Genomic DNA, 116879 nt, shown 5'->3' on the forward strand with positions numbered 1-116879 from the left:
TTCATTGCATTCCCAGATGTCATTAATGAACTTGGTGAGTAAAATATGATTATTACCAGGAGGAATGATAACCAAAATGAGATCCAAGTTGTAATTAACTTCAATGACCCTTTAAGACATTTCCTCTCTGTGCTGGAATTGCAAAGCGTTATTGATAAATAAACTATTTTAATTTCCATATCAGGATTAATTAAACGTATTCTATTATCCAGTGGGTTAATGAACACCTGCAAATGAAGTGTGAATTAAAAAAAGCTCTGTTTTTCTGTCTTGAAACCAAATCATGGATGTCTAGACAAATATTACATAATATGATTCAGAGGATTTTTATGAAGCCAGAGTCCAGGCAGATTTTTAAATCTTCCTTTTTCCCAGGAACATCAACACTACCTTAATTATGTCATTGAGTATCTGAGGGATAAATTTATTACTCGAGTGGAGGATGTTACTCATCCATCTTTTCCACCTCTTTCTCTCCCCCAAATCCCGGAATTCAGAGCTGCTATGCGAGGTTGCAAGCCTGTGCCTGTGGTAGTATTTGTGCATATGGAAAACACCACGAATGTATTTGTTTTATATGTCTGCGCCTTCTCCTGTCACACTGTGTGCTGTAAACATGCATCAGTCTTCCTAGCAACTGCACAAGGGGAAAGATTGTCCCACCCAAACAACACCGGAGGCACCGATAGAAGAGGGACCCGACAGGCTGGCAGGAAGAGATAGAAGATACCGTCCTTAAAATAAAGAAGTCAGCCTCTCCATCCCATCTGTCACTGACACCAACCTGCCGTCTCCTCCGCCTCAGATTGTCTTGGCACCCTCTGCTTTCCTCTGTTCATGTGAGCGAGGATTTTCTTGGCTGACATGCATTAGCCAAATCTAAACTAAAGAGCACATGCAGTAATTCAGTCTCCTCGGTTGTTTTTGTAGCACATGGGAAATTCTTGGAGTGCCGATAAACCTGGAATGAGAAGTGATGGGTGACAGTCGAATGTTAAGCTTTTGCCATCATTCGTACATTATGCACATTTACAAACAAATCTACGCTTGCATGTCAGGATCAACAGAGATGTGAGGCGCAGATACAGCTGAAGGTGAAGGGGACAGGTGCATGGTAGCGTTCTGGAAACAGCAGGAAGTTATCTACTGTAGTTTGTCTTGCTGATCTGATTCACCCACCAACATGGGCCACAGCTGGAGCTGCTGCAGCGGCTGTGACACGTGGATACATGGAGGGAATACTTTCACCCACTTGCCGCAACTTGAATCAGAATTCGTCCTCCATCTCTGAGTCAGTCATATCTAAACACACAGACATGATAGATCCAATGTGACTAACACTTCTAATGGATATCATTGTCACTGACTGCCAACAGTGATAGATGTCAATAAATTGGATAAGAAACCATAGAAACAACACGCTTCGTCTTCAGAACTTACCTGAGAATCATCACGTCTTTCACTTCTCCTCTGTATCAAAGTAATCCAGTGATAGTTGTCTGTACATCCATGGCTATACTACAAACAGGAAGTGCCAATGGCTACATCAGCATACTTTTATTAGAACAGTGTATAAGATTTACGGGGAGTTACAGGAGTAAGTACAGTTGAAACTTCTTCCAGTTGGGATTCTGTCAGTGTTCATTGTTCAGGAGATTTTTACCGGGAGCCATACTATCCATAGGGGTCTCCTCTCCTCTCCAAAACAAATGGACTAGGTGATTTTAAACCAATAAAAACACTGAATAAAGCAGTTTCACATTACAAATCAGTGTTTCCCTGACGCTGTTCGGCTCGTCCAAGACGGGCCCAGCTTTTGCAAATTTATTACTGACTTTTAATGCACTGCCTGCACTGATGGAGAAACAGTATTTCGTTTTTTCTGTGTCTAGTACCCAGTGAAAATGACAATAAAGCAAATCTTGAATCTTAAATCTTGAACGTGTGCTCACCTTTGTTCTCTGATAACTTAAGATCCAGACGTTCAGGAGATTTTAACCGGGAGCTGAATTATCCACAGAGGTCTCCTCCTCTCCAAAACAAAGACACAGTGACTTAAACTGGTAAAAACACTGAATAAAGCGGCTTTACATTAAAAACTATTTTTAAAAATTGTGTTTTTCCAATGCTGCTTGTCACAGAGGGGCCTCTTACTTCGGTGGCCAACATGAAAACGCAAAAACGCTAGAGCCAGTGTTTGGTTTGTCTGTTCTGGGCTACTGTAAAAACATGGCAGTCTCTGTGAGCAAGACCCCCTCCCTATGTAGATTAGATGTAGACATTTTAAGGTAACAAAAACACAATGATTCTTATTTTTTAGGTGATTATACACTAAAGAAAACACTTTATTTCTGCCAATATATCCGCCTAAATCCTACACGCTGGACCTTTAATGGTGTTAATGTGCCAAAATATAAATTAATATAGGCTAAGAAGAAAAACTGGGCTCAAGTTGTGGCACACAGCTACCTCACTAAATTCATGGCAACATCAAAATTCCCGTTTAGAGCCCCAAAATTATGGGAACTGTAGTTAGAGAAATTAGAGCATGATTATCTGCCAAAAGAATAATAATAGTAGGAGTGACAAAATACATTAATATGGATATGAATACTAAAGGGGGGCCCACACATCAGATTTTGAAAATCCCTGATCTAAATGAACATGTAGGCATCTATACTGTACATGAGCATTTTCATTAAACATGTCAAGACTTGCGATACTCGAGTCCCAACTTGCCACAACCTGCATGTATAACTGACACGAGTAATCCTGGTGTCTTTCGAAATGAGACAATATGTTGTAACAGCTTTAAGTTGCAGCAGACTGCTTCCTGCCAAACTTGCATTGCTTCCTATACTGTTTTTCTCTCACTTAGTCCAAGTTCTGAGGTTTCTCCCTCTTGACGAAATGAAGGAAAGCATTCCAGCACTTCTACCGTGCAGCTGTAGTCCAACATTAACAAAGCCTTCCGAAGCATATATCACCCTGCCATGGAATTCAATCTTTCCCAGAGGTTCAAAAAACAAACTGTATTCCCCCAACCAAGGCTGGAAGTAGCATCTGTCAATAAAGTAGAAATGAAGGGCTTGATTATACAGCTGGCTGGCCGGGAGCCATCTCTCCAAAGACAGGAGAGGAGAAAGAGTGGAAGAAAAAGAAGAAGAAGAAAAGTAAGAATTTGGTTGTTTTACTTCGGCCGGGCCCTTCCTCGCCCATGCTATGCAGCAGCTGTAAACGCACCAGTCAAAACAAATCTGGGATGCCAAGGGCTATTCTGCTTTCTGCACACACCCCGGCTCCACCTATACACACAAACACAAACCTGTGCGGTATTTCTTTACTGACTTCTTCACTCCTGTGTATGCGCTTCACGAGATATCTCCCCGTAATAGTCTCTCTCACTGTTGGGTAATGTGTGAGGCCTGTGGCAGAGTATAACCTTGCTGGCTCAGTGAGTGCTCATCCACTTGTGCACTGCACATTGAACTTTCTCATGTGGATTCAAACACAAATAATCTGTTCGTGAACAGTCATGTTTGGTTTAAGAGCCGATGGATACAGCAGAAGGCTCTGGAATTTGAACATAAGGGGGGCCCTCCATTCAGATATATGTGCTCTGCCTTAAAAAATTACCTGTCTTCTGTGTGTATGAAGTCACTTTGGGTCAGCAGCGCACTTCAGACCTGCCTGATGATGGAGTTTGAGAGCAAAGCAGTAACAAGAGATGATGCACAAAGCAGAGCGCGGCTGTAAAAATGTCTGTAAATACACACAAACAACTTGAGAGGAGACAAGACAGGTATGGTTTTGTGCTGAAACGGCTCTTTTTGTCCCTCATGGGTGCTACTTGAAGACAGGCCAAGCGGGCCGCTCAAAGGCTGTGTATATGTGTGTGCGTGTGTTTGTGTGCAAGATCCACAGCTCCTCACCCAGTGGAGCCAACTGCGCAAGCTGCGTGAAGCGCTCCAATATCCCACCTAGCAAAATAAACCGGACGATTAAAAAACAACATACAGGCCCAGTTCCACTCAGGACCTACACCTAAACTTTTCCAGTGCTGCTTTCCCTTCTCTTCACCCTCCCTTCCTCCCTCCTTCTCTCCCCTCCTATCCACCTCCTTTCTTCTTTTTCACATGCTTTTACAGTGAGGTACGCTGAAAGCTCTCTTTGTTGCCACGGTCTGTGGCGTTTGAATGGTACCAAACAAGCGCCCAAGTGCACCGAGCCCCCAAGACGGCCACTGAATAGAATTCTTCCCCTGACTTCTCCCTGGCCGAGCGACAATGAGTGGGACCACTCCTTTCTAGTCAAGCCCGCACTAATGGCTAAGACAATATTTGCAGGAATGAGGGGGATTTAATTTGCATTCAGGCTGTCTCCATTTCTTTTCACAGGGCTTGGGCCTGCTCAGTTCAACTGTGCCGCAGCCTCTGAAAGTACGCATTCTGCCGATTTCGCTTTGATTTTTTTTTTTTTTACCCCCCTCCACCACCACCAAACCCCCATCCCTGTCTTTTTTTTTTTTTTTGCTCTTTCAAACACCATTTGCTGCCCTGTGCTTGGTTTCTCTAATTCAAAACGGAAAAAGAAGAGAGGGGTAGGGGCTGCTAGGAAGGGAACAGGTGTGGGTCAGAGAAGGAGAGGACTGTGGTTTCGGGATATTTTGTCAAAAAGAAAAAAAGCTACTGTGACTTGTTTTCTTAAATATTATACTCTTCCCTGTTTTGTGTACAGTCACACTAATTACATTGGTTTTCAGATTATCCTCAGGTGCAATACAACTATATCAGAGTCCTCATGATCTTGAAGGATCCACATGAAAGTGCGACTCGAAATGTGTAGATATAACAGCCTCCAGGATTAACTATAAAAGCGTTTTATCTTAAACTGATATTCCAAAAGCTATTGTTACAGGTTCAAAATTAGCTCCGGGCTACAAAAATAATTCCTCGGCTGGCGCCCGATTAAATAAAGTAATTAGCAGAGTCGTTTTAAAAGGACGGTGCTTTAGATTACAAAAGAAAATACAACAGGCAAAAACAGCCCCTAATGCTGACTGACAGCAGAGAGAGTGGCGAGATGTCGTAAAACACCAAACTGTGTTTTTCCTCCAGGCTTTTTGAAGTCCTTTAAAGCAGGTTCCGCACACACACACACATATTAAGCTACACACACAGTGCTAATTATCACGGCTGCGTTTTTACCCATTTGATGCTGAAAATGAAAATGTTCCTGAGGATTGTTACCATAGAAATCGCCTTACTAAATGCCTGTCGCATCAATTGCCGCCATATAACTGACTTTTTTGTTTTCTTGGCCGGCGAGAGGCTCAGCGCAGCGCGGTAACAAAAGGACGGCAGAGCGCAACGTCAATTTGGGTATTAAAATGAGAAAGCCTGGAATGCAGCCATGAGCCGTCCATCTACCGACAGACAGACAGACAGATCGTTTGCATACTTAAAGATGACAGTGAAATCTATATTTGGGATGCTGGGCTATGAGGCAGTGATCTGCTGTGTGTTTACTTTGCTCACTACAGTAAAAGTGAGACCAACAAATGAGCTGGGCATCCAAGCCAAGAACACAGTCACTTTTACATCACTTTTATCTGCGCCCATGTATTTGCAGTGTAAAGTATGCACACAGCACCTTAAATCTCCCCACTTCCTGTTTAACTTGACCTTATAGGAGCAGTTTGACATTTAGGAAATGCTCCTATTTGCTCTCTTGCTGAGTTAGATGAGAAGATTAACCACTCTCGTACCTGTCCTTTCAACATGGAGCTGGAGCCAGTAGACTGTCAGCTTAGCTTAGCATAAAGACAAGGAACAGCTAACCTGGCTCTACAGTTAAACAAGACTAAGAGAGGCTGGACTGAACTACCAATGTGATCTCATCCCTACTTGTTTACTGTGATGCTTGGGCAGAAGCCCCCCAGCTTTTGCGTTGTGTCTTGATGTAGAGGGTTGGCAGATCTTGACACAGAAGGGGTCTGTGGTTAGGTGTAAGCAACAAAATCACTTGGTTAGCATTAGGAAGAAATGGTTGCTGACAACTGACATGACAAAACAACTCAACCCTGACTTGTAGTTTGACGTGGAGCACCAACACCAGTCTCAAATCGCGTACTTACACTTAATATTTTGAGTGCATGAGTGCGTTCACACTGAGAAGTATGGAAAAATGCAGTGCACTATGAGTACCCAGATGGTGCATTCAAAACAGTCAAGAAGTTGAGTGTGGAACTATGGACACTTCTCGCCCTCAACGGTCGCCATCTTGGCTACGTAGCAGAAGGGGAGGGACCACTTTTCAAACTGGAATGGTGGCCGAGGACTGTGCGGCCGTGAACGTCACTGCATTGTACAAATACATGTGTTTTTGCACTAAGCACCACTATACTGTTGTCGGATATAAGTCAGCAGTATGTTTATTGGGTTAATTTAGCAGTCTGTAATGATTTGGTACCGCAAATGATAACGCGAATGCTAATGCTAGTTTGCTAACTAGCTAACAGCTGCACATTAGGCCTAAAAGAAGAAGAAGAGGTCGAAATTTGAGGTCATCATTTCCGGTGAGTGCACAACGGCGGTTTTTGGTTTGAGACAACACTACCCTGTCGAAATTCATGCACTACGCCAATAGTACACTCCATGGAATTGTAGTAACAGAAGTATGTGATTTGAGACACAGCATCAGTCTTTGTTGGACCCATCCACCACCTCTCCCACCCGCCCTACTCAGACTCTTGCCGACTTAATTTCGTTCCTGTCCCATTGCGTTTCCCCCTGAAGCCACCGGGCGGCGTTAAACTATAACAGCGACAGGCCACATATCATGCTGACGTTAAAGGAACAGCTTTTTTTTGCCGACGTCTGACGCCGCAAGTCACTGCCCAAGTGCCAGATTTCAGCAACTTTGGAGTGGGACCGGGTTGCCCAAGCAGTGTTTCATGATACCAGGGGAGTGAGAACAAGCTATAACCACAGAGATGATTGAGCCAAATGTTAACTTCAGCATACTAACGTGCTCACAATGACAATGCTAGCATACAGATGTTAGTATTGACATTCATTTAAAGTATTGGAGGAATTAAGATTTTGAACTGATCATGGTTCTAGATCAGGGTTGCAGCGATATACCAGTTTCAAGGTAAGGTACGTAATTTGTCCCGTACTTGTAAGATATTTTAGTCTGGATAAAAGTGGTGGAACAGACTGATATTGCCAGAGTCCCTAGAGTCATGCTACAAATATGGTTTAAAAAATGCGCTGCTTATACCTTTAAAACTCCCAAACTATCATCTTTTTAGGGGCACAGACCATGAAATATTTCCACCCATAGCCCCCACTAAACCACAACTTGTCATTTTAACTCTGAAGCTTTTGTACAGAAGCTAAGCTAAGCTAACGGTCTCCTGGCTGCAGGTACATATTAGACAGTGGTATCTATCTTCACATCTCAATCTTGGTGGAAAAAAGGAAATAAACGTATTTCTCAAAATATCAAATTATACTTTTAACATTAGCTCTGTCTGCTGAGGAAGTGTAGAAACTTTTAAATGGAGACTCTGCCACCCTACTGTAAGATGTGAGGTTTTGTTTAGCAGAACAACACATACACAATCTCTTACAAGGCAACGCTACTTTGACTCTAATTTGTCCTCTGAGGTTCTAACACTGACATCGATCCTGCCTTTAAAGCAGAAACTGCAAAATGCTGTTGTTTTAAAGACATCTTTCAGCAGGAAAAATAGATGTAGCCTCTGTCGAGAGGTTTGTGCCTCTGGGAACGTGAGATGGTAAACAGACGTTTGACAGGGCTGTTCACACACACCGCAATAAAGCAGTTTGTGTTCGCGTATTCTCTTTGAGATGTCTAAGCAGGGCTCGACGTGGGGAGCTTTTGCATATACACACGGTTTTGCCGTGAAATGTGTGCTTCAGTCATAAATAAGCAGCTGACAAAATGAATAATAAAAGGGGGAGATACACAAAACAGGATGGGCTTGTGTCTGACTCTGTGGATGACCACCTCAAAATAATGACTGGTACTGTTTAATTATTGAATATCACTTACTGCTATTGTTATTTTTCTTTTTTTATTCAAGTTTCGTCTCATTTAGCTTTTCGTCACGTTACCTATAAGTCATCTGCTCACTGGAATTTTCAGGCGTTAGACACTGATTGTGTTTTTCCCTGCTTCATTGAGCAAACACAAGGTGTGTGTGTGTCTGCGCGATGTGTGGTGGGTGAAATGCTGAGACACAAGGTGCCTCCTCTCTGACTCCTACTCCTGATTATTATTCTTCTCCAGATTGCCACAATTGAACTTTGATTAGCTCTCAGAGAGAGGGTGGAGAATGTTAGGCGAACTTTTGAGTGGAGGAGTAGCGAGGCGTGTAACAACCAGCAAACTCCAGTAAATAAAAAGGTACTTTAGCCCAAATCCACCCTTGTCCACACTCTGGTCTGCAGGGTCAGCAGAGAGAGGAAAAGAGAGGCTGTCAAATCAAATCTGGTTGTCAGAATGTTGTGCCCCATACACACACACACATACACACACACACACCATCACCGCTCGCTTTCACATAATAATGAAAAAAAAATCATCTTACAATAAAAACAAGGAAAGGTTGAGCAAGAGCCCGAGAGCTGGGGTTGGTGGAGTGGGAGCTGAAAAGAGTTGGTGGTGGGGGGAATGACACGGGCTGAGTGAGAACAAGTTTTGAAATGTGCACTGGTGTGCATGAGGGGGAGGATGAGGAGGAGGATAAGGGGGAGAAGCTCACTCATATTGAATGAGCGCATCGCTAGCTGTTTGCTGCCCGAGCCAGGTCTCAGATTGAGGGGGACCAGCTCCACCACAATTTTTTCGCCCGCGGTCATATTGACTCCAGCCAGGCTGTTGGGTCTGATATGACTGCAGGCTATGTGTGGGCCTGGCTGCCTTGCTGCTTGGCTGGTTTCTCCGTGGACAGAGAGAAGGGGGGGGGGGGGGGAGAAACCCTGCGAGTGTGTTTAGTTTTCCACAGGGCAAATACTTGCGCTCCCATCTACCAAATTAACGAGATGAAGTCCCGACGATAACGATTCTGACAGCTTGTCTGTCTGCTATCTGCCTTGCCGAAGTGAGAAGGAGCCGCATGTGTCTATATGGCAGGAATTCCAATGAGCCCGGTCTGAGGACTGTTTGCATTGGTAATTGCATTCCCAGAAGCCATTTTAATGAATCTAAATTGCTAAAATCTCTATTCCTGTTCCACTAATCATGATAAGTTGATGTACTAGTTGGGCACTGGTTCATTATACTTGTACATTTGTGAAAATTAGAACTCAAAAATAAAAAAGTTTATCCAAAAACAGAGAAGTAAGCAAAAAATCTAGCTTCTCACTTTCCTATCCACACTTATATCGTTATATCATTCTGCAAGGGGGCTTACCACAGGTGAAGTACTCCTGTGTTAGAGCTATACTTAGAGAATGACAGGTGTCCACCCTCAGTGTTGTAAAATCCTGCAAGAACTCACTACAGCAGCTCTTTTGATTCATGGCTCTGCTCTGAGAATGTACTCGACGCTTTACAGCTTCCTGTCAATTCAAATTCGGAGGTGAATTATGATGACAGTACTTTAAACAGTGTATTTTTTGCAAAGATCCTGTGTCTGTCTTTCTCTTCTCTCACGTCTCTGCTTTCCTCCACACGACAGGTCTGTTAAAAGGCTACACACTCCTGATTTTTAAGCACCAGCTTCAGTTCAACCGATTTGACTCCACAGAAAACACCCATAAAAAAAACACAGTAAATGTATACCGAGATGTTTAGAATTGCAAATGGCGCGTTAGGTATTTCAAAGGGAGCCTGTGTCTATTTGCATCACGTTCCAAACCCAGCCAGCGGCCAATCAGGTAGGGGAATACCCCCACTCATTTGCGTCTTGATCTCTCACACCCGTATACACACTGGATTCCCCTAAAGAGTAAATATTAGAGGGCTCAAATGTGCTGCTGGTGTGTATTTCCCTGGGTACCTGATGCTATTCTCATACAAAAAGCCACTTTCATCTGCTTTTGTTCCTGCTACATATGGATCGGTGGAGTGGATCATCAAAGTGAGGATGTGTCAACAAATGAGAGAGCGCTACACCATCTCTGCCGGGGTAAAAGTGTTAGCTAATGGTCTATTAGACATTTGTGATGAGAACAGGAGCAAATATTTTGGTTTCAGGAATGATGTGAGCGCAGAACCACTACACATGTGCATATGAATGGATTTAAAACACAATTAGGCTAGTATTATAATTAACTGAGTATTTACACGCCACCATCCTTTAATTTCAGCTCTGTATCTTATTTGATAGTGAGAGGTCTTCAGCTGGACTAAGAGACTTTATGTGATTACTCGGTCAGTATCTTAAACTTGTAGGTTACCAGATCCTTCCTTTGGTATTTTCAGTTGGCATGGAATTTTAAATTTTCATTGTAGTGACTATTTGTTGTCCATGTTGCCTAAAACAATGAGATAAAAAAATTGTGTTATATGACTGAAAGCTTTAGAACAGCTACTTAATTGACCTTAAGCTTTCAACCTGTAAAGGCGCTGACACACCAAGCCGACGGTCGGCCGTTGACCAAAGTCGGGCCGTTGGTGAGCATCTGTCGGCATGGTTTTTGCGGTGTGTCCCGCACCGTTGGCCCTTCGGCGTTGGCGTCAGCAGCTTTTCGGCCGATTGAGCATGTTGAATCGGCAGCGGAACTAGTCAGTGAAAGAGATCACTCTGATTGGCTGTTCAGGTTTTATTCCCTCGCCCCTGTAGCAAGTTAATCTGCCTGTAGTGAAACCGGGGCTAACCAGTGCTTCCTCCTCAGGCTCCACTTCACTCAGCTGCCCCACAGACCCGCTGCCTCTCCCCACTTTAACCTGAATAACAAACCGGGGCTAGCTGTGAGACAAGCTGAGCGTTGGCCGCAGCATGACCAGAGGGAAGCACTGCCAGTTAGCCTCCGCTAGCTTCCCAGCTAGCCCCGGCTCGGCCGTTTGAATCCAAACGGAGAGCCGAGCTCTGGTTTGTTATTCAGGTTAAAGTGAGAAGAAGCAGCGGGTTTATCGGGCAGCTGAGTGAAGCTGAGTGAAGTGGAGCCTGCGGAGGAAACACCGGGACCGTCTGAATGTAATAGTCCATGGAGGTGCTGCAGTGCTCGGCTGCACAGATAGGAAACCCCTTGGCTGACAGGATGTAACATATGTCACTCCACTCTCTCTCATGCAGGCGCAGAACGTACGTGCCACTTGGCTGTTGGATGTAGTCCGTGTAGTGCGTTCAAATGCAGCTGACACAGGGCGACGTGAGGCGACGTAGACGACGCAACAGTTGGCTTTCGTCAGCGCTAGCTCTTTGATGTCGGTTTGGTGTGTCCGCACCTTAAGATGGATGATTGAAAAGTCCATAAAGTGCTCAGTAAAGAGGAAATTTAAACATCTATGTGCAATCCTCAAGTCTCAGTCTGCTGAGGAATATCCAGCCCGTTCTTATTCCGTACTCAGAAAATACCATAGCTTTGTCAGTGACAAAAAAAGACACCTTTTGCAGCGTCAGTGTGTTACACAGCTGGATGGCATCAGTTTGAAATGCTGCCGGTAACAATGTAATACAAGGAGCTGGAGAGTCCCTATAGGGCAAGCAGTAGAGGAAGTGGATGGGTCCAACAAACCTCACACTTTCACCCAGGACCCACTGTTGGCTGCACGTGTGAGTTTTTAAGCCGAACCATGTTGTTTTTTTCTAAATCTAACCACATTCTTTTGTTGCATGTGGAAAATAAACATAAAAATGAGGTGTTTTACCACATTTGTAAGTTTATATGCATCTAATGAGTAGAAACTGTACATTTCCTGTGTAAAATGTAATGTAACATGGCGTCCGGGAATGTCAACAACAGACATAGGAAGCTGCCTTGTGCATAATATTTAGACATGAAAGGCTAACTCAGCAACAATATTTGATGAGTTGGGATGAGAGTGCACTGGAATATCATGTCAAGTAGCATGAATATATACTATGCACGGAGTGCGGCTGCAGTGGAGCCCATCCAACAAGGTGTTGGGCAGGAAATGGGCCTTTGCAGGTGAGTTAGATTGCCACCTGGGAAATACAGCTGTGTTCAAAGAGCTCATGTCAAAGTAAAAACAATGCCATTTGCTATATGTGCATATTTTCTATTTATTTATTTTTGTGTATGTGTGTGAAAATCTCTCACAATCTGTAACAAAATCATATGTTTACTCTACATAAGCTTTAAAAACTATAAATAAATAAATTAATTAATTAATAATTTCTTATTTTCTTTTGTATTTCTGTCACATACAGATATGGCATGATGATTGCGTGTTGTTTTCCAATGTCAAGTCTCTATTTGATCATGTGACGATATACAGGAGCTAGTTTAGGTGCAAAATCTGTCAAGACTGACAAGCTGATTGCATCTGTAAACCGAGCAAGATAAAGGCAGCAGTGAGAAAAGATGAGAAACGAACAGGACAACACATTGTTGTAAAAAATATACACACCTAATGGTGTGTGTGTGAGCTTCATAACTAGTAACTAGCCTGCACTGGGGCCCATCATAACTACCTTAAACCACTGATGATATATGATCAAAAGCTCCAGACCAGCTACTAAATGAACCTTGTGGTGAAATTGTTTCAACAAATATTTAATAAAAAAAAAAACATCTAGGCATTTTACCCATAACTAAATATATGTTTATTCAACAACATATCAAACTCATTAGGATAAAACATGTCAGCTAATGATGATGGAGTCCTTTTGCAAACTGCTCCAGGTGATAAACTGGGTGTACATTTTAAACTAGAATACACACTCTCTACCTGCACTGTGTAAGTGTCTAGATATTCTATACGTCCAAATGTCATGAAGTTGTTTCAGGTGATGCACGAACTTCTTGAGACTGCAAGTACGACCTGAGATATACCTGTGAAATACAACTGGTCTTTTATCACTTTTTGTTTGTTTCTGTTATTGTGAGACTTTGGTAAATCCATACGGAAGCGTATTGCATTCACTTGACAAATAAAAAAAGCCCTGTTTTTCTGAGTAATTTTTTTTCTGTTTTTCGGAGTAATTTATTTATTTTCTTGAGTAATAGTTTCTGTTTTTCGGGGTATTTTTTTTCTGTTTTTTGTGGTAATTTTTTTCTGTTTTTCGTGGTAATTTTTCTGCAAGTGACCCCTGCATCCATGGTGTCTTCTGCTCATGGATGTATTTTGCATCCGTGCTCCTGCTCCTACACAATTTCAACTACAGGATCAATAAGGGTAAGGCACGTAATTAGTTACACACAGGGTATGATAATCTAGCTATGTTTTCGGCTGCATCCTTCTAGTGTAGGCCTATTGCTCAGTGTAACAGGTTAGGTTAGTAACGGGTTGTAACAACGTTAGCTGACAAATTTGTGATGAGTAACAATGTCCAGCATGATGGAAAAAAACTGTTAGCTTAACGTTACCTGACAACTGAAATTATGCCCATACACGTTTGTCAGCTGTTACTAACCTAACCTGGTAAAAAAAATTACCACGAAAAACAGAAAAAAATTACCACAAAAAAAAAAAAACAGAAAAAAATTACCACAAAAAAAACAGAAAAATAAATAAATTACTCCGAAAAACAGAAAAAATTACTCAGACAAACAGGGCTTTTTTTATTTGTCAAGTGAATGCAATACACTTCTGTAAATCCAAACTAACCCTTTAAAACACCAAAGTCACACAATAAAGGCCCTGTCACACATATGTGAATGCAGGCACGTGACAATCCTCTGCCAAGTCAATATTTATGCTGAATGTGGGCGGTGCCAGATGTGACGCACACATTAAGCTAGCTTGCTAATAAATACCCTGCAATATGATGTTATTGGTGGATGACATTTTCTATTTTCTTACGTTCCATGTCTGCAGCCTGTCAGTCAGGCAGTGTCTCTCAAAGGGTTGCAGTTTTGTATTTTTCATGGCCAGTATCATACAATACTGGCTTGTTACACATGGCAACAATCATTGTGTCCTACACATATACTTCTTTGCTGTTGGTTGAGGTTCATCAAAGTTCACTGAAGCTGAATGTGAGGATGTACATTTTTTTTGCCCCTTCACTCACACTGAATATTCACCAATGTTAATTCTGTTCATGTGTGACTGTGACCAAAAAATTGTGAGGAGACAAAACTGTCTTAGAAGGTTGTAGAGAAAAGTTGCAGTGGTGTGAACTGGCTGGTCTGAGCTAGACTCAAGCTGCAGCAGGTGGTCCGCCAAGCCCTCTGTTTCCATCCTCATGGTGTGCCAGTGTCGGACGGTGCGTCACTGCTGCTGCTCGCTGTATGTGCTTATCACATTCTCACATTATCACTATCCTCATTCATATTTTAAGAAGCTACAAATTATATTCAGCCACAAAATAAACCTGAAAAGCTGCAAATCAAAGTGGAAGAACAAAGAGTTGTTGCATAGAGATGATACACCGTCTCATCTAGTTGAGCTGGCAGGTTTTTATAACGTTGCAGAACAGTGCATTGCAGATGTCGCCTGCTTCAACTCATCTCATCAAGAATCTTTGGTCTGAACTGGGCTCAACACAAACAAACCAGCAATGGAGGCAGTGATAGACCAGCAGCTCCCGTATTCAGCGAGGTAAAATTACTATTTTTGTCAATGGAATCTGGCTTTGGAGAGCATAGATGTCAGAAACTGAGCATATGACTGGATAAATGAGACTTTGATTATACTGCACAAGTTATATGAGAGTTTGTAAACAGATATGTTCATATAGTTTGCTGTTGTTAAACGCAGACCTCTATGACTTCAGTTCACTATGAGAAAAATAGAAGTGTTCTTTACGATTTCACTGTAACATAGGGTGAGTGACTGTCATACAAAAGGTGGTGAAAGTATTCCTTTAAGAGCTCATCTTTGCCTCATGATCAACCTTTTCTCAAGTATCTGCTGAAGATATTCTGCACACAGTGAAACAAACAGCAGATGGAAGTGGAGTTCTTCCCCCGTCCAACTGCTGCAGATCAGCAACAACAATGTAATGCTATAAAGGGGTGGATACGACATCATGAACAGCTGTACAACACAGTGCCATCTGATCCAACAGATATAAATCATGTGAGAGGTTTAATGTCTTTGGCGTTTATTTACACTGTGTCAGAGAAGAGTTGAGTCAACTGGGGTTTCGAGCTCATTGTGAGTGTGTCGCTGCAGCAGTTAACTGTTGGCAAACAAGTCTTAAAAGTTCAGTGGTTCACGCCCTCACAGAGACGCATGCGGAGTATTTTAAAAGCGCTAAGAGACGAGCACTATTATCCTGCAGGCTGGAAGAATGCTTGGTCATTGAGATGTTAAAAAAATGTGAAGAGTATTATGGGGAGATTATACCTTTATATGTTGGGAATGATGTTGAATGAAGCAGTTTGTGCAAAATAATCCTCACACTTCATGATGGATTCACACAGCAGCTTTAGCTCTTGAAGCGACTGAAGAAACGGCAACACCAGAGCTCCACTTGTTATTTTTAAGACATGTGTTCAGCACCTTCTATGATGTGAATTTCTTTCTTTTATAGCTCATGTTTCTTAAGTGTCGACCACGAGGCCACCAGCATCCATTGTGTGTGAGTGAGTGAAGGTTTGCTGGGGTGGTCTCGGCCCTGAGACAACAGCTCTATACCCGGGACATTGTCCCAGGCTTTGTAAGAAGGCCTCGCCGAATTAGCCTCTGCCACCTCTCACAGCCCCCTCTGCTCCGCCGCATCACCATGAATAGATGTCCATTGTTGCACTGCATAATGTAACAATTTCATTATTACGTGATTGCAGAAGTTGGACTCACGAGTCACGACACAGACACGGCAAGGCGGTGGCGATGCTCACGCAGGGAGGACGAAGGCATCCAGATGTGTGAGGGCGCAGAGGTGGCCGGAGTCAGCGCAGGTTACCTCTGAAGGCTTTTCTATCAGCCTCCAATTAGACCTAATTGGATTGCTAGTCACCCCTTAAATTAGCTCGGCTAATAAGGTTTCCCGCTGTCAGACGACGGTGTGCAAAATAATGAATAAATACTGTATTTGAGGTGTGAGGCTCTGTTGTTTCACACTCAGAAAAGCTCAACAAAAATACCAATTAAGCGGAAGCCTGGGCATCAGAGTCAACAGGAGAGAAAGAGAGAAAGGAAGAAAAGAGGGAAGCCGGGAAGCAACAAGACACAACAAGGCAGAGACACAACCAAAGGTAAAGGAATGTAATATTTGCCTTCCTGAGATTGAATATTTAACGAAGCGCACGGTGGTTAAAAGGTAACACAATGTTCAGGCATTGACATTCCTATTAATTTTTAACCAGCTGAGCAGGGGATTCAGTGGTGTGTTCTCTGGAATCGGTTTAGCATATAGAATTAGGATTCAACATGAAAGCAGGGAATTTAAAAATTAATCACACGTCCAACTGGACATGTTGTACCGTTAAACTAATGTGTGCGTTACGCTGCAACAGTTACATTACACCATTTATTAATAAGCAAAGTCAGTTGTTGTTTTGTGCAATCAGATCCTGGTGTGTGTGTGTGTGTGTCTGTGTGTGTGTGTGACCCCAGTGGCCAGTGAACCAGAAGATATTCCAGTGACCTCGAGTGCGACACCGTCCCTCCCTGGCTCGATGTTTTGTTTTTACACACGTTTGTGTTCTGACGCGGCGAAGGGAAATGCCTCAAGCAGATGCAATGAGATACCTCAGCGTGCTGTCACAGGAAGCAGCAACTGACAAGCAGGTAACCCAGAGATGATTCCACTGGCTGCAGAGAAATAGAAAGCCCCACAGTAAATGTCTGAGTTCTTCCCTTTTTCAAAATTAAACACACGTTTAATTTCACTGGATATTTCTCAGGATGCTTCTGCTTCCTCTCAGATTTCTATGCAGCAGCGATTCAGAGAAAGAGAAAATAGTCATGCATTTAACAACTATTGTGCGAGGACATGGAGGCTTAATGCATGAGGTGCAGAAGCCCCCGCAGCTCCGCAAGGACGTAGCATGCAGCACAGCCTTTTCAATCAAATCAAATCTCTACGCACCATGGCAGGAAACTTTGGCCTCCACCACCGAGGGAGAATGTCTTATCCTGATAATTACATTGGGATATAGAGATTGCGTTGCCACGGGGCTGAAACACTCCCATCGCTAAAACTTCTCAGCGCTGCAGCAGGCTCATTGAGCCTAGAAAGGCAGCTACAGTCAGACTGTGTTTGATCCTCATAAAATGGGAGAAAATCAAGCACAACCATGAAGTGCTGAAATGCTATTCAAGCTTTCATCGTTGGAGAACATGTGAGCTGGATGAACATGTGTACATACCAATGCATAATAAGAAAAAAACACGAGAATGAAGAGTTCTGGCTCCTGTAGATGTGAAGAAATTGCTGATCAACTACTTTAACATTGAGAGAAAAAAACAAGTATTTTTCTTCTTTAATTGGGACGCAGAGCAGCGGAAATTATGTTTGTACTCTGGAATCAGCACTTCTGAACAGAGCAGTGCAAAAGGTGTCTGTGCACTGTGTTAATTGAGTGTTGCCCATCTCTACGGAGATGTGAAATGTGTGATCTCCTCATACTGGACAGTGACATTAGCAAGACAATATGTCACGTCTGCAGTGTCACATGAAGCACTGCGTTAACACTCCTGCTAATCATTTGTTTGCACTGGCAGTCAAACAATTACAGAGGAGTGATAAGGTGCTTCTCTCAGAGTTAAGACCATTATTGAAATCAGCTTTGCCTAATCTTGTTATTTAACTTTTTTTAAAGGGGGACTTCACCCTTTTTATACATCGAAGTCTGTTTACAGGTGTTGGGGAGGATTACAAAGCCGTCTGTGGGGCTGGAGCTAAATGCTAACATTGGCCTGCTCATGTGCTCACACTGAAAATGCTAACATGCTAATGTTTTGTAGGTATGGAGTGCTGCAGGGATGATTTTTGTCAGTGGATGTGAAAGTCAGTGTCACCCTGATTCTGACATCAAAAAGCTGATGGGATTTTTCCTTTGGATTTTGGGTTATTGCTAAAAATAAGCTCTGTGGCGAACAAAATGTTGTAATACAGCATTTTTTCTTTACAGATGAACACCACTCTTGTGATTTTGTGGAGCATAAGTGCAATCAACATAAGGAAAATCTAACATTAGGCCATAAAGGAACGACAGTGTGGTTGCATGACTTTGGCTAACATCACCACCTCTGGTACTGTGAACATACATGTTAATTTGTTTAATTTATATAGACTTTGCATGACTATTTTATTTCCCAGAGGTTTACTGCCTTTTTGCACATCATATTTTTGATTTATTTTGTGTTCAAATTGTTCATACGCTGCTTGTTCCACACAATTTCTGATAATAAAAGTATTTAAAAATAGTAAAATGTTCTTCCTTCAATTTATGTCTTTGTAACGAGTGTTTGAACTATATTTAAGCCATCAAAAGCAGGTATTTTGGGTTTTTTTAAATTGAAAAACGTAAAAATTTAATCGGCCGATATATCGGTTATCGGATTTTTTTATTCCATAATATCAGAATCGGCATCGGCCCCAAAAAATCCATATCAGTCAGGCCCTATTTAACACTGCTGGCTATGGCCATGTGTGAACCTGTCCTAAAACCACCCTAAACGTTCATTTTCAAAGCCATGAAACTCACCGAGTGGTCAGTGGTGTTCGTTGATGTTCTGACATAAGAATCGTAGCAAACTGTGGTTTCCATCTGTCTTTTCGCTATTCATCTCAATTCTGGAACTATTTTTTCAGCTGCCTCACACCCGTGTGTAAACTTCCACTTGACCATTCGTTTGACCCTGAAGTGTTATACACTCCAGCCCACTTGATGGCGATAATGCTCCTTTACGTGGGTGTCACCAACCGGCAGGAAACCATTGCAATGTAATGGGACACAGAGAAGAAGCAGAAGAAGAAGGTTGGTTAAACTTAGTACAAACATTCTCATTCTTCCTCCAGGAGCGCACACAGCACTGTTGAGACGGCACTTTCACTGAGCTAAAAGACTACAATGACAACCTTGTCGTAAACAACCGAACACCACTGACCACTCGGTGAGTTTCATGGCTTTGAAAAGGGTGGTTTTAGGACAGGTTCACACATGGCCATAGGCAGCAGTGTTAAACCAGGCAGGGGAAAGCCAGATTCTCCGAAAAGGAGCAATCGTCACTATTTTGGTCTTAAGCACTCTATTTCATCATAAACAACCCAGAAATGGGGCTCAAAGTGCAAAATACAAGACTTCTCCTTTAAGAAAGTAAGCTTCAAAATTCATAAGTGGGGTATTTAGCAAAACATGAAAGCTTGTGTTAACTTATTTCAGGCATCTAACCAAAAAAACATTCAAAAAACCCACTGACCTCCAGACAAGGGAAGCAGGAACGCTAAAATGCTAACTCACGTCTGGGTTTTAGGACTCACTCCTGCACCAGTCTGGACAGGATATACATTTGACCTGCTTATAGCGCTAGATGGAAAACTATATCACCGAGTCATCTTAATGGAGCCATGAATGTCCGCACCACATTTCATAACAATCACTTTAACAGTTGTTGAGATATTTCAGCCTGCAGCAAAGTGGCGGACCGACCATTTAAGTAAAAGTGTTTAAAAATTGGGATTCCTTTAAACTGTGTGCAGCTGTAGCGTGGTGCAACAGTTTAGATAAAGCATGGCCAGCCGTGTATTGTAGCCAGAGGCGACTGGATGTTTTCCTGACTTTTATGTTCCATTGTGGAGGTGAAGACAGCTTGGACGTCAAAATCTGGCAAAATGAATTTTAAATATGCTTGTCAACATGCTCCGGTCTGGTGTAGCCTTTCAGAGAAAATAAAGTAGTGGATAAGCAGGAACTCTGTTCCTCATTCTGTCCACTCTGGAGTCTGCAAAACATTTTAACTGCCAGTTTTTGGTTTTCCTGGGTTGATATTATTCACAGTTTGACATGCTGACAGTGAGATCTTATTATCAGGCCAGAGTGTACATGCAGCATCTGTCTGCCACCCAGGCCAGTGTTCACCTGTGATGCGGTCGCCTAATGAGGCGTGGAGGCCAGGTTGTAGGTTATGGGAACCTGGGCCGTGGTCAGACCCCGGAACTGTGGACAAACAGGAGGACGCATACAACAGGTGAGATCTGATACTAGCCCCATTCAGATTCTGAAAGACCAGGAGAGAAGACACTACAGAGGCATGGAAACCTGACAGTCTTTGACCCTGATGTAACTTCCTCTTTACTTAAAAGTTCAAATTACCCTTACTTCCTATGTAAACCCTGAATAGCTAAACTGCTGCGGAATGATCTAACCCAAGCCACTGCTTCCTACTGTGTATCTTTTGGTTTCCTGAGAGGGAGCCTTGCAGTTTCACCTTCCTGTCATGCCTCACTTTCCCGTATAAACACCCAAGAGGAGGGAAAGAAAATATTACAGCTTAAAAGCAGTTAATATCTCCATTCATTTAAGCAAGAAACTACATCTTCTGTCAGTTTATACTCTCGGCTGCGGCTCTGCCTGCTCCGGATCCCTGCCTCAGTGTCAGATTAGGAGCGAGCTGTTCATGAATATACAGCTGGTTACCCTCATTTTGTAACATTAGTCCCTGTTTGGCTCAGAGCCAGTACAGTAGGGGTAAATAGAGTAAATACAGACAGGCCTTGCAGATGCTAATGTACTTAGCGTTAGCAGTAAACAAAATGAGATTACTGGGGAGGGAAGGCAAACTCCGAATTTGATTTACTCAGGCTTAGCGTAAACAGCTTGTCAAACTCCTGCTCTGCTGCTATGAAAAGGCTGCAGAATGTGTATTTGACTAACAAGCACAGTAAGTGTTTCTTGCTATTCATAAAATTACCGAGGCAATTGTCACTGTAATTGGGAGTGACTGTGAAAAGAGAATACGCGGGCGCATCTCTCCAAGATATTGTTTACTTTCTTTTTTCCTTCCTCTCCTTCAAGTTGTTTTGAGTGATGGAGGATTACGAGTTAGGGATCAATCTGTTCGGTTATTATAATAATGGAATATGAATCTGCATAATGCTAAATGAAACGAGATAAACAAGTTTAGCACACAAGAACGTACAGCGAGGGGAGATCTCCGAAATGCTAGTTAGTGCGTCCACGTGTCTCTGTACATTAACATAATCCACAGCATAATCCAGAGGCGGCAGTGCAGGCCTCTCCATAACGAAGCAGATAACGAGCGCAAGACACCACTCCTTATGGGAATAAAACTCGGCTAAATGAGATGGAACCAGGCTTAGTGCTCTTATTATGTGATAAATAGGATTTTCCGAGTTAGAATTTTCTGGCATGTTATATTTTTTTGCACACTTTCCCACTTTTTTTTTTTTAGTTCTGATGACTACAGCAGTCATATTATTTCTCCCCTCTCGCCACAGGGAGAAAGTTTTCAGTGTCTCCCCCACGAAAAAAAAGGCAGGCTAATTGCATGTCAATAATTCAATGCTTAATTTTAATGACCAGGAGAGTTCATTTATTCTCCGTCTAGGCTGCCTGACGATGTGATTAATAGGGATGAATAAAATAAAGATAAAGCTCGCAGAGGGAAGAGGGGGAGAGAGGAGAGGGAGAAAGGCAAGGGGATAGATAATGTTAGGATCTTCTATTCTATTCCTTCCTCCACCCTTCCCAGATGGCAGAAAGGTCTCGCAGACTCCTGAGTCGACAGTTTGGAGAAGGCGTGCGGGCTGCCAGGGCACATACCGAGCAGGGGGAGGAGGGAGTGGAGGTGGAGGAGGGACAGCAGGGGAGACGGCGTCTCTGGGTGCACTTGACGTCTCTGAGAGCAGCCAGTCAGAATGTTCTCAGAAAAAATAGATGCGTTTAAGCTTTATCTGGATCCTAACTTGTGATTTCTTCACCCGCAGTCCAGAAGGTCCAACAAGGTGTGGGGAAATTTATTTAAAGTTTTGGGTAGTTACAGTCAGGAAATCCACTGTTGATCTTCCATAATCCCAAGCAGGATGCAACCTTATTTGTGCTACAAGCTGAAGGTATTCCTGGCACATTATTCTGAATTGAGCAGTAAAGGTTTAGAAGTGGAAGAACCCCCCCTTAAGGTTTCTTACCCACCCGGATTGGAAGAAGATGAAGGCATCACAGACCACTCCTTACAATGGAAGCACTTCCTCCGGGCCTAATGGCCTCTGAGCCGCAGCTTTTGTCCCCTGATTAGCCAGTCTATTCAGGGCTCAGCCCCCTAATTGCGTAGCCTGTTTAGCTACCCAGCATTACAGTAAGAATTAATGAGACACAATTACTGCACCCAGGAAATCTCCCGTCCCAGCGCCCACTCCGATCTGCAGAAGGACCTCGCCGAATAAAACCTCCTTGAGTCTAGAATTCAACCTACTGTCAAAAAAAAAAAGTGGAGCAAGGTTTTTTCCCCCTTCGCAGGAGAAAAAATACATGTATTTATTCGAAGCTATCTCATAATTAGGCCCTAGAGTGAATGAGTGAGTGAGGGAGGAGATGGGAGAAAGAGAGGAGAGGGGTGGGGGTGGGAGAGAAAGCGGCATTCAATAGCAAAAAGGCCCAGAGATACAAAAGGCAGAAGAATGACAGACACAAGAGTGAAACCTGCTTGGAGAAATGAGGAGGAGGGAGACGGAAAAGATGGATGAGGAAGGGGAGGAGGGGGGAGGCAGACGCAGATTCAAACCTACAGTTTAGCTACAGATAACATTTCATCACTGTGGCTTTGTGGGAAGGCTGACATATGGAGGCAGCCCGCGGTGAGAAGCCCAGTCTATGCTAATGGTCCACGGTGACACTTTAAAGAACCTTTGAGATGGGACAGTGGGCTCTGGAGTCCCGTCCACGTGGGAGCTGAGTGTTATTGCTCGGAGCCAACACAGGATCTGCTGGCACAAACGAGGAGGAGACCTTTCTAGAGTCCTCTCACATTTCAGAGACTTCTGACACACACACACACACACACACACACAAACTGGAGCAATTTTAAAGGAGGAGCGATATGCTTTTGCGGTTTCAGTTTAGCTGGATGGGTTAGACAGGAGATAATCTATATAGTGTCAAAGTTTTCTCAACACTGAAGCTGCTTACCTGGAGTTACAGCTTTCAGTCCACTCACTGTTCATTGGGGACTGATGCACATTCACACTCACACTCATGTTCATACCTCTGGGCACTTTCAAGAGTTTCTGAACTACCAGAGTATGAGAGAAAATGAAGTTAGAAACTTTTTGATGAAGACAATGTGACTACAAACAGGTTGGGGTAGGTGGATAACCATGACAAAACCCTTACCCCACCAACTGTGCAAAGTGTTGCAGTTTTTTTAAGGAATAATGACATTTTGGGAAATAAACTTTTTTTGCCAATAGTTAGATGAGAAGATTGATACCATTTTCATGTCTCTACGCCTCATATGAAGCTCCAGCAAGCAGCTGTTTAGCTTAGCTTAGCATGAAGACTGAAAACCTGGGGAAACAGAAAAAGCTGACTTTTCCAAACAGCCTAATATGTGTCCAGAGCTATGCTTAGGAGTTAATGATGCTTCAGATATGTTGAAGCTGTAATGCCAACCTGTATAATATATAAAATATTTTGAAAATTTTGAACATATTGAGTTCTTTTTTTCTTCATTAGTCCCCACATGGACATTGTTCACTGCAGCTGACCCATCCTGGCCACTTGTTATTTAGCTAGACATTGGCTGCATTTACAGCACCAGTTGTTCCTTCTAAAGTGGGTGTTTTTTATCGGGACATGAGTGCATTTCCAGCTGCTATCGTGTCACCGGAACCGGTTGTTTTTAACGAGACATTAGAAGCATTTCCAGCCAGGATTGTCGTACCAAAACTGGATGTTTTTCCCAAGACGTCAACAGCAATTCCAGCTGTTATTGTGTCACCAAACTGGTTGTTTTTTAGGGAGACATTATCGACATGTCCAGCTGTTATTGTGTCACCAAACTGGTTGTTTTTTAGGGAGACATTATTGACATGTCCAGCTGTTATTGTGTCACCAAACTGGTTGTTTTTAGTGAGACATTCGTGGCATTTCCAGCACTGATTATAGCACCAAAAGCAAGTGTTTTTAGGGAGACATCAGCAGCATTACCAAAGTTGATTATGGCACCAAACGCAATTGTTTTTTAGCAAGACCTGGCGGCATTTCCAGTGGTGATTGTGCCATCTGGCGTGGGTGTTTTTTAGCGAGACATAAGTACAATTTCCAGCTGTTACTGTGTCACCAAAACTTGTTGTTTTTTAGCAAGACATCAATGGCATTTCAAGTGCTGATTGAAGCACCAAAAGCAGGTGATTTTAGGAAGACATCAGCAGTATTTCCAATGTTGATTATGTCACCAAAAGTGAGTGTTTTTTAGCAAGACTTTGGTGGCATTTCCAGTGGCAATTGTGCCACCAAACCTGGGTGTTTTCAGCAAAATACTGGTGGCATTTCAAGCAGCGATTGTGCTGCCAAAGGTTGTTTGTTTGTTTTGGCTTACTTGCCTTTATTTAATAGGACAGTTAAAGATAGAAATGTGCAGAGAGAGAAAGGATCACATGCAGCAAAGGGCCATGGGGTGAAATGTAACCCAGCCCATGCTCTACCAGGTGAGCCACAAAAAATGATCTTCTCCTACACAGACACACAGATTCAGCACTCCGTCTATATGCAATACTGTTACTGACTCCTGCCCAGCACGCGTGTGCCTGTGGCTGCTCAGCTCTTCCAGCACACGTCTCTCAGTCCACTCAGTTTTAAACCAAAAACTCAGGCAGTGTCCTTCTCAGTGGTCCATCAGCATGAAAAAGGGAGAGATGTAATCAGAGCAAACCAGCAGCAGCTGTGTCAATCAACTCACCTGGTGCTACTCTCATGAGCCATCCCCTGCAGCTGACTACTAACCACACCCACCTCCACACACATGTTAACTGGAGTGTTTTGAAATGTAAAGTTGAATTAATAATGCACAAATGATTTGCAGGAATATGCTGTGCCAACATTTATTCTGGAGATGGGGTTGCTGTTGGCTGTGGTGGTGTCAGAACCCAGGACACTCAGCTCTGTAAATATGTCTCTACCTGCTGTAGCTATTCAGTCCAGGAACAAGAGCGAACTAGTTAAGTTGATAAGATAAAGTTGAAAGGTTGAAATTTTTCCTGCTGCAATTAACGTGTACGGCTCAGTCGCTCATCAACATTCCGTCTGCAGCACTTTGCTGAAGAGGTACTAATCAAACACAAAGCATATTGATTCCCCGCAGAGAGTCGCGTGGTCTACAAATGCAGTTTGGAGTGAGCGAGTGTGGGGAGAGCTTTTCAAGTCCTCTTATGTGGTTTGTAAGTTCTGAATTTGCCCAAGATTAGCCTCCATAAAGAGGATTACTACTTTTCTATGGAATATTTTCGACACTGGCGTAGTCATTTCAGGAATGTTCAGTGGGGCTTTCAGAGCATTGTGTTTACTCACCTGTCAGTCTGTTGTCCCTTTTCTTCGGCTGATTGAAACAACCAACACACACACACACACACACACACACACACCTCACCCACCCTGAGCACTCACTGTGGCTGAGTCTGGTGGTGTTGACTGTGCAAACGCTAGTACATTAGCCTCAGTGTTATCTGCACTGGGAGCCTGTCTGTCTCAGGCCTGCTCAGAGTGGTTTACCTGAATGGCCTTTGTTTCCCAGTGACCCCCCTTAGAGCAGGTCGCAGCCTGAAGCCATTCTACCCTGTATCTGGCCCTCCTCAGGTTTCCCTGCTCTCACAAAAATAGAAAAAAGAAGAGAAGGAGAGAGGAGAGGAGCGACACAGAGATGTAAAAAGAGAGGTCAGAGGCTCAGGTGAGCTTAGCGTGTAGCCTGTCAATCAGACATCATACGGCATAGCTCAGGGGAGGCTCTCCCTTCCACTGCACTGCCCCCTCTCCTCAACCTCTGGTGCTCCACTCACCTTTACACGTCTTTCACGGCACATTAAAAAGTACTCAGATTCACCTAGAGTCCTACTTTCTCACTTTTTCCTCTTGTAATTTGCAAATATTTTGACAGAGGGAATCTATTACAGTTTTCATGCAGCTGTTATTTTGCATCCAGCTACGTGGCCTGAAACCACCCTGAACTCACATCTGAAGTGTAATACCAGACTTTTTCCATATATTAGTAGTCCTATATGGCAATATCAGAGCATGCTATGTTGACTTTGGCAGTGGTTGTCAATATAAGACTCTACAAGATGACAGACATTAGCACAACTGACTCATTAGCTAAAATAGCAGGAAATGCTAACTAGTAGGTCACACAAAGCAAGCTGTGAGGCAATGCTATTATAAGTGAAAAGGCTCAATAAGAATGTGGTCACAACCCTCATGTTTATCCTCCCTGACTGCACAATTAGTTTAGCAGCCTGCTAAGCACACTTGCATTGTCTGGAGATGCCGATCTTAATGGTGTCATTGACTGATAAAGACGTCCTCAGTCTACATGAGGGGAGATAACATCACCAGCTAGAGAGTTGAAGCATTACTACGCCGTGCCTCACCTGCCTGATGCAATCAGTGAAAATAAAACAAAGTGCCCTCAAAGGAGCTCAGTCAAGCCTGCTAACCTCATTTCAGCAACACGGTGATTTCAATTGATCCAATTACCGTGTGCTGGAACGGAGGCCCCGTCATGTTAGAGGTGGAAGGGGGTGTCAGGAGCGGGCTTTTATCTTGCCGTGTTGTTGCACATTGCACAGTTAGATCGGGAAGTGGATGGAAAGGTGCAGCTGTTAAATCAGATAGAAATAATACAACATTAATTGTGTGGACACATTTCCTGTGGTGAGACATAATCAAAATGCCCTTGTTCTGAGTTACAGAAGGAGAAGGACACAGAGGACAAAGGTTATCATACACTGGGATTCACACAGCTAAGTGTCATCAAATGGCTCTACATTACCAAAGTACAATCTGTGCGGGTAAAGACTGGTCTTCTCTGTGACTTTTTAGCTAAGATAGTCTTCAAAGTGGCAACATAACATGAGCACCAATGTGCGCAGTTGTCCACATTTGTTATGTTTTCCTTGTCATGTCAGCTACATTTCTTCACATGGCTCATAAAAGTAGAAGCACCTCCACTATTTTCTTTTTGATGCTGACTCATCTCTAATATTCAATGCAAACATGCAGTGGTGGATCTTCCTATAGGCAACACTGGGGCCACCGAAATCGCCCACCCCCATTTTTTGTTCGAACATCGGGGTCAGTGTTAACTGCCAGTATGTTGCAGGTGTGCCGCCTCTTGTCCTGGCAATGCATTTCACTTTAAAGTGGGATTTATACTTGTGCATCAGCTCTGTGCAGAGCCTACGGCATAGCCTATGCACATGGCCGATGCTGTTGTGAGCATTTATACTTGTGAGGTGGTGTGTCTGTGTCACTCTGCAGTTACACCTCTACAACACTAGTCGGCGGTGGGGTTTCTGCAAAGTGCTGTAAAGTTTAGTTGATTCAAAACACACATTAAACACACATTAAACATGGCTTAATAGCAACAATTTCAAACACAAGCACACAAATCAGCTTCACTGTAGCTCGCAGCATTCACAGACAAACACTTGTCTTTATCTGGACACATTTTCCCCACAAATACAACATGCTAATATTTATAGCACAAGCCTATGGCATTTTACATTGTATAAATTAGCCTAGCAGCTAGTGGACTTTTCCTCTACTCATATGAAGCCAGGGACAACAGCAACATTTAACAAAGGTAACGTTACAAAATTTAGTCCCATTACAACTCATATGTTCACTGACAAAACAACTGTCTTGAATTAAACACGTTTCCCAAACAAATATAACATGCTAACGTTATTAGCACAAGCCTATGGCATTTTACATTGTATAAATTAACCTAGCGACTAGCGCAGATTTCCTCTGCTCATATGAAGCCAGGATAAATCACACACAAGACTTAAAATGGTATTTTTGTGGAGGCTTCATTGTCTTCACAATTTATTGTTTCTTATCTGTGAAATTAAAGTAAATAAAAGCTTTGTTTCCACTGAGGGAAATGGTTTCAGCTTACAGAAACAGACAGGAGGTCTGCGTTGCTGCAACGTGAAGTTACATTTCTGTGGAGGTGCATATCAGGCTACAGCATAGGGTAGGACTCTGTAGGTACAATGTCACTTCCACACATAAGTATAAATCCCCCGCGTATTAATTTGTTTTATATTGTTTGTTAGCCAAGTTGTTTATTTACATTGATTTCTCATTAGCTTGTGTTTTTGTTTGTAATAAATAATTAATACTTTAACTGGGGGGGCAGGGGGTTGATGAGAGGAAGCTTGCCTAGAGCGCCAAATGTGCGAGGTTTGGTAGTGCACACGTGACATTACAGTGTAAGACAATGCCTGACCAAGTGTCACTGACTGTCACTGTGTGAGCATCATATGTTGGTAGCTATGATGATCATTAACAATTCATATTAATTACTTAGCTGGCAACGACATGGCTGTCAGTGATTATATCTGAAGGCGTGGGTAAAGCCTGATGAGGTGTTGAGGTGTTGCAGTCCACAGAGAGATGGGGGAGCAAAAAGCATGTAACAGATAAGGTCATCAGTGTCCCACTATCTCACACACACTTACACAAACACCACCCACCCAAGAGTCTCCACATGCACCCAGCCTGACGCAGATGTTTGCCAAAGAGCTTCAAATAATATTCTGTGCGCCTGGAACTGCTCCCCAAATCTCAAGTCTGTCAGAGACTTGTCTATGTAAACCCAGTGTGAAGGCTGGGTTAATACTGCAAATAATACCAGTGTTTACATAAATAAACATGTCTTAATCAGACTGCTAATGAGCAGTATAGGATGCCCAAGGTAGCACACTCGGGGCGCCACTCAGCCTCTGATGTGCACAGTGAGGTTGAACGGGGGTTTGATTGGAGCGCGCCAAGAACGAGACGCAAACTCCACAAGGTCGTTTGTGTTTTACACATCTGCTACCTCTCTGCTTCTCTGTCTCTCACCCTCTGGATATGGTTTCCCACTTCCCTACCATGTCGTTTTCTGCCTCTCGCTCTCTCCCTCCTTCTGTCTGGCGGTCATCCTTGCCCTCGCCATCTGTTTCACAGTACGCCACACACAGAGATGGAGGGAGGTAAGGAGGGAGATGGTGCTAAAGAGAGGATAAGTGAGGAAGGAAAACATGAAGGGTATACAGTACATGATTCCACAGACAATTCTGAAATCTCTGGGGTCGTGTTCTCAAGCTGCTTTCGTAAAGATGAGACATCTAAGTTTGCCTGTTGCACAAAGACGTTTAATTCTTGACGATCTTAGATAATAAATAAGGACTTTTGGGAAAGTGTTTTAAATAGCAAAGATTTAGCGATGCACTGGTAAATGAGACTTCGATTATAGTGCAGGAGTTGTGCGAGAGTTTGTAAATGGATGTTTGGATGTAGTTTTGCTGTTGGTAAATGTGGTCCCTCTTTACTCCAGTTCATCAAGAATGTTTGCCTTTTTTGGATTCTCCGTTCACTGCAGAGGCATGCAAGAGAAACAAAGTTTTATTCATGAATTCAGGGTAGCATGGGCTAAGTATCTGATATACAAATGGTCATTTTGCAGATGAAGTATTCTTTTAAGACAGCTGTAGATTTGGTGTTAGACCACTCTTATTTGAGTTGTGTATTGATTACAACATTCGGTTTGAGTTTGTGGTTTGCTACGATGAGAAAGAGAAAGAAAAAGAGACAAGAAAGAGCAATAAAGGAAGTACAGAAAGTACATGCATTTGAATTCTGCTGGTGCAAATCACTGATTTGCCGAGGTGCAAAATAGTTAGGTTTTAGTGAAAAAGCATGGATTTGGAGAGCGCACACTTAAGTCCTGACCTGCCCTACTCTGCCTTAGGGAGCGATCACACCGAGATGAAACGCTAGAAACACAACGCCAGTAAAACCATTGTTTTCCTATGATACGGCGTGTCTGACCGGCGTTCAAACGTCTTTTTAGACGGGCATTTTTCCGGCGTCTTTTTAGACGTGTGGTTTTATTTGACGCGCTTAGACGCTTAAAAGTTAAAATATTTTCAACTTTTTGAGCGTCAGACGCCAGTAGCTAGTCACGCATTGAATAAGCACTTCCAGCGTTTCAAGCGTCTTTGAAGCGTCTGCGTCTCTAGCATCTCATTTCTGTGTGATCGCCCCCTTACTCTGCCTCTGATTGGCTTACCCTGACATTCTTACCTCAATCCTAACCATACCACTCATCGTGCATAAACCTAACCAACCCAGCCAATGAAGGCAACGAGTACTAGCCAATCAAAGAGAGAGTAGGGCGGGTCATATCTTTGCTGATCTAGAAAACAAAAACTCATGTTTGGGAAGTACGACGTTGCTGACTTCGCAAGCTGTTCTGGGAAATTTCATCTTCCACTTCGTTGAAAGTGTGGGTCAGGGCTCCCTTGGAATCTAGGGCGGGTTTTAAGTGTTGGAAACCACTTCCACTACCTCACTTCTGTTTTGGGACACCAGTAACCTAAACGTGAACGCGCACAACCAAGTGCAAGTGGGTTTCTAGGGGAAGTGTGGGTGTTGGGACAGGCCCTTGGATTATACTGCATGAGTGAGAAGAAAGTCTTTATCACAATTCCAAGGTAACACAGGGTGAGCAACTGATATAATTGGTCATTTTGTGGGTGAAGTATTTCTTTAACTTTGTAGACTAGTCTTATGCACATCTTGTGAAACCAGCACCTGTTGTCCACATCACAAGATCAGCTAATGTAGCTAACCACAAACAATCTTCTGTTTTGTTAATGGTGCTATTCTCAAACTTGTGGATGTATCAGAGGCCACACAGGGATCCTACACAGTACACTACAAACTGGCCTCCATTTTGTCTCCATTACATTATGGATAAATCAACCATAGCTCATTTTGAATCAAAGGTAGGGGCACCACTTTATATTGCACCAGAGCTTACACAAGACTAGAACAAAATCTCCCAACTAAATATGTCAGATGTCTGTGAGGCCTGCAGATTATGAGTTTAGGAAAGCTGCATGCCAATTCTTCCATTGCGGTATTTTAAACATAGTGTTATTACGTGATAGAGCTGGACGAACATCCCAAGAGTCCTAGCTGACAAAGCAAGATCTAAACAAGGGAATTTTGAGCCAATAGCAGCTGACACAAGGAGACACGAGGTTAAAGCTGGAGCACAGGTAGAGACTGTATTCAAAGACTGCATGAATAATAATGAGATGAGTTAATTAACAGCGCTCACTTCCTCTTCCTCCCTGTAGATATGTATGCAGACACCTTGTGACCTCTCTGCAGTCCGGTCAGAGCCAGCACTGACACAACCAGGCTGACCCCTCCGCAGTATTTCTCCGCCGTGTGCTACAACAACGACAGGCAGCAGAGCATGAAAATGAAATTACCACCTTAAGGATCCTAAGACAAGTGTTCCACTCCATGTGTTGGAACCAGATGGCAAGTCTACCTGCTTAAGTGCCGTCCATGTGTCATTCCAGGCATGCAGGCCCCCTCTCCGGTTACATGCAGGGGTTAAAAAAATCAGCTCCCGCTATTATATGGGCCAGTGTGTGTGTGCATGTATGTGTTTCCTGAGTAGGAGAAATCTCTGTGGGCTCGCTTACCTTTCTGGACGAAGAGAACAAGTCTCATGCTGTTTTACAAGAGCGGAGATAAATCTGACGGGAGTGTCAAGTAGCAGGCGTCATAGCAGCCAAAAGCAGACCTCTGCTGGCTGGCCAGATTCTTGTGGCATCGGATGGCTGAAAACTCCAAACAATCACACGATAACACGCACACACACTTACTGGGCTCAGGGACGGCAGCCAACAACAGTCAGTTTTTTGGCTGCAGGAGAGTGGTACAGAGTCTCCTCGTGGAGGCAATGTTGTTTTTTAATTAGTTGTGTGAGTGGAAAGTGGATCTGCTTTTCTCCAGATTTTAGGTGTAACCCATCCTACAGATGTTTGTCACATTATGTAAGAGGTTCACATGGCTGCGTCGCAACTTATATTCAGTTTCACTGTTTATGTGAACATAATAGTGGCCAGTTTAAAACAAAATATATTGTCACAGGATTAAAGCTGAGCTAGGAATTGAAACAATGCAGTGTTTTATCAGCACTAAAGGGTTGGTTCACCCAAATTACAAAAATAAGGCACCCTTTACAGGTAAAGTACAGTATGTTGTAACTAATTTCTTTATTAGTTAATAAATTGTTCACTAATGCTTTAAAGATCAGTTATAAACAAATAATAGTTACAGCTTCGGGGTTGTCAAAAATGCCTTTGGCTTGTGTTAAACTTTTCTATTTTGTATTGTAACTCAGTACGTTAACATGACATTAGAAAAAAGCACGACTAAAGCCAGACTTTTAAAATACATGTTAACGTGTTAGTCTGACTGAAATTGTACAAAATCAAATTTCTCAGAGTCAGACTAGATAACACCCACACCCAGATAATGCGATAGGGTGTCAAATTACTCCTGTGTGTACAGTCATTCAGACCCAAACTGGCCGAGGCTCTCACCAGCAGTGTCCGCCCTGGGCTTTGATCCAGAAGTAGAAAGCATTAAATGCGTAACAGACGAAGAAGAAGCTGATAACAACATGGTGAGATCTACACCCAGAGCTGTGCATTTTTGGACAGATGAAATGTACAGAGCTGTGAAGTTGTCCACCATGGTACCAGTTTGATGCTAGCTAACCATAGCTAACTTGTTTGTCGATATCCACTGAAAAACAGAATAATTTCTCATTTTCGTTTTGAAAAAAGTTCCGTGTTTCGACGACAACGTTTTGATAACAATCGGCGTGCACACGGATCCGCTGCAGTATACATGCCAGGCCAGTAGTTGGCGGTGTGATGCTTACGCTTCCTTCTACAGAATGGCGGTGTATAAACAATCAAAACGGCAACCATGTTTATTTGGACGGACGAAGAGGTGGAGTTGCTACAGTAAATCTACACTATGATGGGGAAGCGTTGATAAATTCAATAGGGTGAGCAGCACAAGCAGAGCTCGGGAGTCCACTATTGTTGCTGTGATGGTCGACTTTCTCGCGCATGCCTAGTGACTGGAAGCATAATGCGCATGTGAGAAAAGTCTCCGTTTTCAGAGGAACTGCATATTACAAGTTTAAACGGTGCCATTTCCAAAAAATTGCACTCTGGAACCCGTTTTCAAAACGTTGCGTTTTCAGGCACCCAAAACGCTGCTGTCGTGTAAACGATCGGCCAAACCTCAAGTAAAGTTTACCGTTTTCAGTTGAAATCATTGTCGTATAAACAGGACCTTATAGGGGTGCTAAAGGGTGCCCCGGCTGCATCAGTATGTGACACCTAAGGCTACTCACCAAGTGTCAGTATGTTAGCAGCAGTGTCTCTTATCTCTTTTGTCTCCTGATGGACTAAGAGTCTCATCCTACTCTCTAATGTGCTATGTGTGAGCTCAGTCCTGCGTGTTCTTTAATGAAGCAATAGGAGAAGATATTCGGTCTCAGTTAATGTAGTTTATTAAACAGTAAAGGAATAAAATTACAGAGCTCTGGGTCTCAACTTCACGTCCCTGACGAACAACAAAGGTGTGTCAGTTCACGAAGTCTGACCTCCTGTCCTTCCCCTGACCCAGTATATTTGAGCGTAACAGAGTGTCATTGTGCACGCAAGGCGTTGTCCTCTTCTCATTGGCAGTTCCACTTCCTCCTTCACCACACCACGCCCCTGCCTCGTGTTAATCTGACTCCTTCCCGCTGGCGGTGGGGGCGTGGTTCCTGTTTTGAAAGACAAGAGAACAACACAACTCCCTACACGTGCTGTACCTTACTATCTGTATATCACTTTCTATTCTTTTTACCATATATGAAACTAATTATCTAAACATTGCGGTATGTGCTCCTCAGACTTCATGTCTCTTCCTCTCCTGTACTTCTCCACTTCTGCAAAGCAAACACATTCAGATCAGCTGAAATCATCTCAGTATTCTCATTGTTCACACATCTAAAACTTATATAGTGAAACACAACTTATAGTAAAACACATAAAATCATTCTATTCCCAACACTCCTTTAGTACAAGACATCTCATACTGCTATAAACATGAGTGTAAGGTGTGTAGGTTGCTGATGCCAAGTCCTGTATGACCTCTGGGTAGTGGAGTTCAATTTTCCCAGGCAGCTGCCTTTTGCTATCATTAAGCTGCCCTGTGCTAATTCAAGACAAGACTTAATTCTCTCACTCAGTTTTATAGTACTTACTTTACATGCAAACACACACACACACACAAACACATAAGTCCTCCCTGCTCTCACAGAGAGGGACAGTGGCTGTAAGGAAGGATTTACAGGGGCTGCCTGTCCTCCCAGCAGTAGGCTGATTGGAGGGGCTGGCTGTGTTTGTTAAGGTAATGGGCCCTAGGTGAGCTAATTCACAGGGTACACGCTCCACGCTCTGTCATCTCAGGAGTACCCCGGTGGAAAAGGAGCTTGCCGGTGGGGGCAGGGGCTTGGAGGGGAAGGTTTCCAGCTCTCTGGCTGTTTCCAAAATCCCCTCAGCCTTGCTCCGTCTACTCCAGCTCCACCTGAAAGTGATTACCAGGCCAGCCGTGAGCAAACAAGCCCCATATGGAGAGTCTATAGTGGGGCTGAGGCTGGAGCCTGGGGAGCCCTCCTCCACCTCTTTGGAGAGAAGAGGCCTGAGCAAACACAGCTAATGAAGTCTTAACAAGCAGCCCCGGGTTAGCGCGAGCCCACTAAATGCCACCGAGGCTCTTGGAATTGTGTCCAGCAGATTGGCTAAATCTCCTCGAAGCTTTCCTTTACAAGATAAAGTTGCATTAGCATATCTCTGTCTCACCATCTCTGAGGTAAGTCCAGGATCTGGCAGGCAGTCACACTTGATGGGCTTCCTTTTCTTCAGCGGGAGCACTTGATTCTGACGGACAGAATGGGGCTTTAAACTGAACACATTAACTTCGGATCTTGATGTGATTCTGGATTTTATTCATTGGTCACAGAGGGTTTGTGTAAGGCTTTGGTCTGGGGAGATATTTTCTCACAGCTCTGCGTTGCAAACAGGAGATGAGTGGATTTCCTCAGAGTAAATCATTATCTCTGCACAGAGCAGACTCGACGCCCTCCCTTGCCCTCGTCTGCCCTCCCTCCATCACTCTCCCACACTGTGACCACCACCTTACCCTAACTCCCTTTTTATCATGTGTCCTTTCTCACTCACCCAAACACTGGGGTTTATTATTGAGAGAATATCACGATATCCTCCGTGTGCACAAACATATATACTCACTTGACTCTGTGGCACTGGCGAGCCGAACTCTTGTTTCCTAATCAAAAGCAAACAGCCATTAACAGAGCTCCTTCCTTGTTATCTCACACCGGCGAGTCACTTAATCAATCTGTGTTCTCCTGATGCTCAGCTCATTGTGGGTTATTTCTTTCGTTCGGAGGGTGGAGGCCTGAAAAAAACAGCTGCCTCACATGATAAAGACCTGGCTCCACTCCAAACACAATACCACTATACTTAAACTCCAACACCAGCAGACTATGGCCTCTGCACACAGTGTTGCATTATGTTTGGATGGGAAACAGGGAGGAAGATACTTTCTTTGACACTCTATGACCACACATTGGCCTCCAAACAGACGAACTGTGTGCGTGCAAGTGTGTGCATTATAGAGGACAAAATATCTATTCAAACACAGTGGTAAAACAAATACTGAGTGTCGAACAGATGTGTTGATCACATGGCTGGCTTCTCATGCCTCGTTTTAACCAAAGCTGCATGATTTCACATCCTTGAACAGTCTGTGATAATAATATTCCAGATAATATTATAATAATGGTGATGTTGTGCTTGCTCTCAGTTGTCTGTCTGCAAACTACCATGGAAAAGTTTGTTTGTGCCATAATGTTGCAGGATGTTTGAGAAAAATCACAAAAATATAAATAATTGTGTGTAAAAACAACTTTTAAACATCACAGACAAAGATTATTAAGTGTCAGTAACTCATTGTAAATTTCCCCTCTAAGTTAAAGTGACGAGTGTTATTATTACAGTCACAAGTTCTGCTCATGTTTGAAAGCACTTTAGTATTTGTGTAACATAAGTTGGGGGCATTAGATAAATATTCATCAGAGGATGAAGTGCTACTTAAATAAAAGTAGGAATACCACACTGCAAAAATAATGGACTTGTACTTAAAGGTCTAGTGTGGAAGATTTAGGGGGATATGTTGCCAGAAAGTATGTTTTCATGAGTTTATAATCACCTGAAAATAAGAATCGTTGTGTGTTTGTGACCTCAGGATGAGCTGTTTAAATCTACATAGGGAGCAGGTCCTCATCTTCAAAAAATCACCATGTTGCATCAGCATGTTTTTACAGTGGCCCAGAACAGACACACCAAACACTGGTTCTAGAGAAGTGAATCTGCTTTATTGAGTGTTTTTATCGGTTTAAATCACACGGTCCATCTGTTTTGCCAACACATTCTCACTCCGACCTCGTCACACATTGACGTTTGGTCATGGATTTTCCACGTCCAGATACGATTGGTTGTTGACGTTCTGGGACACCGTGTCAAGTTCTACCTGTTACATGCATTGTCTTTTCCCAAAATACACTTCTCTTTTCACAGGAAATTTACAGTTTACATACAGTCTCTTTCAAAATAAACTCACTACGCCAATACAACTCAGCAAATTGATGTGTTTTTCCTTCAACAACACACACACATGGTTGGGTTTAGAATAAAAGGAACAGGGTTTGGCTTTACAGTCTTACAGGAGCTGAACACCAACAGTAGTTCTTGGACCAATCCACCACAACTCGGATTTTCGCTGCCTTAACTTTCATTGATGCCACCAGACAATGTTTAACAATAATGGCAACTGGCTGTGTATCATGAAGGGACAGCTTTCTTCGTCGGTGTCTGACGCTGGAGGTCACTGACCAAGCGTCGGTTTTTGAGGACTTCAAAGCGAGACGAGGTTGGTTTTGGAGATGTACAGACATTTGTGAATAATTCAGCTCCCACTTACAACCTCCTGAACAATTAACAAATAAGGAATTCTAACCAGGAAACATTTCAGCTGGTTGCGATAATAAGTTCAATTGTCACTGATAAATGTAACGTTACCTGACATATGTCACATAGGCTATGTCAAGTGACATACGTTGCTAGATTAGGCAAACTGTATTGTCAAATCCCTGAGTTTGTTTGACCTGTCCACCTCTTACACACCACCCAAAGTAAAAGAAACAATCACAGAGCAAAACATCCTCTAAGTTATATTTTTATTCACATTTTATCATTAGATTTCCGTTACTGATTAATTACCATGTAGGAAGTCGTTTATTTTGGTTGCTGGTTAAGGTGAATTGAAATTTTGTGCAGTTTAATGTGTAGCAAAGCATCATTTTTGTGTGTGAAATTGAATCTGTAAAGTAAATATAGTTGTTGGAAACCTAGAGCAGAGTAAAAAGTACAATATGCCCAGCTTCCCACCACTGCAAAAGTAAACAAACATCCATAAAGTCTGAATATGTTCACAGGAGAACCAGAGTGCCATAAGTTTAAGAAAGGCACTCTATACAGCTCACAGTGGATAGGACAATATCAGACTTTCAAAATGACTACAATGAGATTACTGTCAAATAAGTCCCGAGATCCCCAGACACCCTGTGTAAGCATGTTAACACTGATATGAGTGCTCTGCTGCCACAGTCTCAGTGTGCCGTGCTGCTTGGTCTTTGCCTCGCGCAATTACGCCTCCCGCGGAGCTCTATGCAAGCGTTAAACGAAACATTAGCACCTCATTTAAAAAATAAAACAGCTTTTCACAAGGACAGACAGCTCCCTGGGTAGTCTTATCATGCGCAAATTAGCCAATTTACCAAACTGTTCCCCCTCTCTCTCTCTCCCTGTCTCACACACACACAAACACAGAAACAATCATCTGGAGCTAGACGCATCCTCACTCTGCCTGGTGTTACCATTGTTGTGGCACTATCAAAGATTGTTAAAGGAAGTTACCAGACGGTGAACAGAAAGTTCAGTCACTGAGACAGATTCTGGAATGAGTAGGTTTTTATTCCAACTAGCTGCGCGCCTGGTGTGTGTCTTTATAATGACTTTATATTACTCTGATTATAATGTTTGAAATGACAGTTTTGGTATTTGGATCAGGTTTGTGGGGGGATTTATTACGGGGTTATTATAGTTTATTTTAGCCCAGCCGTGGCTGTGGGGTTGACATATTCCATAAACACGCTGCTTATAATCTGCACTGTTATGAAAATTGGTTATTTTGAAAGAAATGTGCGTTGAAGTGCTTATTTAGTCTCAGTATGTGGGTGTTTGATTTGTGGTCATCATCAGCAGGAGGTGAAGTTATGCGCCATCACTGCGTTTCATCCACATGAGCATCCTGTATCCCGGTGCCACACACACTGGCACAACTAGTGTGATCATAAGCGATATAACAAAACATTGTTAGGTAAAAAACTTGATTGACTTCTACAAAGCCCCGCCCCTGCTGCTGTGTGATTGGAGGAGCGGCTGTGGGGGTGCAGCCTGTCAGGCTCTGGTATATATTGGCACCGCTTCGTCTCCAAGCCGTTGATTTGTATGGGAACCAGGTCTAAGGTGGGACGAGCCGACTGAATGTAGTCGCTGTGTTTTGACGAAAGAAAGAAGGCCCACATTTTTCCGTTTGCAGCGATCGGACAGCAGCACTTGTTGTGTGTTTCTCCCCAGACTGTGTGAGGATACAGAAAGCGCTCTCCAGAAGAAGGTGGAATCTCCTCTCAGCCATCTTGAGTGCTGCTCGCCGCCCTGAAGGCTGTTTTCTCTCCTCCTCCTCCTCCTCTTCAGCTGAAAGTAAACACGGCTTGCACATTGCTTGCAACTCTGTGCAAGATCCCGAGAGAAGCGAGATGGGCTCGCTGCGCAACATCTAACCGGAGCAGAGGCGAAAGCACACGGCAGCTGAGAGGATTTATCGCTGTTGGTACCAGAGCTGAAGAGGGGGGACACGACGCGCCGGAGGGATGGACCTGTTTGGGATTTACCTGCTCCTCTCACTCGCTCTCCTTCCCCGATCCAGCTGCACCACGGCCAAGGAGATCACCTGCCAGGAGATAGCCGTGCCCCTGTGCAAAGGCATCGGCTACAACTACACTTACATGCCCAACCAGTTTAACCACGACACGCAGGACGAGGCTGGACTGGAGGTGCACCAGTTCTGGCCTCTCGTGGAGATCCAGTGTTCACCGGACCTGAAGTTCTTCCTGTGCAGCATGTACACACCGATCTGCCTGGAGGACTATAAGAAACCTCTCCCGCCGTGCCGGAGCGTGTGTGAGAGAGCTCGGGCCGGCTGTGCGCCTCTCATGAGGCAGTACGGCTTCCCTTGGCCGGACAGGATGAAGTGTGACCTGCTGCCGGTGCAAGGCAACCCCGACACTCTGTGTATGGACTACAACAGAACCGACTCCACCACAGTGTCCCCTGTCCTGTCTAAACCCACCAACCATCCCGGTAAGGGTTACAATCCGCCTAAAAATAAGCCGAGTCGACCCGGCGCGCCTGGGAAATACAAGCCGCCCTCCGCGCCATGTGAGCCGGGGTGCAAGTGTTTGGAGCCCATGGTGCCGGTGAACACGGACCGTCACCCGCTCTACAACCGTGTCAAAACGGGTCAGATCACCAACTGCGCCATGCCGTGCCACAACCCGTATTTTACGCACGACGAGCGAGCGTTCACCGCCTTTTGGATAGGGCTTTGGTCCGTGTTGTGCTTCGTGTCAACTTTTGCCACCGTCGCCACTTTCCTCATCGACATGGAGCGCTTCAAGTACCCAGAGAGACCCATCATCTTCCTCTCTGCGTGTTACATGTTCGTGTCAGTGGGCTACATTGTCAGACTGATCGCCGGACACGAGAAAGTGGCGTGTAACCGGGAGTTCGACCTGGAGCACATCCACTATGAGACCACCGGCCCCGCGCTGTGCACCGTGGTCTTCCTCCTTATTTACTTTTTCGGCATGGCCAGCTCCATCTGGTGGGTCATACTGTCCCTGACGTGGTTCCTCGCAGCCGGGATGAAGTGGGGCAACGAGGCGATCGCCAGTTACTCCCAGTACTTCCACCTGGCAGCTTGGCTCATCCCCAGCATGAAGTCCATCGCGGTGCTGGCGCTGAGCTCCGTGGACGGGGACTCTGTGGCTGGCATCTGCTACGTGGGGAACCAGAACCTGGACAACTTGCGGGGCTTCGTTTTAGCCCCTTTGGTGATTTATTTATTCATAGGCACTATGTTCCTCCTGGCCGGATTTGTGTCTCTGTTCAGGATCCGCAGCGTCATCAAACAAGGTGGCACCAAAACTGACAAACTGGAGAAGCTGATGATCAGAATAGGCATCTTCACGGTGCTGTACACGGTGCCAGCCACCATCATAGTCGCCTGTTACTTTTATGAGCAGCACAACAGGCAGAGCTGGGAGATCACACACAACTGCTCCAACTGTTTATTAGAAAGGGACCGCAGGAGTCCGGACTATGCAGTTTTTATGTTGAAGTACTTTATGTGCCTTCTGGTGGGCATCACGTCCGGAGTGTGGATCTGGTCTGGGAAAACTTTGGACTCCTGGAGGACTTTTTGCACCAGGTGCTGCTGGGGCAGTAAAGGCACCAGCGGCTCCATGTACAGCGACGTGAGCACCGGACTAACGTGGAGGTCAGGCACGGCCAGCTCCGTGTCTTGCCCCAAGCAGATGCCATTGTCCCAGGTTTGAATGAAGGGGGGAAAAAGCAGCTTATGAGGACTGCTAATTGTTTGGGAGATAACCCATCACTCCCTGTCTTAAGCAATTTGCATAGTAATGAACTGCTGCTGAGGTCCCCCCCCCCCTCCTTAAACATCCACACACCTCTGGCATTCACACAGGTTAATTCCTCCTTGTTTATATGTATTAGAGGAGCAGACTGAGGCTTTTTACGCAAACTGGGCATTACAGAGACAGTTTTGTTCCTAAGTAGCTTCATACAAAGAGCAGTTGGGTTTTTTATTGACATTTTATCTACACAGTGCCAGACAACATTGTATAATTCAATCACATCAAAGATGGTTTAAATTAAGCCTTAATAGTGCCCAAGTATTTTACGGGTCGTTCATTTTTTTGTAATTTTCAAATGTATTTATATAAAAGTTATGTAAAGTCCTGTACATTTGTGTATAAAAGAAAACTTTATAAGCTATTGTAAATTTGTACAAAGTGTAGATGTCTCTTTTTGTGAGAAAAAAAAGCAAATATGACCTTTATTTTGACAATAAAACATTTGATAAATCTCAAACATCTGTTGCAGTGTGTTCCCATGCCGAGGAAAAAGAAAAAGGGAGGCTGTTCTTCAGGCATATTTTGTGGTTCCTTGTGGTCACCGTGTTGAGGATGGCAGCAGCAATAGCAGCTTTTCGAGAGCCCCGGCTAAAAAGGAAGCCCTTTTTAACCATCAGAGACCAGTAATTAGAGGCAGGGGTTGAGTTGGAGCATCTCCATAATTGTTGAAGTCCTCTTCACATGCCTGCCGAAGCCCGCTTTCTTAATTTAGTAAAAGAGGGAGTGGGTGAATGGGGGTATAAATGCAGGGAACAGACCCTTTTCATCTGCAGAAACTTTGATCTTTCTTTTTCTAACAGGCTAGAATAAAGGTGGTGTGTATTAGGAGTGTCTGTCTGATGTGCCAAGGTTCCCCCTAAACGTCCCCATTTGGATGCTTTGATGGACGTCCTACAATTGAAAGAGCATTTTGGAACCCCTCGCCTTTCTGGGTTTGTCAGAGCTGAAACCTGCCAGAGCCCCTGCGTCTTGTGTTTGGTTTTTTCGCAGAGCCTCAATTGAAACATCTTCTCCCTCGGCTCAAGCTGTGTCAGCGAGTGCAGGGGCCTTGACATGAATGATATTGAAATAGCAATGAAAGCCCCACAGGTGGTCTGTTCACATGATCTCACATCTTAGGGCCCCCTAATCGAGGCATTTTTTGCCACAAATGTATCTGGTTTGGTCCCAATTAACCCAATGCGCTGGCATAAGATGATACACTGTAACCCAGCGTAGAAATGCCTTTGATTTGGTGGTCAATGGTGACAGTGGGTTTTGTAGTGACTGCTTTGTTCCTGCTTTATTTCCTTCACACTCAGACTGTAGATGTAAACCCCCAAAGCTTCTTTTCAGTGGAGTGCAGACGTGCATCTGTTGGGAGTGTAAATCAGCCATATAAATCTTGCATCAGTGCTGTCAGTGAAGACACCAGGCAATGAAGATGGAAGTCACAACAAAAATGTGCTTTTCTTAAGATCAGAAGAGCGGCTTCTTCTTTTTCTTTGCCTCCACAAAGCTCATCAGTAGTTAGTAGTAGTAGTAGTGTGTGTGTAAACTTACTAAATGTCACGTTTAGAAGTGTAAATCTTCATAAGAACGTAAACTTTGAATCGCTCTATCACACAAGTTCATGCTCTAAATCCTTCGCTGTTATATTTCCATCAAATAGTTACGGTTGCTTTCAGTCTTGTAGCTTGCTTTTCTGGTGTTTACCTCAGAAACCTCAGTCAGTGTGCAGCTCCAGCTCTCACTGCCAGCCCCTCTGCTGTGACATTAATGTGCAGCCCCACCTAGTGGTCGAAGCAGAGCTGTACACCTCCACACGTCTCCAAACAAGTGTCTGGGAATGATGTAATTTTGCTTTTAACAAGAGAGAGGTTTGTTTGGCACCAGGGGTGGGATCATGGATCATTTCTATCTCTCTGGGAAAATTTTAACACCTAAATGGACCATTTTTAGAGCATTTTGAGAGCAAAATCTTGGCACAGGCATTCTCAAAGTTTTGGTTAGTGAGTGCCGTTTTAGGGAGCAAGCGTATGATCGAAGCCAGACAGTAAAAGTGCACAAATTATGACTGTTTTTCTGACATTTTTACGACATAAACTGACTTTTCCTGACATTTTTTATGAAATATTAACACTTTACAAGAACTGTAATAGTCATGAGTGATCTAGCCTTCGTAACATTTATTTTATATTTTAGTTTACCACTTTTAATACATTTTAAAGTGAAGAAAAAGAGGGACAGTGCAGTGTTGACACTGATTGTGCCCACCCACAGCTGTCAAGCAACTTTAAGTGGGTGGTTTCAGCTACACACTTTCCATCAGTGTATGATGATAATGATAAACTGAAACTCCAATATGCTTAAGCTCTTATATGTGTTTATGATTATGTCTATTTTATTTAGAAAGGGACAGTGCATATTAATTAACGTGATCAAATGAGCCACGTAAATGTGCCAGATTTAGCCATACAGGCTTATTTTCATCTGCAGTCCCTGTCAGGTTGATGGTACATGTGTAAATAAGAAAAAGATGTTTTAATGACATAAAGACGCACAGATAAAAGTGGACTGATGGCATGTCTGTAGAGGGGCACATGAGCACAGAGCAAGCACGTAACCATAGACAAAAGCACAAAGCAAAAACAAGACATAAGCACTGTTACATTATGAACGTACTATACAAAAACACAAAACATAGACTAAAGCCACAAACAAACACACAAAGGCACAAGGCAAAGCACAATTACCAAGACAGTGACATCACCATAAAACCAAAGCACATTAAGAAAAAGGTACTCGACAAAAGCACATGTTTGATCGTCCAGTAACCGCTGTTTTAATAATTTGGAGAATGACGTAAGAGATGTGATGTTCCTGAGGTCTGTGTCTACAGTGTTCCAGGTGTGTGCTGCTCGACTGGAAAAGTCTGACTGTCCAAAGTTGCTCTTTCTCTGTGGTATTTTACAATCCCCCCTGGATGAGATCTGGTAGATGATTTTGTTTAATGAATTTATTAAGTGGAGCAGGCGCCATGAAGGCCAGGAAGAATTTTATATACAAGCATCGGCACATGACGTGAAAAGGTTTATGGCATGATGGATTCAGCATGAAAACAATCAGATCTACACATGAACTTGCCCGTCAGTGGAAATGTATGGTTTTTACAGCTGATATGATTTGGTGATTAATTGATTTGTCAGTCAATAGGAAAATAATCATCAGTTAGTTTGATAATCGTCAAGCAAAAATAGTGAAAACATGAGAAACTTTCCCCTGTTTCAGCTTCTCAGATGTGAAACCAGACATTTAAAAATCGTCAGCTACAGTTGTGGGAAGTTGTGAGACACATTTTTAATCGGAAAAATAACCTGCAGAGATTCAAAACAGAATCAATTAAACTCCACAGAAGGAAATAACAATAGAACCCTGACAGATGAGTATCACTTAAAATCACAAGTGTATTATTTTTTATGAATAGCATCCCAAATTGGATTTCCAAATTGAAAACTGATCTGTAGTCCTTGTCAATCAAAACTTCTGCATCCCTGAAGTCAGACCTGAAGAATCCCATGTTAACCTCACTAACCTCCTGCGCTTAACATCAACTTTATGACACACAAGCCAAAGTTTAGGCTGCTCCTGAGAGCATTTATTAGACCTTTTAAAATTAATGTTTACTGCTGAACACATTGCCCTGACCCATCTTGGACTACCTGGCTCCACAAACCAACTGTCCAGGCCTTTAAAGCAGCGTGTCCTGGCTTGGCTGTTCTGCACACATTGTAATTAACAGGTAACGGCCTGTTTCCTCAGCAGGGGTCACCACAGGGGTCACCGGCCCGACTCAGTGCAGTTTACAGGAGAAAGTATGAGAGTGCCATTAGGAGTGGCTTCACACAGACAGGGCAGGGCTCTCAGAATTGCTGGGTATTAACTGGTAATAGCGCAGGGTCAAGTCTGGCTTTACGAGGGAGCATTTTACAGCCGCTCGTCTGATCTTGTCAGGGCTTGTTCTTCACCGCCACCCTTGACCCTTAACAACTGGTGCAGAGGCGTAACCAAGGTAAACAAATCAGCGCATGAATCCAGGAGTTGATCGTCCGTGCAGCTGATTGAATTATCTTCTCTCTGTATACAGATGTTACAGCCTGATTTGTGGGGTCGGGAGGAACGTTCGCACATTGTTGCCCATCAAATATTGATGGCGGCGTTTGATGGGAGGCAGACACAGAGGAGAGGGATGATCGGCAGCTCATGCTTTTTAATACTATTGATCCTTGTGATGCATCTGGGAGAAGGTTGTTGTTTTTTATCTCTTAATGCACGAGAGGCGATGCTGCAGCTGTGGAGGCATCTTGTGATGTGCATTAGATGTTGTTTTAATTAAAGATTACAACAGACAGCTGACTGTGTTTAGTTAAAGTTAAAAAACATGAGTTAACAATGATAAAGAATTAAATGTGCCAAAAAATTGAAGTCTAAAGCACCTACATTAATTTCCTAAATATGCCAGTTACTATTATTCTCTTTATTTTCCACATTCGCCAGAGGAAGATGAGCAACAGCACTAAAACCCCAGAGTTTCCATGAGTGTATTCTTCTGTGCATAAAGCATAGCGGTGACCTCGGGTTCCTGTGACCCGTTTAGATTAATGTTGAAGCTCCTGACCTGCAGCTCAGGCACATTATTCCCAGCTGGCCATTTGAGACGGCAGATGTTGGAAAATAGAGGGCCTTGACGCTCGGGCTTCACGGTTATAGTTTCTGAGGGACTCGGCTGTCATTGAAGCTGTTGCAGTTTGGTTTGCACGTATAAAAATGTAGGAAGATAGCTGAGGTCAAACTAAAATAACATGCTGAAGTCTTTGCTTCACTTCAGCGCTATGACCGAGCCCTGACAAAGATATCAGCATAAATGGCCGGCTCCCCTGTTGGCACAGCAACAATGCCTCTGTGGTTTAGTAGTCCTTACAGTGCACCCCTGCTGCCTCATCCAATCCAAGGACCCCACCTCCACACACACACACACACACAGCGGCAGAACACTGTGTTCCCTCAGTCCTTCACTGACTGACTGACATGTACACAAAAGGAAAAACTTCTTTCATCTGAAGCGCTGAGTGTTTTGCCAGATTCACTGTGGGTACGGTCACATCAAGGGGGGCAGAGGGTGGGGATCTTAGTCCAACAAACATGCCCGCACTCAGCATCGTAAATGGGTGTGATGTCGCCGTGCTGATAATAAATAAACAGCAATCACAACAATCAGATGATGTGCAGAAACTACTTCTGCGTACAACCTGTAGCTCTGCAGCTCAGTGCCGTGTGTTCATACATGCAGTGTTGGGGAAGCTACTTTGAAAACACAGCTTTGCAGGATACCAGTTACATCACATGGGAGGAGGTTGAACTACAGCAAAGCTATCATGTGGGGAGAAATCTAAGAGTCCACGTGGGAGGACTGCATCAACAACTTCTCTGAACCTTTCGTTAATGAACAGCAAAAAATACCTATGACTAATTGACACCTAGTGTGTTCTAGTTTAGTTTTCAAATTCAGATTTGTTTGAAGAAAGGTATTTGCACATACAGCTGTGTCAGATGCAGGTGCGCTGGAAAATATCACTTGAGTCTTTGAACAGAAAATCCTGCACACTGCTGCAAACAGTTTATCAGTAACACTAACATTTCAGTCCTCCTGAATCTTCGTCAAGAGTGTCCAATACCTTTCTTTCCAACACTGAGCTTATATAGAAACTGCTCCACCCATTTCACAGGTGTGCACAGGTGTGAGCGAATTATTCAGTTGTGGGTGTGTCTCTCAATGATTGACAACAGCCTGTGCACCATGTGTCACATACCCCACAAACAAAAGAACCAGGGAACAAGAAACAACCTCAGGCTCCTTTCACAATAAAATGTATTTACACGATTATTTACATAAAATGTTGATCTAATGAATGAACACATCAGCCTTGCAGCTTTCATAAATCATTCAAAATGTTCAACAGTGTGCATTCTTATGCCGTGTATTATAAATTGGACTTTTGAGATGCCAAATTCCCGCACACCTGTGTACACTTGTTAAATGGATGGAGCAGTTTCTATTTAAGATTAATGTTAAATAATGGTGTTGAACACTCTTGATGAAGGTCCAGGAGGACCGAATGGTTAGTGTTACTGATGAATGGTGAAGCTGAGTAAGAGCAGTGTGTGAGATTTTCTGTTCAAAGACACAAATTCAGATTCAAACCATTAGAAACTGAAGCCAAATATTTTTCACCAGTGAGCTGATAATCAAACTTCCTGGAGCTGCCCTGAGAGTGGGCAGGGTTCAGTCACAGTGGAGAAGCAATCAAAATAGAATGAAATAAAATAACAATTTGAAAAATCATTAACTTCCTTTTACAATTATTGATCATTGTGTCAGTAGTAAACTACAGAAATTTGACAGTAAAGTAATTAAACTACTCAAATAACTATGCCAATTCATTGACATGTGGTTCACTACTCCGACACTTCGTGAAATGAAAATTCACACATAATTAATCAAACTTTTTGCATTTTATATTTTATTGGAAGCATCTGAGTTCAATTATAACAATGTTCATTTGAACAAGAACACTGCAATTATCTGCTGCTGCTTTATTGGAGGTTCCCAACAACAGCCGGAAGAAGATCGAGGATGCAGCCTTTGTCAGTGACGCCTCAAAGCTATGGAACACACTACCTGTACACCAGGGAAGCTGCTCGCTAAATATCTTTAAAAGTAGCCTTTAACCAGCTCTGACTTCCCGATACAGGTCTGAAACTCTTTATTTTTACTCTTCACACTGCTGCAACTCTTAAAATCTCACTTGATTTTAAACTGCCCTTATTGTAAAGCACTTTGTGTTACATTTCTTGTATGAAAAGTGCTATATAAATAAAGCTTATTATTGTTGTAGTTAGTCAGTTCGTTACTTCCTAGCAGTCTCAGTAGGTCACCTCACTAAAAAAAGAAAATACAATTTTAAATTCTACTAATTTGAAATTTTGTGTACACACACACGTGTAGTGAAATTGTTTTAACAAGTATGCTGAAAGTCATGTAATATATCAGAGGACAAGGCTTTTAATTTCATGATAATATATGGTATATAAAATACATTTCTCCAACACATTATATAAGACAAAGTGGCTCATGTAACAATGACATTAATATTTTCCCTCTTGACGCAGCCTTTGCCCTATTGCTCATGTTCAGAAATAAAACTTTATTAAATGCAGTACACATTTTTGTCCACTTGAGGGAGCCAATCACTTGATGTTGTCTTTGCTCTCCAAATGGACAATGTCATGTAATTTTATTATGTCAAGAAACAGGCAAAACATTTTTATATTTTGTCCATTTAAGGTGAATTTACGAAAATATAATTTTTTACTGTATTTGGTGTATTGTTCCAGGCCTCTTGTTTCCACGAATCAATCCTCATTGTGTCTTCAGTGTTGTCTACTGCATGGCCCTGAGCTGGACCTTCATGCAGTAAGGTTGAGGAGACAGAGTGACGCCGTAGACGGGGCTGAGGTCTGGCTGCCCTGCGTCCTCGGGCCAGACGAACTTGAACTTCCTCAGCAGAGTCACCATGATGAGGAAGAGCTCCATGCGAGCCAGACCCTCGCCAAGACACATACGAGGACCTGAGACATTGCACGTTTTAATCAGTAAGTCACGTACATTTCTTGGAAAAGAAGATGACAGATGATGTCTCTTATACCTGCAGAGAAAGGCATAAACGCCTCTGGCTTCACAAACTCTCCCTGGTCATTCAGGAAGTTTTCAGGGTTGAATTCATGAGGGAATTTCCACTGTTCCTCCTCGTTCAGCACCGAGTTCAGGTTTTGGATGATCAGTGTACCCTGAGGAGGAAAAGGAGGCAGATATATTCCCACGTTCCTGGCTCAGTATCCTCTTAATATGACTCATGAAGACCTTTCAAAGGGTTTTATGTTCTTAGTAAGGTTTTCCTGAGGTCAGATGTTCAGTGAGTTTCCTTGGGTCAATATGCTGAAATCTCCAAACCCAAGTAGTCAGTTTACAGTGATATCAAATAGAGAAAAGCAGTATATCCTCACATTGGACACACTGGAACCAGAGAGGACAGTGGGTGTTTTTGCTTGCAAATTAATTTAAAACATTAATCAGTCTGCTTTCAGTCTAGGGTTGTTTGCAACATTGCACATCAGCAATCGAAGGCATCTCCTGGAGGCTGTAAAATGACGTAAGAAAACCATCATCAGTCTCACCCTGGGTAAGAAATATCCCATGAGCTCTGTGTCACTTGTTGTGCAGTGGTAGACACTGAGAGGGACGGTGTTGGCAACCCTTTGGACTTCATGGATCACAGCCTGGAGGAAAAGAAATGAGACAACATGTTCTTTTGCTTTATCAAACTACTCGTCTACTCTGCTGCCAGACATACAAACGAGCGACTGCACATGAAATAGCAAAACAACACAACACATAGAAATCTGTCTGATGATGTACCTGCATGTAGGGCATGTTGTGTCGGTCGTCATAACTGGCATGATCCTTCTTTTCCAGCACTTGGTCTATCTCCTGCTGACATCGCTCTGATAGAAAGAGACACAGGAGACAGAGCAAGAAATGAGATAAGAGAAGACTACAGATGCCAGAATGATGGATTAAAAGCACAGTAGTTATATGTACCTTGTATATGTGGGTAGGCCATGAGGTAGAGGAAGCCGGTGAGCAGGGTGTTGGACGTGGTGTCAGTCCCAGCGAAGTGAAGATCCAGAATGAACATGAGGAGTCGATCCTCACAGAAAGACGAGCCATCTCCTCTCTGGAAGAAGAAAAGGGATCAGTTGGATTTTATCCTTCCTTATCTCTCATTTAAATATACTTTATTTGCATGACACACACCTTATCCAGTTCGTCCAGATAGCAGTCAAGAAAGTCTCGTGGCTGCCCAGGGACCCTGGTGTCTTTGTGCTCAGTCAGCAGACGAGTTACAAGTTTCTTACAGGTCTGAGTTTGGTGAAAAGACACAGGATGTGAACAGTGGGGATATAAATAAGGATAACATGAAGTGCTCCAGGCCCACCTTAATGTTCTTAAACGCCTTCTTGAAGGGCAGCGGCAGGTTTCGGATCATTGGAACGGAGTCATACAGCTGTGAGGAGAGAGAAACTTTTAACAGTGGAAAGGAAAGAGGTGAGATGTTTAAACTTTTGCTGCAGATCACTTCTGTGCATGTCAAAGAGGTGATGTGCCATGCTTTTTTTAAAAAATTAACAGTTTTTCCTTTGGGAAAGTTTTAATGTCAGTTTAAACACTGTTATTCTTGTGGAATAGCATTAGGCAGGCTTGTCCATTCCTATTCAAATGATTACAAGGAATACAGGAGGGTCACTTCCTGACTAGTCTACGTAACGTCCAATTAGCCAACAGTAGCTAAAACTAAGCAGGAAACTATCTGGGTAACTTGGCTGTGTGAAAACAGAAAATCACGGACTTAAGTTAAAAGCTTGAATATCTACTTGAGTGCCCTCAGCATAAAAAAGCCCAGGAACCCAATTTCTTACTACTTAATGTAGCTAGCATTCAGCTAACATTTAACTGCACAGCTACAGTGAAATAAAAGGCTGTTTATAAACACTGGAAATTAAGATCTGATGTATCCTTGTATCAATACAAGAAAGAGTCGGCACATTTTACAGAAGCTCGATAGACTGCTCCAGCAATGAGTCTTAAAACCTGGAAATTAATCAGCATTTCTGCTCTTTTGGTTCCCTTGTCTCAAAGTCAGTGGATTTTTTGATGGGGTTTTGGTTACGTGCCTCAAATACGGTTCACGTTTTTTTCTACAACATAAAATACGTCAGTAAATACCTGCCTGTTAATTCATATTAGTATTTGTCTGTGAAGGTAATCTTGAAGAAAACCTGTAAATATCTTAATAAACTTTTGCTCGCAACATTTAATTACATAATGTTCTGCGATAATCCAAAATGCGGAGGAGAAATTCCACTGGCTTTTTGTCAAGGGAACCAGAGTGATGCTAACTTCCGGACTGGCCTACAAAAAAAAAAAAGTAATCCCTGCATCCCTGTCATTAACATGCATCTCTTTTTCTTTTTTAATTTCTTTCCACTGGAACAGCATACTATCAGAGCTGTATGAACTTTGAATATCTGTATTAATTCCTTCATTTCGATCTCTACCACTCTCAGAAGCAAGATGTCCGAGCTAAAGTTGTTACCTTACAAACATGCTGTTACTCACCATAGCCCAGGGTCCATTAGCTATCTTAGAGTTTTCTTTAAAGCACTGAACGACCACTTTGATGAAGCTGTCGTCGTAGTCGTACCGCGTACCAAACAGAACCTGGCAGATGATGTTGGAGGCTGCGTTATGGAACATAACCTGAGGACTCATCGTTGTACCTGTGGCAGATGTGAGAATGACGTTACGTTGTTAACGCTGTATCAAAGGTCACAGTGAGTGCCTCCACAGATGGCATACCAATGCTCCTTTCCAGTGTGTCCACTGTGTAATGCATCTCTCCCAGAATCCTCTGCTCCATCGATTGTTTCCCCAGACCAAAGTTCCTCAAGGTTATCAGAGCAAAGCGGCGATGCTCCTTCCAACTGGGACCGTAGTCCGCCAGAACCATTCCTACAACAGGTGCGGCTTTTGCTTAACCCATGAATGTGCTGAATTAAACAAGGGTGTTTTTTATTTTACTTTAAGTGATGTTTAGCCACATACACTCTGACGCCTCATCTCTGTCTTACCGCTCTGTGTGAGGTCACTGACAAATATGTCCTGGGGTCGTCCTGCAAAATCAGCAGCTTTGGTCATCATCGCCTCCTTCATGGCCTGAACCCCATTGATGATGACGGCCGGTTTGGGTCCCAGGAAGATACTGTAGACGTTTCCATAGCACTTCCTCAGCTGGAGCACAGAAAGAAGATCTTAAAATGCATCATGTATTAGATTTTAATCACCCCCATAAAGATGACTTCCTTTAAAAAAGTCAGCTACTAAGAGTATTGACATGTCTAACCTATTCAAATATTCTAGAGTGACTGCTTAAATATAGTTTAAAGCCAATCAGCTGTGCAAACAGGAGTAAATAAAGTTATATTAAAACATTAGCCTATCACTGCTGAGCAAACTTTGCCCATAGAAATAAAATACCTGCAAACATCTAGATGAATTAATAATCAGCAATTATTGTCAATCAGTGTCACTTGTAGCCTTGAGGCAATGCATAATCTGCACAGTTTAATTAGCTAACGCAACATGCTAAAAGCCACTCTGCCATGGAGCTACTTACTCACACTTAATGCTTAGGGACTGTTTGTTATTTATGAGGGATGAGGGGTGGTACAAATAGGGGGAGGCATGTCAAAGCAGTAGGCTTAGGGGAGGGGCATACACATTTAAATGGTTGTATTTTGTGTTTTTTTAACAGCAGATTTTTAAAGAAGACATGCCCTCCAAGCCTGCCCAGGGGTTTGCCAAAATGACACCATTTATCACAGCCACAAGCTACAAAAACAGAAAGTATTGGTGGATTTTGAAATATCCTGACGTTTCTTGGACACATTATGTGCAACAAATGCTTTTGTCAGGAAAAAATAACAACCAAACGTGACCTTAAAACAGTGATATTTCATCTAAATCATTTTATTGTACTCATCATTTAAAATTTGGCCAACATAAATTGTTTGCACCAACAAACATCAATTTAAAAATGTAACATCTCATTCAAGATGGTGAGAGGGTCACGCATTTTCCGCTAGTCTTGCAAGGCTCAAGGAAAAATATTTGTAGCTTCGGGGAGAGTCAAAATAGAAAAGAAAAATCAAGTCACACCACAGCCACCCTCCTCCTCTGACCAATACAGAACAGTCCCTTAGTGTGCATGTGAATGAGTGTGGTTATGCTACTGCTGATCAGCACCTTAACACTCAAAGGCAATGTAAGAGTCCCATGTCTGTGTTTGTCTTACCCTCTCAAAATCCCTGATGGGGTTGTCCAGGCTGAGGCTCAACAGGTTCCCGAGTATCGGCAATGGAGCAGGCCCTGGAGGAAAGTTCTTTGGTCTCTGGCATTTCAGACAGAGAATGAAGAAGAACACACAGATCCATAGCAGAATGAAAGACACAAACATGGTGGAACGGTTTAGGCTGATTTAAAGAGACTAGCTGTATGACTGGCTTTAAAAGGAGTTGCTCAAATCTCAGCCCTGCCTCCTGAGGGCTGTCTAAATGTAAGCCTATTCTACATTGTTAAGACACGTGGAAAGACACAACGGAGCAGGTTCTGACAGGCTTCGCTTTGCTTATTCAGCTACTGTATGTGTGCATTGTGACAGCCCCTATGTTCCACCTGGCCTCCCTGCTGCTGCTGTGTTTTCTGTCAGGCAGCATGATCATGATCAGCAGCATGGGACACACCTGTGACAGCAGGCACGCTACGTTTCTCTGCATTCCTGGTTACATGAAGCAACCTGCTCAGGGCCTGGAAAACATAACAACATATGAATTTTCACTGTTGCTATGGTTGCTAAAGGCGGACGTTGACCACTGCAAAATAAACAGGGCATTAATGGAAAAATATAAATAAAATAAAATTAAATTAAATTAAATTAAATTAAATAATATTAAATTAATAATTGTCTGCCAGAAAATTACTCAAATAAGACTTAAATTGTGCTTATTCTTAAAGAAATTTCCCAGAAATTAATGTTTAATCAAAATTGTGAAATTACAAATAATACATACCATAAGAACAAAACACGGTGAAGCTGCATTTAGTTATCATGCAGCACAAACCTGGTGTAACCCTCCCACATGATGTGACTCTGACCGCTTTTAAGTCAAAGCTAAAACTATTTCTTTTTACACTGTCTGCGTTTTTACAATTTTAATGGTGATTTTTGTTTTATTGTAAATTATTTAGTAATTAATTTGACCTTTTATAAATATTTTTTCTTTGCTCTTCTATTGTATATTTGTATCCTTTTTTTATCTTTTATATTTTATATTTGTATATTTATTATTATGAATATTAAAAAAGCCCTATGAAATAATCTGGTGTATGAAATGTGCTATACAAATAAAAAAAACTGTAAAATTTGTTCTGAGAAAAATTCATTGCTGCTGGAAACTAATTTTTTGAGGAAACATTTATAAATTAAGACACTGCTAAATTACAAAGAAAAAATAAATTCTCAAGCCCATTTCCCACTGGACAAAAACACCCACTTTCACCCAAGACAAAGGTTCAGTCACAAGGAGGTAAGGATCATTTTTGCCCCGGGGCCCCTCAGTTGGTTAATCCGGCCCTGTGTGCCAGTCTGACCTGTATGTCTGCATTTTAGCACCCCAAAACCTCTCAATGTGTGCCTTGTCTGTCACAGTACTTCAGATGAGTGTCTTGTCGCTAAATCCCCAAAGTTTACTGTTGTACTGAACAGGTTAACACTGCTCAGGATGGCCTGAAATGAAACTGTAAAGTAAGTGACACTGCACGATAATGTCTAGAAAATCTGCAGCACATGCAACTTAGTTTTACCCTTCTGCACCTGATTTATTAAAGGAAAGTGTACTAACCAAATGCTTCACTGAGACACAGATATTCTCATATAAAGATGCCAGAGGGCTTCTGATTCAGGGTTCAACATATAGCAGCATTTCACATGTTGCGTCACCGGGGGGCAGCATGATCTCAAACTACAGTGGTGGTGAAGCAACTGCAGCACCAGACAACAACAGTTACAGTAAAGTGCTTAAAAAAGTAACATCATCTTCAATGCAATCGTCATGAGTCAATGAGACATGAGATCAAACAAGTTATCAAAGAGCTTTCACTTTATAAAGAAACATTTTACATAGAATAACATGAAACTGTACATGAATCAATTTAATATTGTGTTGTATGTGTATTTATTACAACAAAAAAAAGCACTTAACTAAATATATATTGAAGGAAATCACTTACTGTTAGGTCCACTTTACATTATCATCAGACAAATGAACATTTACCCAGACTTTACAGCACAGAATACCAGTAAACACAAGTGTAACTGAGTCCACCTTTGGCTTCGACACCTAACGCTGGATGTATAGGAGGTGCAGCACCATTAGACCTCCTGTGGTCTCATGAAAAACCCCCCGTGGTCATCCCTTATGACGGTCAGGGTGCAGCCCTTAGTAGATGGGTGAGATATGAGGCCGGGGAGCTTTTGGTGTCACCTTCAAAGAGACCACAAGAGGAGGAAGATCAAGAGCTATCCGTTTACACAGAGAGCGGCCCCTCAGCTAGAGGGCAGCAGGTGCAACTGTGATGATTTCCTGTGAGAGTCTCCTCACAACCACCTGTGTAAAGAGACCCAGATGTGTTCTCAGAGATTTCAAAAATACAGTACTGACACTAAAAAACTGGAAAGGAACAAGTTGATTAAACACTACAGCAGCCATTATGTATACTGTCTGTGATTGACACGTGTCACAGTGTGTCTGACCCGCATTAATCTGAGCTTTGATCAAAGTGAAACTGAAGCCACAGCGAGCAGAGAGCATTTATCCTGAAGGGCAACAGGCAGCACTGCTCCTTTGCAGAGCTCCGCTGTGCTCTATTTCTAGTGACAGTGTATGTTAACGCTTGTATTCCTCCTAAGCTCCGCGAGACCCTGAAATAGAGTGACAAGCCGTCTCCATAAATACAGAGCCCCTATGGGGGAACGTAATTGCCTTGTGAGCCTATGTCGGCTTTCGGGGCCTTCATAGTGTCCTTCACTTCTGACAGAGGAGTCCTATTCCATCCTATGAGCTCGATAACGCCACCTTAGCCAGATTATTGCCTTTCATTTTGGCCTGACACTCGTATTCCAAAAGGTCAGCCGAACACCTGAGCACAAGGCCTAGAGGCTACCCTTGTCCCCTGACCTCTGTGACCCAAACACAAAAGAGACAGCAGTGTCATATAGAGTGACTGTGGCAGAGGGTGGGGTTGTATATTTGAGGCAGGTCAAGGCCTGTCTTTGTTTATGGACAGTGTATCCGGGGAGTCGGGGGAAAAGCCAACAAGGGGAGAAACAGGTGGGATGCACTCTTTTAGATTTTCTCAAGGTTGAGGTTTGGTCAAGGACGCGTAAGGCTCGAGTGTCCCGTCATTCTTGACTTGTTTTGTTATGAAGAGTTGCTGTTCAGGACTTGAATTCTTGTCGCTCTGCATCACTCTGTTACCGCTCCTCAAAGGCAATGTGATCTGATGGCGTGATAACATCACAGCAAATATGATTACGCCTCATGAGAGTAAGGTGTCTGGTGAATGTGTTGCCGCTTTGGATTCTCCTCAAGTGGCAGTGCAGTCTGCATTTTGAAATGAGGTAGTGAGCATGGCAGTGTGTCAGCTCCAACAGTTGCTGCCACTTAGTGAGCCTTGGGTCATCTCCATGTCAGTTTCTCATATTGCTCCCACACTTATTTGTCCCATCCTGTGTTGCGGAATAACCTAGAAATAAATCAGTCCAACCATCACACCCACTCTGATCTTTTATCTTGCCCGTCATCATTGGGCTGTGGCTCTGCGCCGCTACCCAGCTCAACCAGCGTATACTGACCCACCTTTCTGGAACAAATTGCTGTCGCTGTTGAAACACTCCCGAAAGGCACTGCTGGCTCACTAGGGGATGAACCAAGGTCCCGTCTGGGCGGAGGCGGCGGTTTGAGTCGACTGCGTTTGCTAACACGGATGGATCTTGGTGTTCCCATCGGCTCTGGGGGGCAGAGAGCCACCTCGCTGCCATTCCTTTCTGGAGCCTCCTCTTGGGAGAAAGAGTAGCCATTGTTCCCGTTAGTGTTGCAGCCTGAAGGTCCTGGAGAGCGTGGAAGAGAGGAGCGCTCCAAACAGGGGGGTTCCTGACGTAAAGCAAGCACTCCCCCTCCACAAGAGCCCTTGCTGCCTTGCCTCTTCCTGAAACTCCCCTTGTGACCAGCCTCTGCCTCTAAATCCTGCTGGGCCAGGGAGGCGTTTGGGTCTATTCCTGTGGAGGCTCCTCTAGCTGAAAGGAAACACTGCTCTTTCTCATATACCTTCTCCACCATCATCTTCCTCTTACTTTTATGCTGCACAGAGCGCTTGATGGCGCAGATGAAATCCAACACGTTCAGGAAAAGGGACAGAGCAGCCACACCGAGCATGAAGTTGAGCATCACTGTCTTCTCAGTGGGCCTGGAGATGTAGCAGTCCACCTGGGTAGTGCACGGCGGATGCTGGCACAGGAACCTCCTGGGGATGTAGAAACCAAACAGATAGTAGTGAGCTGCCCCAAACCCTGCCTCCAGCAATGTTCTGAACATTAGATGGAGGATGTAGGCTCCTGTGAAGAACCGTGCCCACCCTCGCTCAGCCACCAGAGGCATCTTGTTTACAGATGTCTTGCTGAACGGCTCCTGGTGGATCTTGAATAGCGGCAAGGCTTTGGGGTGACCCGATGAGTTCAGGTCCACACTGAGGCCATTCGAGACCTTATGGACCACGTAGATGATAAAGATGATGGAGGGGAGACACAAGGTGACAAGTTGCACCAGCCAGAAGCGGAATAGAGAGATGGGAGAAAATAGATCATAGCACACGTTGGCGCAGCCAGGCTGAATGGTGTTACACACAAATCGCTCCTGCTCGTCTTGGTAGAGAGGATAACCAGCAAGGAGGAGGATCAGGAGACGGAGGAAGATCATCACAATGAGCCACACCTTCCCTGAAAAATAAGGACATGGGGATTAAAAGTGATTTGACAGTGAATCATGAATAAAGGTGGGTGAGAACTTGAGGCCGCAGAAATCAGCAGAAAGCGCTTGAGATTTCACCTTGAGGTTTATAGATCTCCATAAAAGCCAAACCATGTCACTGTACACAAACATAAACCAGTGAAGTCAACTAACCCATCAAAGTGATGTTGTGATTGACAGAGATAAAGATGACCTCAGAGGCACTTGATCCTGCCATGCTTGCTGCGCCCAAGGCCCTCCAAAATCTTCCAGTCTTCCGCTTCCAGGCCACAGAGTAAACCTCACCCTCTATCCAGCCACCTCTTCCTGACCCTTTCCACCAAGGGGCACAGTGGCTTCCAGTAGCACAATAACCTCCAGGTTCATGGACACAATGTTCCCTCAGCAGGCTGATTCTCTCCCTTTCTCCTTGAGGGAATGTGTGCCAAGTTCCGGTGGGTAAAATCCAATGTGATCCATTTGAGTCTTCACTCAAGTCTCTGACAGACCCATGTAAATACTCTTACCTCTTCCTCTGTCCCCCTGCAGACAACTGTCTGTCCTCAGACAACAGAAGACGGGAGCGAGCCCCATTGTAGGTCTATTCTTAACACACTTCCAAAGGCACGTCGCCATCCTGGAATTGCAGAGATATTTTTGTGCTGCTGGTCGTCCTTACAGGAGAGTAACAAGCCTCCAGGCTTACTCACTCTAAGTTGCTGTATTAAGTTCTCGGGCACAATGGGCAAGCATGTTCAAACTGGCTGCATCATAAAAATACAAGCATTTACTGCTGCGTCTTCCAATGATGAATCAAGGTAGCACGTAGATATGCAGGCTGTGGATTTGGTCTCGTGAAAGGTTAGTAGGTTGTAAATTGTATTTTCCCCACAGCTGATGCCAGTTTATGGCCGGTAGGTGCCTACTGTGTATATGAAATGGGTATGAAGTAAAACTATCTTTAACTGTTAATCTTAAATACATCAGAAGATTAGATAGATTCTACACTTACATTAAGTTTTCTTCTTCTGTACTTCCACACATGCTCACCTTAGTGTCGTTCTCCCTTATAAAAATGATTTTACACTGGACATCAGTTCCCTTCCCACGTGCTGCATCCACCTTCACTCATGGACAAGGTCTCTGCTGGGACACATGGCTAAAGACAGTTGGCTTGGCATAATCACTACAGATCAGTGGTCATTAGCACCTCCATACTGGCTCACAGTACCAATCCCACGCGGCTCATTTTGAATGGATTGCAAGGCAAAGATTGGGAATGTATAATGGATTCCGCTGAAAATAAATAGTGTGGGAAATTGAAGTTTTGGCTTGATAACACACGACAGAAAATAACTTACACCTACAGTTCATTTATATGTGCACAGTAGGGCTAACATTGCATAGATAGGCGTTAGATGTGTGGCACTGGGGGAGTTTGAAAGGAATGCCGAGCATTTTATTTGCTGGAGTCATGAAGTAAAACCCTAAAAATGAAATCCACAACAAACTGCCACCCTTAACCCTACTACAGAGCAGTGACTGGCACTGTTACCTCCTCAGCCTCATTTAAACTGGAACGTACCACCTGCTAAAATGAGCCCAGGGTGAGCAAAACAGGTGCAACCAATCCAAGAATACTCAACAACAAATACACGGCTAATTTAAGATACGTAGTCACAGTGATATCAACATGTTAAGCCAGCAATTAGCACACACACAAGCACAACAACTTTAACAGTGTCATCAATGAAATGGTTTTACCCCGTCCCTCAACTACTTGGGAGGGCCCTGTTACTGCTCACATGATAATGATGCACACCTGTTTCCAGTTTCACTGATTGAGATGATGACCTGCAACACCACAATTTTATCCCCCAGTAGCTATGACCCATAACTATGAACCAGCAAGTAGACATGTCTGTGATTGTGAGTAGAGATATATTAGATGTTCACAGTGTCACGGTAAATATCAACCACAGTGGCTGATCTGCACACCTCATTGTTACACAAAGCAAGAAGGCAAGAACTCTTTGTCCTTGCTGTCTCATCTGCTTCGACTCATTTTTATCTTTATTTAAGCTGCGTCAAAGTCAAAAGAAATGTAGTAATAGTTCCCGTAAAGCATCTGAGCCTTAGTTTATTTTCAGAGAGTAATACCTGCCGCTCAGCTCATGGATTACTGTCTATAACGGAGTGTGAACGCCCTTCATGGCTGTGTTTGAGGCCACATTGACAATATTAAAACTTTATCCATTAGCGCCACTTCCATGCATATTAACTATCTTTTCATTTCAGGCATTGCTATTTCCCACAAGTCTAGCAGCTGCTACCTGGAAGATTTCCCACCTCAGTCATTACCTGATCGTCCCCATTTCCCAATTAGAAGGGTGGAAAATCTGCAAAGTATTAAGGTGCATCTCTGTTAAGCCTAAAAAGCCTTTCTCTTGTCAATGCACAGGTGTGACACAGAACATCCCAACTGAATGAAGGGCACGGAGGCAGTGATTTGATTAAACTTCATGATGCAGAATGAGAAACTGATCCCTTTCACTATTGTCTCTCTATCATGTCTGTTTTTAGCCACACTGCTCGTGATCTAATTTACCAACAAAGGACTACAGAAAACCACTGGAGGCTGAAAAGCAATCACAAGAAACAAGATGTTGGTGATGGATTGTTTTTTCCCTCGGCAGTCATGGAACACTGTAATGCTGCAGTCTTAAGGGATCACACATGGTTTCATCATCTTAAAGCCGCACAAAAGATTTTTATATGCACACTGGGCCAGATGACAATGTGTAAAATGATAGGAGTCGTTCGAAATGATGAACTCATTGTGAAATTTACACAGTGCCGACAGCTCTACAGAGTGTTTTAGTGTCTTTGGCTTCATTGTTTTGGTTTTCTGCCTGCAACTGCTTTGGTTGAGTCTCACCGCTCTCATTAACCTCTGACCAGGAAGCTGTTTTCAGTGAAAAAATTAGTTAGCAAAGAGCATGTTATGATGGAGACCAAAACAGAGCTAAGGGATCGTGACCACTGGATTCACATTTCCAAATTGTCCAGAAACACAACTCCACATGAATGCTAATGTTGCTCCATGTCTGTAAATCCACAAATAAAATGCTAAAATTAATGAAGCTTGTTAAAAATATATATATATAATATTTTCAATAATTCTAGCATTCTGCATATGTAGCGTCTCTTAAGAAATTAATTTAGCTAAACCAGGGGTAGGCAACCTGCGGCTCAGGAGCCATCTGCGGCTCTTTAGCCCTTCTCCAGCAGCTCCCTGTGGCAATGACAAAAAATTATATAGACACAAGTAACAGTTATCTTTTAACATTTTAACTTTCATTTATCATTGTTGTAACCCTAAAGTATTTTTTATATTTTCCAACTGTATAAATATGTAGCCAATACATTGAATAAAAAATGTTTCAACATCTTGACAAATATGTGCATGATATGACTACGACCTGGCACCTTTTAGGCTAATTTAGATTAAATAGGCTGTGTTGCCGTCCCTGTAAGGCACACATATGCATTGCAGCTCCAGACAATTTTTTTTTAAAAACGTTTATTTGGCCAAAACTGGCTCTTGTGATAGTAACGGTTGCCGTACCCCGGGCCTGACAATGGAACCTTACTTTAAAGGTGCAGTATGCAATTCGAATGAAAGATAACCCCAGTTGAAAGTCTCTTTCTCAGGTCGTCAAATACTGACACTTTGGGGTGGTGGTTCAGTCCAACTACCAACCAGCAGCAAAATACACAGCTGACAAATGAAGCCAACATGGACATGCAAAAAAACTGCAGTTCCTTGAATGGCCACTTGAGGCTGGCTCCAGAAGCGAGCCAATCCCCACAGACGTCCATGTTAAAACGCCCAAATTTAAAGCAAAAGTATACATGCATGACACACAAAAACATGCATAAATATTTACAGCCTGGTACAAAAAACAGTTTTGGTTTCAATGGCTAATCTCCCCCTTTTCTGACACCTGTACGGGGGTGGGGGTGGGGTACATTTTTATATAGCTCACCTGTTTAAATGGTTGTAAGGCTTAAAGTTGTGCATGTTCAACAGCCGAACCACTTGAGTGACGTGCTCTCTGCAAGGAATAACTAAAGTCTGTGGGTCAATTGGACCGCTTGGTTATCCACAGCTCTACCCTCTCATCCAAATGGTTATTCCTCACTCTAAATCAAGATGGCAAAGGCCAAAATGCGGAACTCGAGGCTTCAAAACGACAGTCCACAAACCAATGCAACATCCCTTATTTTATAGTCTGTGGCGACTACTATCAATGACTAAAGGCGCTAGGAGGCTGAGTAGGCTTGTAACTGTGACTTATTCAAAGAAATTCATGCTTAAGTCCAGTTAATTAAACAAAGAACTTGTAAAATGAGATGAAATGAAATATTACGTTGCATTATATAACGGTCAAAGGAAAATATCGGAGGCAAAAACTCACCCTCTTTGCCTGAGAGCCGCCACACCAGTGAATGAGCAGGTAGAATACTGTGAAGCCACACCCCCGTGCTAATTACAAGTACAGGAAGTGACCAAAAGAACGTGTGCAGCTTGAACAAATAATAAACAGCAGAGGTTAAATACACATTCCCGCTCCAGAGTCACACACTGCACCTTTAACTGCAGTGTATAATGAGGTGTAACAGTCTATAGATGCCTGCTTTTTACCTGTGTTTTCTGGCCCACATTTTAAAAAAGAATAAAACTGGACTTCTTTTAATTCTCTCAAAATAATGATCTGACAGCTGAACACACAAAAGTCTAAGCTGTCTGTGTTCATTAACCCAAAAGATGTGATTTCAAAACTCTGTTTATGTGTGTACAGTATGTTAGATGTAAATGTTTGATGTGGTTCAACAGAGATGTTTCGCAATTGCTCTCACTGACGCTCACAGCACCTCTTCATTGCACTGAATTGACTTGTATTGCAATTACCAGAGCAGCGATTGAAATGCAAATCAAGGCCAACACAGAGGATTAAATGTGTCCCTCATTGACAATATGGCAGAGTGTAATCTCTGTATTACCACTTGCTCTAAGCCATTTAAATGGTTCTGTCTGACAGAAGAAACCCTGCTGAGTCACATCAGCTCTACAATACAGCGTATATTGAAATAATCTGAAAGATGGTTTGAGGTCTCAGAGTAAATGTGTGAGTGTCTGGGTGAGTTGATTCTTTAGATTAAACAAGAGACACACACTGGGTTTGCTGCAAGGTTTTAAAGTTTAATTCTTGCACAGATTTTACTAAACATTGCTTCGTAAGAGAAGAATTAGGAGCAGATCTTCAAATCATAGAGAACAGAGAGAAAAAGAGAACAGATGTGAGTTTGGCAAACCGAGAACGGGAACAGAATGATTCACTGAAAAGAAAATAACACGCTGACAATAACAACAACAACAACAGAACACAGCACATGTAGAAAATATCAATCAATGAAAAACAACAACAAAAAAAAAGGTCACAGTTACAGCAGTTGACGTTTGTTAGCACGGGGGAGTCGTCATGATCGAAGCTGAATGTGTGAAATCCAAAAAAGTGTCGTTGAAGAGAGGACGAAAAGTTGAGAAAAGTAAAACTCTATGCAGAGGTAGAGTTCAGTGCACAAGGCTATGACACACCTAGTAACCAGCCGACAGGACGCCACAGGCCCACGGTCTTTGCTGTCAGAGCAAATGTTCCACCTCAGGACTCCCCATCGTCGACCACATGGCATCAACGCTCACATCCGCGTCTAGAGAACGCCAGACTGGACTGTATGCACACACATACAATAAATAGGATATACAATCTTTGATTACCTCTAACAGTTTGAACTCACAACAGCAACTCCAGTAACGTTACTTTCCTACAGACACGTTTTGCACTTTATTTTTTCACTCATTCAAAGCACCATACAAAACAACAGCTCTCTTTCCCAAGTCCCAACACCTGTTCATATACTTCATGTGCAAGAGGGCTGGCTCAGAGCGACACGTCCAACAGGATTGTCCTTCATTTCTCCATGACTTTGGTACGGTTCTGTCCCTTCTCACACCTGCTGCTCGCGGTCGGAAATCTCACTTAACTTAATGACGGGTTGATTCTCTAGTAGCTTGACAGACAACAGAAGTCACAGACGTGGAAGCTGCCAATGAAAGGCGAAAAATAAGCTCGGCTAGAAAGAGGGTACATTGATGTCACGTCTGAATTTGGACCTTCATCTTAACTTCTGTGTTACATAGAAAAATGCTTTTAAAAATCTACGTTTGTGCCTCATTTTTAATTATGTAACAGAGGAAATGTGAGTCCAGTTGATCATAAGCCAAACAACCACTTATAAAGTTTATATAATCAAAGCATTACTTCACACTTTTATCAACCCGTCGAAGTGTGAATAATACATCAACTCGCTAGAATGAATTAAACCGATTAAACTCAATGATTTTATAGGTTTACTTTCAACTACATCCCTGTACATTTTCCTTTTTCTGATTTGAGAAATGTCGAGAAAGGAGCAAATCAGGAGGTGATTTGTTCATGAGAAAAATGCTTATGATAGTTTCACTGATTTCCAGTAAATGCAACAAGTGTGGAGCCCCAAAACTGACAAAACTTTGTAAAAGGATATCAGAAAAGTCAAAAATACAGTAGTATTGTTAGTTAGATAAAAAGAAATATAAAGTTTGAGGACTTTCTTCTAACCTCTGTTGATTGAAACTTTATTTATTATCTTTCACCAAATCATTTTCCAGTTGTTTGGTTTTGGCTCACATTTAATCATTTTTCTCCCTATTTTTAATCGCACAACATTTCCAATTTAACTCATTGTATTTCAATTTCATGATGCAGAAAAGAAGATGTTCGTGACCGTATATGTCCACGGCGTGTGACTGGTCCAGCATTTGTATGCTTGTGCCGGTTCGTGTAAGATCCAGTGACTGTATATAAAGATAGACGACATGACAGCTCCCCAAAAGTGAAGCCAAAACATCTCAATCGCCCCCTGGTGGCTGGCTGCAGTATAGATCATAAACCCTGCCCCCTGCATGTGAGGGAATGGGACATGGGCCAAACTAATAAGTCAAATATTTTTCGCAAAGATGTTTTCTGCCATTTTAGGTAGTTCTTATTATGCTAACCTATGTTGAAGTGTTCCTTTTTCTCAAATTTGGTTTCAACTAGTTCATCTGATGCAATGAAAAGGGGGCGTGGCATCATGACTGACAGCTGCATGTGTCAACCAGTATGTTCCCAATCAATGGTGCCGCTTGCGACTGGGTCGGATGGGTGTGTGGCAGGAACTTCATACTGTGGCTCCACATCCCGATTGCTACTGCGTATGCTCTGGCTCCAAATGACGTCACCAGCACAAGATGGCAGCGCCCATATCAGGAATACTTTGGCTTCAATTTCGCAAAGTGGAGAAACATTGTCCATCTTTATTATCAGTCTATGGATCGATCAAAACAATCTTAACAACTGTGTAGCTAGGTAGCTAAACTGAAAACACGAATGGCTAAACCATGAATGAATTAAGAGAGCTTGATACCCAGCTGCTACTCAGCCATGCTGCCAGTTTGTCCCAGTAGCCTCTTGCAGTACTTAAGCAGCAATTTCCCAATAGACCACCATTATAAGAGAGATGTTGGTAAAACTGGAACATTTAACTGACTGAATGTGTGCCACAACCAAAACCAAATTAAATTTTAATCTACTTTATCAATTGAAGGAAACTGTCAAAGCTTTAAAGGCTTTTCCAAAAGCTCAATTTTAATTATTTCATCAACAAAAATATTCATTGATGTATTTTTGACTTGCCTGATCACCTTTTCCTATAATTTCCCAGTTACAAGGCTCCGTATAAACACAGGCATCGTTGAACACATGAATCTGGCAATGCTTCCACAGAGTGGGGTAAAAAAAATGTTTTAAAAATGACAACAAATAATAAAACAAGCCTGAATTGTCTCGTATTATCTATATACCATATACAGTATGTAACACATAAAAAAACTTGGCATTTTCTGCAGTGTGAAAACATCGTAACAAGAGAACAGACAAAAACTCTTAAGTGGTGTCTCCCATTTTAAATCTTAATACTTTGTCTTTACTTGATTTGTCATAGGAACAAGAATCCGACATATTTACCATCCCCGTCATGTACAGTAAAAACTGACCCAATATAAATATTCTAACATCATTCTGTTTTGTTTTGTTTTTTTTACAGTACGACCTCAGTCTATAGATCTGCACACCTGCGCTGTATTTACACTGTACAGAGACAATTTAGCAAAATGTATACAATCGATCTTTTCGTGAGCAGTGTTTGAATCGTCACTTTAATGCTTCCTCATTCGTTCCGCTCCTCTCCAGAACAACACAAAACAACCCTGAAGAGTCATGCGTTTAGTGGCACCTAAATGTCAATGTTCCATTTGTGCTGTTTCTTTGTAAGCTGGAAGAACCATACAAAAATGTTAAAGAAAAAAAAAATACTTCAGTTATTTGTTCTATTCCTCCAGTAGAAAGGGGAGAGGTGTTAACGTAGCTTATTACAGGCACCACAGGTCAGGACAATGGCAGTGAATTAAGTACAACAAAAGCTCTACAGTATGTCTCACGTCTGACTGAGAGTAGTGGACCAATGTCTTCCAGTCGAGTCTTCTCCCAAGTATGCATGCTTCATCGTATTCGATCACAACAACAGAGCGATGCATGGATATTGCTTTAAGTGAGTGTCTGAACGGTGGCTGGATGGCCTCGCTGTGAGAACATAGTACACGTTTAATTCCCAGGTCCTGCCAAAGCGCCCCTGAGCTAAACACCGACTTGCGTTTTCAATGTTAGCTCTCTGAATGAAAACTTGAGTTAAATGGCTACAGTGTAAATGGATGCGACGATATGTGGTCCAGTCGAATCGAACTGTACACTCAAGGTAGCGGTGGAATGTACACATCTTCGCTTGGATCTGCCGGCAGAGCTTTCTGCTGCATGGGAATGCAAAGGAACAGATAAACACCAACAAAACACTGAAACAAATTGAGGATTTGAGCATTTTAAAAATTCAAATGTGCCTGTAAGCTGTCAAAAAAATCATCTCATGCTTCAGCTAAGAAAGTGACTGAGCAAGAAGGTTAAAAATTAAAGGAATGTACACGGCTTCCCTCGGTCGACCGTACAAGCCAGCGGAGCCTAAGAGGGAAGTGTGGAACGCTGTTGTCGCTACCGTCTGTCGCTTCTCGCATTAAGCTTGTTCCTATTTTTTTCCCCAACTTCACACAGTCTCTCATGTCGCTAGCTGCGTTTCTTCTTCTGCAGTTCGGCCTCCTCTTCTGCATTCACAAGACGTTCACTCACACACTTCAGTTTGGTTCAGCTCAGCTCTGTTTGGTTCAGTGCAGGCAGCCAGTGGGACTTCTTTTATGTACAACCAGAGAGGGTGCAATCACACTTGTAAAAGTGCCCGCTTGTGTGTATATGTGTGTATGTGTGTGTGTGCTGATCCACAGGACTGCTGCCCACCTGGTGTGCCCGCTTACCAGGCAGAATTACAGTACAGTATGTCTGACAGGTCTGTCTCCGTGCTGCAGGCGGCCACTGTTAGGAAATGATGGCCGGACACCACCGCACCACCGTCAGGTTGTCTGCGCTCACTGACCGCTTCTTCGCTTGTTTCCTCAAGTCCTTGTATTTGTCGTCACACAACCGTGAGATGGCCTGGAGGACAAAACATATCAGATGTCAGACGGAGATAATGAGGCGTACCCTGGGTTGAGATCCTTGTAAGTGTGTGTACAATATGAGACGACAATCTCAACTAAACAGCAAATATGTCGAAACACAAGAAGCACTGTCGTCTTTAATTGAGATAATCAAGCTTTAAAAAGTCTTTTGGCTGGACGGTCACTCACTCAGTTATTTTGGTTTCATCCTGTCTTATGTGATTATTGGCTTAAAGTATTCAGATGGTTTTCATGAGTATTTGAAAAAGAAATCCAGTCAGATTTGTTCTTGGCAGTCTGTAATTCTGACACGACAAAGATCCGTCAACGAGCATTAATGTGGCGCGCTAACACCGTCGCAAAAAGTTCTACTCTTCGGTTAATCAGATGTTCTGGATTATTTCTGACCTATTTTTAGATTTGTCTTTGATCCTTTTAATTAAATCTATTTTTATGGAGACAGCTCACCCCTTCCTTCTTATACTTATTTTCAAATGGTTAGTTATTTTACTTATCTTTAATTGTGTTTGTTCTTTTTGTTTTACCGTGACTCTGTTATGACTTTCCTGTCAAAACTGAAAATATAACATAAAAAAGATGACAATTTCTCAGCATTAGCAACATGAAATGACTGTAAACTACAGTTTGAAGTGATAAATCAGAACCTAAACACACAGAATACACATATTTTTAAAAGGATCAAATGGAAACTAACTGTATTTGCACCCTAAAAGTAAATAAACAAATGTTAATTTCTGTCTCAAAAAACAATCCAAAATTTAAGTATGAAGTACACAAATGTTTCCCCCTACAAATCAGGAGTTTCATTTTCAAGTCTTAAGTTCTCCTCTTGTTGCACCTTTTAGTGTGAAACAACTAATACCTGTCTTACGCCAAATGACAGACACACTTCCAATGTAGGAATAAAATCATGAGAGTTTTACCTCAGCCAGTGCATGCTCCCATGATCTTGATCGTTTGGTGTAAGGCTGTCATAAAACTCCAGCTTTCTTTAATCAATCTCTTTCTTGTTTTGTCATTCAAACAAAATCCCATGTTTAATATTATCATTAGTTTTTAGTTTACCTAAATTTCAATGACATGAACATTGGCAAAACTCCGTCATGCAGCGGAGTTTCACTAGCTCTCGGGGGTGTTGCTTAAACTACAGGCTGTACTTCCACATTTTCATACTGCTCACCACGGATGCTGTCGCCGTGGACACAAAGAGTATCAGCAGGTAGAGAGACAGACCCACCCCTCTCTCTTTAACTCGGACTAAAATCTGATAAAACGGTAAATCTAAGCAGCACTGATCGAACACATATCAAGAATATGTTACTGTATTGCCTGCTTCGCTGTGTTTAGCTGTAATAGCACGAGTTTATGAACAAGGAGTGGGTGCCATACTGTTTCCTGCAGTGAAAATAGAGGCCGAAGAAACAAAGATGAAATTGTAAAACTCTGCAGTGCTGATCAAATATAGACCAAGATTCTGTAACTGAGTTTCTAATTTCTCACCTCAAATGTTTTCAGAAACATGTTTTAGCTTACTGCATCACCCAACAGCGGGAGTCTTTATTGGTCTGGAGCGGCACAGTGCATTCTGGTAGTTGTACGTTTCCTCCCTCTTGAGCAAAAGTGTCCGTCTTCTCAGTATTTGTATCTCTCTACAGCAGCAAAATACTTCTTTAATATTTTTCTTAAAGAGAGTTTGGCATATTATTTTCCACCAGGGGGAGGATGGAAAATAATCTCAGAAGGAATCTAGTTCTTGTCTTGTAAGATCCCGAGTCTTTTCAAAATCTTATAGTGTGTGACTAAAAACTCACACCGTCTTTAGATTTGAGACTAGACATTTTATTTATTACACCTGTGCTTTTCTTTCTGTGAGAAAGGTCTAGTTTGGTCAAACAAAGAGTCTTTGGGACAAATCTGCCAGCATCAACATCATCACTAGTGTTTCAGATGCTGACTGTAGTACGGCAGAGAGATAAGGAGGGAGAGACAGATGTTGAGGCAGTGAAGATAATTACACAGCAACACAGTCCTACATCCTGTCCTTCATCCTGCAGATGATCTGCAGTGTGTGTGTGTGTGTGTGTTGAGCTGAGGCGCTTCAAAACACTAATTAGCCGCATGGCCTCAGTTCATTGTGTTGCACATCCTCAGGCCACAATAAATTGGGTTCAGATTCTACGATTTCTTTTGCTTTTAATTTTTTTCAGTGTGACCTGAACCTGAAATTAAAAACTGTTTCCAGTGTTTCGTATGTGTGTATAACTCACCTCTAGTTTCTGGGCCTTGTCTCTGCTGAGGGGCTCCAGAGGGAAGCTGAGGTTGTTGGCCTCAGCCAGGGAGCGCAGGTCGAAGTAATACTTGGCGTAGACGCTGGACGGCACGTTGATGTTGAACTGCAGCAGCTCCAGGAACTGACGCTCCAGCTCATTCCTGATGTCAGAGAGAGAAGATGTGTGAGTTGAGAAGCTTCAAAAAATCTGATATTAACTGAGACTAAAAATAAAATTAAGATAGATCTTTGAAACTGAATTGTCTGTCTACAAATAAATTCAGTACAGAGAGACTGAAGGAGACAAAGAGACAAGAGACGGGGTGTTAGTGCTCATGAGACCATCCTGGCAAATCCATCACCTCACACAGACGGTGGGTGTTATGTTCACATGTACTGCACCAATACACATGCACCGAGTAAATCCCCAGTACACCCACCACGCATAAGCCTTTCCTCATACTGAGAATGAATGATATCAAGGCAAAAGGGCTCTGAGCATTATGTGTAAAGAAGAAAATTAATCTCACATCCTGAAAATGCTATTGTCATGCTCCGCCTGATGCAGCACAGCTCTATGATCCCTTCTGCAGCGCGCTGACAGATGCTTTCATCTGTTTATCTCCAGTCACGGCCGATTCATTCTGCATTGTAACCTGCATAAGAAGCACTACCCATCCCTTCTTCCTAGCCTTTGTTCCCCACCCACGCACACTTACAGGCATGCAGCAACAGACGGGCTAAATTTAGACTCCGCTGTAGCCAAACTCAGCCTAATAATGCTGCTTCTTTTTTATCTCGCCGTGGCACTCATTCAGCTGTTCTCATCTTTTTCTTTTTGTGCGTCTCCGCTCCTCACAATTCTTCCCAGACTCCCCTGCAGTTAATTCGCAGTCAAGCTCGAGTCTGCTGGGGGGTGGAGAGGGGATTCAGCAGGCCATGTTCCCAAAAACGGATTTAAAAAGAGTAAAATTGATCTTCTGAGGCAATCTTTGGTCAAGCACTGAGTCACCGTCGGGTGAAAATGCCATATGGGCGCACAGCAGAGCCACATGCTGGGCTTCTCTCAGTGGAAAGAGTCCCGAACAGGTGGATTACAGTCATTGCTCTGTAAAATCTGAGCCCAGGGACAAGAATATACAGCCACTGATGCAGAAGCATGTGAATGCAGGAAGCTCAAAGGTCTCGGCAGTGGCAACACGTCCACAGTATCGTGTTCCCCCTCAGAATAATCCAGCCAAGATTCCTGTGGATTTAGGACGGATGTAGGGCAGACTAGTGGGTCTTCATGCTCAAGATGCTTCTTGCCTGTGTCACACACGGCAATTTCATTTGTAAGTTCAGATGACATCCAGTTAAAGCCGTGCATCTCTTTCTGTCAGCGAATAAACAGAGCGATATTTATGCATGTAGGCCTGTAAACACCGCGAATCGATACAGCTATGGCGCTGTAAGTACAACATCAACATGTCAACACAGTAAGACAACATCTAATAAGGTTTATCTTAAGGTTGAGTTGTACTTAACTGAGCCAACCTACTGTATTGCTGCTTTTTTGGGACCAATCTAAAGCCGCAACAGGAAGTAGTAAAGGGTGTCAGACAAACTGAGCAGAGGTCGCCCTGAGCATGTCCAGGCCACACACGTGACTCTGAGCACCTCGTGGACCCAGGTTGACCCCACACACACACTGTATTCTAAGCATAGAAAGACACTGAGACTGGTTGCACAAAACACCTTAAGTTTTCACCTTGAGTATGCCACTTAAGGCTTAATTTCTCCTTAGCTGAGGGACATACAGAGGTGCGCAGAATCCCTTAAAAGGTTTCATGAAGTCATTTACTGTGTTGAAAGAGATTTTACCGTGGTAAAAGTTTCTTTGGAGATTGTTTGTTTGCTTAGACTCGCTTGTGACGCCTGTCATCATCCCACAAAGTTGGCTTATGGTTAGATAGTAGAAAAATGGCAGAAGAAAGGAAGACAAGACCGACCATATTGGTCAGAGGAGGAAAAGATTATACATCTGGAGGAATACAATCATAGAAAGCACAAACTACAAAATAAGTTTGATCCCCAAATACCAGAAAACAGAAAACGATTACGGGGAGAAACTGCAATGAAATTAATCCAGTCAATTATCTTCATAAACTTGGTCATGCTGCAAGTTGTTTTTTTCTCATTAACCTTGCTTTGGTTGTTAAGGTCTTTTGTGCAACGGTCTAGGTATTCCTTAAGTATAAGACCAAGACAAGGAGGAAACCATAAAAACTTAAGTGAACACTTAAAGGAAACCTTAAGAAGAGGGTCTTTTGTGCAACCAATTTTATTCTAAGGAAACCTTAACCGGGACTTTAAGGAAAAGTGTTTTGTGCAACCGGCCCACTAAATGAGGGTAGAGACAGGGCACGAAGGGGACGTAACAAAGACTTTTTAAGTTTTCTGTGAGAGTGAACCACTTACCTTTGAGTTCATCAAACTAAACACAATGAAATTACCTGGGTGGGAAGCACTCGGCAGCATTCGCCACCCAGATAATTATCGTCTCCCACACACAAACTGAACCAGCAAACTATAAAGTTAATTTATCTGCTGTAATTTATTTTGGCTCGCTTTCAATAGATTAAGCAATGAAAATGAAAAGTTGGCTATAAAGGCTATGTGTTATTAAGTAACATTTTGAGTGCAGAAATAATAATAAAAAACATCTCCTGTCACCTTCCTTACACAGACACTTAATTATCTTTAACACATTTAATGTTTAATAATTACTGTTGTGCAAGAGGAAACAGACCATTGGCAGCAGCTGCTAACATTTAGCGTACCTGACATTTCTGTTGTGTGCATTGCATTTCTGTGCACATTTGACAACCTCCCTATTAATAAAATGCAATACTGTGGATGTGTATGCAGCAACTCACATGTCCTCCACAGTGATATCCTTGAGAATTTGGCAGTAGTCCACGTTCCAGACCGCCTGGTCGTCCCACACCTTAGATGCCAGGAGGATTGCTCCTAGCACGATACGCTTCCAGTTGGCAGGGCAGATGTCGATCTCAGCGTACGTCAAGAGCCTCTCCAAATACACCTTAGACAAAGAGATGTCAAATATAAATGTCTCATAAATACTGATATTTTCCACTTCTTTGAACCTACAAGCTTATACACATAATTTGTCTTTTCTTCCATATAATAAACCACCATATAACAAAGCTTGTGTTCATGTGTTTAACAGCCTCTCCCTGTCTACATTCCTTTGCAGGGTTACTTTGCTGCATGACTGTCTCACAGTCTCCTGCCTCCTCCTCCAGGTAAAAACCACAATAACAACATGTCAGCAGCTGATGGAATCCAGCTTCCCTGGAGCTCACTCGTTAAAATATCCATGCGGATCGAAGCACTCCATCTGTCTGCCTCTCTCTCTCCCATTGTCAGTAGCCACAATTCCCACACAGTCTGCAGATCACAAAGCACGCAGAGCCCGCAGGCACCTCTTCCTTACAAGCTGGAATTCTTGTACAGAAGCTGATTCTTCTGATCCACTGATCATCGTTTTGTTAGAAAGTCGCTGCGGAGCATGAAAGCTGCAGTGATCTGCTGCATGGAGACGACTAAATGTCTGGCTTGCTAATGGATATGAAACAGAATAACTTAAAGTTTTCTAATAAAAGCGGCAGACTTTCTAAACATGTTTGTAGTAGGCATGATCGAACACAAATAATTAATCTTATTCGTTAGTTTCCCCTGGCTGACTGGGGGCCACATTTTTCATTTTCCATAAATAAAATGTACTGCAGGCTCAACTCAAATTCAGACCAGTTACAGTAGCTTAAAGCGCCGAAATCTGTCATTTCAGATGACAAGTCTGACAAAAAACTCTGCAGAGATGCTGTATTTTTTATGGCAGAGTGGAATATACTGTGCATTCGACTTATTATAATTCTGTCTGGATCCGCACAGTGGCAGAACTGTCAGTGTTTTGTGACTTAAAAACCTAAACAGAATCCTAGAAGACTGTGGAAAGTAGACATCTGCAAGATGATGATGATTACTGTCTAATTACTGGACAAAAAATGGTACCTTGTCGCCTGGACAAATAGAGAGACAAAGAGAAAGGAGAGGTTGAGAAAGAAATAAATATATAATCTCATCTTATTTGCCCACCACCACAGCTCAGGTGGCTAATTGGACAAGTCATGCAGGGTTGGGCTTTGTGCCTGCAGGCAGTGCTAACCTATCTCTGTCGTGGCCCAGAGTCTGCCAACAGTCACCACATGTACTGTACACTCATCTGGCAGCAGGCAGCAAACACTGAAGAAAGCCTGCATGAAATGAGAGCCAGGCCGCATGCTGAGCGATATGAATGCAACAGCAGAGAGGGAAACTATACAAACAAGCACAACAAATAATCCAGAGGCAGTGTGGATGACAAACAGCAGCCCTGCGCAAATACATTAAACCCAGATGGTTTAATTTTGTGATCGTAGGGCCGAAGCCACAGAGAAACTGGTCTTTATGGAGCTCAGAGGTTAAACTAACAAAGCGGTTGGCGACCCTTACTGTCAAAAGAGCCGTTTTAAATCTGTCTGGAGCCGCAATACATATTTGTGCCTTACAGTGACAGCAATACATCCTATTTAATCATTCCTAGGTCTAAATGAGCATTCATTAATAAGTTTTACAACAAATACCGACTCTGTGGTGCAGCTATTTAGGATTATTTGGTACTTAAACTTTGCAGCATTAGAGGTGAGGGCAAACAAATCTGTCCTCTCACTATGAAATTTCTTTTTTGGATTTGGGATCAAAAGCTAACCTCACTCAGGAGACACAAGACTAGCCGTTGCCATTCGGCAAATTTTAGGAAAAGGCACCAGGTCATAGACATATGATGCACATAGTTGATGATCAGTGTATCGGCTACACATTTATACAACTGGAGAATGTAAGAATAACATAAGGGCTACAACAATGATAAATAAAAATTATATTATTTCCATATATTTTTTGTCAAAGTCACAGGGAGCCACTCGAGAAGATGCATGTGGCTCCCGAGCTGCAGGTTGCCTACCCCTAAACTAACCCCAGGAACAGGCTAATCTCTGAAACGGAAGATGTTCTAACTGGACTAAATGTTGTAATAAGAAAATGTTTGATAAGGATTTAACAACGTACTATTTTCATATGTACAAAAAAGTATCCTGCAAGTGTCAAATCACATCTATTATTCATAACAATGGGAAGCTAAAGCACTTTATAGTTCACTCAGTAATACAGAGGTTCAATATATCCACAATCCAGACTGGTGGTTGTTGTTTTAACTACTATAAATCATAAGTCAGCATCCCAAGTTTAAACTCCAAACCATTTAAACAACTAACCAATAAAGCACTTTCTCCTGGGGTAACTGATACTAGAGTGCAGGACTATCCAGTTAGTGTTGCTAAAATTAATAAATGCCTAAAAGTGTCTGTGTGACACACCAATGAATGACCTTTGCCCCCTGAAAATGGCTGTGGTAACTGTAGAGTCTGAGCTGCAGAGCTGCAGCTTCACATGTTACAAAGTGCAGTGTGTCTCCAGTGAGTGTCATTTTCTTGGTGCCTTTTCGTGGAAATCTTGAGCAATGATTCGTCTTCACAAAGGAAGACATGCTGACTTTCTTCTCCATCCTGTACAGAAACAACCCCTCTCCTCTCCTGTGATGATGTCACTGCTGGGAAGGGAAGGAAGACTCCCTTATCTAAAGTTAGCTGTGTCAGCTAAGCTAACCCCACAACCACCAGCCAACAGCGCTATTCAGTTACTGATGGCATGCCACACTTTACTCTGGGGGACTGGTAGTGGCAGGACATGTGCCAGCGTGTGTGTGTGTGTGTGTGTGTGTGTGTTTTAGTTTTGTCTGACACATCTTTGTTAGAGCAGTCTTGCACACGGATAAAGACACAGAAACACAACAGACACTGTACGTCAGCTCGCTCGCTTGCTTTCCCATCACCGTCCGGCCACAAGGGTCCACCCATAACATGCAGTTAACGCATTTGTGCATCTGTCAAGAAGCAGTGCAACTCAATACGAGGCCACCGGGCCAGCCGCATTAACCCTGCACTTCCCTGTCTCCTGGGACACACGCGTCGACCGGAGCGACAAAGTGTGGAAAGAGATGTTTCTGGGCAGATGAGCGAGAAGGGAGAGTTAAATTTCGACTAAATGTGGCTGATAAAAGTTGGGAAAAACAGCACAAGTTAATTAACCTTATGCATCAATTTAAGATTAGATATGTCTGTCTTAACCTGGTAAAATGATTACTATTATTAAGAGACAAAGTAAGGGAGTAAATAAGGAAAGAAATTAAATGCAACGGGGAGTAAAGCTGTCCTTGTTTTGATGTTTTTGATCCAGGTGAGCAGCTCAGGATAAGCTGTGGACCGAAAACCTGCTGTACAGTAAAGCACCAATTATATCCTTGCTACAGGCGCAGACACACTTTACACACCAAGGTAATTCTGAGAGGAAACTGCACAGATCAAACTGATCCTGTCACCTTTTTTGTATCATCCAATTTTCTGCTCTCTCCTGTGAGAATTAGTTAACTTTCCAACATTTTCGAGGGACACAATCTCTGCAGAGATTTATCGAGCATTTCACAGGATTCAGGAGGAAGAAATGAGGTCCAAAAATAAATCAGAGAAAGGAGCCTAAGGAAGGCGACAGAAAAGAATACACAAGGGAAGGGGGAAAGAGAATCAGGAAGCAACACTCCCTCCTGGTGTCAGCACTGAAACGCACACACACACATGCACTTACCAATGTGACAATGGCACACTCGGCGGTGAGCTGTGCGGCGCTGAACAGCGTCCTGACGAAGCGGTAGATCTGCTTCTGCTCAGGGTCGTGTTTGTCATAATCAGGAGGAATTTCAGACTTCTGCAACAGAAGATAACAAACAAAATGAAAATGAAAGAGTTGCTGTGCTGGCAACATTTGATGTGACTGTGACCAAAATGAAAACACAAGCTGCTAGTTGAGACTGCTTACAAATGTGTATTAATTCTGAACGGAGTGCTTTGTAGTTTTCGGAAATGAAGCATCAGGCAAAGCGGTGATGTAATGTTTTGGATTGACACTCCAAAAAAAAAAAAAGAAAAAAAAAAAAAAGAACTGAAAATACATTTCAATGATCCAGATGGCTCCCAAGATTACGAGACAGATTTCCCCCCTCTATGTGATCCATTTGGGTATTTGCTGTTCATCAGCGTGTGCGGTTTGTCTTGCTGATGAGTCCTGACACTTTTACAGCGCTCGCATCGTGGAAATTTATCTTTGGTTGAGGCCTTACCGAGAGCGGGTGCAGTTTCTCATCGAAAATATCTAGCAACATTCTTCCGTCGATGTCTCTGGAATGACAAACAGATTGGAGGAACATCAGGGTATGATAGAAATAAAAAACAGGTGGCATGAGACTCATATCATTTGGTGTCAGACTGCCTGTTCAATACGCCATTTATGGGCATTTATCTGCGCTTTAAACAGCTAGGATTCCTACAGGTTATCATGTAACGACACAAAGAAAAGGTTGTCTCTTCATCATTCGACAAGCCCACATTTTATTGCAGGCTTCACATGTCACAATATCTAAAGAGTCTGACATTTCAACGTGAGCTTAGGGAGTCAAAAGGGGCCATTTTCTTTCTATCTTTGTTTGCTAACCTCTGACGCTGATATCTGATGCAGGATTGTAAGATGAAGCGCACATAGAGAGACAAAATTCCCCATAAATGAGTGGAAACACTTGTCGTACCTGTTCTTTATGTGGTAGTATATTGCGAGGGCTACACTGTGAAAGGAAAAACAGACATCACAACAAAGAGTCAAAACATTTCCTCTCATTGTGGACAGATATTGATCATTACATTATGATTATTCTCTCATGTTTGGCGAGTACAGTTACCATTTGATGGTGTATTTGAGGTTGGGCTGACTGACAGTGCTGTCGTCAAGGAATATGGTGGAACAGGAGCTGTACTTCCGTCTCACTGGGCCTGGATGATGCTGGAATTCACACGCACATACAGACATACAGACAGACACACATATGCGTCAATCTATATTTCAGTCGTACGCGGATCGGCCAAGAGGCCTGCTGACAGCCATGGAAAGTAGGGCACCTGTGAGCCCACAAACTAATTCTGTCTGTCCTCTGGCAGCGCCGGACATGGTTGCATGCAGGAATGGCATTTATGGTGGAGTGCATCTTCAGAGAGGCCCCAGACTTTGATTTAGTGATGAGCTTTCTTTCAAAGTAATTTGCATGATCAAAATCAAATGAATCTTTATTATTTTTAGGGATAAACATGTCACTGATTCATCACTAAATACAGCATAATTCAATAATTCCTGCACTTGGGGCAGAGGGAGTGAAGGACAAAGATGGACTACACCACGATGTGATGAAATGGTTGTGACTACATTATTTTTCTACGTCTAAATAATGACTTAACTACATCCTCTGCACATATGGCTACAGCTCTAAGTGTGTGGTTTGAAGAGGGAGGGGCAATGATTAAAGGGTTGAGGGTCATTTTGAGGATTTTACCTTGTTCTCCGAAATGTGTGTGAACTTGCAAAAAATACAAGACATTAAAATCACCAGTTGCACCCTTAGAAAATTCACAACTGTATCACACTTGACAGTTAAATGACAAAATTAACATCATAGTTTCAGGCTTTTGTGCAAGATCCACTGCTGCTGTTTTAACATATCATACATAGTGTCCTTTATCGTACTCACATGGTTGATGTAAAGGCTCTTCCGCTTTTCTCGAACTGGAAAAGGAAGATGAGAGAGCAGGAGTCAGTGCTGCCTTCAAGCTGGGTATGAGTGCAGTACACAACCCTCACAGACAGGGAGCAGCATTTATCCAGGGTTAATAAGTTCCCTATCAGTGCGGATTTTGAGAAAATATTGGATGAGCAGCTTTTTCTCCTCTAATTATTCTACACTACATTAAACAAAGCATGGCAGCTTTGGCAAACAGCATTTGTAGCATGAAGAAAGGAACATTTCCAAGCCTGCAAATAGCTTTTCTGTCCTGCTACACTAGAAATTGTGTTTTAATGTGTGGAAATGGGTATGAGCTAATTATTTAATCCATTTATCATTTTGGCCTACATGAAATTAACCGAAGCATGGTGGCTGTTTTATTCCAGAGGAGACTGTTATTGGAGCTTCATACAGATCTGCTCATTTGCAATGCTAATTCTGCTTAATGGACGTGATGATTTGTTAGTTTTATAGCGCTCACACACACGTACACAGCTGTGGGTCACGCGATTGTGTCTGTGTGTGCATCCATGTGTGGTTATGTGTGTATGTTCTCTGTAATGTAGCAGAACACACAAGGGGGGGCTGGCAAAGCAAACTGGAGCAGATGCAGAGCGCAGCATCGCACATACAGTGACGTAGCGAGCTGTCTGGCACCTCTCATCCTGGCGCTGTCTGTCTCTCACCTCTCTGACACACACACACAGTCTAATGCACGTGTTTTTTTTTTTCCACTGGGCAGTCGTGACTGTGAGCGCTGCTTTCTAGTAAAGCAGCTGGCTCTTGCGTCATAATTAGGGCGTGAAAAAACATGGATTTCTGAAATAATAATTGCGAGAATCATGTTGTCTTTTCTACAAATCAGTACTGACACATTTAATATTCTCCTTAATGATGAGCTGTGATGCTCGTGTCCCATTTGAATCCTGACTTTTACTTCACAAACACATTTTCTTGCAGTTCAATTCACACTGGTACACCCTATAGATCAACATGCACATGGGAACATACACACATCCACACACACAGAATGATATCAGCAGCGCAGCAGTGGAGGCACGTCATCCGCTAACAGAAGACCAAACAGATCAAGTACAAAAAATACAATAAAGCTTGAGACCACATAAAAAAGTCGAGCCCAAACACACAGTAAGCATAAAGCTACCCGCCTACTGAGACCAGACACACACATGCTTACCTCTCTTGTTGGGCACTGCAACTGAAAAAACACAAAGTCCAAGTTGTGTCTGTGTCCTGCATTGGCATTTATGTACAATATGTTGAGAGAACAGGCCAGCAGACATTCACACAAGAGCTTGATAAGGCTAATAAAAGAGCATCAGCGCCTGATATCGGATCAATCCATCAGCCTTCAGGCTACAAACTCTTCAGCTGAAGCAGCTTTTCTCCAGTGTGTGCAAAATGGAGCAATATCAAGCCTCTTATCATCAAAGTAAAGAGATTACGGCTAAAATGGAGCTCAGAAACCAACTTCATCACATTTTGCTTGATTAAAATGCATTACTGTCACTCAAGGTCCGGACGGCTCCAGGATCAGTCTCTTTGCCTGATAGAGATGATCAAAACGCCGCAGTGTGTCTCAAAAAAATCTGACGCAAAGGCAGCTGGTAGAAAATTTCCAAAGGAGCCTTTGTGGTGGATAAAAAATATGCTGATCAACAGTGCTCCACATCTGAAATCCCTGCATCAGTGAAACAGCTTGCCTTCCTGCGAAGCTGGCGGCATATGCCATTGTTTGACTCGCTTGAGTTTGAAAACATAAGGATACTTTTGAAATTATTTTTGCAAGCTGCGGTATCGCTTAATGTGCAATCTGCCATATGGTAACGCTGCTCTCTTGATGACGTCTCTCAGCAGGGTTTTTGAGAATCAATGGCAATTGATAAAAACACATTCAGTCGGCATGAATGGTCGGACGGGCCCTGGGAGAGTTGGGGGAGTTGATGTAAAGTGGCGAGAAAACATTATGAAAAATACACTAAAGAGTTGTGTGTGTCTGATGCATTCATGGGACGTCCACATTACTGTAGGTGTCATGATGTACACTTAAAAGCTGTGTTGAATTGTATCCAAGCAGTACAATGTCCTCACAAATTTTGTATTAGACTGGTGCTTGTTGCGTGTGATATATTAGGTAGTGGTGTGTGATATACAAGGTACTGGATGTGGCAACAAATTCTTCAAACTGCAGTCTTCAGGCAGAATGCACACGCTGATCTTGAAGCCATCAGAGGTCAAAACACTGAATCCAACAAAAGCAATGGTGATCAGAAACTCTTTCGAGGTAGCTGTGGATGAAAATCACCCATTACAGTGTTGCCCTAATCCCACTGCTTTTACGTGAGTTTCTAGGCTCAATACAGCCATCACAATTACACAATAACCTTGCCTCACGCTTCATCGACCTCACTAAGGCAGGCCCTGTGTATTCCTAAAGTTACTGTGGCCCTAGACATATTTAACATGACATTTGCAGACACCCTACATAACTGTCAAAGCTTCAGAAGTAGGTTTGGGAGAACTGCAAGGTGTTTATAATGCTCACCGTCAGTCTGTGACTTGCTGAGGAAGATGGTGCTGGCCCGGGGATGATCTGAGGGATTGTACTCCATCGGCAGATCTGCAAAAAAGAGGAGAGAAAACATGAGTCTTAACAGGCAGCACTCAAATCAGACATTCGATTTTGAGAGTTTAATTCAAAACTGATTTGTAAACCATCTCAAAAACCTCATGACCAGCCACAAAACCAATTTGTTTTTCAGTCTTTTGCCAAAACGATACTCAACAGAATATATGAATACCTAAAACACGGCGTGGAGTGAAACCTCTCATCCTGAGGTTAAACGTGTGGGATTGGCTTTAGGGGTTAACCACCTCTCTCGCAATGGACCGAAATGAATGGAAAAACAATCTGTCAACCGACAGTTTGCTGCACCAGCGCTGTGTAAACAGCGGTTTGTAAATCGATGTGCTAAGCAAACACACCAGAAAGGTATAGATTTGTTTTAGATCATTGTCTGCGTACACGTACCACCTAGGATCAACAGGCAGATCAGACAGTAGCTGGCAATAGAGAGACGGCAATAAATCACAAGAGAAAGATCTTCGATGGAGCTCTGATCGCAGGTTTGTACAACATCTACTCTCTGAGTCTGACACTGAACTGAAGTGACTAAACTCCACTGAATATTATCAGATTAAGATGTTAGTGTGTGTGTGTGTGTGTGTGTGTGTGTGTGTGTGTGTGTGTGTGTGTGAGAGAGAGAGAGAGAGAGAGACTAAAGCCTAGTTCACATTACACGATTTCCACCGTGATTTTGACGTCGCAGAAGATCTTGAGAGCCACCTTGGGTCGGACGTGAGTTGGCAGATAGTCTGCCACGACAAGTCCTCATGTGTAAACAAGCCTACGAGCAAGTCGCCCCCTCGTCTGCGACTGGGACTGGATATCTGGCATGCCAGAAAACAAGTCTGACACGACTGACAAAGAGTGTCAGCCAATGAGAGGCGGAATACGTCCCATGTCAGCACGCAGGAGGGCGGAAGAAATGTGAGGAGGACAAGCCGCAGGGTTGCCAGGTCCGCTTACTAGCCGCGACTTTGGGCTTATTTCTAAAGTGGAGTTGCTTATTTGGGTTTGCTCTCTAAACGACACCTCTCTGTATATATATCCGTCTAATAAGTTATTTAAAGGCATGATGTTTCCATAGCCCTGGTTGCGTGTTTCTCTCCCAAGATCTGGCAACACTGACAAGCCGGCAAGCAACAACAATGGTGGCGTCCACGGGATGATGGGGAGCACGTTGTGTTTGGACCCAGGCCCTGGAGGCAGATCTGATTCAACACTGGGCAGAACATCCATGCCTTTACGATGTGACGTCTCCAAGTTTGGTGACGTCACCGCATTATCTGGGGCTCTGTCGGCGAGGGCTCGATGGAGAAATCTTGTGGTGTGCACACACAGGTCACAATGCAATTGGCGAAACTCCCGCTGACAAAATGAATTGAATTGAAATTGAATGAATACTCCAGCTTCCTCCCACAGTGCAAAGACATGCAGGTTAATTGGTGACTCTAAATTGTGCGTAGGTGTGAATGTGAGTGTGAATGGTTGTCTGTCTCTATGTGTCAGCCCTGTGATAGTCTGGTGACCTGTCCAGGGTGAACCCTGCCTCTCACCCAGTGTCAGCCCCCTCGTGAACCCCAAAAGGATAGGTGGTTACGGAAAATGAATGAATGAATGAACGAACGTCACATGTTTATTCTTTGATGACTGCCTCAGGCTAACTGGAGTTTCCCAATGTGTGACAGTACTGCAAAATGATTGAGCTATTGACTTTTTTGATCAGTTGATGTATCTGTTATTGTATAAAATGCTAAAAACAAAATTTAAAAATGCCCATTCAAAGTTCCCAGAGTCACAAATCTGTCCATTTAGCAAATTACCTTCCAGCTTTTAATTTTTACCGTAAACATACTATGTTCCCTTGTTAGATGTACAGGTGCCAAACCAGAACCAGCTACAGATGCTGTTGCCTGGCAGACAGCTGCTATGTAAAACCACTGAATATATCAGCGTCAGCTTTGTGTCCTACTTCTTTGCCCTGATTAAATCCCATAGGCAAGTTTTTATTGTTAAATTTTAAACAAGACATTTACACTTTTTTGCACTGTATGTTTCATAGCTGTGGCTCGTGACACAGAGAACCAGTGTTGTTTGAACAGTGGATTGGTATTACATCTCCACGGTTGCTTGAATTTTATGACGGCCTGGTGAAGGGATCTAATATCCTGAACAACCTTAAATGAAACCTTTGTTGACATAAAATTATGATTATTACCGTATTCTGGTCAAGGTTAATCATTGACTAACACTATAACTCTTAAAATCTCAACACAGCCACTACAAAAACAGTGTGGGGTGGCGACCCCATCAGCAGCTTCCTGGTTTCTCCGGTGATGTCAGTGAAACAGGAAGGGTAGACAGGACCAACACCCAGACAGACGAATAGAGAGAAAGAGAAACCCATGCCAAGAGACAGAAGAAGAGTGACAAGCTGATAATGAGAGAGAGAAGGGCAAAAAGGACAACAGAGCTGAGAATGAAGTGACGAGTGACGGATTTGAAACATGATTGACGGGGAGAGAGAAGACAGCAGGGGCGGCGAGAAATGATAAAAGAAAATAGAGATGGGGGGAAAGGAGTCGAGAAAGATGTAAGGAAGGAAGTGCAAACCTTGAAGAACTGAACATGCTTGATGTTAAACTTTAGTTATTAAAACACACGATGTAATGGTGACTGCAGAACATACTTCAGATCACACAGCCTCTTTCAGTACACTGCAGGTTACACATGCGAGCCACTGCTATTGTGTCCAAACTCTTTTGAACTACTGTCTTTTTGTGTTTGAGGGCCACTTAAAGAGCCTCAAAGGACACACACACACACACACACACACACACACACACACACACTGCAGTGATGTAGGAGGATGTGACACATGGTGCTGAATAAAAGATGGGTGTGTGGGAAGAAGCAAAGAGCAGCGGAGGAGAACTGAAGGTGGATTAATGATGTTGTGCACACTGCTCATCCATTAGTGACATCGGCAGTACACACATCTGCAACACACCAGTCACAAATAACAGTTGAACAAATGTCTATGTTAAAATTCCCTAAAGCTGTTTTTCTTGACTCCAGATGATGTCATATGTTCAACACAGGAAGCCGGCTGACCACAGACCCAGGGAGCGTCCCTCTACACGGCTCGTGTCAGCGACATTTACTGCGGTTCCACCCATCCCCAGTTTTCTCCAACCTGGGGTAGACGAAAGCACCCAACTTCCTGCGTTTCAGGAAGCGGAGAGGAAATGAAGTAGGGGGTGACGGTTACTCATTGTTAGGGAGGCAGGCTGAACAAGGAGTGGAGGGAATAGGTCAATGTGTGGATGCAAGCCAGATGTGTTTTAAGTTTCACTGTTTAGTCTCCTACAGAAAGCCTGCAGCACACACATGAACACACCGACATAAGAATAGAAACCAAAAGAAGATGGACACTAAAGCAGTCGCAGCTCATCGCACTTATTCCCATAGTTGTGCTCTGATAAATGAATACACGTCTATGTGTTTCCCCGATGCAAGCTGAAGGCCCATTTCACAGTTTCATTGAAAGCAAAGGAAATCCATCACCTGGGCATTGTCTTGTCAGCGACAAGCGGCTGCACAGTCATACAATAATAAACAGAGGGTAGGGCTGGGTAACATGATACAGTGCCCTCCAAAAGTATTGGAACAGTGAGGCCAATTCCTTTATTTTTGTTGTAGACTGAAAATATTTGGGTTTGACATCAAAAGATGAATATGGGACAAGAGATCAACATTTCAGCTTTTATTTCCAGGTATTTACATCTGGATCTGATACACAACTTAGAAGATAGCACCTTTTGTTTGAACCCACCCATTTTTCATGAGAGCAAAAGTATTGGAACATGTGACTGACAGGTGTGTTTTGTTGCCCAGGTGTCTCCCAATTACATTGATTATTCAAACAATAAATAGCACTGAATGTCTGAGCTCAGTTTCAGATTGGGTACGATAGGTTTTGCCTGAGCAGACTGCATTTAGAAGTGGAACCAACATGAAAACCAGAGAGCTGTCTATGGGTGAAAAAGAAGCAATTGTGAATCTGAGAGAAGATGGACAATCAATCAGAGCCATTGCACAAACATTGGCCATAGCCAGTACAACCATTTGGAATGTCCTGAAGAAGAAAGAAACCACTGGTGTACTAAACAACAGACGTCGAACAGGTAGACCAAGGAAAACATCAGCAGTTGATGACAGAAACATTGTGAGAGCTGTAAAGAAAGACCCTAAAACAACTGTTAGTGACATCAGCAACAACCTCCAGAGGGCAGGAGTGAAGGTATCACAATCTACTGTTCGCACAAAACTTCATGAACAAAAGTACAGAGGCTACACCAGAAGATGCAAACCACTCATTAGCAAGAAGAATAGGAAGGCCAGGCTGGAATTTGCCAAAAGGTACAGAGATGAGCCTCAAAAATTCTGGGAAAAAGTTTTATGGACTGATGAGACAAAGATTAACTTTTTCCAAAGTGATGGAAAGGTGAAAGTTTGGAGAAAGAAAGGATCTGCTCATGATCCCAAACATACAAGCTCATCTGTGAAACACGGTGGAGGTAATGTCATGGCTTGGGCTTGCATGGCTTCTTCTGGGACGGGCTCTTTCATCTTCATTGATGATGTAACACATGATGGCAGCAGCAAAATGAACTCAGAAGTCTACAGAAACATTTTGTCTGCTAATTTAAAGAAAGATGCAACCAAACTGATTGGGAGATCCTTCATCATGCAGCAAGATAACGACCCAAAACACACTGCCAAAACAACAAAGGAGTTCATCAGGGGCAAGAAGTGGAAGGTTTTAGACTGGCCAAGTCAGTCTCCAGACTTAAACCCAATAGAGCATGCATTTTACCTGCTGAAGAGGAGACTGAAGGGAGTAACCCCCCAAAACAAACAACTGAAAGAGACAGCGGTGAAAGCCTGGAAAAGCATCACAAAAGAAGAATGCAAAAGTTTGGTGATGTCAATGGGTCACAGGCTTGATGCAGTTATTGAAAGCAAATGATTTGCAACTAAATATTAAGTCTCATTCACTTTAATCTATTTTAAGTTTATATGTTCCAATACTTTTGCTCACCTAAAAATTTTGTGTTCCATTACAAATAATGCTATCTTCTAAGTTGTGTATCAGATCCAGATGTAAATACCTGGAAATAAAAGCTGAAATGTTGATCTCTTGTCTCATATTCATCTTTTGATGTCAAACCCAAATGTTTTCAGTCTACAACAAAAGTAAACAAATTGGACTCACTGTTCCAATACTTTTGAAGGGCACTGTATATACCATTAGACAATATAGATTTGTCAACCGGAGAGTAGGGCTGCAACGATTAGTCGACTAATCAATGACTAATCAACTATTAAAATAATCGGTGACTATTTTAGTAGTCGACTAATCGGTTTAAGTCATTTTTCATATACAAGTACTATAAAAGTGCCCCAAAATACTCTTATTGCAGCTTCTTATGTTCAAATATTGGCAGCTTTACACACTCTCCCATGACAATGAACTAAAACCCTTTGGCATGAGTATGAAACAAGACCTTAGATGACATAATATTGGGGTTCGAGCATCGATAGGGAAAACTCATAATCGATTTTAATTTTATTTTTATATTTATTTTTCAAATTACCGTAACTCCTCGACCATTCACGCAATTGACGTAATTCCAATGGATTCTGAAAGCTGAGAAGCAGAGCTTTCCAGTGATATATGGTACATTACGGTAGTGACGTCATTACCTGTGGAGGAGGGGAGGGAAGTGAGCACAGCAGGGGGAGTGTGACAGCTGACGGGAAGAGTGCAAGTTTGAGTGATTTAGCGGTGTTTTAGCAGAGTTTTGGTGGCGTTTTTTTTTTTTTTGGTAAATAATATTTAGTGTAAATAATAGTATTCGTGGCTTTTTGAGAGCTTTTGAGGTTTTTTATGCCGTGTTTTTGAGTGGTTTTTTGCCGTGTTTTCATCGTGTTTTCACCATAGTTTGTAGTTTTGCTACTGTTCATCTTTTTTTTTTTTTTTTTTTTTTTTTTTTTACAATAGTTCATGTTTTTATAGTTCATAGATAGTTATAGTCAGTTAAAGTTTTGTAAATACTGGAGGAGAAATGTCAAGGAGGTCGACGAGGGACAGGAGAGTCCCGTGGATGATTTGTGGATGAGGAGGATGGACCGGTGGAGCATAGTCATCTCAACCCAGTGTCAGAAATTAGCAAGGGCCACGGGCCATTAGGCCCGCAATTTATCCAAGAATGTCACCAAAAGCCATGTTCCGGGGGCCAAAATTGCCCCCAAGTTTTCGAAACAACTATATGTATTTATATTTTTAACAGTATTACAATCTGACATTAAAGTATAATTTTATTTTCATTAAATTAATTTACCGTCACGTCTACAACTCATTTTCCAGACATAATCAACGAGATTGCACTGATTACGTGAGAGTAATCTGACAGAGAAGGGGAGGGGGCTTTGCTGTACCATAAGTTTAAATTAACCATTTCTTGGGTGATCTGTGTCTACACAATGACAAATTAATGAAAAATTAAGGTAGAATGAATGTTAAATTTTAAATTAACTTACTTCCAGGATTGCATCTAAGGAATTTATAGTAATTTGGCCTTTTTAACAGTAAAAGTAACTGTAATGTGGTGAAACATTAGTACTGCTATCAGTGGATTAATGGTTAAATCATCACATTTAAACTGGTTGAATTATAGGAAATCTGAGTGATATTTTGCAACCATAACTTTATGTAACCCATTATTTATTTCATTTATAGTGGTTTCTACTGAAGCGTGAAGACACTATCTTAGTTGGTTTTGCTTTTTTAGAACATAATTACAATTTTTTGATGGCCCCCAAACATTTTGAAAATGCCCCCATTTTTTAGACCGTGGGGGCCAAAATTGCCCCTAAAATATTTTGTTAATTTCATACCCTGTCTCAACCACAGTAAGTAATACAGTTTGTATGCACTGGATATGTATTCCCAGCTTTGCTACAACAATGTTTTTCAACGTCTACTGTAAATTTTCTTATTAGCTCATTTTATAATCGAGAATCATTTTATAATCGAAATCGTTGCCCTCGGAATCGGAATTGAATGGAATCGTGAGGTGCCTAGAGATTCCCACCCCTAGGCTATATAATGTTGGGAATAGGGCTGTCACTTTAACACATTAATTACAAGTTAACACAAACTTCTTTTAAAGGCACTAATTGTTCTGACACATGATTAACACACATATACGTTCTGTAATCACGACCCTCAGCTCACCCTGTAATTTGGGAAATCAGGAAGCAATGCAAGCAGAAACAAAATGGGTAAAGAAAGGTGTCTTTTGAATGGCACGTTCAGCTTCAAAGCTACGACCAGATCGTCCTCTCAACAAGACTGAAAGTATGTGCATTTACTGTTGATGTGAAGTGAGTTACCGCCAGAGTACGTCGAGCTGCGTAAAAAAAAGGGGGATGTTTATTTAACCTTTACAAGTATAAAGATGGACACTACATTGTGATACATTCAGATTAATATGTCCGTCTGTTGTTGCTTGTTGGGCTTGAGTTTGCCACAGTATGCTTTCAACATTCTTTTTGAGCATGCAGAACCTTTGAGGTTATTCTGGAAAATATTCTGGACAGTATTTCTTATAGTTGTGAATTGCTGTAATAATAAAAAACATACATTTGCATAAAGTAAGCATATTTATCCACTCCCATGTTGGTAAGACGATTAAAAACTTGAAAAATATCCCTTAAAGGTACATTAAGAACAGATAAATGTGTGATTAATCATGAGTTAACTATGGACAATCATGCAATAAAATGCGATTCAATATGTTAATCAACTGACAGTCCTAGTTGCAAATCAAAGAGCAGGACTGCTTTATATATTTCTATAATTTTTGCATAAATTTGATGAAGCTGGAAATGTCTAATGATTAATCCAGCAGTGGATTCATGGATTAATCATAAAAGAAACTCTTCTCTATATTTTATCCATAAACCATGTCTTGATTGATTTTCGCGAACATGTACGCTATCACAATATCTATCAATATGTATCAATATGGCAAGGATTTATCCATATTGCCCGCTCCTCACAGAGGAGTTGCCTTCATTAATATATCCGGGTGTTTTCCACACTCATTTATAAAGGTGGGAATCTGTATAAATTGTACAAGCCGATTGATTTCTCAGTTTTATCAGTGCAACAGTTTAAAAATATACATATTTTAAATGTGTGGACGACAGATTGTCACCATTCGTATTGCTCAGATTTTTGCACGAGACTGCTGGTGATAAATTAAACTGAAATCATATTTAAAAAACTGTGTATTTATTATTTGTAAATGTTTTGCTCAACTCAACTCTTCTCTAGATTATCAATATTCAAAATTCATTCAAACACAAAATGGAGGTGGTGGAATGAATTTTTCCTCCTCCATAGCATTATATTTAGCTGCCACACTTGCCTGCATGCAGTGCTTACATCACTGAGATCCATCTTTTCTGGTATGTGAGCACAGAGTATTCAGCAGAGAGAGTCGGTTACTTTATATATTTACATTTATCATTTTTTTGAACTAGTGACTCTTCTAGATAGAAGATAAGAAATTCTTACAGGCAACATTTTAACACATTTTTTCCCACACCTCTCTTCTGTGTCGGACCTGGCGAATGTTATCTAACCTGTGCCTCATTTGTACCCATGAGAGCCCTGAGACATGCACCTCAACCACCTGCAGGACAAGAGGAAACTCTATACTGCTCTAAGTTACATTGTGAACAGGAATATCTGTATTACTGTGGTTAGCGGTTAGCTGGCACGCTGCCTGCCTGCCCTCTGCTCCTGTCATGAGGGCTGCCTCGGGATGCAACATCAGCCCAGACAGGAAGGCCCTTCGCTGAGTTTTGGCTGCCCAGCTGCGATGCCTGCCTGAGGGGATCCAGATGGCACGGCACCGCCCGCCTGTCAGCAGCAGGCTATCAAACAATACGCCCACATGGTTAAGATAAGAAGCGCACAGCACATCTTGTAATGGGGCGTTTGAGAATAGAGCACAAGATGTAGCTGCTGTTTGAAAATAGAGATGGAACACTGTGCTGCTGCACGGTCATAGTTAGTGTGACACTGGAGTCTATTTTTCAAGACTGTTTTGGTGCTGTTTGAAATGATGCAATCTGGTTCGACCACTGATGCGTGACGATTTTGGATCTTAAAATAATTTAACTCAAACACTGTCGCACTAAACCCTTCTTGGAGTGGAGTAATTTACTGAATGATTTACATTAAAGCAAAGCAAAGTCAATCTGTGCCTCAAAAATCAGCATTAAGAACTACATACATGTTAAGTAGATTTGCACACAACAGCATGTCGCTCCAAGTGTTTACTCTGAAAACAACGGTTCCTTCTTATTTTGTTGTGTACATACATACAATACAGTAGCCGACAATTCCCGCCTAGTACACCTTTAAACCCCTGCTGCATTTGACTACTGTATCACTCTCTCTGGCTCTTGCTCCTGCCTCACCTTGAATCTCATCCATCTGCTTCCTGGTATAAAACAGCCTCCAGAGTGCAGTTTGGAGCAGCAAAGCACACAGTTTTCACATAATACTTATCACAGCGGAACCTTTATGACTGCTGCACCAAATATAACTGTGAGTAGGCCCTGATAACGCTCCAGCGAAAGTGTGTTTGTGTCTTGTAATGTGAGAAAGAAGTAAAGTGAGATGTCAAACAGAGAGGACGCAGACCTTAACGTGGCTCGGTGGGCATTGTTAGCGAAGGTATAGGCTGTAAATGTGCGACAAGAGGGCAGGTCTTGACCGTTAAGTGGCTCTCACCTTGGATATGAAAGCACTTTGCAGAGCACAGAGGAGAGTCGACTCTGCTAACCCTGCACCTCTGTGAAAGTTTGTTATCTGTGTTGCGGCTGTATCAGTTAATGATACAGTCGCTGTGTTTTCATTTGAACAGCGTGCGTGATAAGAAGGAGCTGGCCGTAGTTAAAGCTGCACTGATAAGATTTTTATGTAGAGAAACACCTTAATAGCAATATCCCATCTGCGCACATTCCCGTGGTTATAGTCAGGGGAATCTTTTCTGTTTGGTGGAAAAGATAAATCAGACAGTCTTTTTTTTATGACCTCAATATTCAGCAATCACTAAAGTGGAGTCGCTTAATTTGCTGTCACCTAATTTCTGGACTCTGAAATGGCAAAATTCAAGTTTCTGAAGCTCAAAAGAGAGACAGCGATAAAGGCTGTTAGAAAGATTAAATTAATGGGAAACCAAGTGAATAAAAGACTAATACTTAAATGACTCACCGTCCTTTTAGGTTTCTCTATACACAAAGATATGAACACACACAACAATGAAGCAAACCCCCTGCAACATCATTACAGCTCTTCCCAACAGCTTAAACTGCCCCTGCACTCGTATCATTGATCGACAACATCTGCCAAACTCAGCGCAGTGCTGCAGACTCATCAGAGGGAAAGAGCTGAGCTTTTATCAAAGAAAAGCCAACAGGGACCAAAAGATGGAGGGGATGAGATGGGGAAATTTCACCTGAACTGACAGAAAATATTCCAATTCTGATGACTTCAGCAGAACTCAATTGCAGAAGCGTGTGTGTTCACAAGCATCACACCATTAAAACTTCGTCATAACATTTCAGTTTCAGTCAATATGACTTGACACAACAAAGAAGCCATAACATTTTGTTTCCGTCACTTCAATATGTCTTAAGATGAGGCATATGTGTACAAGATAACAAGCAGCAGTCGATAAGTCAAAGCCAGAGTGGCCGAACAACAAGTGTAGGAAGTGTTGCTGGGCCACTTGAGTGAAATGCCTGGTGAAAAAGAAATGCTGAGGGGCCTTTTATTTCACTGTGAAAATGTGAAGAATTCTGAGCCGCAGTCATATGGCGCTAAAAATAACTGGTGAGCAGATATTTCATAGCAATTCATTTAAAAGTTGAGATATTTTGCTGGATAAAAATGTGCACAGGAAAAGTCAGAGGGATTTTTATTCATCATTATATCATAGTTAATATAAAAAAAAGAAACAGAAAGTAAAAGTGTTCAGACACCCAAAGGTCACACATTACCAAACAACAAACACACACAACACCTCCTGTCTGCCTGCACAGCCACATCCTGTCCTGAGAGGGGGAGACATCCTGGACTCGTATGCAAAGAGCCACAATAACCAACAGCCTTACAGCTATGTGTTGAGAGGACAACATTAAAGAGTCAAACCAGCCCAAAATCCCCACAATCCATCACAGTGATTTCTTCAGGTGACATTCCCTGGCAGTGCACCTGGCTATGTATACTTAGGTGTCAGATGTGGAGCACTGCTGTTGATTACTTTTACACTTGACGGATGGCTGTAATTAGGTGAAGCTGAAAGGAAACAGCACACAGTGGGGAAGAGGAGTAAAGAGAAGGAAAACTACTCCCATGGAAACCACTCAGTTAGAGGTGGGGTTAAAATAGACTTCTTCGATGCTTTGCGAAATCAGACATGGAAGATTTGGCATTGAATCGAAGATCAATTTTCTAAACTGAGTTAGTTAATAATGTGATGTTGACAGAACAAAAAAGGAGGAACTCAACCAAGAAGGCAGTGCAGCACCTGGACAATCGAAAGCACACACAGGTGAGAGTTAGCCTTGTAATTAATCTTCATACTAGTCCATACCCATTGGTAGCTTTGTCACCTTCTACCTATGCCAATCCTCAATGCCTATGTGCAGTTTCACATAGATTGACCACGTCAGTGAGTAGAAAAACGTGGGACAGACAGAATGACTGACTGACAGTTTCCGTGATTATGTACAGCATACCATACCATGACTTAGTCATACTAAAAATTAGGAAAAACAGGAACACTAGTCCACAGGGGGAGCCACTGCGATCGGTCGCATTTTAGCCATTTTTAAGCATTTTTCTGTTGTTATAGCGCCACCCAGTTGCCAATTAGAGTTAAATTTCTCCAGTCACCTTGAGGCGTCCTGTTCTACATATCTACCAAGTTTAGTAAAAATCCATATGGTGGTTAGGCCTAGGTAAGAAATTAGCTCTCTAGCGCCCCCATTTTGTTTGATGGGGTCAATAATGGAGGGGTCCCCTCAGATTATGTGTGGTCATATGCCTACAAAGTTGCGTGGTGATCGGTGAAACCCTTGAGACAGCTTTATGTGATGAGCCACGCCCTCCGCAATATTCATTGCCTTATAGAAGCTCAGTTTTAGCAAGTTTTCCAACTTTTGCCAAGAAGGAACTTTAGATTAGGGATGGGCAACACAAGCAAAAACACTATTCGAAAATCGTGGCAACTATTCGACAATTTTTCGAACTATGAAAGCCCGAATGACTGCGGACATTCCTCACGGAGTAGTAGTCTCTGCATGTTTCTCCTGTTTGTAGAAGAGCATCAAACTAGCTGGTAGCCCATCTCACACCGCTGTAGCAATCCTAGACTGCCCTCGTGCGGTTAGGAGCTGAATTGCATGTCAAATACAGGGGGAGAAATAAGACGGCGAATAGTAATAGTCGCATTAAAAAATCGATTTTTCAAAAATAAAACGACTATTCGAAATTCGAAAATCATGACCCATCCCTACTTTAGATATTGGTCCCTAGATTATGTTCACCGAGTTTCATGCAGATCGGTCAAACTTCCTAGGAAGAGATCGATTTTAAGTGTTTTTCAAAAAATTTAAAATGGCGGAAAATCTCTATAACCGGAAGTTATGGGTTTTTGAGGCAAATTTGTTCCTCATGAGGAGAGGCATCTCTGTGCAAAGGTTCTTGTCTCTATGACATACGGGGCATGAGATATGCCCATTCAAAGTTTGCAATTTCAATCGGTTGCTATAGCGCCCCCCTTTGGCCAATTGATGTAATATTGCTTCATTGGCATCCCCCCATGACCCTCTACCACTGTGCCAAATTTCACATGGATTGACCAAGTCAGTGAAGAGAAAAACGTGACTCAGACTCAGACAGAGTTTTTGTCATTATATAGTAAGATAAACAGTGATCGCAGGACAAATTTGAAGTAACGTGTGAATACTTTCTGCACCATCACTCAGAGACTAATATGGCATTTCCACCATATTGGACGAGGACACAAGGGGGTCAGTGATCCACTCAGCTGGCCGTTTCATGGGCTTCCCACTGGTGACGTACCCTATCATAGAATGTACCTGACTGGACTGGATAAAAGCACTACTAGCTGATGGTCTATGGCTCTCTACTCGCCTCGTTTGACAGCTTGGTCCAAGGTTCTTGAGTGCTGGATGGACTCATTTGCATAAGGTTGAATCTAATCTACTTTATGCATATAGAGACTGCAGAATACACCACAACCCCTTCTCCAAACTTGCCCCAACAATCCCACCATGTACTGTGCAACTACTTCTCCTGCTCTCATTCTGTTCCTCTCATCCAGGCAGGAGACTGTAAGGTGCTTCCAAATTAATATATGCAGTGAACTTGTTTAAAGTAAAAAAAAAGCCGTGGACCATTTATCTTAAATGCCAGTTACGTTTCATATAGTATTTCAATGTAATAGGGACACCAGTGAATGGTTTGGCACACAGTGAACAGCAGAAAGAGCCTGAAAACTGTGCCTCCTTTTATACTCATTTAATCAAGAATCAAACACCAAATAATCTGAAGCTTCCCAAAGATTCCCACCCATACTCTCAACACATGCTCAAAAGTAATCTTGATAAACCAAGGGGACAAAGAAGCAGCAGGGAATGATGTTGCAAAAACAGACAGATGATGTTGCAAAGGCAAAGAGAGAGTGGCTTCACTCACAAATTATTATCGACATTTCATTTAGTGAGGCCAGTAGCTCATTTTTTTCCCCAGGCACTTAGATCTAACAGTGTAGTTTAATGTAATGACATTGCAACATCAGCTACTATACTTCCATCTGCTTGTTGAAGCCATGTATAAACACTGGTGACTTAAAGTTGTCTACCTTTAACTTCTACTCTGCTATTTTCACCTCTGAATCTATAGTGATTCAGCCTCCACTTATGTAAGCCTTTATATTTGCTGTTCTGAGCTCCCAGAGTCTGATGTTTATCAGGGAAAAAGTCGTGTGTGCTTTGTCCAGCAGGAAGAACAGTTTGTTTGGAACACAGTGAAAGAAATGGCAATGGGCGTGAGGAGATAAATGAAATCAGTGTCACAGACAGAACTTTATCATCAGAGGTGCCAGGGGAGAAGACACCTCGGTGGCAGCAACACTTTTTAATTTACAAGTCATTTCTGTGAAGTGCAGAGCAGAAACATTACCCCACTTTCACCAAGACGCACAATCATGAAGGTGCAAATTACATGTAGCTTTGATGAAATTTGACTTTCTTAAAATGTTGTATGTCAGCTGATCTATCTTCATTATCATTTAATCTGCTGATTAGTTTGTTGATTAAGTATTTTGTCTATAAAATGCAGTGAATGGCCGATATAATTTCCTTAGTTACATCTTCAGACGTCTTGTTTTGCCCAAAATCCAAAGATATTCAATTTACGTCCTGGGGTCTCTTTTGTAAACATTGCGTACACACAAAACGAGGCCTGAAAAAGGCGTACGCCACTTCCCCCGCAAAAGTTGTGAGCTATAAAAACAGACTTAATGGGAGAGAATTGGACGCATGCTTACGAACATTTCGGAGACGGAAAATTGGCAACACAGATGGTAAGGTGGAAGCCTGAGGATAGAAATTATTGAATATTTTTTGGCACGTGTATGCCATTTCTGGCTTTTGTTTGTACGTACATTTTTAAATTTCAAATTTACCAAAGTAGTTGCCAATTAATTTTCTGTTGATGGATAAGTCAATTAAGTGATTGGTTTACAGACTTTACAATCATAGCTCCATCAAAACATCTCGTTCATATTTGTGAAGTATGTCATTTAACCTTCCTCCAAAGTAGAAGATATGGTGAGCTTAATCGTTTTTTTCTAAGCGTTATGTGTGTGTGAGCGTGTGTGTTTGTGACAGAGCAAGCAAAAGAAAGCAAGAGTGAGCCACAGAGGCAGGTAAGAGATGTCAGGGGTTCAAGAGCCCATGGTCAGGGAGTGGACTCATTTACTCTGCACCCAGCTGAGAGTCATAAACCTACCATCCCTCTTTTTCTCCCCTCCCATCCCTGCATCCTCTGCTCGCTGTAACTAGGCAACGCCGGCTTGAAACGATTCAGATGGTAGAGGCAGGCCCATCAAAGGCAGAGACAGACAGGCAGCTGGGCTCGCTGTCTTTTTCTTCCTCTCTATTGCTCTGTCTCTCCCTGTCTGCCTCTCCCACCTGCTCGTACAGTACACTGTAGTAATTGGAGCTGAGCCTTATTGTGCTTGATGATGCGGTGACACTGTACGACACAGATTGCTAGTACAGAATCCAGTGCATTGCCTTCTTACACCATGTGCACACCTTCACACATTGTCCAACTAGCACAGGCAGGAAGTCCTGTTCAATGGAGCGGAGAAAACTGAAAATGGATTGCAGAAAGATGATAGATTAATTGGATTTCTCAAATTTTGTAGCAAAGAAGAGCTGAAAGAGCTCTGCAGCACTGCTCTGGGGTCAGGGACTGTGTGTTAACACAGTGTGGTAAAACAGCATAAAAGGAATGTGTGCACACAGAGCCGGGAGTAAAACGAAGGCCGTGCAGAGATGAAGATAACAAAGCGAGCCTCGCTGTCCAATATGCTGAGGAATGTCACAGCTTTAAAACATTTAATGAGTCTTTATGGACAGACGGATACACATGTGCACTCTTATAAACGTAAACCCACAGACACAGAGTGGGAAGACACTCCCATCAGTAATACACACACTGGGTGACAGCCATTATGGCACAAAGGGGCAGCCGGGTGGACCAGTACCAGGGTCCTACACATGCTGACAGATGGAAAAGAGATGGCCAATTAGGAGCTACAACATTCAAGAAAGGAAGAGCACAGATGTTTTACATGGTTGCTCGAAATCAATCACATTTTCCTGGAGATTATTAGTATAATATTCATGCTATACCATGACACGACATTATTTTAGGGCCTTATCGCCCCTAATTTGCATCAGTTTAGTACATCTGGGAGAAAAGTCTGCAGGCTACAGACTGGACACACATGCTGCAGGGTAATGCTCGTTAGCAACCTTAGCTGGATTTACATGCAAGTATCTAAATGCAAATTGCAATGCAGAGGGATTACAGCTAGAAAACTGCCACTATCCAGCACCTAGTACATAACAGCCAATCACACTACACGTTACTGTAACTACTGTATACTCTCTTTCATACTAATGTGTAGCTATTCTGGATCTATAAAGTGTTTTTTGCCCTACAGGTTAGAAACACGTTTCCTGGACCAATGAAAGCTGTTCAGCTGTGATGCATTATCCTGCCACCACCCTACGCTCCTCTCACAGGTCCTTGCTTAATCCAAACCGCTGTCTCTCCCTCTCCGAGGTTCATCTGGTGTCAAGCTGTGGAAGGAGCTGAGGATGACAGGAAGGCCATCTGTGTCAAGCTCTGTCATACTCCGTCTGTGTTGACATTTCCACACAACACATGCGCGCCCGCAAATGTTGGCACGCAGGCACGCACGTATGCCCCCATACAGGCATGAGCACAAGTGCATGAATCAACACAAACACAAGTCAGCACAGCAGAATAACAATGGATTTTATCAGTACTGTAGATATTTGGGGAGCTGACACACACTGGCAACACTCATGAGGTGTGCCAGGAGCCTGGGGCAGGGTCTTACCAAGGGACCAAAATAAACCTAGTCTTATTGTTATTATGGTCCAGGGGAGTTGTTCAAACCAACCTTTCTACCATTTTGTGACTTAAAATCTAAAATGAAATGACAAGCAGCATTTCCACCTCTCCCTTGTTTTGAATATGAACAGATAGCACATTTGCTGCACTATAATCACACTGAATCAATCCATTGCAATAAACCGTTACGCGCAGTCAAGCTATCTGTTGTTGTCTGTACAGCCTATCAGGTGTTGCTGCGCCATGCTGGCAGACCAGGTCAACTTCTAACAGCCAATCAGCAGCAGATAATTACTTCCGCACCTGCTCACCAAACAACCACCAGCAACTCCAGTGGTCCCGTCGGATGGCTGTATGCTCAATTATCTGTCTAAATGAGCCCAGACTCCACTAGATACTTTCCACACTAAATCAGATGGGATTTATTTTTCTATAGGAGACAACATAATGTGATTGTATAGTAGTACATGTTGGTATAAACATGTAAATGTGTGCACTTGTGTGCGTGATTAGTTTTACATCGGGATGTGGACTGTCAGTTTACCACAGGATGTCTGTAATATAAATATCTGATTCACACGGGACAAGAAATCCCTGTAATTCTACCAGAGATGGGAGCGGTAACTCGGTTTGCGCCCTGGCATCACCTCCCTGTCGGCATGTGCGTGCTACGTTGCTTCCTGTATGTGTTACGTTTAGCTGAAGGATAATAACAATGAATGATCAGCCCAATATGAAATACTGTCCATGATCAGGATTGTGTGTACGCAACGATTAGCAATATGGATTTATATTAGGCCTACCTAACACAACCAGAAGTCTCATGGCTCTGAAAAGTGCTTTCTTCTCCACCTGTTTGATTGGTCTCCCACGTAGGGCTACATGATCATTAGAAGAATGTCCACTGTTTCCAAATGCTTCTTCAAGCACCTCCATCATCGAAAAAACACGGAAAACTAGTTATAAATGCGGAAAAATGGTTGTAAGCAGGACGTGACAAAATATTTACATACATTTTTACAGAGGATCGCGTTCGCACGGGATTATTATTACCCGAGGTATTTTCTCCGGACCATTTTACAGAAGGTAAAAGGCGCCGTAATTTTTACTGACATTATCCGTAATGATTACAGACATGGCACGTTCGGACGGGACTATAATCCCTGGTAATAATTACTTTACCCCACGTCTCCACGTTAAACTAAACCCGTCCGAACAGGGCTTTAGATCATCAAATAAAGGTCTACTTTATCTACATTATGGTCCTACTCTCTGGAATTCCCTTCAACGTGAACTACGGTCTGCTACAATAGTGTTCTCGTTTAAAAGCACACTGAGTTTACGCTTGTATGTGCTATATAAATAAATAAACATCTTGACTTGCAGAAGGCCTCTGCTACTAATCAGTTTACTCGGAGAATTATGATTCATTGGTTCAGCAAGGAGGTTATTTTTCTAGGGAAAAAATGTATGCTGTTTCATACACACATTACAGTGGGGCCATGGGGCTGATGTAATGTCATGAGAGTAGTTGTGTGACTCTGTGCAATGCCGTCGGCATGACACTGTAGATCTCTGTAGTGCAGGGAAGAAGCTGCTGTTTCTTGAGTGAGGTTCAAATACCTTATTTCATTTGGAATTTATTTAGACACAGGTGTGACCGTCATACCATGTGTCTCATAATAGTAAGCCCAATACAACCACTGTCTCGTCTGTTAAGCGCTGTTTGGTAACACAGGAGTTAAGTCAGGGTTAAGTGTCTTGCGCAAGGAGTTTTTCCAACCCAGGTAATGAGGCAGGTAAAATGCTAATTATTCATCTGTTCAGGCTCAAACAGGTGGCTTTTGGTCAGACACACGCTGTCTCTTTCACTTGGTCAGAACAGAGAGACAATAAATGTAAATCTCTTCTTTAAATCCTATTGTGAAGAGCTCAGTGAGGTCAAACACAGTCACAAAGACTAACCCCGTAAACTCGATCTGTCTGTAGCACGTGGATGTCTCTGTCCTCACCGCTCAAAGCAAGACAAGCCGTCTCTGCCATCCTGCAGCACAAATTTGCCGGTAATGTAAGTCGCCTGCTGACAGCTGTGCCCAAATGATCTCTTGAGCTCCCAAACACCACATCTAATTGCCATCAAGTTCCCAAGTGTGCATGTTGTTGGGAGCACCACTTTGGCGAGTAAACACACAGATTGCATTATGCGAGCTGATTCCTGATTATACCATTCAAGAGCACTGATGGGAATCTACTTAAAGACACTCAACCATGGGCATTCACACATTTTTGTCTGTCCTGCTCACAAGAGGCACACAGTCTCAACAAGCTGGATTTGGGGACCACGCTCCGAATGATGAGGGTAAGACTGGGATCACGAAGGCTACTGGCATTCCCACGCTTCACTACACAGCTGTCTTGCAAAACCCGAGCTTAATATTTTGACAGCACAAAACCAAAACAAACAGAGGTTAAGAAATTGTATTGCACAAACCCTTGGGATTTTTTTCTGTCTCTTAAGCAGCATCAACCTGCTCTGACCATCAGAGGGGGAACAGCAGGCTTGAGGGGAAACCCATTTAAGCTCCCTTTCGTCTCAGGGGAGCATCAGACTTCAAACACACCCATTAGTAACTGTGTGGACATGGCTGGACCTCGACTACTTTAACAGGTCTTCTGCTCATAAGCTCTTACACATGTGGACATTCCACATCCAGCATTTGCCTTTGCTGTCATTCTTCTTTCCCCCAGGTTACATTCATTCACCTGTAATCTGAACTAATACGTTTTCATTTTTAAACAGCATTTTAAAATCAAGACGATCTCCGTACACACAAGTATTTTAGTAACGTTTTAGAATAATCTCCATTCATACTGACAGGTCTGAAAATGCATATCACACAACCATTCTCATACACAGGGCATGCATTTGACGGTGTAAACAGGAAGCAGATTGTCTATTCTGTGATTGGTTGCTTAGTTAAAGAAAATACTACGAAGTAAAAGTAAGACCAGAGATAAAGTTGCTTGCACTGACAACGAGGCGGAAATGTTACTGAGTTTCTGATCTTGTTTTACTTGAGTGCACATGCTTTTAATATACATCTACACCTTAGCATGTTTATCACCTTTTTACTTTTAGAGCTCATTTATTATATTATTATATATATATATTATATTGTTATTGTTGTTTGTTATTTTGAATGGTTTCATTTCAGTTTTAATTGAAATGCATGCAGGAAAGGCCAATCAGTCTTCTTTCAGCATTGGCAGTATAAAAACAAAATCAGGGAGTGCAGCAAAATGCCACCTGCCTACTTTTGTTCATACAGAATGCGCCTTTTTCGGGGTAATGGCGAGCGTGAGCAAGTAACAAAACGTGTAGCTCAGCGTGTGACATAAACAGTGATGTGGGAGGGAAGCTGCAGCTAGTCAGTCCTTCAGGAGCTCTGTGCTTTCTCTCGTAAGTCGACCCATTCTTCATCGTCCCCGTGAATGGCCTTTTCCTTTTGCAAGGGCAAGGAGGCTGCGAAATTCCTTGCCCCCCCCGAGTTGCTCATCTTTACAGTGTCTGTCAGGTTTGCGTTTCCCTCTTGCTACTAGCTGCTCATTCCTGTTATCAGCTGTTTCCTGTTTATCCACCACCAGTGGCTTGCACATGTCTGTTTAAACTAAAAGGGTTCCGCCAATATGTCTACCCTACGAGGCGGAAAATTGGGCACCTCGGATCAACTAGCCAATCTGGCTCTGTGTGTCTAAAGTAACACATGAGTATGAGGCTGTCAAGGTTAGGGGTCAACAGATAATCTGCCTGGCAGGGGTTTTAGGGTTATCAGTATCAGTGATTTTTTCCCACTGATATGCCGATATACAGTTTTGTTTTCCTTAGCTGCGCTGTCTTGCCCCTGGCTTTGCTTCTCACTGGCTGCACATACCACTCTAGGGTCTTAAAAGCAAACTCATCCAATAGATTGTTTCATTGGAAAAGTTCTCAGAATAATTTGCATGTAGTGCTTTGTCAGTGTTTATTTTTTTAATTCTGTATCAACTATGATTTTTACAGCAGAAATATATCGGTTGTAAATATCGGCTATCGGTAGCTCTGTTTTAATAATAATCTGTATCGGCATAGGCTCTGAAAAAGCCATATCGGTCCATCCCTAGTCAAACTGGCTGAAAACAAGGATTGGGGGTCATCGCAAAGCAAATACAGAAACTTATTAGAGTGGCACTAGAAGCATTATCCTTTGCTGGACGAAGTCATGGAGATGTAAATGGTAAGTGGTAAACGGACATCCGACCACTCAAAACAACTTCAGCGGGTCACCCATTCACACACATATTTATACACTGGTGGCCAAGGCTACTATACGTGGTGCTACGCCACCTACTACTTTTTTAACACACTCACACACTGATGGAACAGCCATCGGGAGCAATTTGGGGTTCAGTAACTCTAACATGTGGGCTGAAGGAGCTGGGGATCGAGCCACTGAGCTTCCAGTTGGTGGACGACCCGCCCTACCTCTTATGCCACATCCACCCCGTAAATGAAAGGGTTAACGAGGCAAGAAGGAGGAAATCATAACAGGTATGTCGGCCTTGCTATATTGGTTTGGTTTGACACCTCGTGACTGATAAGACCGAGTCAGTAAGTGAATGTGAATGTCTAAGTCATTGTGTTCATGGGTTGTATACATTTGGAGTAGCATGGATGCAAGACGCAAACGTAGCAAAAATAATGCGTCTACAACGTGTGGATGTAGCCTATGAATCTCACATGATTCCATACCACAAATAGTGAAGTGTGATAGTTGTGAGCACTTCACTATTTGTGGTATGGAATAGTGAAGTGTGATAGTTGTGAGCACTCAATAGCTTTGAAAACGAATGAATTTCTTTCCAACAGAGACACATTCTCTTATTCTAATGTGTGTTCCTGATCAGTGATCCAGAGGCTGGGTCCGCTCTCTTTACTAGACAAGGCAGAAGACCATTACAATGTGAATCTCTCAGGAGATAGTGGCACCATGAGTGAACACACGAGCAGGTAATTTGTGGTGCAGTAGATGCGTCTTCCCACACACACAGACCGAGTCAAGCCAAACGAGACACCAGAATGAGATTGTCACGGGCAATTGCATTTTCATTAACACTCTGTGAATCAGTTCATTTGTTTTTGAAATGGGACCCGCTCCCTGTGAAATGATTTGTTATTCCTTTTGAGAGATTGTTGGCTTTTGTGAGTAAAAATAAAAAAGTAGTTAAGTGGATGGATTTGTTTTTAGGGCGATGATTGTGAGTCGCTCAAACAGACATGATTCAGAATCTCACAACCACTTCTGCTACTTGCTATTTACTGTTGCTACGATGCCTAGTACAAGTGGTTTGGCAGCTGAGAGCATGCTTCCAGTTTGTCTCCTATTTTAGTCTCTGTGGCTGTCTTGTCCTTTTGGAAACATTACCAAATACAAAATAACCAACACAACATCTTATCAAGACTATTACAGTGTGTTCAATAAAGCATAAACCTGCATTTGTCAGAGGAACTTAACCCAGCAGTACTACAATACAGGAATGAGGTTGCATGGGTCAGCAACATGTCACATATGTCTGACCTTTCTGAGGCTGCGAAGGAAGGCCTGCTATTTGTGTTCCACCCACTGTCCCAGGATAAACAAAGTTTCACACACCTGCGTTGATAAGATAACCCACTGAATGTGGTACAACTGCTGTGATTTAGCACAATGCAATGGGAAGGGAAAAAATCCCAGCAGAAAGTCTGTGGTGGAAACAAAAATTTCCATTAGCAATACAGAGGAGCATCCAAGACCCTGCAAAACACTTCATTTGGGGTAGAGGTGCACCAAAATGCAAAGAAATGTACTGTTAAAATGATGAATCAAGAAAACAATTGTCAGATTACTCAATAAGGAAAGTAATCAGTAACTGCAACTCTAAAAAAAACAGTCAGTGCTGATTAACATGTTTGTACCAAGACTCTTGCTAGTATGGATATAAGCATCAACTTTTGTGTTAGCACGAACTTTGAATGTTATCCCTCCATTAAATGGACACTACTAATGGTTTCAGCCTTATAGATATATGTTAGCAGGGTTCTACTACACTGACTAGTACAGTGTGAACATCATTATCAGATCATAAAATGGCTGCTGGCATTGGGAGCAGTTTCCTTTAGGTTTAGAAACAAATGGTCATGATTTGGCTTCAAACAGGTACGTGTGTTAGTAACATTACTGTCATTTGTTGTAGTGGTATTTAGGGATGGGTATCGTTAAGATTTTAATGGTACTACTACTCTTATCGATACTGCTTATCGATCCGGTATTTTAACGGTACTCTTATCGATACTTTTTGAGGAAGACAAAAAACAAATTAAGATCATAAATTGCTTTATTTTCTCAATTCTCATTATGCAACAAAACAGTTTTTTAACAAAACATTTTACTTTTTACAACTTGAAATGTAAAATACATAAAATAATACTGTTGTCACGGTACCAAAATTGGGACCCACGGTACGATACCAGTGAAAATATCATGTTTCTGAGTAATATGACAATACCACAACAAAAATTAGGCAGATGTGCCTTTTGTCATTTATAAAAAGATAAATCACTTTTCTATAGTACATCATTGATATTTCAATGGAATAAATTACTTATTGACTTATTCATACTTCAAAAACAGCATCAATGAGTGATGAACATAGGGGGGATCAAGATAAAATAAAAAAATGAAATAAAAATCAACCAGCCACCCTCCTCCCCTGACAAGTAAAGAACAGTCCCTTCATAAGTAACGAACAGTCCCTAAAGTGCGGTGAGGTTTGTGGGCCGTTACCTGCCACAAAGAGTAATGTGAACGGCTCGTTTCGTGTTGGCTGCTAGCATAATGTTACAAACCTGGACTGGACGTAAATGAACTAGCTGTGCTAGGGCAGTCAAACCCTGTACGTCTGAATATGACGCACTTTCGCAAGGTGTTTTGACAAATTACTTGCGTTGCTGCCACGCGCTGTGTCTGCATCACATCTTGTAATGTAAAGCCACACTTTTGACCGTTTGGCTCTCTCCGCCATCGTTATCTATCTAAAGGTAAGCTACGAGCTTGAGTTGGTGTGTGCGCTGTCTTGTGTAAATAAAATACGAAATACTAAATACGAAACACAGGAACACATTTATAGGTGCTGTTGCTTTGGTTGTGCCCATAAAGTGCAGACATGGCTGCCTTCACCATGGCTCTGAATCAGTGACTGTGAGAGAAGGTACATTTATTTGGACATTAAAAATACAATACAATACAATATACTTAAGAGTATAGATCTAAGCTCTCCTAGACTGTTTTACAAGGCGTGGGACTAAAAAAATATTTTCATTACTGATTAACCTGCCAATTATTTCATTTTTTGTCTGTTAAATGTGAGACAATGGAGAAAAACAAAATTTGAAATATTACAATTAAATATAACTTTAAAAAGCCCAAGGTGACATACAGTATTTGATTTGTTTTATTCGACCAACAATCCAAAATCCAAACATTCAGTTTACGGTAACAGCAATCCTCAGATTTAAAAAGCTGGAGCTGTCAAATGTTTTGCATTTTTGCTTGAAAATTGCCTGTAATTATTAAGCAATAATAAAAATTGTTGCAGATGTATTTTCTGTCCACCTACTCATTGTTTTATATCCAGTTTGATAGTCCAATTACTGCTCTTTGTATTTTAGCTATCCCTGAAGCTGTCTTGTGTACTTATATCTTTCATTTTCCAAACTGCTGATTAAGAGCATGCATATCGTGGCTGTTTACAGTATGGATGGGGAGGGCAATAGTGAAAGTGATAGCGACAGTATTGATGGTGACACTGTGTTGGAAAGAGCAAGTTGCGCAAAATGAGGGAGAATCGCACCCCATCAAAAGCACTACCCAAAACTGAAACAGTTATTGCTGCCTCTTTTATGACTGATTTGTCCCAGAGTGATGATTGAATGCCTATAAAAATGTGGGTACACAAAGAATCTGCCAGGAGGCTGACACCAAAACGCAACATTTGCTGCCCTGGTTTAGACAGCTCATCAAACTGTAGTAAGGGGCAATCTGAAAGGAGCTGGTTCAGTTAAAACCTGTAAATGGGGAACAGGCCAAAATGTTGACTGAGTAACCATCATCAGTTCTATGTTTAGCCAGATGTTTATCTTTTTTTACATCTTGACATGGGATGACACAAAAAAAAAAGAGCATTTTCACCTCGGCAACAATCAAAACATAACCATATCATACACCGTACATCTAGGTCAACTCGTCTGGAATTCATAGTTAGGAGACTCCCCAGGCTCATCAACCAGGCATGAATAATCCATGTCCAGATTTCAATTAGCCTGCAAGCAAGACTCATCAATATGTGTGTGTGTGTCTGTGTGTGTGTGCGCACGCTCCAGAAATAACTAACTTTAACACTGATGAGACAGAGACGAATGCTGGGCCTGGGGCCATTGCTCATTTACAGATGTCTATGTTAAGTAAAACCCAAACAGGGTGAGAGATCCATCTGTTTCATCTTCCATCTCGGCTTCCTGTCTCTCTTATTTCTGAGGCATCGTAAGTGGCCTCAGTTTACCTTTACTTAGAGCTGCAGCACAGCAATACAGCATTACAATGTTCTCTGATCAAATTAGTCTAAAAATAGCTCAGCTGTTGGTTTGGAGGGCCTGGAAATTGCAAAAAAAAAAAAGCGCCTTTCTTTTGAGCACTGCAATGATGGTGAACCTAGATATGATGAGCAGCATAGATCACATGCACATGTAGATAACAATCTGTAATCTCTGATCATCCTATCCTCCATATTCCTCTTCTATTCGTCTTCCAGGGGGAAATCCTCTTTTTGCAAACTGAAAAAACCTCAATTTAGCAAGTAATTTGATTTGTTTGCATCTTTTTTTTGTCTCATACAGAGCTATGACAAGGGTAATATCTATTCACAGATAACTGCACATGCATGCACAATCTGTAGGCAATGGTACAGGGCCTTTAAAACTGCTGCTCCCACCCTCTGGAACTCACTCCCTGAAGACATCAAGAAAACCTTCAAGAAAACCCTCATGACACACCTTTTCAAAACTGCCTACAACCTCTAAAATCAGTGTACTTCGCCCTTTCTGCATTATTTCCCTCTCTACCTCCCTATGGATTATTTCATCTTCCTCATCTTCTTTTTTTCTTAATAGCTGTTGTTGCTCTCTGTAAAGAATCTTTGGACGCATTCACACTGGCGCTATTTGGTACGCTTTAAACGAACCCTGGTCCGCTTCCGAGGATAGTTCGGTTCATTTGGAGTGGTGTGAATGCTCATTTGAACTCTGGTGCGGACTAAACGAGCGAACCCTGGTCTGCTTGAAAACAGGGGGTCTCGGTTTACTTGCAAGTGAACCCCGGTGCGGTTCGACTGCAAACCGACTATCCAGTGAACCAAAGAGAGGAAGTGACATAGCTCGCTGCCTCGCCTGCTGCTCATACTGGGCAAGACTGCATATATTTGGTGTTTTTCGGTCCTGGTCAATCCATAAGCAGGTTTTCTTCTTCCTCATGCTTTTTTTCGTCCTGGTCAGTGGTCGTTTCGGGCAATACCACCCCAAAACGAGCAGCTGTTGTAACTACGTGACGCTGTCCAGGCGGTTTGGTCCGCTTTAAAAAGTGCAAATGAAGGTGTGAAATTCTTTGGTATTCCCCGGCCAATCAAGTCCCCCAGACTATCCTGGTGTGAATGCGCCCTTAGAGTATCCTGAAAAGCACTATATAAATCCAATGTATTACTATTATTATAATTATTATTACAAGATTTTGGTATCATAAGTCTTCTGATTTGAGTTTGTAGCAGAAGTACTAACCAATCATGCCTGAGCCAGTTTTGGTTGCCTGTAGGTCTGTGTGGAGAGCAAAGGAATGCATTGGCCAAAATGCAATTTGGAACCCCCAGGCTATCATTCAACGATGACTTAGCTTTTTATTAGCTTTTCACTAATTGTCTGCATTCATAAGCAGGCATCTGTTTAAAGAGATTATCTGAAATGTTGTCTGAACCTGTCTCAAGTTGCAAATTGAACTGTAAACAATAAGAGGAAGTCTTGGCCTGGATATCCGCTGGCTACATCAGATCTCCCCATATATTGGCCGTTGCCCATAGAGGCTTTATCGTTGTCAGATTATAGCCGATGGGTTCTGGGAATAGGAAAGGGTTGTTACTGATTCACTTTCATTCATAACATATAGCAAATGGCTCAAGGGAAACTGTGATTATGATCAATAAATTGAGAAATTATTACTCCCTTCCGTCTATCTGCATTCGAAATTAATTCAATTACAGTGCCACTCTGTTGCTAGATTTATAGTGGTTTAAAAACAGGTTCAAATAAAAGTGTTAAGAGATATTTCATGCTTTGTGAAGCCATGCCCATAAAGCCGTTAAACCCATATCACTGCTGCCAGCCAACAACACCCAATTTCCATAAAGCCATTTATAGACTTTAGAAAACACATCTTTATGTAACTACCTATGCATTTTTCATATTCAGTGCATTTAGACTGGAGAGCATCTTGACTGTGGAATGACCGTGGAGAGCTTGGTGTATTTCACAAGTGATTTCCTACCCTTGGGAATCAATTACTTAACCTTTGTTTTGATGGCAACCATAAAACTTAACTACCCTTCAGGTCCGTGTATCAGTGACAGTCGACATGTCTTAATCACAGTCTAAGAGGAGTGATGGGCTTGACCCTGAGAGGCCTGTGCTATGGTCTTGGCATGGTACTCTATGTTCTTACAAGCAGATATACATGCTTTGAAGTGCAACCTATTTACCATGACAGGCTGAGCACAAACAGACATAAACAGAGATAGATACGCTGTCAAGTGAAGCCTGAATCTCCAGCCTCTTTATCTTTAACTGATGGTATACACTATAATGAGAAAACACAGGGTCACTTTAGAGAGCGAGCAATCACTCAGGCAAATCAGATTATACTGCCACATTGTAGAAGGGCCCACCTGAAAGACCCTCTCATACTTGTAACGAAGCTGTTCAATGAGCGCTGTGTATGTTTTGCGCGAGTGTCGTCACCACTGTCAGCAGTTCTCATGGCAGATTTTTTCTGTAATCACATGCTCAAGGCAGCCGGGGTCACACACACAAACACACAACACAAGCAGATGATGGCATGCACTCTAAGCAAATAGAAAACACTATTTGTTCAGGTACAACCACCTCAAATATCATTATAATCAAACTGCCCTCACATGGTGAAGCAAGATTAACACTTGAGCGACTCACTGTTTCCAGATATCAGATCACCCTGCGTCGCATTGTCTCCTTGGACATTTCCACGTTTACTGTTCAACAAAGTCACCAGCTCTTAAAAGTAGCCAGGCTATGGCATGATGACCGACTGTATGTGTGACTTTCCTGTGTTTATTTGCTTAAATCAAGCAGTATTACCCCACAGGATAGGTTCAGGAGTCTTCTGGCCGTGGGGTGTTATTAGAGGTCCAGTGACACAAAGGGTCATTCCTTAAGACTTGTGCAAACAGCTTAGGACAAACACTAAAAAAACAGCTTGAAACCAGTTCTTGCTCTCTCCCATTCCTTCCATCATCACATTTACCAAGAGGAACAAGTCCAAGCTTTGTGTTTGGATTTGTTAGTCATTCGGTCCTCTTGTCCAGTGACTGTTTTAAACACAAGAGAAGCAATCTGGATACGGCCTGCCTCACCGTGACATAGCTTCACACCAATCTAGGGTTGCACTAACAGTTATTTTCATTCTTTATCAAGTCATTGATCCATAAAATGTCAAATTAATAGAAAAGAAAGCATCTATCACTACTTCAGGGAGCACATAGTGAAGTCAAATCAGTTAGTCTATTGACAGAAAATTAACTATTCTATCAAATATTCTTCCTCTATGACTGTCGTTTATCAAACAGCTGCTGGTCCCAGCTTCTCAAATCTAAGGATTTACTGCTCTGCTTTCTTTTATTTGATTGTAAACTGAGTATCTTTGGTTTCTGAACTGTTGGTCAGACAACACAAGACATTTGAAGACGTCATCATGGACTTTGGGAGATTCAAATGACCAGCTGTCACAGGTTTCTGATTTGAATGACCAAACACTTCATCAAGAAAAACAACTGGTTAGTAACCCAAGTATTTTACTCACACCGTGGCAAAGGAGACTCAGCAAATAATCACTTAAGATGCCGAAACCTGAAAAACCATCTTTATGTGAAAATGCCTGAAATGATTCACTGACTGCAGTTGATTTCATTTCTTTTGAGCGAATCATCAATTATCGACAAATCACTGCAGCTCTAAACTACTCTAGAAATTCCTCTGCCATGAGGTCAACATGAGATATTTACAGTAGTGTCTCATGATGGTCTAAGGCCCAATCCCATTTCTACCCCTTAAATCTTCCACTTGGTATTGAGTGCCCTTGTTTGCGAGATAACCCTTGATGAGGGAAGTGAGAAATATTAGGGTAGAGATCTTTCCCTAAGAAATGAGTCACCACTTCATGCAAATCGGCATGGCCGACATGCAGGCATACATCACGCGTAGTGGGGATGCAATGAAAATGCTGGCTCCAGCGCTTCTGTTGTGGCGTGTGCTATGTTTATTCTTCTCTGTCTGATGAATCAACGGAGAAGAAATGCTGAAAACAGGAGGCGCCTACGAAGCCTTCTAGTTCTGATCGATTTTGTTCGGGTGAGTCGATTTGTTTAAATACTTTGACGCTGTGTTCAACCGAGTTGCTGATGAGTTAACGCTAGTGCAACCATCTGTTGTTTGTATAGCCTACATTCAGATCGTACAGTAACAAATTGTTTTCCAAAACTTGCTGAAGTTGCTGACGTAGCAAGGTGTTCTGGGAAATTTCATCTTCCACTTCATTGAAAGTGTGGGTCGGGGCTCCCTTGGAATCTAGGACGGGTTTTACGTGTTGGAAACCACTTCCACTACCTCAATTCTGTTTTGGGACACCAGTAACCTAAACGTGAACGCGCACATCCAAGTGCAAGTGGGTATTTCTAGGGGAAGTGTGGGTATTGGGACAGGCCCTATATGTTGGCTTTACCATACTAAATGTGGAATTTTCTAGCATATAATTCTGTTGCAACTTTGGATAATGATTGAAAGCATAAGATCACAGATACAACCACCCAAACTTGTGTTTCCTTTGTAAGGTGTCTGGGTTTACCTGAAGAAGCTTGGAGCAAAACTGTTGCTTCTTCACAAGATACAGGTACAAGGTAGCTCAGACATCTGATTAGGATGCCCCCGGGATGCGTTCCTGTGCCAGTATTCGAGGCACGTCCAACTAAGAGGACACCCCTGGGTAGACCCAGAACATGCTGGGAGGGATTATATATCTCATACAGCCTGGGAATGCCCTGGAATTGACTACTACAACCCTGACCCAGAAAAGCTGCAGAGAATGGATGGATGCATTGGTGTCAAATATCTATTTATTTGCAGCTATAGTCCAAAAAATATTCTACAAATATCTCTACTGTGCTTCAAACAACACACTGATCAACACACGTTTGACCCATTCCCTGCACTCTTTGCTGAAGGTGGCACAGTTCAGACTCAGAGCTCGAGGCTTTCTTGATTACTCACTGCAGGAAGCCCACTACTCATAGGGAGGAGTACAATGAGGTTGACTGGCCTTTTTTTTTTTTTTTTTTACAGCATATCATTTACACTGAGCAATACAGCTTCTGGGGAAAAGTCTGCCATGTCAGACAAATTGAGATATACAACCTGTTTTTAGAGTGTGTCAGTACAGTTTTGTTTTGGTAGATTACAGATCAAACCATATTATGTCTCCAATAACTGTGTGAACATCTTACAAGTCAAACTATTCCTCTTTTTGCTGGGGAAGCCCCCAAAACCAGCCAATGTGCCGCGTGTATGAGAGTCAAAATGTACAGCAGCATGTGACTGTGCTGGTGTTAATGAGCACTGCAATGTGTGGCTGCGTCATTTCCTAGTCAGTGCCCTGTGGGAAGTGAATGGACACCCATGATCACATCCCCTCCTGCAGGAACACAAATTCACACTTTCGACAAACTGTGCCAACCTGACACACACACACACAAGGTGGAGATGACACAAGATCAGGGTCAGGGCTCAGCAGGCCAACCTGGACGCTGTGAAGTTGGTGTATAGCCCACAAAGAGTGGAAGATAATGGTGAAACTAACAGTTGGGCCTACAGTATTTCCCCTGCAAAAGTACATTGGCACTCTTGCAGCCCAGTTTGGGAACCTCTATTGTAAGGCTGATTTCCAAAATGCTGGAAAGGAAGTGCAAAGGGAGGTTGTAGTGATTGGTGTAAAGGGTGGGTGCGTCCTTTGCACAGATGTTGCAAGCTCTTATTATCTGTTAATACAGCCTGAATATTAAGAGGTGTGGGTGTTTGCAGGGCAATAACTCAGTGAGCACAGCTGATACACCACATTGCATTGAATTATAATTGCTGTGTGTTGTGCCTTATGTAATTTAGGGGTAAAGGGTTAACTGCATCTGCATCTTACCGTCTAGATTTTCTCTGTCGCTGATGTGCTGGAGGTTGCAGCCCGTGTCCTCCCGGCTCAGCTCCGGCTCCGGCCGGTAGGGCTCGAGCCTGGAGTGGTTGTTCCTCCGGTGTTTGGGGCTCGAGGACACGCAGCAGGAGGTTGTATTCCCCATGGTGTGGGCAGCTTTACGTTATAGTCCAAACCCCTGAAACTGAGTCTCCAGCCTCCAATCGGCCGTGCTGCCTGCGTTACACGAGAGGAAAAAACGGGGCGGTAACGCGGATAGCCAGACCTGGTGCAAACTACGAACCCCGGGTATCCGTTAGCGTCACACGCCCTTTCCCCGAGTCTCCAGCACGCTTAGCCGCACAAGTGGACTCATTTAAAGGGCTGATAACACGCCGAGGTGGGCTAATAAATCAGAAGAGCAGCCCAGTATCTCCTCACTAACGTCCAGGCGAAGGAAGACAGTGTATGTTAACAGGCTTCGGTTTCACACTCGACTCCCTCGCCTCGCAGTTTCCGTCCAAGCGTCCAGATATCTTCACAAACACATTTTGGTCCACCATTACGTTATGACGACACCAATGAACACGAGGACATGATTATTTAGCTCGTCTGGAGAAGATATTTTTGCTCTCGGCGCTACATGGTTGCCGATGTACTGTACACTGCTGCTGCTACATCCGCTGCCGTGGGGCTTTCACGTGCTCCTCAGAAAGTCGGATTTTCGACAATATTGTTAAGAAATTGCTTCGCGCTTTTAAACGCATCACATATTGTGATTTTAAAGACACAACAGCCCCAATTGAACACAATCGTCATCAGAATAAAAACACACTAGCACACTCACTACAACTTTTAACATAATTAGAGGTAATTTGTGTCAGCATACGTCATTTGCATCATGTTATTTAACTTTGAAAACAACTTGCAAAGAAAAATGCGCAGTATCTATGTTCAATTTTACCTTCAAATTTTTATTCTGTATTTCTGCCGCTCGTTTCGTTTTCTATATTTCACGTATATAAATTGCAAGTAGAAATTACAGTTTTTCCGACAGCACGTAAACACATCTCAGAAACCTACAGCGCTATGGCTGTGATGGAAAAGGTTCCGGTTCAAGTGGGAGGTTACAAGTGTGTAATTAATTATGACACTCTCTTGGGGCTGCAATAAAATATGAAAAATATATTAATGTAGAATATAAGTAATATAATATAAAAAGACACTGTCATGGGCTCAAGTTGGCCCCTGAAGTTCATTAATGGTTTGTTCAATTCCACTAATAAATTTAGCAAAATACTGTCTGTAAATAAAAGTAAACTATGAATATAAAGCATTTTGTTCTTGCTTTACAGGTGCATGGACGCCACTGCTGCCCCTCCCAGTGTTATGCCATGTTATGCACCCAAACATGGACATCTGCCATTTCCTTCTCGCCCATATTTGTGAGTGCCAGTTAATTATTTGATCTTGACTCATGACTGACAAATCCATGAGGGCTTTGCAGTGCCTGCGACAGATTGAAATGGTTGCTCATACTAAAGCTCCCAGCGGGATTAAGTGTGAGATTAGCAGAGGTTAACGTAAACAAAGTGAGGTCCTGAGGAGTGTACTAATCCTGTCAGCTGGTTTCAATGTCACACAAGACAATGTATACATTGATGCCTCAGACCCCACGACTGTTGATGGAGAATGAGTGAGAATTAATAGGATTTTTGCATGATTGTGTTGGCTGACATGATCAGGCATGGTGCTGTAGTGCAGCCTGCTGGCACTGCAGTTTCACTGCATTTGAAAAGGGACTACACCCACATTACAGCCCGTGCCAGGTGTTTAACAAAAGGTGTGATCTGAAAGTTGTTTTTCTTAAAACCTTTAAGAAGATGCAGAGGCAACTGTTTCAGATTCTGCAAACCAAGATCACAGACTAAACAGTGCCCTGAAGCTGATGAGTGCTTGGCATCTGGAGGCATCTACATGCTACTTACAAACCAATCTGTGCAAATATCAGTGACTTCACCAGAGACAATGACACATTTTAATTGCCATTGTCTATAACACAAAGCATTCCACCTGCTCTCATTGATTCAGTAACATTAAATGCTAGGTGTTGTCTATTTAGACGGTACTTCCTTTTCCCTACCGGTGCATTCCACAGTGTGGTTTAGTCTTAATCAGGGTGAAAGTTGTCTGTGTGTTGTTGTAGACCGGACAGGAATAAGGTTTCACAATAGGCCCAGGTGCAGCGTAAGTCTCAGTGGTATTGGGTTCTTCCCTCAGTTATTTTGTTTCCATGATGTCTACGAAACAAAGTGCACATGGAGAGTGACAGAGCAGAAAACACCGCACGCAAACATAAAGCAGTGAAGATGTAGCTCAAAAATTATACTAATAACATAGATACTTTGCATATTTTTTAGGTGTTCCATGTAAAGAAAACCAAAATTCCATTCCCATTATCATAACTATGAATCAAGTTGCAGATATCTGCCTGGAGAAGGTACACTTTTCCTTTGACTACAACAAATTCTTGAGTACATGGGAATTTAACTGAATCCACTGAGTCAAAGAATGCCATCACTGAAAACCAGGCCAGTCTGTCCTTCCCCTCAGCACATCCACATTCCTTCTGGATGTGATCTATGGAAAATAAGTTTAAATACTCATTCTACTTCCTCCTCTGCAAGCAAACACTGCACAATGACAGTGCAACTTTTTCACAACATGTTTGTCATCTGCATAAAGGCAACAAAAGATGTGAAAGAGGAAGAACTGCTTCTCTTTGTTGGTGACAATCATAGCAACCAAGTCGTGTTTTTTAATGTATTTCTTATATTAAAGGAGTGTGGGATTTAGTGACATCTAGTGGTGACAATTGCAATCAGCTGACACTTCTCTCATGTGCCTAATATGAACTCCTGGTTAGGATTCCTTCAGAGGTCATTGTTCAGGAGGTTTTTTACCAGGAGCCGAATTATCCACAGAGGTCTCTTCCTCTCCAAAAAATAAATTGATTAAATAAAAACACTGAATATAGCAGTTTAATATTACAAATCAGTGTTTCTCCAATGCCGTTCGGCTTGTAGTAGACAGGTGTGCTCACCGTTTTTCTCTGATGATTTAAGATCCTGGCATTCAGGAGATTTTTACGGGGAGCCGAATTATCCACAGCGGTCTCTTTCTCTCCAAAACAACTGGACCAGGTGATTAAAACTGGTAAGAACACTAAATAAAGCAGTTTCACATTACAATTCTGTGTTTCTTCGATGCTGTTTGGCTTGTTACAGATAGGCCACTAGCCCAGCACTTGCTAATGTGCACTCACCTTTATTCTCTAACTTAAGATCCAGATGTTCAGGAGGTTTTTACCAGGAGCCGAATTATCCGCAGAGATCTCTTCCTCTCCAAAACAACTGAACCAGGTGATTAAAACAGGTAAAAGCACTGAATAAAGCAGTTTCACATTAAAAATCTGTGTTTTTTCGATGCTGTTCTGTTTGTTGCAGAGGGGCTGCTAACTAGGATGGCTTGCGCCAAAACATGAATCGCCCTAGTTAGAACCAGTGTTTGGTTTGTCCCTTTTGGGCTACTGTAGGAACATGGTGGTGCAACATGGCGATCTCTGTGGACGAGGACCTGCTCCCTATGTAGATTCAAACAGCTCAGGCTAAGGTAACATAAACAGGATTTGGATTTTCAGGTGATTATACACTAAGGAAAACAGACTTGCTATACACAGAGAGATTGTGCAAGATATTTTTTATTGAAGCAAATACATTTAAAAAATGTCTATCGGACCTTTAAATAAAGTGAGATCATAGCAAGACAACAGCTACGGTGTTTCAGAGAAGAAATAAAGCACCAACAGAGAAGACTGTTAAAAAGCAGGATTTCTATTTAACCACATTCAAAATGATGGTTACATAAATAACTTCTAAATTCAGCAACAAAAAAAGACAGCAAAAAAACAGTAGAGTCAAAACAGAAACGTTAATACAATTCCACAAACGCCTGTATTTGATCACTAAATATACACTCCTTCATATTAAGATAAATATTTTTTTGTTGTTGTTTTTTTTTT

General features: G+C 42.4%; 4 protein-coding genes and 1 long non-coding RNA gene across 9 annotated transcripts; 2 read left to right on the plus strand and 3 right to left on the minus strand.

Annotated features, from left to right (window-relative positions):
- The first annotated feature begins 38796 nt into the window (after nt 1-38796).
- fzd8a (frizzled class receptor 8a) lies at nt 38797-41527 on the plus strand. The gene has a single exon (XM_033638221.2). It carries the CDS (start codon nt 39223-39225, stop codon nt 40966-40968), a length of 1746 nt encoding a protein of 581 aa, XP_033494112.1. The 5' UTR covers nt 38797-39222; the 3' UTR covers nt 40969-41527.
- A 6627-nt stretch (nt 41528-48154) lies between these two features.
- LOC117264465 (cytochrome P450 2F2-like) lies at nt 48155-53482 on the minus strand. Of its 2 annotated transcripts, XM_033638420.2 has the most exons (11): nt 53082-53482; nt 51859-52018; nt 51587-51739; nt 51347-51507; nt 50166-50234; nt 49985-50089; nt 49769-49904; nt 49586-49671; nt 49345-49446; nt 48816-48957; nt 48155-48738 (listed from the first exon to the last, which is right to left on the minus strand). In XM_033638420.2, the coding sequence occupies exons 1-11, from the start codon at nt 53241-53243 to the stop codon at nt 48551-48553; spliced, it is 1464 nt and encodes a 487-aa protein (XP_033494311.2). In that variant the 5' UTR covers nt 53244-53482; the 3' UTR covers nt 48155-48550. The 2 variants fall into 2 exon arrangements, with proteins under 2 accessions (XP_033494311.2, XP_033494312.2); XM_033638421.2 differs by lacking the exon at nt 51587-51739.
- Nucleotides 53483-54992: 1510 nt separating this feature from the next.
- gjd4 (gap junction protein delta 4) lies at nt 54993-58401 on the minus strand. Its single transcript, XM_033638567.2, has 2 exons — nt 58024-58401; nt 54993-57839 (listed from the first exon to the last, which is right to left on the minus strand). The coding sequence occupies exons 1-2, from the start codon at nt 58085-58087 to the stop codon at nt 56614-56616; spliced, it is 1290 nt and encodes a 429-aa protein (XP_033494458.2). The 5' UTR covers nt 58088-58401; the 3' UTR covers nt 54993-56613.
- Nucleotides 58219-61177, plus strand: LOC144458934 (uncharacterized). The gene is made up of 3 exons (XR_013488269.1): nt 58219-58304; nt 58399-60263; nt 60433-61177. It is a non-coding gene; the product is annotated as an uncharacterized LOC144458934 (long non-coding RNA).
- Nucleotides 61178-63094: 1917 nt separating this feature from the next.
- ccny (cyclin Y) lies at nt 63095-113482 on the minus strand. Of its 4 annotated transcripts, XM_033638902.2 has the most exons (12): nt 112811-113482; nt 81272-81346; nt 79904-79924; nt 78673-78707; nt 78478-78501; nt 77833-77933; nt 77683-77718; nt 77221-77278; nt 76689-76808; nt 72803-72969; nt 69883-70045; nt 63095-67589 (listed from the first exon to the last, which is right to left on the minus strand). In XM_033638902.2, the coding sequence occupies exons 1-12, from the start codon at nt 112962-112964 to the stop codon at nt 67473-67475; spliced, it is 1071 nt and encodes a 356-aa protein (XP_033494793.1). In that variant the 5' UTR covers nt 112965-113482; the 3' UTR covers nt 63095-67472. The 4 variants fall into 4 exon arrangements, with proteins under 4 accessions (XP_033494793.1, XP_033494794.1, XP_033494795.1 ...); XM_033638903.2 differs by lacking the exon at nt 79904-79924; XM_033638904.2 differs by lacking the exon at nt 78478-78501.
- Between the last annotated feature and the right edge of the window lie 3397 nt (nt 113483-116879).

This window comes from Epinephelus lanceolatus, chromosome 20, assembly GCF_041903045.1.
Source record: "Epinephelus lanceolatus isolate andai-2023 chromosome 20, ASM4190304v1, whole genome shotgun sequence".
NCBI classification, from domain to species: domain Eukaryota; kingdom Metazoa; phylum Chordata; class Actinopteri; order Perciformes; family Serranidae; genus Epinephelus; species Epinephelus lanceolatus.

What these genes read in the sequence shown, in the direction of transcription:
- LOC117264465 (XM_033638420.2), bottom strand. Translation starts at nt 53,243, where the DNA reads ATGTTTGTGTCTTTCATTCTGCTATGGATCTGTGTGTTCTTCTTCATT. An exon ending in CCATCAGGGATTTTGAGAGG is followed by an intron (nt 52,019 to 53,081) that starts GTAAGACAAACA and finishes TCTGTGCTCCAG; the next exon opens with CTGAGGAAGTGCTATGGAAA. An exon ending in TGGGATATTTCTTACCCAGG is followed by an intron (nt 48,958 to 49,344) that starts GTGAGACTGATG and finishes TTTCCTCCTCAG; the next exon opens with GGTACACTGATCATCCAAAA.
- gjd4 (XM_033638567.2), bottom strand. Translation starts at nt 58,087, where the DNA reads ATGGCAGGATCAAGTGCCTCTGAGGTCATCTTTATCTCTGTCAATCAC. An exon ending in TCACAACATCACTTTGATGG is followed by an intron (nt 57,840 to 58,023) that starts GTTAGTTGACTT and finishes CTTATTTTTCAG; the next exon opens with GGAAGGTGTGGCTCATTGTG.
- fzd8a (XM_033638221.2), top strand. Translation starts at nt 39,223, where the DNA reads ATGGACCTGTTTGGGATTTACCTGCTCCTCTCACTCGCTCTCCTTCCC.
- ccny (XM_033638902.2), bottom strand. Translation starts at nt 112,964, where the DNA reads ATGGGGAATACAACCTCCTGCTGCGTGTCCTCGAGCCCCAAACACCGG. An exon ending in CACACATTTCGGAGAACAAG is followed by an intron (nt 77,934 to 78,477) that starts GTAAAATCCTCA and finishes TGTGAATTCCAG; the next exon opens with CATCATCCAGGCCCAGTGAG. An exon ending in ACAAGGCCCAGAAACTAGAG is followed by an intron (nt 67,590 to 69,882) that starts GTGAGTTATACA and finishes TTTGTCCTCCAG; the next exon opens with GCCATCTCACGGTTGTGTGA.